The sequence below is a fragment of the Ixodes scapularis genome, unplaced genomic scaffold (assembly GCF_016920785.2).
Source record: "Ixodes scapularis isolate PalLabHiFi unplaced genomic scaffold, ASM1692078v2 ptg000312l_1___fragment_3__unscaffolded, whole genome shotgun sequence".
NCBI classification, from domain to species: Eukaryota; Metazoa; Arthropoda; class Arachnida; order Ixodida; family Ixodidae; genus Ixodes; species Ixodes scapularis.
Window position 1 is genome coordinate 1,256,424 of NW_024609958.1, and position 144,179 is coordinate 1,400,602.

The 144,179-nt window shown below is 44.9% G+C and overlaps 1 protein-coding gene across 1 annotated transcript; it reads right to left on the reverse strand.

Moving 5' to 3' along the window:
• Positions 1-13,140: 13,140 nt before the first annotated feature.
• On the reverse strand, positions 13,141-102,283 carry LOC115326148. Its single transcript, XM_040223575.1, has 6 exons — positions 102,242-102,283; positions 68,531-68,609; positions 66,911-67,002; positions 16,987-17,085; positions 13,269-13,334; positions 13,141-13,155 (listed from the first exon to the last, which is right to left on the reverse strand). Exons 1-6 carry the CDS (start codon positions 102,281-102,283, stop codon positions 13,141-13,143), a joined length of 393 nt encoding a protein of 130 aa, XP_040079509.1.
• Positions 102,284-144,179: the final 41,896 nt, after the last annotated feature.

Here is a 144,179-nt window from a genome sequence, read left to right on the forward strand (position 1 = left end):
GCCAGCGAGGTTCAGATCAGGACCGGCGGAAACGGCGAGCCCTGGCCACACCGACCTAGGTCATGACGATCCCGGAGTGGTTCCGCAGCGAGACTCTGGCTCTGATAGCCCGGAACAGCTTGCCTACGCAGCGCTGGCGTGGGGAGGACGATCCGCAGGCCTGGACACGGACAGCGACTGCGAGCTCTGAATGACGGGCGACAACCCGGCTCGGCGGGCCGCAGTGCCGGCTCTCGAAGACGGACAACTGGGAAGTATAGTAAACCGATTCGCAATCTTCTCGTTGTATTGTGTCACTCCCTGGGAGACGAGCGAAGCACATGCCGATCGCGCGGCGATTATTACAGAGAGACCCCACAAGTGGTGAAGACAACTCAAACTGGTGTCCAAATGACAACTCTAGAATATGCTTGCCCGCTAGCAATGCTGGGTAACAAAGACTTTCGAACTGATAGCCGCCCGGAAATTTTTCTTCTGTAAAGCTATACATTCAGGCTCGAATCGTTCACTGAAAATAAAGCTACAAGTGTCTCAGCAGACCTAATAATGCGAAATCCCCACATAGTAATGCAGCAAGCACAAAAGGAAACAAAGAAATATCCTTAATGCTTACCTTTTCTCTCACGACCGTTTTTTCCTTCGCGCTCAGCAGCTCGCTGGCGGGGCAAATTGCCCAGTGTGCACAGACGCCGCCGATTCCTAGCACTTCTAGCAACACTAAAGTTTTCCTTTCGTTTTTATTTTTATTAACCCTTTTAGGTACTTTAAAAAATGTTTGTGTATTTTTAGGACACATTCAATATAAAAATAGTGTTTTTGGAACCCAAAGCAATACTCATGCAAAATGTTTAACGTATCTTAGGAAATACATTTTCTGGTTTCGGTTTCGCGGTCTCGACTTTTCGCCGCGAGGGGTTTCCAGATACTCCGTCGCTCCGTCGGCTGCGATGTGCATGGCGGCGCCCAAGATGCGTATCGTCCACGCCGTGCTACGCACTTCGACCTGCTGTTACAAAGGTAAGCAGTACTTTGCTCTGAAATATGCTAATTTTGAATTTTTACAAGTTCTGGATTCCATAGCGCTGACGTATTTTACCCTGAAACGTATGAAGGTCGGGGGAAAAAAAAGTACATAGTAGATATGCGAAGGCTCTTTCACATGCTCTGATTCTCGCCCGAAATCGATGCGATTTCTAGTATATGTGCGATTAAAATCGCAGTCGCACTGTCGCAGCGGCTCTGCAACTGGTTTCCACCAAGTTGGTATTTTGCCGCAGAGCCGGTGCGATCGCTTTCTCTTCAATCAGCCGTTCATTAGCCAGCTTTCATCCGCGAAAATAAATGTAGGCACATAAAAGCTTCTGATTTAATGCTTCGTTATTATAAATTTCTGGTTGCATATTGCATTCCTAAAACATCTATGCTTATTAAGACGTTTTTGTTGTATTTTAGACAAAGTGAAACGCGTCGCGTCCGTGTCCGAAGCGCCAGCCGCTCCGACAGAAATCGCGCGGTTGTTGGAGCATGTGAAACCAAACATTGCGATCGCACTCGCTGCGTCGGCTGTCGCACCGATTTTTTTTTTTTCGCACAGTCGCTGCATGTGAAACTGTCTTAAGAGAGGAGTCGCATAGTAGCTCTGTGATTTCTGTGGTGTTCCGTTCCGTGCTTAGATTTGGCAGTGTTTCAGTAGTTTCCTTTAGGGGTGGGCGTTCACTCTGAATTTTACATACCTGTGCACGAGGAATCGGCTTTAATTGTCGGGAGAAAGCTTCCTGCTTGGCGTGGTTTAGTACATCCCTGTTTTCTGGTAGAATTTGACGTGGTGCTCTTTTCTTTTAGGCTTCGTATTCTACTGCTGCCCGAAGGAAATTCCATCGGGATCTTTCTACCAGACACGGTGTCACGATCGTCCCTGTGTGGTTTTGATTCCAGAAAGTGGAACAGTGTCTGATGCGGGACCTAGTGATAGTGAAGTGAGTGACAGTGACGAGGAGAACTTGCCAACGAAGGGCCTAACAACAGAACTTCCAAGCGATAACGAAACTGAAGGCAGAACGCCCGCCTGTCCACTTCTGTCAACGTCAAGAAAGAAGCAAAAGTCACCGACGCAAGTTTTTGACTGGGGAAAAGAAGACCGGTGTTTTCTGGAGCCTGCGGAACCCATGTTTACGGCCTCTGATGATGTCAAATGCCGACTGAAATATTTTCAAGTTTTCATTGATGACAAGCTGCTGACGATTGTTGACGAGGCAAACCTGTATTCTTTCCATCAGGCTATTGCATATAGGTAAACGTTTGTTACACTGTGCCAACATGCTTATGCAAAGTACATATTATTTGAAGTGAATCGTTGCATCGCCCCTTCAATTAAGCACCTTATAAAATCAAATGTGGTGTTTGAGCTCTGTACATCTTATATAATTTTACAAGAAAACATGTTTTCATTCAACACCATACATATATCCGTAATGTGTGCTCACCAGAGGCACCCTGGTGTGCATGTCAGGCCAGTTTAGTGTGCCTTGGTGTGGACATTAGACCCGTCTGGTGTGGCGTAGTGTGCACATCAAGCCATTCTGGTGTGCTGTGTTGTGCACATCAGACCAGCCTGGTGTGTTTTGATGTGCACATCAGACCACACTAGGATGATGTGATGGGCACACCAAACCAGCCTAACGTGTTCTGGTGGGGACAACAGAACACGTTAGGCTGGTCTGATGTGCGCACCAGAACACACCAGGCCGGTCTGATGTTTACGTCAGAAAACACTAGGACACACCAAACCGGTCTGGTGGATTTTTCAATAGGGTAGTCTGATGTTTATTTATCCACAATATATAGAGAAAAATCTTTGTCTAACATTTATTCTATCGCAACTTGTACAGCTTCACTAGATCAAAGGCCACAGTTATTAAGAAGGCCTTCCACAAGATTGGCTTTTTCCTCATCTGTGCAGATCCGATATGGTCTCTATAAATAATTTTATGCGGTTGGCTTCACATATTTATTTCTTGTAGATATAAAATAACTGGTGTAATGAAAGTTTCATGGTACCTTTTTTTTAATGGGTTGCTCGTCTCGGCTTGACCTATTTTCACTTTAAATTCGACAGCATTTGTGGGCGAACCTTTTTGTCACTTTTCACCAGTCGGTTGGTCTTTTTTATGGTTTGTGTGACCGATTTGACCCTAGCACAGGCAACGGCAGAGGCACATGATGACAGCTTGGTTTGTATGAGCGCTCACGCAGAGAGAAAGCTTTTTAAAATCGTGCATCTGACCCTATGCTTTTGTCAGCTCCAAATCCAACTTGTAAATTGGAGTGTATGGCATGCAGGTACACCAAAATGCATCGTTTGCACACATCGGAACAGTCTCTTAGAGAAAATTATGAAGAAGGGTCCGCCTTTCAACGGGCAACAAAAGAAATGCGCAGTCAGAATATGCTGACGAGGTGGCCAAGCAAGCTCCTTGAGTGGTAGGCACTTGGGGTAAAAGGAATGGCTAGATCACATTTTGGGGGTAATCAGGTGCACAAAGTGTGGAGCTTGCAAACAGACTTGCATGCCATATATAAATACTCTGTAAATTTTTACCACTCGCTCAACTCAAAAGCGTGTGCACAGGTGTGCTCAAACGTGGGTAGGATGGAGCTCCCAAATTGTAAGATTGGGGACTGGGGACTAAGCTACTGCTTAGTCCCCAGTTTTTGATAGCAGCTTTAGTACACATGCACTCTTTCACCCGCTCAGTTCTGTGAAAACCTTCAGGGATATCTAAAGAGAAAATCAAGTTTCTATGTTCACACGCTCTAAGCACTCGAGGCTGACCACCTGATTCGACATCGAGAAAGAGTGCAACTAGCCCTTTGTTCTAATGGGAGATTTTGAGTGGCTGCCCAAACTTATGAAAGTGGGATATGAGCTTAGCCAGTTTTACATACTCTTCTGCAACTTCTCATGAACCTTAGAAATAAAGCATTACTCAAACTGGATTGAGTTTTCCGGTTGGTTCATCAGTTCTCAAGAAATGCTTCACATTATAAACCAAATCACTATTGCAATTCCAGCCTTGCATTTTTTTCTAAGTTTCGAACGAATTTAGGCTTGAAGTGTATCGGTTTTGACTAAGGAACAGGAGAACAAGACCCTCAAGTCAAACATTGGTTTTAGGTATCGGGTCACAGGATGAACAATTGGAGGCCATGTCCATTTGACTTTTGTATAAGATTCATGGCTAATAATTAAATGGGCTGAGGGGGGCTGTGTTTTATGCACAAGCTCAATTTGCACATCTTGTTGATCTGATATAGATATTTAATTAATTTTTCTCTGTTTTCTCTTTAGCACATCATGCTACATGCAGCATCTGAAAACAAAGGCCAAATACCACGGGGGGCTCTACTTTGGCTCTTCAAGGACCCAAATAAAGTGTTCGAAGGTACTTTTCTTATTTTCTCATCAATTATTCATCAATTACGTACCTTCGGTATCCGATCCATAACTATCATCATTTTTCTAGGGAGTCGAATTTGCTGTCAGGGAAACCTCCTATAGTCGCCGTGGTCGTTGCTTAGTCGCATGTTTCGAATTCGAAAGTATCTGTGTGCCATTGATTTTTTTACTCGACGTATTTATACTTTTTACACGAAGAACTAACAACAGGCTGGAATTTATAAAACACATCAAGGCAAGCAAGGACAGTTGAATATTGATATTGCCATGAGATTTACAGCATCCAAAGAAACCCCTTGCAGGTTGACGATAAATAATGAACTGAAAATAAAGGTTTAATCGGGGAACTTGTGCAAGAGACAAAAAGGAACAACAAACGTCCAGAAAGCAGCAGCGAGAGTCGACAGCGGCAGCAGCGAGCGACGTTGCGTCGGCGTGGAAGCTAGCTTGCGCGAGGGCGAATGAGTCGGCGAAACCGCGCTCGGCTCATCGCCTACACTCGGCCTCTCAAATATTTGACCGAAAAAGTTCGGGAGTGAGCTAGGGCGAGACTGACTAAACAATTTCATCCTGTCCTCTATATCTGGGGCCACAAATAAACACGACTAAGTATTAAAAACGAACCGCTCACTTCCCCGAACTAAAATTTTCAAGTCTACGAAATCTGGCAGTGAACTTTATTTCGCTACAGCAAGCATATATCTGCGAACATGTGTGTTCAAGATGAAAACCGTGAAGTCTCACATGGGCTTTGAGAATGACGTTAAAACTTCCAAAGTGTTTTACGACTTTCAGTTTAGTATTAATGTGAATGTTCGCCTCTTGGCAAGCAATATAGAGCACCGCAAATCTTGCTAAAAAAGGGCTTGAGAAATCTAACGTTACGTGTGCCTGTATCAAAGAAAACAGTTGCACATCACTATGAGTGTATGACAGTTTTCATCCTCTATTTTTCGAAGCTGACCCCCCCCCCCCCCCCCCCCTGCTCCCCCCGTCTCTTCCCGTTTCTCCGTCCGTTCCGCCCCATCCCCGTTTTGTGGCAACTTGGCCAGCGGAAGTGAAAAACGTGGACGACGCCTGTTATTGACGATTCGCATTGAGAAAACATTCAACGCGCTTAGCGCACAAACCCGACGAAAGCGTGTGTTGCTGATCAAGTCACAGACCATCTGTTTTATTTTGGCAATTTTGTTTTTGTTTCATGTAGAGTTATGCGAAGAGTTATCAACTCGACCCTTGAGGTCTCGCGTCCAACGTATCGGTTCATTTTGTGTGTTATACTGTAGTAAGACTGTTAAGCACAGGGTCTATCTATTGATTCATTTATATGCTTCTCGTACAAACCATTGGTTTCAGTTCTGCACCTTTTGCGAGTTAAGTTAGAGCCCATGAAACAAAAAGTGGCTGAACTCGACGTGGAGTTTGCAGTAGTTGCCATTTAGATTTTTTCGCATTTAGTTTATTGGAGGTGGTTCAGCAGAAAGTGTAATATTAGTAAAATTAAATGTCCACGTTTTCAACCCAGTGCTACATTCATCGTTTAAACTCTCATTTGAAGCGCCAAAAACATGAGCAATGATTATTGCAAAAACAACTGCGGTGCGAAAACCTCGAGCACTAGCTGGCAAACATGACGTGTCGTAAGCATTGACGTAAATGCACTGCACCGCATGACGTTGTTGCGTGCATTGTCTCTTTCTTGGTTTGTCTTATTTTATCTTGAAATAAATGTTCTGAACATACCAAAATACCTTCTGAGAGGGAAATGAACTTTTCTTCAATAAAAGAGCAGCGCTTGTTTTGCGCATCTTGAAGGAAAACTCTTAGATGTACTTGACCTCGCTGATTGTTCGCTCGCTAGCATAAGATACTCAGGATATTAAACGCAGTTTACTGCCAAACTTTCTCGCTTCCATTGTGTTCTCGTTACCTAGTCTCTTATTGTACTTCGAAAATGAACAATTTTAAAATAACAAAAATCAACTTTTGTCAACTGTTATTTTGTTTGGATAGAACGGACGGGCTCTAAACCTGCGTTTCGCAAATCCCTCGCAGGTGCGTCTGCCCAGCGGCTCCCGCAGTTCAAGCGCTGCATAGCAATGCAAGACGCCGGATATTTTTAAGGTGAGCAACCTCTTCACATTGTTTTTCTACTCTGCCAAGTGACCACACGTGTGCCCGTCGGCCATGTTTATTGCGGGGGCTTTCGTAACCGCGCTGCCGCAACCGGCAGCCCGGGGGCCAACTGAAACACCCACAATAGCGTAATGTGACATCCCCTTTCTATTGGCAATGTGGGATTTTACGTGTCTTAAGGTACATAGGCCTTCAGGTAGTTTGGTACTCGGCGTTAACGAACTCGTCGAATACTTAGGCTGCTTAGACCCTTTGCTATTGCCTTCACAGGACATTTTGCCGACACAGATGTCTCCTGCTGGACCTTCGTCTTAATAATGGCTTTCGGCCTGGTCGTTGTCCACCTCGGTTTCTTCGTAACCACTCCACGTTGGGACTGCACTTCCGCGTGAAGGCTATATTTCGCCGAAGCACATTTTAATTCCTTTGAACATCAAACGATCTGTTCTTTGCCCTCTGCACGACTACTTTTTGTCCCATGTGCATTTTCCTGTAGGTTGGACTCGCACATAGTCTCCTTGGTGTAGTGGAGGTAGAACTTTCTCCTTTTCATTGTAATTGTTTACCATTTTGTTCCTCAATGCTTGTTTTTGACGCTTGTAGTATTTGTAGGCGTAGCCGCATGGTCGTGGTAGGGAGAATGCTTCGGGTGCTTTTTCCCATATCAGTGGCTGCACAGGGCTGACATTGAGTTCTTGTGTACTGCTGGGTACGGGTCACTTCCATCCATCATTGCTTGCTGTAGTACCTTCGCTGTTTTTTTCTTTGTACTTTCAGCCTTGCAGTTGGACTGCGTATGGTCTGGGCTTGATGTCACGTGTTCGAAACCCCATTCTCTTGTAAACTTCACAAGCTCGTTACTCGAAAATGGCGGACCGTTGTCGCTGACATGAGCTGATGGACGGCCATGTCTTGCTAAGTTCGCTTTGATTTTCCTGATGAGCGCGGCTTATGTAGTCAATCGTAGTTGGTTAGCTTGAAAGAATCCACTGTAGTGGTCCACGATCACAAGAAATGTTCTTTCTTTGCATTCCATAAGGTCTGCACACACTTTCTCCCATGGTTGGCTTGTCATTGAGTGTGCCTTCATAGTTTCCTTTTGATGTCTGTGAGAGTGAGTTTGGCATATCTCCCCTACCGTGTGTAGTCTCTCAATTCCGAGTTCATCTACGGTCTGAATACAGATTTTCGTGCTCTTCGAAGTGTGTTTTTCATGTCCATCTGCAATGCTTGAAGTTCCTTCTTGATCTCGTCGCGCACTGCAGCGGGAACGACAAGTCGGTGTCCTTTGTAGATGATGAAGGCAGGACGGGTTCCTCACTTGCGAGTGAGTACTTCAAAGATTTTGGTGAAGCCTTCATTTAATTTTGCTATGACCCTAGCGTCTTTCGTCTCTTCGCGTGACGCAGCCATAACTTTAGTTCACAGGAGGCAGACGGCACTGCATGCGAGGGCTCGTTCCGTCTCGTGCTCCACATTGTCAGAGCTCCAGCAGGGTTGTCGCACCTTCCGATAGCGTAGTCAAACTGGCTGGAAAAATTAGTTCATTCTTTCCGTTCTTTTTTTTTTTTTTTGTGCGAGGGGGGGGGGGGGGGGTACTTTTCGTAATTTAGCACGTAGGCCAAGGTCATACTTTGCCCAACTACAGATTATTATCAACTTCGGATGGCACGAACACCCCTGCTTTCTCGCTGTTTGATGCGAGAAAAGCGGGCATGAGAGAACCCGATCGCCGTCCGCACGCTTCGGAGACCTCTGGTGACGTCACGTTTGAGATGGCGGGAATAACTGGGGAAAAACTCGTAAGAAGGATGTATTGGCGTTGGCAGCAAACAAAATGTCAGCTTTCTTCCTTTTTTTTTTTTTTTAGTTGACTGTAGAGTGAATCTAGAGGAACGGGCCGGGTAGCATTTGGGAATCAGGAAGCGATCCGCATTCAGATGATACCTTTGGATTAAGTAGCTCAAAAGCTCGGCGGAGTGTAGTACAACACTTCCCGCTCTCAATTTAGGCTTAGTACGTCCTCTTCCGTACCTCCCTCCCCATTCACTGCCTTGGACATGCTATACCAAACACGTCTCCCAGTGAGCGCGCGCGTGGCCGAATGGTTACCCTGACGAAATGAATCCCTGGAGAAGGGGAACAAGAGGGACAAAGGACAAACATAAATCTCCAAACACAGCTAGGTGACTGGTGCGCTACCAAAAAAATCCGCCTGGTCCGGGTATCGAACCCAGGACCTCTCCATTACAAGTGGAGCGCTCTACCAACTTTCGCTCTACCAACTTTCGCTCGGAGGCCCTAGGTTTGATTCTTGAAAATGAACGCTTCTTTCATTTATTCTTTCAATTTAGCGATCTCGTAAGTTCCCGAACCTTGTCTTCTGATCGAGGTACGAATTCTGTAGGCAACGAACGCTCTATGCCAAATGTTCCAGAAACCCACCCGTGTACAAAAGATGCACCGCGTGGTGATCCAGGATTAGTCTCGCTCTCGCGCTCGATCGCACGTGCTACTCCGCCGAGCTTCGACGCCTGCGTCGCAACCTCTTTGCATTTTTGTTGTCGGGAAAGTGCGCGAGATTAAACGTTTGGTTTCTATTCGTTCGTCACCTTATCATAGATAATTGGTGACATTTTGGTGGAGGTGCGGGGCACCGCATCCCATGAAGCGTACCCCTCCTACTCTTCGCAGCGCAAGCCCAATCCCCGGTTCAAGGGGATCATCCGCAAGGACTACCAGGACCCGAGGAAGCCGTCTCCCAAGTCCTACCCCGGAATTCAGACTTTTGCCATCCAAGACCAAGCAGCCAACGAGACCAAAGATGGACAACCAGTCGTTGGAGACCCCGGCCGCCGCCGCCGTCCTATACCTGCACGTCGCATCCCGGACTCCGACGTCTTTCCACGGGAAGATACGCGAGGACATCGAGCATTGGCTACAACACTATGAACGAGTTGCTCGCCATAACGGGTGGTCAGCTGAGCAGTGGCGTAAATCTAGGAAAATATCAGGGGGGGTCACGAACTTTGCCATGGCAGCCATCTTGATTATTTAAAATATGAATTTTATTTTACACACAAATCAAAACTGTACAATAAAACAAACAAAAAACATGCACAGATGTTCACGTCTAGCATTAATATAATATTGTTAACGATTCACAGTGCGCAACGGGAATTAATTAGCTCGAAAAACGTTAGGAGCTCAAATTATGTTAAGAAAAAAAAACGTTGACGTCTACACACCAGAAACAAGGCAAACGTCCAAAAACCGTGTTACAAAGCAGAGAAACTTGTCTGTCAAATGTTGCTTGTTTATACCTTTATTTGAGACAGAACTGTCAGAAATGTCTCAGGTGGCATGGCCACAGGCAGAAGTGCATGGCAGGGCCATACAGTCTTTTGGCAGCAAGAAATTAAACGCAAGAGGAGTGGCACGATTTCACTCTAAATTAAAACTGTATGCAAAACAAAACAACACAATCATCACAAAACAGCAGTGCGTGAACAGATATGTTCTTGTTTTAAGACAGTTTTAGTGGACCGTACGCTATAGCTTTGCGTACGCAAGGAATTTGAGGGTCGTAAGTGCGCAAGCCCAGAACGCAATAAAAGGGCTAACGTATTGCGTACGCACGCAACGATGGGGATTTTGCGTTGCTGGCTAGCGGGCCTTGCGGGACGCTCTCCAGCGATCTCGGACCCAACGAGAGCGCCAGTTTCAAGATGGCAGTTGCCTCGACTGGCGCAGCAAGGGCGACGTGGTGTTTTCGAAGTTCTGTGTGGAGTGAAATTGCGCGGTGTTCGGCTCGGCGATTCTTTCTGGGACCTCCAGCGGTCGAATCAGATCGCCGTGCAGCTGAAGGAGTACACACTGAAAATGTTCGCCGCTCGGATTGTGCGTCCACGCTGCGATCTGCTCAACACTAAAGGTAGGTTTATACTCTAACGTAACGTCGACGGGCGCGGCGTAGCGCAGCGCGCACACACACTGATTGGTCGCAGATATCAAGTTCCTGTTGCCGGCCAATGAAAGGCGCGCGTTCTGCGCTAAGCTGCGTTGACTGCGCTCAACGTCGGAGTATAAACTGCACTTAAGCCTATTCCCACAGTTCATCACCGACGTACGAACAACTCTAAAAGAAATCGCCGAAGTTCTCGCTATGCACTGGACATCAGGGTCATGAATTTCATTCCGCGATAGCATTGATAAAAGGTGCCATTTCCACGGGACGAGTGACGGAGGCTCCATGATCGAATTTGGCTACGCACTCGTACTCGTAGCCTCTGTACCCCGCAGAAAAGCGCGCTTGACGAGGCAGCTGTGGCTTGGTTTAATTTGAAATAAAATGATTGGACGCGTATTCATTTCCAATATTTCTTTCCAGGAGCATGGTTGCGCTATAAGCACGCGCAATTCTACGGATCTAGGAAATTTAACCAAGATCATGCGCGGTGTTCACTCAGAAACGTAACGCACAACTAAATTCGGTCCGAGCAGGTCATTTTTAGCGTACGCCACACTATGGCGTATTTCGTACGTAAGGTCCTGCAACGCTGTACTAAAACTGTCTATTATTGCTTGCGATTAACACGTGTAATGGCAACCCTGTATACTCTGAATTACGGATTCGTAATAGGTCCCTCAGTTTCCTAGTTTATAACCTTAGAGGGGGTCCAAGAACGAGAGCGCGGTTCTTGCATGCGCTGACAAAACTGCCCATCAGCTGCGACAACTTCGTGTGGTCTACAACGTTTCGATGAAGATGTGCCAGCGCCATGCAGCTTAGGCCTGTTTCACCCATGGTACTCCGCAGCCATGTTTTTTACCTTCCCATGGCACTGAACGATCGTTCCACCTCACTGGAGGAGACTGGCATTACCAGGATTACCCTGAGAACACTCTCTACATCCTTGAAGTACTGGCGTGTCTACTCATGCATGTTCCGAATTCCTTCCGAGTCGGGATTGAAGCGTCTCTCAATGCCCGACAGTGCTGCATCAACTATGGAAAAATTACACGCCAAAAATAGGTTTTCAATTCAACTGGAAGATCACTGGTGCTCCCTTTCTCGTAGCTGGCGGGGCGCCGTCTGGATCTTGAGGGTTCATCTGCATGTACACTGCCATTCTCAGCAGCTTTGGCAACCTGTTCAAGCAGGCCATCGAACATTTCTTCAGCCCGAAGATGGCGCAACTGGCGCTTGGCAGACTCCAGCACCTGGAGCATTCTCTGAACTGTCGACGAACGTCCTTGCAGGTATGTGTTTGAGTCCTCAAGCACTGAGAACACCCTCAACGCGATTTCCAACAGAGGGCGCGTGTTTCCCAATTACATGGCGCGTAGGATACCACCAATCTTAGCAAACTGCTCGGTCGGTGCTTCTTTCATCATTCCTTCTAGGAAAGCAATTATGGCCTCTTGCTTGTCCAGGGCGGCAGATATCGCTGGTCTTCTGCATAAGAAGCGCATTAAGCTTGATGTTTTTACCCAGCTTTCTTTCGCATAAAATCTTCTTGAACTGTTGCGTAAAACGCACACGGCATGTGCACGTTCCAAGCCGCATATCGCCGCGCACATCGCAGTCTAATTATGAAAGGTGAATTAGGAATCAAATTGCTCAGAGAACAACTGTTTTCGAAAAAATCGAACGCCTCTCCCCTCCAGACATGCAAGAAATACAATACAGCGCGTGTTTCGTAACACCTTATCTCAGAAATTGTTGTGTAAAACGTGCACGGCATGTGCACATTCTAAGCCACATAATCCAGTGCACATCACAGTCTAATTATGAAAGGTGAATACCCTAGGAATGAAATTGCCCAGAGAAAAACTGTTTTAGGGAAAATCGAACGCCGTTCCCCTCCATACATGCCAGAAATGCAATACAGTGCGTGTTTCGTAACACCTTATCTCAGACATTCTTGCTTTAAACGTGCACGGCACGTGCACATTAAAAGCCACATAATGCCGTGCACATCGCAGTCTAATTATGAACGCTGAGTTTGCTGGAAATTGAATTCATCAAAAAAAGATTGGTTTCGGAAAACTCGAACGCCTTCCCCTCCATACATGCCAGAAATTTATTTCAGCGCGTATTTCTTATCACCTTATCTCAGACACTGTTGTGTGGTCAAACATAAATTTATAAATATTGAGGGCAACGAATAATTTTAAAGCTAGGACGTCGAGCCAAATTTTTATATTACTTTTTGATCTTTTTTTTTTTCTTGTTTTTGGTGCGCCGAGGCCATGTGCCAAATTTCTAAAGTAGACACTGTGTAAGTTGAAATAACAATTGTCTTCACTTCTTTTCTTAAACCAGGAACGCTTATTTTTGAAACCATATGTAAGGCAACGTCTAAGCTCAGGAAGATATTAAAATATCATGGAAACTTTTAAATCCATTTTATTCCTGAGTAACAGATGCCGTTCACATATTTGATCTTCATACAGATTTAAATATATGCCCTAGTAAAAATATTTCAAGGATATAACAGGGAACCCTTCTATCGCAATACAGTCCAGCTTGAAGTTACTGAACATCACAGCTTGAAGAACTAAAAAGGAGATATACATTTTTATAAATGATAGATTCAGGTGAAGGGCACATGGCACATTTTATTTAAATCAGGTCCGTATAACAACCACTGCACCAATCTTGCCCAATCACCTTTTTTTTACTCTTCATGTCGTCGCTCCATCTTCTGAGTTTTTCCATCGCATTTTCATCGCACCTCTGTAAAGAAAGAAAATGCAACACTGGTTTTATAACAATAAAAATGCACACACCAGTGCTCAAACACATCGTCGTTTTTAGTTTTTTTTTTTCAATTGCACTGTATTTTTTTTATAATAAAATACGTGATGAAAGATTCACCCCAAAACAGGCACTAAAATGTACTTTTTTGAAATGAAATTTGGGTGCTTGGGAGGATATTTCGTTTAGTTACCCGAACGAAGAGGTAAACTTTTAGTCCCTTGAATATTTTATCACGAGTGCCGTGCCACTATTCCTGGGCTTTCACTAAATATCGCGCTGCATTATTCTATGGCGGTCGCAACCTACGATACATGGGTTACATTATGCCTAGGATTCCGTGTTTTCGGAGTTTAGTTCTCCTGAAACTATAGAGGGTGTTTTTCAAACTTTATTTTTCGGAAAGGATTCGGAGTTTATCGAAGTTTACTCTCGTTATATTCCCAGTTTTTTTTTTAATGATAGGTTTATTTTACTCGTAGAGCTTAAAAATTCAAAAACAAAATAAATAATGACCGGCTACCATGACCCGTTGTCGCCAATGAACCTGGACATGCTAAAAAGCTATCCCCTTTTTGTTAGTAGTTCCAAATTTCGAAGGAAGCTGATGTGAAATTTCCTCAGACCGCAGACCTCGTGGTCTTATAAAGTTTAGCGGTAAAATTCCGTCTTTTTAATTGTTTCTTTTGTCACTGTGACCTTGAAATTCGGAGTTTTTGGAATAAATCCGAATTGTCGGGACATTTACCGGCGAATGTTTTTCGGATTTTTTTTACTCATCCTAAAACGCGGAACCCTAGTTATATCTCGTAATGGCAGCTTCAACACAATCAGAGTAAAGAGTGGCGTTAACATTCTCAAGTTAAAGGCAGAATGGGCAGCCAGATGATCTCGAGCCGGTTATATGCCGCCCAACGTCCATCGCAGTCGTGCACTGGGGTTGGCAACCACATCGCACGTGCTAAGCTGCAGACAGGGTTAGGGTTCGGCTGTTCCCGTGGCTGCAGCGACTTGGCTCTATTCACGACCCGAATACTTCTTCACGCATTGATTGTCACGAGGCCAAGCCGTTTGCTCCCGCAGTACCCGTGTGCAATCTATAGGAGCTGCATTGGAATATATTCATTACAAATAGTCCCGCGACTACGACAACGTTACGATACCCGCTACTCCGTTATTATGTTTGGCGAAGGGGAAGTTGGAAGAAGTTCACACGTATCATGGACTTTACACAGCGGCAAAGACGCTTCTTGGTCAGTGGCGTTGCAAGCAGGTATACTTAGGGTGACCACCTTCCTGCTAGCGAAATGCGGGACAGATGGGGCAGGGGGTGGAGGAAATTTATTAAAACGCCCGCCATGAACCGAAGTCCTGTTCACACATTGAATAACCTGTGCTGTTTATACACCTGCTAATTGTATTGCAGCAATTCAGTACAAACAATTTTCACTCCCAGTGATATATTGCTTTATTCCAAACATGGGGTTATTAAATGTGTCGAAGTTGAAAACCTAAAAATCGGCTGTGGCAGAACTCAATCCATCAAATGGAAATAAGGAACAGTACATATTTTCCGGGTTATTGTTTCCTGGCAACGCTTACTTTTATCAACATGGTCCTACACAAATTGTTTTAACATTATGTTCTTTTTCGACCGTTGTGAGTTGCAGGCCTTTAGCCTTGTGTGGCCGTCTTCATTAAACACAAAATTCACAGCAACCCTTTCGCATTGATACGATTTGAAAATAATTACAACATTTTATATTTATTTTGGCGAGCAATTTTTGTTTTACAATAATTTGCCACCAAGGGGAGAGGCACAACAGAGCATGCGCGTCGGATCTCCTGCAAGAACGACGGTCGCTTCCCGCAATGCTTCGATAGAAAATGGCGTACCATCGCGGTTCACACGATTACCAGCGACCTCCGCGATCGCCCGTGCCCCGTTGCTCGGCAGCACTCTTTATTCATATACCCTTAAAGGTCCTCGCGAGAGAATTACATAAGGGGGGGGGGGGGGGGGGGGCTTGCAAGGTTAAGTTTCATGCAATAATACACAAACAAGGTAAAATAAATATACACACATTAACGCGAGTTGCGGAGTGAATTTTACCACTTGAATGCGGGACATTTAGAAGATTTTGGAATTTCTCGCGGGACGCGGGACACGAGCCCTCAATGCGGGACTGTCCCGCGAGTCGCGGGACGAGTGGTCACCCTAGGTATACTAGGATAGCACAAGGGCCAGTATGTTTGTGTAAAAAGAAAAACGTCCCAACATAATGTCGTTCATTTGGAGGTCAGCGCGTTGGTTTAGCGTAAGGTCTTGAGAAAGAATGAAAACCTTAAGATAACACGAACAGCACATTCCTAAAAAATATTTGTTTGATGTATTCTGTCCTTGTATAGTTTTTTCCTTATTGTTCCAAGTTATTTTAGATATTAATATTAGTGCGTAGTTACAACTGTGGCTAGTGTTGCTACCACTGCTAATGCCCTTCCTTTTATTTCTGCTTCTATTCTTGATAAATATGCAATTCCCTTTACTACTCATATTATTATGTAATGAAATTAAACGAAGACACTTGACACTCCTGGCGTGTAGGAATACGAAAGCATTCTTACACGCAGCGCGCCACGTCTTCCTTTTTCACACGGCGCTCCGGCAGTGACGTCACGCTCCTCACTGCGCAGGCGCGGCACCCCCGCCGTCTCCACGGCTTCCGTGACGACGCATCTGCTTTGCTGTGCTCTTCTTTGTGTTTTTTTTTTTTTTTTTTTTTTTCTGAGGCGCGTCCGTTTTGCAGTTAATGGGACTTTATGTACCATTTCGGTCAGCCGATGGGTGCTTAGGTTTCGTTTCGCTCAACCAATGAGTATTTAGGTGTCGTTTTTCGCAGCTAGAGACGTGAGATATCGCCGGCTTCGTTACATGGGGCAGTTACTGCTTTCGCAATTATATTTTGATATCCTAATAATTCTTGCAGCAAAGCAACTGGGATGACCGGTCGTAATTATTAAGCAGAAATTTGGCTCATCAGCAGTCTGAGAGACGGACGGTATTGCACGTGGCCATTGCCTCCGCACCCATGTCCACCAGTAATCGTTAAGATGGTTGTTTACCTAAACGCAACACTAGGACGCTGCAGGAATTTTGGCTGGATCGTTAGTTTTCTGATCTTTCCAGCCTCTTTAGTAGTCGACGTGATAATGTGGAGTTGGGTAGAATATAAGAGGCGTTTTGGATTTCATAAAACAAATGTCAAAAATGTTGTGCAGTTGTTGCACGTTAAAACTATTTCGTGCTATATGTGGCTTCAGTGCACTGGATTTAGGAAAACACCTCATTATATGAATATATATATAACAAAGGTGACTGACTACGTCTTTCCCAGGGGATTCGATGAAATGGCGCATGGTGTTGCAAATGTAAAAAATGGTTCGCGAACTGGCTCTGCAGATAGTAAACAGAAAGCCAATAAGCTAACAGCAGAATTATGGCCGGCTTTTTGTAAAGCAAAACTCAATGATAAATAAAATCTTAAAAAATCTATAAAAGAGGGCAACTGTCGTTAATATTCGCAAAAAAAAAAGAGTGCGAAGGCAGCGAGAACATTTTCTCGTGACTTACCCCAAAGCCACCTTGGGGGCAAACTGAATCTGGCAACCGCACCATCTGGCCATTGCATCCGATCTGGCAGTTTCTAGGACTCCAAGTAAAATGTCGCCGCTGTACATGGGGCTATAATGTCACAAATCAAAATTGAAATGAAGCTTTGCCCAATGAAAAGGAAACAAACAAAACAAAACAATTTAATAGGTGATTATAAAGACCTGGCCTCGAGCAGGGAAAAGGAACCCGACCTTCACTTTCCTTCTCGGCAACGCTCCCACAAAATAAAGGCATTGAATCACCTCTCGTTTTCTCCTCGACATTTTTTAACTTTTTTCTTCGACCGCCTGCCTTACATTTTTGTGGAAGTCTGGTGTGGGTAGAATGCAAGTTTAAAATTAAACCCAAACAAAATAAAAATTTACTATTCTTTTTTTTTTTTGCCGTGCCTTTTATTTTTAAGACGCAAACGTTATTTCTTCATTCAGTGGGAACCTCACAAATAAAGACAAGGTTAATCACGGTTAAACCCGGTCCGAAGGCGTGCCCGATTTACGAGAAGCCCGTCAGGTTTTCTAGGCGTCCGCGACAGAGGAGCACGGCGTCCTGCGAAGAGAGGGAGCTCCTCAAGGACAGCAGGTTGAGGACAGACAGAGATTCCCCAAATGGAACTATGTCCCGCAGCTTCACGTTCAGTAATCTGCCTGCGCACCTAAACTAGGGCTGTAAAAAAAAAAAAAAAAAAAAAAAAAAAAAAAAAACTGAAGCGGTTTTGTATATCACTAAAAACATTTTTATTTGGCCGCCAGGATCAAGAATATTGAGTTCTTTTTTTTCCAACTTCATGCACGGTGGCTGCACAAAATAGTTTCAAAGTACCGCTGGTACTCTGAAATGACGTAACGCATGACGTAACGCTCCTTCCCGGAGCGTTACGTCATACAAGGAGTTTTCGGAATCTTCGCTCTCGCACATCTTCAGCGCCTATCAAAGCTATGCACGCACACTCTCGTTATTTTCAGAAAAGTCGAAAAAAGACGTCCCGACTGGTATCACTGGGGGGGGGGGGGGGAATATAAATGGCAAGCTTGCAATTCCACTCGTTGCCTACACGAGCGATTAACCCCTGGAAGCCGAAAGATCATTTATGACGTAACGACAAGTCAGAGATTTTTCGTATTTTCTTTTGTTTAGTATCATCTTCGGGGAAAACGAGCTATTCGAATTCACGGGATAAAAGTACTCTAGAATTCTCCTCTAACTCGTTTTTTTCGGGAACATTTTCAGCTTCCCTTTAATGAGTTCGCATTACTGCCCAGGTACATGGGCTGACCTTGGACTGGTTTGGACTAGCCAAAGTTGGCAACGTCGCCACGGGATGGCGCCACAGCCGTACTGACAGTGGAGATTGGCTAGGAAACACCTTCTGCAAGCGCCGACAGATGGCGGGTGGGGTGCGGGTGCGCGAAGCGCGCCTTGGACGCCCTCGGAGCAGGGTGTAAGATAGACAGGTGGGGAAACGGCCCATAGAAGCCTACCGCAGCGCCGTGGTCGGATTGTGTACTCGTCTTCTTGCGGGTACCCCCGACTTGCGACAGATGGCGCTGAGGCGAGAGGAAAAAAATTCTAATCGGATTTGCGTGGAACTCCATGGGAGAGTGCGCAAAATAAACCGAGAGCACGACAGTCTTTCATTAAAAATCCACGAGAAACCATCTCCGTCAGTTTAGCCGGTCGCCATCGGTCGCCCACCCGGAGTGAGAGTTCGCGGTGCTCCACATAGATGGCGCCACAGAAAAAGAGAAAACCGAGGGGGACACAATGCGGTCACTCATTTGGCTCTCGTTTCCCTGTTATAACTTCGCCTCGGTGGTCGTCGACCGAGATCCAGACAACAGACACCCGGCTTCGATCGCACCCGCGTTCCAACTGTCTCGGGCGTTTATTTGTGAGACAAAAAAGAAAAAGACCAAAACACGCGACGCCCTCCTAGCGGAGGTAAATCATTCAGTTACTACATTTCCCTACACTAATCCAAAACACACGTTACGCAGTACAACAGCAACACTTCAACTTGGTCTGCCAACCAGATAATAAGTAAGCCTGTCGGGTTGCCTACTTATTCGCGTGCTGTGCCTTACAGAAGGAGCGGGCACACCAGGTTCGTCATCGTCATGACTATTGAAGTGGTTCTCAGGCTCCGAGTCCGAGTCATCTGAATCCGTGGATGCTGTCGGCTCACCGTGGTCCACCGGCGAGCTCCGTTCAGTATCAAATCCATTTCGGGATCTTGGCCTCAGGTGATCACAGTGTACAAAACGAATCCTACTAAAGACTCGCACCAAGTATGTAAGAGCACTAATTTTCTTCGTCACCTTTCCTCTTGCCCATCCCGTTTCCTCCCCTCTCACGTTTCGCACCCACACATTGTCTCCGACATTGAACTCCCTCGGCACTGCCTGTTGGGTGTCAACGGTCTTCTTGGCTTCATTTTGTTTTTCTCGCCGAAAAGAAGCAGAACCGAGTTTCAACAAGGCAAGACGTGTCCGTGGCAAGCGCCCAAGAAAGAGCTCTGCCGGCGTCTTCCCAGTTACCACGTGGGGAGTTGTTCTGTACTGGAACAAAAAATTTGACAGCTTCAGCTGCATGCTCCTCTTTCCACCCCGCTCCCTGTCCTCCAGCACCTGTTTCAGAAGGGACTTCTTCACCGTCTGAACTGCGCGTTCGGCAAGTCCATTGGATGCCGGGTGGTAAGGAGGAGTTGTCGTGTGCAAGATTCCATTTTCACGCATGAAGGATCTGAACTCTTCAGACACCAGCTGTGGTCCATTATCTGTGACCACTTCCTCTGGCAACCCGAATTGCGAGAATATCATCTGCAGCTTTTCAATGGTGTGCCAAGAGGTCGTAGACGACATTAGAATGGCTTCCAGCCATTTTGAGTGGTCATCAACTAGGATCAGTATGTTCGATTGATCTTTCTGCGCGAAATCTAAGTGCACGCGTTCGAAGATCCTAGTTGCCAACGGCCAATGTTGGACCGGAGCACGGGGGGAGTTGTTCTGCGTTGCTTGACAGACGTCGCATTTTCGCACCAGATTCTCAATGGCAGCGTCTAATCCATTCCACCAGACATGCTGTCTCGCCAGCATCTTCATTTTAGATGCTCCTGGGTGACCTTCGTGTAGGAGACGGATGATGACGTCATGCAATGCTTTTGGGATGACCACTCTCGTGCTCCATACCAAGCAATCCTGGTCGGTAGACAACGCTTCTCTTCTTTGGAAAAAGGGAATTAAGTCCGGATCGTCTACTTTCTTAGGCCATCCTCGTTTCGTGAGTTCGATGATCCGAGGTAGTAGGGGATCCTTTTTAGTCTCCTCCTGAACTGTCCAGCTTGTGATCGGAACATGATCGAGCGGCGAAAAGTAGTTAACCTGGTCACAGTCTTCTGTTTTCGCGGGAAGGGGGAGCCTTGAAAGGGCGTCGGCGTGACTAATGCTAGTACCTTTCGCGAAAACGATCACAAAGTCGTACTCAGCTAACAGAAGTCGCCATCTCTGAATACGTGCAGCTGCCATGCCGGTTGACTTCTGGCCTTGCTTCAAAAGTGTGGTGAGAGGGTAGTGGTCAGTGATTAATGTGAATCTTCTACCGAAAAGGTACTTATGAAACTTCTTGACAGCGAATACGATGGCAAGCGCTTCCTTTTCTACTTGCGAGTAGTTTTGTTCGGCCGTCGTCAATGTCCTTGAAGCGTACTCAACCGGTCTGTAAACTCCCTTGCTCACTTCATGAGCCAAAACTGCCCCTACACCATAATTAGAAGCATCGCAGGTCAACCTAACAGGCTTACTTGGACAGTACAAGGTCAAGACATCAGCACTACATAGAAGCTCTTTAGCTTTCCTCACACACTCATCACATTCTTTTGACCACAACCATTCAGCCCCTTTTTCTAGCAAGTCGTACAGAGGCCGCAGCAATGCTGCCAAGTCTGGCAGAAACTTGGCGTAGAAGTTTAACATTCCTAGAAAACTGCGGAGCTCATGTACATTTGTAGGAGGCGGAGCGCTTTTGACCGCTTCCACCTTGTCGGGGCAAGGCCGGAGCCCGTGTTTTCAAGCATATACCCAAGGTACTTCACTTCGCCCACAAAAAACTTGCTCTTTTCCAGGTTCAAGCTAACACAATGCTTCGCAAGTCGTTCCAACACGCGTTTCACATTGTCGAAACATTCATCATGGTTCCTGCCTCCAATCAACAGGTCGTCAATGTAACATGCAACCTTCGGCAACCCAAGCAAAATCTTATCCATGGTAGCCTGAAAAATAGCGGGAGCGCTCGAGACGCCGTACGGCAACCGCGAAAACTCGAAAAGACCGAGGTGAGTGTTTACTGTCAGCGCTTTCCTTGCGTTGCTATCAAGTTTCAGTTGCAAATACGCAGCGCGCAGGTCAAGAACCGTGAACACGCGGCACTCCGTGAACGTTGCGAACAACTCGTCCACCATTGGCAAGGGGTAGTGTTCCATGCGCAAGATCGGATTTACTGAGACACTGTAATCGCCACAGATACGAATCTTTCCGCCGGGCTTCGGAACAATGACTAGCGGAGTTGCCCAGTCACTCGTCTTCACAGGAGACAAGATACCATCGTCAATCATTCTCCTCAACTCGCAATCAACAGCGTCCCTAAACGCAAAGGGAACGGTACGATGCTTGCAGAACACTGGCTGAGCATTATCCTTGAAAACAAGGCTTGCCGTGAATCCTGTTATTGCTCCGGATTCTTTCTTAAACACCGACGGAAACAACACTTTCAATGTTTCAAGAGATTTCTATTTTGCTGTAACTGCGAAAACTGACCTCCAGTCCAGCTTTACTTGCTGCAGCCAGTTTCTACCAAGCAGCGTTGGTAGCCGCACACTGCCGTTTCTTACCACCACTAAAGGCAGCACATGTTTCCCATGACCGCTAGCTACCTCGGCGTCGGATACACCGACAACGTTAACTTTTTCCTCGGTGTACGTACGCAAGCTGAGCTCACACCGTTTTAGCACTCCTCGAGGTAGAATCTTTCGATACGCCTCTTCTGGCATAAGGGTAACTGCAGAGCCCGTATCAACCTCCAACTCTACCTCGTGACCTGCTATTTCCAACGTAGTCGTAACCGGTGGCACTCCCGCGACTACGTTACAACGCACAACGCACACGTCTCCGGGACCCACATTAGGCCAGCTCTTTGGCTTACCACTGGTTTGTCCTCCTCTGCACATTCTTTTGATGTGTCCTTCTTCTTCGCACTTGAAGCACTTCGCCTTAAGGAATGGACACTTACAAGGTTCATGCGCAGAAGAACCACATCGAGAGCAGACAGTTCCTGGCTGTCGCTGCTGTTCCTGGTCTTGTCTGTCCCACAACCGATGCACGTCGGTGGTATCCGGACCGCTCTGTCTCTGCAGCTCTTTACTCTGCTCTGTAGCCAGTTCCCTTGCCAGTGCCACCTTGTAGACGTCCCCGAATTTGGAACTGCCATCCATCTCGAGAAGCGGTCGCTGAATCTCGGCATCGAGGCAACCAGCGACGAACCGGTCTCGAAGATCAGTGTCGAGTAATTCACCAAAGCCACAAGTCATGGCCAGCTTCTTGAGGGCAATCACAAAGTCTGCCAGGCTTTCGCCGTCCTTCTGGTACCTCCGGTGGAATTTTGTCCGCTCCGCTATGGTAGACTTGGCCGGCGAGAAGTGGTTCTTGAGTACACATGTCAATTCTGACAAGCTCTTGGAAATCGGAAGCGAGGGCACCAGCAATTCTTTAACAGTGCGATATGCATTTGTCCCGAGGAAGTTCAAAAACGTTGCCGCCGCATCCTCTGGTTTCACAGCATTCACTTGCACAAAAATCTGGAAGCGTTCCAGGTAGTCGTCGAACGTTTCCTCGTCCGGGCGGAACTCGTGGAACTTCGGCATGCTGTCTGTTCATCGCATCGTCGTCGCCAGTTGTTATAACTTCGCCTCGGTGGTCGTCGACCGAGATCCAGACAACAGACACCCGGCTTCGATCGCACCCGCGTTCCAACTGTCTCGGGGCGTTCATTTGTGAGACAAAGAAGAAAAAGACCAAAACACGCGACGCCCTCCTAGCGGAGGTAAATCATTCAGTTACTACATTCCCCCCCTGTCTATCTTACACCCTGCCTCGGAGGCTCCTGCCGCCGGCTTTGGAGACGTGTGGACTCACACGGGCTGCGTCGTGGTGCCTCGACCGCGCACGGACACTAACAAAGTCACGTCGCGCAACGGCACCACTGTAGATTTCATCTTTACTCGCCATGTACATAACATTCAAACGGCGCCATATGTGGCGGACTTCACGCTGCACAGGCCGCTCATGTGCACATCTATCCACCGCAGGATTAAACACGCGTTCCTTGTGAATTAATCCGCACAACAAATTGCCTCTGTCCTCTCATGCCCACGGCGCGCACATCCTTCATGCGCACGGTATGAGAACTGATCTATCTTGCGCCAGGGAGAAGTGGTGTTTTCGGGAATATTCATACCGCTGAAAACGCCTGAGGGGTTGCATTCGCCATGTTTTGTTATATTTAACCGGTGCGCCAAATGCTCACGCATCTGTTCGAAAATCCGCAAACGGCTGCAGAAACTTCGGCCCATTTTTCTCCTCAATCCTCTGGCGTCGACGGCCTCCACTCGGGAGAGTTCAAGGCGGCAATTGGAAACGCATTTTTTTTAATCCGTTGTTGAGGTTGATTTACGGACTTTGTCAATCCTCTCAAAGGGGCAGCCTTTCACAATGTTCCAGCCGCGCGTCGTGCCACGATGTCAACTTGCCAACGGAAAGACCTGGGAGTGTCGTTCTATGGTTCTGCAGCCGACGTGAAAAATGCCGAACTGCAGTAACGATCGCATGGCTTCCTCGTTTCTGATGTAATGTTCGTCGTAAAAAAATTATGTGTATGTTGGTGCAACCCCTCTCAAGCCCCTACTTAGTGCAGCAAGTATGATTGTGAAGAAGCAGGAAACTGGCTGATATCGGAGAATACAAAACAATGTCTCCCTCTGCTATGCCTTTCCCAGTGCAAAACTAATCTTTGGGTATATTTCGAATGTACTAAGCTGCACACTATCATTCACAACTGAAAATGCATATTGCAACGTTTATTCTAGTAAAAAAAAAATATATAAAAGAAGAAAATGAGTGTTTGTCATTTTGTCGTGAAACGCCTGGAAATTAACGCAAACGATTGATCGATTAATTTGTATATTAATGGGTGGCGATTAATGGGATTAAAATATTTAATCGATGCAAAGCGTCATTGACAATTGTCGAAAGGTCGCCGCCTTGTCACATGGTGCCGTCTAAACCAAAGAGACTTCAAAGTGGCGGATAACACTTTCCACTAAAGAAAGATCACAGAACTTGAGATAATCTAAGGTGTGGCTTGTGTACATTGTTTAAATGCCACTTGCAGTGAACAAAAGTGCTCTTGCATTCTTCAAACAAAACAAAAACACGACCGAAGACCTTTTGGAGGAAACAACCCCCCCCCCTTTCCCTTTAGGATCGCCTTCAAAATACGGTGACGTCAAACCGACGCAGAGCTCTGATTGACTTTGATTGAAAGGATAGTGGGTAGACCTCGATGCTAGAGATGCCTTGAAGTCTACCCACACATTTTTCATTTAGCAGATGAGAGCTCGACATTCTGACATCATCGCAACTCCAGTGCTAGAAGCACGCGAACTTATGATTTGCATTGTTCGAATGCTCCCACTTGCTAAATTTGATGTACGAGTCCTGTCGTGGAGGTCGTTAATCACGTCATTTGCGGGCGAGGAATGTGCATACCATTCGGCTATCTTTTTATGCAAATATATTTTCGACCGCTACGCGCATTGTCCATTGACACGGCTGAGCCGGCGGCGAGGTTTAAACTCATCGTAAAATAAGACAAACATTCCAGTAGCATTCTCTTTGACTCGCGCGCACACCCCGAAAATAGTTTACAGTTTTGACGTAGAACCACGTCTTTTTCTACGCTTGAAAGCGGGAGCAAGGTTGGGAGATCGATGTCACGAAATCTTTGTCACGGAGGTGACGTCACACAGATAACACCGGCCTTCTAACGGCCTCCTAACGCGTAAGACCCGATTGCTTGCGTGCCTCGGTTACGCTTCGGTGGCTGCAACGGCTACGGCATCCTGACGACGTCAGCCTCGCCGCAGCTTTGCTCATCTCGAGACAGACTACGTCCCCCTTGCGCCGGATGTGACTTGCTCTCCCAGCGCTTGGATTCTGCCTCCAGCTCTCGAGGAGGCCAGACGTGCTCTCGTGAATTCTTACCTGAGGCCTAATCATTGCTCCGATTCGAAGTGGTCTTGGCACCCCTTCGCAGCCACTCTCGATATCGACGACCAACAAGGACGCCACTGCTAACCAGCCGACACGCCAATGGACCCTTGGAGGTCCCCGAAAAGGGAATTTCAAGGGTCCGAAGATAAGCACCGGAACCGTAGCGGCTAGGCCTAAACCTACCGCCGCTCTCGTCCAGGCAATTCAGACAAGCATGGACAGCCAGGCGACCTCGGCCGCATCTTCGGGAAACCTCGAAGAGGCGTTTCAAGTATCTGGCCCCTGCATTCAAGGACTTGAAGATATGGACACGACAACAAAGGGACCTGCCGCAGGACCCAAGCCCGCCGCCGCCACGGCGGACAAGGACTGTCAGATTCCTCAGGCACTTCCAACCGTAGACCACCCTATCAGTGAGCAACTTCCACTCTTACCGACCTGCCCGGCCTCAGACGTAGAGCAAGTGTTACGGACCTTGCTTCGGAGCATTCCACGGAAAAGCCTAGTCAACATTTTCAAGAGCATTCTATAGAAGACTCAACAGGCAATTCCTCTGCAACGTTCAAGGCATCGACGCGGAGAAAGAAGAAGAATCCGGCGGCCGGTAAAGCCCCGATAGCTCCTGTAGCAACAACAGAGGAAATGGACTTTTCGTCAAATCCAACCACCATTGTATCAGATATTCCAATGCTACGCCAGCCCTGCGGCGCAGAAGGGATGCTGACGCCCACTGACGGTACGAATATGGTGAGCGACGTAGCTGGCGGCGCGCCTGCGAACGATAATGACGGCTCCGAATGGACCCCCGTTACAAACAAGAAAAGGAAGAGGAAACGCTTTCGGGCCGATCCTCCTACCGCCACACAAGGCGGGGTCCCAGCGAAGCCCCGTCAGAAACGCTTCATCGAGTATAAGATCCGCCTTACTCGGACCAGGACATCGATCAAGCCGCTACTACCACAACTGAAAACCATGATCAAGACACGACATGATACGGCAGCATTTACAATGCACTTGATGGAAAAGGCCAACACCATCTCAGTCAGGACTGACTCAGAGGAGGTTGCCAAGTCCATCCAGGAGATCCGGGAGGTTGTTATAGAGCAACAAAATATACCCGTGCAAGTATTCCGGGCATATGGAGTCGCTTATTGCAAGGGAGTCATTTATGACATCCACACATTAAAAGAAGATCCGCAGGACGAGGTCCTAAACCTCGAACTGGACTCTGAGAAGATTCCTGTGGTAGCAGCCCGGCGCCTGGGCAAGACCACCACGGCGATGCTCACCTTCGACAGGGACAGGATACCACGATCCGTGTTATACGGAAGACGGTATATGCGAGTATATCCATACAAGCCGAAGGCAGTTACATGCACCAACTGCCATCGCCTGGGCCACAAGCCGGACTTCTGCCCCAATGCTTCGGTGTGTGCCACCTGCGGCAACATACATGAAAACATCCTCCAAGACGTCAGCTGCCCGAGCCCCAGCGCCCTGTTTTGTCAAGGGTGTCGAAAGGCAGGTCACATAGGCACTAACCGAACCTGCCCGACGTGGCTGGAGGCAAACAAGCAAATCCGGGAAGAGGTAAAAAAACACAAAGAGCTGAATAAGGCACAGCAACAACGACAAGAGGCGAGGCGGGAAGTCAAAGTTCCACTTCCGCCCAATGCCGGCACGTGGGCCGATATGGTCAAACGCGGCCGAGAACCACCAATACCGCCAGCGGTGCCTGCGACAACACAGTCGGCAGAAGTGCAAGAGCTCAGGAACACATGCGCTTTCCTCAAGGCTGAGCTGGATCGACTCAAGAACATGGTTCAAGCCCAGCAAGAGGAGAACAACCAGTATAAGGCGAAGTTTTCACAGATGAAAACTTTATTTACCAGCCCATTCATCACCACAACAACGTGATTCGGGTCTTACAGTGGAACTGCAACGGGCTCAGCAAACGGGCGGCTGAACTTCGTGCAAAGTTCCACGACAAACCCGAAGAGAAGCCTGACGTAATCCTGCTGCAGGAAACCAACACGCGCACCATAAGTTTTTTTGGATTCAATGTATATTCATGTCCGTCCATCACTTCCCTTCGCACTGGCCAGAGAGACGACCCTCCGGGGAAGTCCCTCGTGTACGTGCGGTCGGATTGGGCTGAACAGCACCAGATCGACTTGGGCAATTACTGCACCGAGAGGCAAGAAGTCGCCGCAGTCCGCGTCAGGGTGCACCAGGGCGTGAACGTTGTCTTTACCTCTTCCTACTACAGACCCAACCGAAGTAACAAGGAAAAATTGGATCACGGGTGGATCGGGCACTTGCAGGCTCTCTACCCGAGGGACCAGAAGCTTTATGGGGGCGACTTCAATATGCAACACCATCTGTGGGGCTATGATCATAACACCCACTGCGCAGAGAGCTTCATTGGGGAAATGCAAGCTCATCGCATACAGCTGGTAAACAAACCAGGAATCAAGACGAGGATCGGGGAAGCCCGGAGCAAAGACACAACTCCGGACCTGACTTGGACCTCCAATCCGCACAGCCAATATCACAAGTGGAAATGTCTCCGGGACTCCTGGGGAAGCGACCACTGCCCGATTTATTTTGAGTTCTCCCCAACAAGCAATGTCAAGACAGGCAAGAAACGCATAGCACGCACTATCAACTGGGACAAGTTTCGTCAAGAGCTAGAACAAGGCGACTCCTCCGCGGCGGCATCCTTCGAGGGATTTCTGCACTCAGCGCTGAAAGAGGCAACCACCGAAACTCGCGTCGAGCAGGACGCGCCGACACCGGATCTCCGACTACTGGGCCTATGGGCAAAGCGGCTGCAAGCGATACAATGGTACCGCAACGACCTCAGGACCCCGTATTCTCGGCGTGCGATTACGCGCGCCACGGTGGAAGCCAGGATCTATGCCAAGCAACTAGACTCCAGCCGCTGGCTCGAGTTTAGCGCCTCTCTCTCAGAGAAGACATCGGTAAAAAGGCTCTGGGCGGTCAGCCGAACACTTCTGGGGAAGAGGAAGGAGAAGGGAGCCACTTCGGCGATGGCCCTCAAGATGAACAAGACCGACGAGCAGCTCGCCAACATGGCAGGGGACCTCTTTTTTCCCCAGCCAGACAGCGCGAGCGACATTCCATCACCGTACGACATGGAGATTCTGGCCCCGGACGACGGCCTGGACCGGCCATTTACGCTGGGGGAGCTTGAGTGGGCCCTCCACAAGGGTAAGTCCAGCACTGCACCGGGATCGGATCGGGTGACAATGACCATGCTGAAAAATCTTCCGGAGTCCACCAAACTTCAATTACTTGAGCTGGTGAACCATGTGTGGATTACAGGCATGCTACCCGAGCATTGGAAATACTCTCTAGTCATCCCTATACCGGAGCCCGGCAAGGACAAGGGCACGCTGAGCAACTTTAGGCCCATCTCTCTAACGTCTTGTACGTGCAAAGTTATGGAGCGGATGGTTCTGTCCCGAATCGACTGGCACCTCGAAACGACGGGAGCCTTCCACCCGGTGCAAACAGGGTTTTGATCGTGCCTTGGCACTCAAGAGAGCTTGACACTCATCTCCGACGACGTAATCCATAATGTGCACCGATCCAAGTTCCGAACCATCGTGGCAATCGACGTGAAAAAGGCGTTCGATTCTGTGCCCCACTCCACAATCATTGGAGAAGCCCATCGGCTAGGCCTTGCGGGTCGGACTCTCAATTTTATCAAGAACTTCTTGGCTGGGCGAACCTTTTCAGTCCGCTGTGGCCAGCATGACAGCGAGCCCAAGCCGAACCGAGTGGGGGTCCCGCAGGGATCCGTACTTTCACCCACCTTGTTCAATCTAGCCATGGCAAATCTCCATCATGAACTTAGCGAAATCCCGGGTCTTGGATTCACCGTCTACGCAGACGATGTGTCCATTTGGACCTACAAGGAAGACCTAAAGGTGCAGCAAATGGTGCTACAAGCTGGACTCGACACAATCGAAGCCCACTTAGCCCGAGTGGGGATGCGGGCTGCACCAGAAAAGACAGACTATACAGTCGTCACCTCGCCTCGCCTATACAACCGAGGTGAAGACTACACATCAAAACTGAACCTCGTACTTACCGGGACACGCATTCAACCATCGACGTCGGTCAAGATCCTCGGTATTACGATCGAGCCGAACGGTAAGGGTGACATTTGGTTGAGCAACACACTCAAGCAAGGCAGGTCTGCGCTCAATGTGATCCGCAGGATTTGTAGCGCACGCGGAGGAGCAACTCAAGCCGTCGCCAAGCGAATGGTCAAGACCCTCGTAGTGTCCCGGGTGTGCTATGGGGCCATTCATTACAAGATTACGGCGCGGCAGTGGAAACAGCTTGAAGCCCTGAACAACCAGGCGATGAGGGTTATTACGGGCCTGCCCCGCTTCACCCCTCTCCCGAAGCTGAAGCAGTACGCGCAACTCAATCAAATTCAAGAGGTCGTGCGTGCTAGGAAGGATGCACATGAAGCTCGTCTCTGGACAACTCCGCAAGGCAGGGCCATCCAGAGCCTTCGCGGGATCACACGTCCACATCTTCGCGAACTATCGGGGCCGATTCCACCCTGGGAGGACCTCCCGGTGATCACTAGCAGCAAACCACAGCTCCGCAAGAAGGACTGCAAACAGCAAGAAAGACGCGTAAAAGCGCATATCAAGATGGTGGAGAGCTGGCAACACTGTGGATCGACAGTGGCCGCATACACGGACACGCCCTTGCTAGAAGGTCCCATCACCCGAAAATCTGCCGCCGTGGTTTTCCCTGACTTGGAGTTGGAAGCAGCCGAAGCCCTTCCACCTGGGGTGTCAACCAAGGGTGGGGAGCTAGCAGCCATTCGGCTCGCACTTGAGATCATCAGTGAGCATTTTGGCCCCCTTCCTGAGAATCTTCGAATATTTACAGATTCTCAGGAGGCAATCAAGGAGTGCCGCACCCACAACAGTCCCAGCATCCAAGTGCGGAAAATTAAGAAACTCGTCTCGGAACTTTGTTCGCGGAGAGGAGTCACGACAAGAACTGAATGGGTTCCAGGCCATGCTGGGATTCCCGGAAACGAAACAGCTCACAATCTCGCCCGCGCGTTTCTTCTAGCTCCTCCCGGGCAACGAGACGATGAGCCGCCACATCCACGCATCGATCACCGGTACGACCGGACAACTCGCTCTGAGGAGCGGGCTCTGTCACCCGTCGACTGGGAAAATCAGGAGTATGACCCGGCTGAGGAGAGGGCGAGGATCAAAGAAGACATCAAAGCGAGACTAGAGGAGCGCCTATCCGAACCGGATCTTCCCGGACTCCCTTCTAAGGGGTTCGGTCGCAGAGGGCAAGTGCTGCTCACACGAGTAAGAACAGACGCCACCCTATCCCCGGCCCGCCTCGCCTTGTGGAGCAAGGGTAGAAGATCAGCTTTATGCCCCCACTGCGACATGCGAGTCAAAGCAGACATCCGACACTTGATCTGGGAATGTCCCAAATATGAAAACATAAGAGCAAAATATAGACCCCAAGACGTTGATTCATTTGAAGGCTGGACTCACCCTCCTGGGGTGCTATTCTGGTCGCAAACGGGTACCTTTTGAGTTGTGACGTATCGAGAAAGAAGGGGCGGAGCCTCAAACTAGAATGATTCTTGTTTGAGGTTCCGCCCCAACGTTCGGGTTCAGGCACGCGGTCAGCTAGAATCTGACGATCCCCCTACGTCGCGATGACGTGTCCACGCAGTTGGGCCAAAGAAATCCCCGCATTTCCCCTGTTCTTTTTGTTCTCTTCTTTCTTTCCTCCGGGAGTTAAAACGAGCGAATAACGGAGAAAAGGCTACCTTCCGGAAAATGGAAGGAAGCAGAAAAAAAAATATTATCCTTTGATAAAATAGGAAAGATTATTTCAATAATTATGACGTAAAGTAAATTTAGCTAAGATATCTCAGCTTGTTTTCTCGAAGTCTTTCGCTACGGTATTTGAAAACAAACATGGCGAAAACCGCGGTAACGACCTTGTGGTGTATGTGTCTCGTTTGCGTCGTTGCTTTCCCTGCTTCTGCACAATACGGATGGCATTACGAGAAAAAAAATATTACGTGAAGGTGCGCTGCGACACCGATCATCCTTTGTGAAGCCGCCGTGAACATAAGCTGCTAATGAAATTTCCTCTTTGCCTGTGAAGGAGACTTCCAATGGATACAGAGCTGACGACGACTCTGTGGGAGTATATAACAAGTCATGAGATCGACGCAGAGTGCAACGGTTGTGAGCATCCTGTGGATGATGCAGGAAAGTTTCTTCGGGCAGTTTTAATAATGCTTTGCTCCTTTGCTCACTGCAGTGATTATGCCGGTATAGTTTCCATAAGCCATGCTCTTCTCCTTCGGCGCTGAAGAAATGCACGTGACGGCATAATCTCGGGCAGTCTTTTTTACTTATTTTTATTTGCAGAATAGCTCGCGCAAAAAAAAAAAAAAAAAACGGCTTTTACATTTTTACACGTCCCTACATAGGTACCTCGCTTTCCCATTGGCTTCATTGCGCGTGACGATTCAACGCCATTTGCCATGGAAACGTTCGTGAAACTAGAAAGCCTCTGTTTGCCGCTAACAGTCGTTTTTCGAGTTCGGGTTGTGACGACAAAATGACGTAAGAACAAGAATGCACGGGACTATTTGCATTGTTATAGCTCGACAACCGTACCCTTGGCGAGTTAAACTCGAAAGAACATGGCCGCGATGCTCGTCGGGTCGACCGCGGCTGGGGTTTGACATGCGATCGGTCACTTGATCAACGCGCACACGAATACTTTCGTGCTGTTGGATGAGCCCATTCGGCGGCAGGACAGGGTCGAAGAGCACAGTAAGCTGGCGTTTAAAGTCTCCGATGTAACGCTTGGCAAGATGCAAGACCTTGCTTCTATTTGTGCCGGTGTTATGAAGCTTGAAAGTGGTGGTGTTGTTGTGGCTCGTACGGTAGCGTTGCTGAGATTATGAAGATGGTAATAGACCTTTATTCAGCGTTGCCGTGCATTAAGATTCAAAACCTCACCTTGACACAAAGGGAACCATGTTTCCGCGAGCACGGAGGCAGCAGCCAACGATCTGAGAAAGAATTGTGCCGCCGCCACGACCGCCAGCGATCGCCCCAACGGCAAGAAAACAAACGACAAGCTCATTGAGGTTTGTGTAGTGCTGACTACTGATTCATCGGACGACAAAGGTGAATGATGTAAAACGCAACGTAAGTTTGCCAGCGTTTTGCAAAACGAATTCGTTTCGTTGAAAATTTAATTTGTGGAATTCGTTAACGCCTTGAAAGTTTGACGGGGACCGCATTGTGAACGCAGGCTTCACACAAGTGTTTTCTACAGTGTGTGCTTTGGCTGCATGCATATAAAGACAAAAACACTGCCTATATGGTGCATAAAATAAAAGAAATTTCGTTTATCTTGATAATGTTGACTATCTATTGAGGGCTGTTGATAGTAGTGGCGTAGCCAGCAACTTCTAAGGGGGTGAGGATGGAGTGGGGTTGAGGTGGCTGGGATGTTCATGACTTGGGGTGCGGGGGGGATGGTGTCGGAATTTGTGTGTATATTCTAGGGCCCGCCGGATTTGGGGAGGGAAGGAGCGAAGCCCCATAAACCACCCGCCCCCTCGCCCCCCCCCCCCCCCCCATGACTTTGCCACATAAGGGGAGCATCCTACATTCACAGGCTGCTATAAGCATGTGCATAGCCACTGAGCTCGTACCACAATGGCAAGATAGTTGCTGACATTCTTCACGTTACGTAGCAGTTCTTCCTTTAGTACATATGCTCGCTTTTCCTTCACACATCTAATCTGCCTCCGCTTGTCGTTTATGCTTGATGGTGATAAGCCAACAGTGCGTATTTGCTCTGCATCACAGGCAAATTTCAAAAATCCAGCTCACACTACTCTTTAATTTCAATAAGTTATTGTAACTTTTGAAACGACAATCTATTTAATTGCTATAATGCCCTTTACATTAAACACACGTGTGTTGAATGTAGGACAATTCTATTTTTATTGTTTTTCTTGGTCACGAAGATGACAACCATCCACAAGACACTGGCTAAATTTCTCGTCTACAGTGGGTAACAATGTTACCATACCCTGTCAGACTAAACTGCTGATGTCTAGAGAAGTAACAATCATTTTAGGACAGACCTGTTCGTAGTTTATTGCAGGGCATCGAAAAGTGTTCTTATGACTTTCCGATGACTGACTTGCAATTCCAGCAGCTTGGCGTGAAAAGGTAAAATATCTAATTGATACAACAAAATGCCATCGGCAACCCATCCAGATTTTATTTCGTTATTGACAGTAGCTACAGACCGCAACAAATTGTCAACTGAAGACATAGGTACTAAGCATGCACTAACTTCGAAGCGGTAGAAACCCTGAAGTTTAAACGTCAACTTACCACCATGTTGTTAATGGCAAAATGGTGTTTACGGCAAAGTGTTGGAGTCCTTCAGAATGGTGACGATCTCCTTCAGACCGATGATGACGGTGACGAAGGTTTAGTTCGAGTCTAAGTTTAGTCAACGCACCCGACGACGTCGGTGTGCTTGTCATGGTGACGACGAAAGCCTTCTTTAGCACATGCTTCAGCTGCCTCGGTCCGGGGTTTTGTCGACCCAACCGTCTCTTCCCAGCCGGCTGACAGCGACACTCACGACGGCCGTCACGGCTCTGATCACCATCCACTGGGCATTAGCTATGTGATCATCGGGGGCAAGCGCGCCCTTGTAGTTCCCCGTTGCGAAAAATCTCAGTGCGATTCAATTAGTAGCTGCTGCTCGACGGTCATCATCTCTCATCGTCGCCGTCTCTCGATGTCACACTGCGATCACACGGTGCTTTTCGACAAGCGGTATTGTCGTCAGAAACAGTCGTCGTGCATCGCGAAGGCAATCGGGTGCTCGCGGAAAACCCGTCATTTTACGCGTTGGTCGAGCCATCGTTGAGCAACAAGCATCGCCGCCATTTTCTACGCTCTAGAATCCTGCCCAAAGCTTGTTCCCCTTCGTGCAATAGAAAGAGAGGTTAAAAGCACGAGCGCATCACCCCGAACGATCTTGCACGAACGTTGGCTTGCACTGCGCAAGCGCGCCTGCTCGACAGGGACGTTGAAAGCCCGGAGCACGTTCTTGTAGCTCTTACACCCGCACTAGCTCGCACTCATAGTGAAACAGAGAGTAGGGTGTGTCGAGTAATACCGCAGTTAATCTAGTGACGGGATTTCTGCTATGTGCTACGTAGGTCGGACGTGGTCATACGTCACTTTGTCGTCACGCTCCGAACTCGAAGAGCGACAGTTACGGCAAACTAGTACGGCAAACAGTTGCTTTCGTGTTTCGCGAACGTTCCCATGGGAACCGCGTGGAATTATCACGCGGGCTGTGGCCAATAGGAGTGCGCGGTTCGTAAGGGGGAGGAGTTTTCAAAAAACACGAATGTGACCGTTTGTGACCAGGATAGCACCCCTGGAAATGAAGACCGACAACGAAAGATTCTACGAAGCCTGCTGGACTTCGTCCATGAGGCCAAAGTAGACTCTTTCATCTAACCTGATTTTTATTAATATGCCAGCACCCAGAGCTCGAATTCAGTCACCGGTGCCCTCCCCAATCCCACTCCCTGATTATTTTTTGGCTAATAAATCGCGTTCTAATCTAATCCCAGCGCTTGCCAGAGCGGGCCGTTCATAACGAAAAATACAGCCATCATGCTCAAAATACAAACGTGCAATTGTCATTTACAGATATTGTGGATCATATTCAGCCTATTTCTGAACACGACAGGTATATTCCGAATTTCGTTGAAGTATCTCTTTAAATAACCTTGGTATGTGTGACATCATACAAGTGACAGAACGAGCGTGATATCAGCGCAAAGAAACAAATGAGCATCATAAACTTCAGGCATGCATTCCTGCTAAGAATTTAAAAATATTCTTACTAAGGCTGGGCAATTGATCGATTAACCTTCCGATTAATCGGTTAAGGCTTTAATCGCGATCAAATGTTTTAACCGGTTAATAGGTTTTTTAATCGGTACTCAAAAGAAGTCCGTTCCCAGCCAGGTGCTATCAGCAAGGTTCAAGTCTCGCGCTCAAAAAGCGTCACGTGCTCGAGGATATACATTACACTTCTGCCGAGGCCAGACGAACAAGCCAGGCCCGAAACTAATTCCCGCGCGACCGCGAAACTTCACGTGTTGAGGATATATTACACATCCTGCCCAGGCAAGACAAACAGGCAGACAAACAAGCAGGGAAGCTAACAACGCCATGGTCACTTGTCCCAGTGTTCGGCATGTAAAAATGGACGAGTTCACGAGTATGAAAGTCAATCTCGCTGGAAAGTTTAGGCTTAAAGTAAACTCCAGCGGTGAAGTTTTTACCTCGAAGGAAGTCCACTGCATCATCTGCAAAAAGCCGTTTTCATACAGTGGAAGCGTAAGTTCGGTTCATTATCGCCTACGAGCGAAGCACCCATGTAGCTGCGGCAAGGACCATCCGCCAAAACGCAGACAACAATCAACGCCCTCTCCTCGAGGTTCCTTTCTCCGAAAAAAGAAGAAAGCATCGCACGAGCTCTGACCTCTTATCTTACAGTGGGAGAACGTGGACAAACTCCTTTGTCTTCGGAGCTGGAGCAAAAATATGCAAGTCTTTGAATCGTTGAACTATATGTATCCTCAATTCTAAATGTCTTTTGCGCCGTGTAACAGAGAGTAAAATACGTCTTCAAAGGCAAGACGAGTTGCTCCATTCTTTTAATATATTAATGGCAGTTTGATACTTTAGACCCATGTTACGGATAAAAAAACAGAACGCATGATGGCCTAAAAAACGCGTTTTTCGTTTAAGGCTCGTCAAATTATGAGGCGCTGGAGAAATGCAGCCTTCTGCGTTAAGTCCTTATTTCGAAATCTTTTTGTTCGCCTTCCGCCCTTTGAAAAGCATGCGGGAAGAGCCTTAGAACGCACCTGGTATCGCTGCGCCGCAGCGTTCTTCCGCAACATAAAGTTCGTCTGCTTTCCTCGCCGTCACCATGGCAACGAACGCCGAATGAATAGAAGCACGCACGGTACCGCCGCGTGAAGCCAGCAACAGCTGACGCCATTTTACTAACGCCGTCTGCTAGCCAAAGCCGAACGCGGTGTGTCAGATCAACCGCCTTCACCGGTGCGCCGCTAGCAAAAACAACGAAGCTGAGGCACGCCGACGGTGAATGGGCGAGCAACAGCAACGCGGGACGACTGCAACGGCGTCATTTATTGGAATAAAAGGCGCAAAATAAGCAAGAACAATTTTCATTTGAATCATAACACGCGATATCCAAGTTGGGGACCACATACCTTTGCTGGGTCTTTCCTGTGAACTTTTTACAGAGACACGGGGTGCCACATTCAAAACACGGCTCCGTTTGCAAAATATGGGGCCCTGAGAAGGGCAGTTTAGTCCGCTACCAGAACCTATAACTGACGTAACGAGCACTTGACGAGCGGTTGGCGCATAAGTCGTCTTCATGCACGCAGGCGGGCGACGTCCTCAGCGCAGCGGATCACTCGAAGTCACCGGGGCCGTCAGAATCCTCGCCCTGTCTGCGTCGGGGCTCTAGAATTTGGCGGCCGCGGCGACGAACGACTGGAATCTATCAGTGTTTCCGCGCGCCTTCTCTCTCCTCCAAAACATGAACTTTGCAAGGTGACCAGTGAAATGGTGGCTCTCGCGCCGTCCAGATGGAAGAGAATTTTTGACGTGGGCCCAGGTGCAATCCACCGTATTGGTGTGCGCACTAGTGTTCGCGTCGACAAAGTGCAGCTTGCGGTTGACGGCGAGGTGCGTGAAGCGAGCGTCATCTGCAAGCTTGCGATAGCCAGCGCAACAATCTGTGATTATTCTTGTTCCAGGGCGGACCCACTTGGCTACTAGCCCTAGCAGGGTTTTAGCGTCACGGGTCTCCACGGGAACAAGAAAGCAGCACCCGCTGCCACGCTTCACACCGCCGAAAACCCACTGGCCAGGCCTTAAATACCCGCGATGGTACTTTCGCCGCCCGAAGATACTCTCGTCTAGTTCTACAGTCACGCCTTCGCCGCCAATCATCTCTGAATGCGTAAAGACGGCATTTACCACAACCTCCCGACAAAGGCTCGTCCAATCAGTTATTGTCTTACTTGCGACATCAGCCTCCCGCTGAATGATGGCGCACGGTATGTTCTGGCACCAGAGGTAGATGATCTTCATGAGTTGGGGAAGCGTCAGGTGCGATCCCTCCAAAAAGGAACCGCTCCGTACCGAGACCTCGCCCCGGCACTGAACCTTGACCGGCCTCCTCTTGGGCACCTCACGAGTCATCCACACACCGTACCCCCACGAATAACCATCCGCAGATCTAGCGCGGACTTGTAGCGTCATCGCAGCTTCGCACTCTGGGCACGGCAGAGTGGGCAGGTCGGCAGCAGCACGACGTGCAACATGCTTACCAGAGTGTCTTTCGTCTTTGTGCAGCTTCTGCTGCTGCCACATGGAACCACTATCAACGCTTCGGGGGACGTCTTCGAGCACGCACCCACACACGGGGGCAGCGGTCTGGCGATGACACAGCCGATCTTGACGCCTTTCTGCAACCTCACCACGGTCGCTTCCTCAAACCAGCACCAGATGTCATGGCTAATCGGAAGACCACGTGGGACATCGACGGCATCTACTGAGACTACAAAAACCAGAATCATCGACAGCTTCTTCAGTGGGCAGGTCGGCAGCAGCACGACGTGCAACATGCTTACCAGAGTGTCTTTCGTCTTTGTGCAGCTTCTGCTGCTGCCACATGGAACCACTATCAACGCTTCGGGGGACGTCTTCGAGCACGCACCCACACACGGGGGCAGCGGTCTGGCGATGACACAGCCGATCTTGACGCCTTTCTGCAACCTCACCACGGTCGCTTCCTCAAACCAGCACCAGATGTCATGGCTAATCGGAAGACCACGTGGGACATCGACGTCATCAACTGAGACTACAAAAACGAGAATCATCGACAGCTTCTTCAGTGGGCACACTCTAAAAAAAAAAAGGAGTCGACAAGTGTCGACTCGACTCTTTTTGGAGAGTATCTGGGTTGTCGCAAACCGCACTCTCTATGAAGAGTAACGGTTACTCTTCAACGACGAGAGTCAGTTTAACTCTCTCATGCAAATGTTCACTTTACTCTTCTACAAAGAGTCACGCCAATACTTTTGGAAGAGTCAGGACTACTCTTTTGATGTGTAAGTGTGAGAGTTAATTTCACTCCTTTGTATAGAGTAACTATAACTCCATAAAAAGTGTTGTCTAAACTCTTTGACGAGAATTAATATCACTCCCTTGTGTAGAGTGACTATAACTCTATCAAAAGTATTGCCTAAACTCCTTGTTAACGAGTTAAGGATGCTCTCCAGGCAGAGTTACCTGCAGTCCTTCATGTAGAGTAACTTCAACTCTATTAGAGTGTTGCCTTAACTCTGTATTCAAGAGTTACGCAAACTCACCAGGAAGAGTTACCTTCACTCCATCGTGTAGAGTAACTACAACTCCATTAGAAGTGTGGCCTAAACTCTGTATTCGAGATAAACATACTCTCCCTGAAGAGTTGATTTCACTTTTTTGTGTAGAGTTACGAGAACTCCATTAAAAGTGTTGTCTAAACTCTGTAGTAAAGAGTTAAAAAAACTCTCCAGGAGTTGCTTTCACTTGTTTGTGCAGAGTAACTACAACTCCTTTAGAAGTGTTGCTTAAACTCCGTATTAAAGAATTAAGCATGCTCTCTAGGAACAGTTGTGATGACCATTTTGAGGAGAGTAAATACAACTCCATTAGAAGTGTTGCCTACACTTTGTACTGAAGAGTTAAATATGCTCTCTAGCAAAAGTTAATGTCAAATAACAGCACACTTGAGCAGTTTGTGCGACCCCTTTTCAAAGAGTGCTTAACTCTTTAATAGAGTTAATTACTCTCCACAAAGAATTGTGTAAAGTACACCCCCGTTAGAAGTGGTGCCTAAACTCTGTATAAAATAATTAAACACCCTCTCCAGGAAGGGGTCACACAAACTCTGCTCAATTATACTGTTATATGTTGTTTTTGATGGGTGAAATTTAACCCAGTAAAAAGTAACACAAACGCCTGAAAAGAGAATTAAAAGAACATAAGTGTAAAATTGGCTCTTTGTTAATAAAAAGTTTGCTGGGAAAAAAAAAAAAAAACTCTACTGGCAATTGGCATTCCTAGCCAGTTGAAGTGCGACCACTGTACTTTTCTTTTTGCAATTATTTTATGAATGTCAATCCTCCCTTGATTTCACTGTAATGTGGAATACTTTTGGCCTTATTGCAGGAGTTGTTGCATACAACTAGGTACAACTCTTTTGCAAAGAACAGTAGCCCTAAAATCTAAAAGCGGCTATGTACATGTTCACAAGATGGTTGCATAGGAAATCTGGAACGGCACATAGAGCATGAGCCTGTACAGAGGCTACAGGTCTTCATGAAAAGTCAGCATAGAAAGAATAAAAACAGTAGAAAAGAGCTTAATAAACCAAGTCTTTAATTTCAACACATGGCAAAAAAAGCAAAACTGGCACCTAAATACCCTCTGGCTAAAAGTTTCTAACTCTGATATCAGAACCAAAGCCAAGATGGACTTTATCTTGTACTTCAAACCAATGAAGTGCCCAATCACTGCTAGTGACCGGCTTGCTTTTTGACGGTAAGATATGTCGTGGACCCAGTGCAGCGCAAGAACGAGCGCAGCACCAGCCACAATATCCGTCACCTCAAAGAAGTGGTCCTCCGCCAGCAGAGTTATGGCACTTGAGTCCTCTTCATCAATGCGCATCACCGGACAGGTCGATCCGTCGTGCCTCTCCTCCTCTGAAGAATGAATGCATAAATGTAAAGTCAGCAATATTAAAAAAAGTAAACAGCTTGCTAAGTGCCCTTAGTTAATACCAGCGCACTCATTTGCAAAACAATAGACCATTTTCGAAAATCCCAGGAGCCATTTATAGGATATACTTGAATAGTTGGCTGGGACTTGCTTTTTTGCCGATTAAACAAGAGCCCAAACCGAACACTTAGGCAGCACTCATGGCTAGCTCGCTCAGCCTTAACCATCCAAAACCATTAGTACCCCTTCTGACATGAACACGTAAGAGAAAGATAATCCACCATCTCTCTCCCTCTCTCTCTATTTTCTCCTTTGTATGCAATGGCAGCCGTAAGTGGTTGCATTCATTTATGGCATCCCCAAGTTAGCACCCCCCAGGCACGTAGCCAGGGGGGAGGCCTGTGGGGCCCGGGCCCCCCTCGAAATCTTCCATTTTGCTGGGACCTCCTCTCCCCCCTCCCCCTCCCCCTCATACAGCATTTTGCCATGGGCGGGCCCCCCCGAAACCAAATCCTGGCTACATGCCTTGCACCTGCTGCCAGTGGCAGGGGGTACAGGGTACAAGGGGAGGGGGCAGTTGCCCCCCCCCCTTTTGTTTGTGACATTTGAAACAATTATAGCAGACAATATGGGAGAAGGGGACAGTGTTTAGCTTCCCTGCACATCACCCCTCCACCTTCCAAACGGAAGCAATTCAGCTGGCCTCTGCCCACAGTGGCAAAAGACATAACTCTATATTTATACAGACTTTCCCGAAGGGTAGGATGAATGCAATTTCTTAACATCTGGATTTGTCCAAGTGGAATTGTCAAAATTTTATAGATTAATTAGATTTAACAATTTATTGTGTTTCGGTGCTGACTGCAAATATAATAGAGTTTATTTTACAACTTTACACAAAAAAGCTAGCAAATGCATGTAACATCTCAGTTTGGGGAGACCATTAATTAAATGTAATTTCAGCTATACAAGGAGCTAATTTGCTATAAAGTACCATTTAACCTTAATTAAAAAAAAACAATTATACACACTAAAATGCACAAATTCTAGAAAAAAAATATATATATAAAAGTAGCCAAACCCAAGAACACACGGGTTTTGGTTCGCAAGAGTTAAAATAATTGATAAATGAGCCACATGACAAAACAAAGAATGCATTGTGGCATGCTTAAGCTCCCACCACAACCAACACTACTAGATAGTCAGCAAGCTGTTCATGTGTGCCACTTCATCATGCAGCTAGCTGCACAATAGATGTGGCCTCTAAATTTCTCGTTGCATGTGAATGAACTGGTTGCACCACTCTGAATGCAGGTGCAGGCACATGCATTGCAAGGTCGAATTTAGAGCTCTTTTCTTTTTTTTTAATAGTAGGAAGGTGAATCTATAAATTGCTTAGGCCTACTCTCGCAACATCATAGTGACCATGAACTTTTCATCTAACCTTAAAGAACCTCTGAAAAAAAAAAAAATTCTTTTAAGCAGTTTGGTTGGTACGCACGTGTCAAAAAATAAATTTTATGCGAAAAAAAGAAAAGTTTAGAGCAATATTGACGGCAAAAGATTGATCTGAAATTATGCGGGCCAAGTCCATGACATCGCAGCATGGTCATTTGCTCTTTCCACCTCAACGTGAAGGCGAAGCCGATCCACCTCTCCTCCTCTTGCCCGAATGCCAAGAGAAAAGCAGTTGAAAGGAGGTGACTACTGACTTAATTGCAAGGCACCTCGCGCCATCAATATTTCTCTAAAATTTTTTCGCTTCAATTTTCTTTTACAATCAGACTTAAAAAAAAGCTTTTTTTTTTCTTTTCAGGGGTTTTTAAGAACTGATAATTACAACCTTGTCATTTAAGTTCATGCCTATATTTGTATGTTGATTTGAAAAAAAAAAATGTTTTAAGGCTTACGGTATTTGCGGCACAGAAATATGTAGTCATAAATGTACCCATATTGCCTCCATATTATTTACAAGTTAAAAATCAAACCGCTGGCCTCCCTCTTCAGCTCACCAGTGTCAAATGTACTACTAAATTAAGTTGAATAAATACCCTGTTATACAAAAGAACATGATAGTTGAACAGAACATGACATTTGAATGAATCAAGAAATTAAAATAAATCAGTCACATAAAAAGAACTCGTTGAGTAAAGACAATTACTGGCAAAGATATTCAAATATTGCAGTGACGTAACTGACACTCCACTCGCACCCAACATGCCGAATCTTGGCAAATAAGGACTAACTCAACGCTCTGTGGCATTCGGCTTTGGACCTACTGGGAGGACTTTACTACAGCACACATCTACCACCAAGAAGACAGCCATATTTTAACCGCAAAAATGAAATAAACATGACTTCGAATACAAAAATAACCAATCATAACGTCTCTCACGGACTATTAGAATAAAAAGCACTTACAAATAGCGCTTTACAGGGCCTTGTGCCGTGGATTACACGCTGGACTCGTTGGAAATTCCTGGTCCAGAGTTAGACACAATCCAAGCTCATGGAATCCTGACAAAAAAGTACATTCACTGTAAAAAAAAAATCCGACAAATTAATAGAAATTGCCACCTAATTTTTGATGCCGGTACAATTACCGTTGTCTTCCATAACGGTCACAGCTTTAACTATGTATTACGTGCATGAAAGTAATGAGGCCCTGCGGTTTTCCCCGTAACTTGACCCGTAGAAGCATGGCAGAAAACTATAACTCTCAGTCACTGTACTGCACATGTTATGAATACGTGAATTGTTCCGGCATCAAAAATTAGCTGACATGTTGTTCGTAACTTGCGACGGCGAAAAACCACAACTCTCAATCACAGAGTTGCACGTGACGCACGACGAGGAGAATCGTTTAAATTAGCTGGCGTGTAGCTCGCACCTTGCAGCAACGGCCAGAGCCTATTGAACTGCTAGCTGCAGTGACTTAACAAAATGGACGTCTCAGTGAACAATAAATAGAGCATTTTACTTATATAATTATTGTTCCTCGAGACGTCCGTTTTATTAGATCATTGCAGCTAGCAGCTCAACAGGCTCTAGCCGTTGCTGCAAGGTGTGGACAACACGGCAGCTAATTTTTAATGTCTGAATGATTCACGGCAGCTAATTTTTAGTGTCTGAATGATTCACGGCAGCTAATTTGTAATGTCTGAATGATTCCCGTTGTCACGCATGACGTGCAGCTCAGTGATTAAAAGTTGCAGCTTTCTGCCGCCGCAAGTTACGGACAACACGCCAACTAAGTTTTGATGCGGGAACAATTCAAATTAAATATCTAGTGCCCATGAAATGTGATTAGGTTGTGAGGCCAAGTTACTTTCAGGAGTTAACGCCAGCTGCGCATCCCAGCAGTTAGCAGGTGCCTAAACACTGTTAGAAATTTGAAGCAAGTGCACACAAGATACAGTACTAGGTAAAACATGTTCATACCTTTTTTTCTTAAGAAATAATTAGTGGGCCATTTCCAGCTTTCATGTAGAAGGCAATCTCTGATTTTCAGAGCAATGAAGTCCATATGAAGAACTACAGATCCTGGAAAAAAAAGTGGAATGTGATTAGGTTCTGAACAGAATGCAATGACAAACTAAACCTCCCGATTTCTGCAAACTATGAGTTATACATAATCGCAGTGCAGGTAACTCAGATTCATTCTGCCAGGCACTAAACAGTGAAACCAACTTGTGACTTATGCTATGAAACCATTTTAACAAGGCAAGTTCGAAAAATACTTTTCAAAATATTTGCACATTCAATGAGTTTCTTCAAGCCTTCTGTCACAAGTTAATTTCAGAGGTTACTGCCAAGTGCACCTCCCAGAGATAGGTGTTTGAACACCGTGTTAGTAAGAAATTTCAAGCAAGTGCACACAAGATGCAGCACTGAGTAAAACATGTTTGTATCTTTATTCTTGAAAAATAATTAGTGGGTTACGTCCAGCTTACAAGTGGAAGGCAATGTTTGTAACTTGCACAGCAATCAAGTCTATATGAACAACTATAGAACCTTGAAAACAAAGAAAAACAAAAAATGTGGAATGTGGTTAGGTTCTGAACAGAATGCAATGACAAACTAAACCACCCGATACCTGCAAACTATAAGTTACACGCAAGTGCACTGCAGGTGCCAGTGTGATTTGAGAAAGCTGTAAACTCAAATGAAATTGCTTGAAAGGGCCAGGACACAGAAATTGGGCAAGTTAGAATATTCATTACATGACAGCACCATAGGTTACTGGACATACAGAAAACCTTTCAGAATATTTAAAGCTCCAATAATTACAAAAATATATCTTTTAATGTTTCTGATTTTTATCTGGCGACCAGGATACCTAGGTGACCGGGCGATGCCTGAACATCAGACTCTGAGAACACCAAAGCTCATTGCAAGGGACCGCATACTAGCATTTAGCGGTGCACTGTCGAGATTGCGGGTGCAAACCGCAGTTCTCCAACACCATTGTATTATTTAAACACCAAAACCGAGTGTGTAGAGAAATGAAGGAAACCTATTACATAATAAAACAGACCATCTTGAGTGAGCCAACCTTCACTGACTCCAACGAACGGTGAGATTCATTTTTTGGATCTTGGTTAGCATGTGGAGTGTGCAATGAAGAAGAAAGAAGTGCAAAATCCATGGTGCGCCCTATGCCTGAGCGAATATAGTGCCAGCTACACATTCCAGTGAAAAATCAGTTGTTAGTCAGCACTTATCCTGGGTAGTCCTTCCTTTGAATCCATGATAAAGTGAGAGAATCAAGATTCAGTGAGGAAAGTTTTGATATTAAATGACAGAGAGATACATGATCAAAAGCCTTAGAGTAATAAAAAAATATGGCATCATATTTGGGAGTTAGTGTTCATATTAACATGAATATCATGGGTGAACTCCAGCAACTGCCTCTAGCATGATTATCTTTTACGAAACCTGTACTGATTTCGGTAGAAAAAGTTGTTAGTAGATTCAAGATGCGATACTACATGAGAAATTATTTAGAGTTCTAACAACTTGCATACAACGCTGGTTAATGATATAAGACGGTAGTTTCCCACAGAGTGACGGTCGCCACTTTTGTAGATTGGAACGACCTTCCCAACCTTCCACTCAAATGGGACGCAACCAGTGGACGAATGCTGGAAAAGTAGACTGCATATTACTGCGTGCTTAGGGGTAGCCCAGTGGGCACCGCGCCCGACTGTCATGCAGAGGTCCCGGGTTTGAATCCTGGGACGGCAGATGTTTTTATTTACTCCTAAGACGATGCTTCTAGAAACTTTGAGAAGGCCGTGGTTAGTTCTAGAACAGAATGTTCTAGAAAGGAGAGTGCTATAAAAGAAGCCCCGCGTGGCCTTATGCAATCAGCTATAGCTTGTGCTCGACCCTGTTGTATTGAAGACACTCGACGCCTCCGACGTGCTGTTATTTCCCTTTAATTTGGGCAAAGTTTGCCCCATTAAACGTTCACTTTTACTTCGCCTAGTCACCTATTTTTTGTGCCAATATTTCATTGGTTACATACACCCTTGGTATTTTCTTAGAATTTTTGTATTAATTGAGTCGACGCCAGCCGAGCTGAAAATTTTGAGGTTATCATTAATATCGCAATTTCAGACGGTGTAATAGAAATAGGGTCCATATACCTAGAATCGACATCTGGTACAAAAGGTAAGAAGGAACTATCTCCATCAGTAAAAGTAGACTAAAAGCAATTGTTAAAAACCGTAGGACATTCAGCGTCCGAAATAACACTGCCATCATTGTTCATCAAGAGTATTGAACGGAATGACTGATATGGGAAAATAAGTTTCCAAAACGTTTTTTCGTTATTCTTTAATATTAAAGGCAGGTCAGTTCTAAAATTTGTCTTCGAAGAAATGCATACGTTCGATACAGAGTTTGGCCCAAGAGTTATATTTGGTCCAGGCTGCCTCGAAATTCGAGTTTTTGGCTACCTGAAATAGTCTTTTCTTTCTGTTGCCCTAGTTTTCAAAATCTTCCTTGTACCGGGGTTTAGTACTGTCTAAACAAATACGAACACATAGAACAAAGGCAAGAATAAATTCTAGCAGCTTTTGTTTGGAAAGTAACTAGTTGTCATTAACTGTACAATCAAAAAAAAAATTTACAACATAATAGTCAGAAAACTTAGAGAGAGCTGTGTTAAATTTGGCAATCACTGGGCCACAATACCACTAGCAGACATTAGTTGCTAAAATGACAGCAAGCTGAAGTTTTCAAATAACCAACCTGCAGCAAAAAGATGTTCGAGTGCTCCATCACGGCTGTGGTAGTGTGCCCCGAATGACTGGCATGGGATAGCGGCTTTTGTAGAGGCATTGCAGCTGACGACCAATGTTGGCAGGCTCCTAACTTGAAATCCACCAGGACGGGTTCTGGGAGCCGCTGTTTTCCCGTGGTTGGCTCGAGAATGATCGGTTCAGTGGCATCCCATGGTCTGTCCAGCACATGGGCCCGTCATTGCTGGCGATGCTCAGAAGTATAGACTGCAACAAAAATATGTGTGAGTGCTCCATCATGGCTGTGGTAGCATGTCCCCCACCCCTCCGATTTCAGCTTTTGGAGCAAGTGATTCTCGTTCATCACCTTGTAAAAAGCGATGCAAGTACTATAGAAAACCCCGCAGTTCCTCAAAGTGCCATAAAAACTATTTTAACTGTGATTATAATACAGACAAATATTAGCAGCAAAACGATTGTTGTTGGAAGTGTTGTAATAGAAGGGGATAGAAAGTAAAAACGCAAAATGCCTTTAAATCTCGATCCATTTACTAAATCAGTTCAGTCTTCGACAACTGCAGGGCAATAAAACTATTTTAACAGAGCGAATAAACTACACGTCACAACATGCACTTTTCCTTAAAGGGATGGTGAACCGAAATTTGGATTTCAGAAAACGATGCAGGAGCTGTAGATGGGACGCTACAATCCCTACAACACTACTCGTAAGGAGATATTTCGAATGGACGCCCGTGGAGTCAACGTATCTGGTTTTCTCCTCACTTTGCTTCGCCCCAACAAGGCGACGAGGCGAGGAAGACGCAAGACCATTCCCTCTCCTTCTCGACTCTTCTCAAAGAAACAAGACGTCAACATATCTGTCACATGCGCCTCCTTTTTTTAAAAAATATGGTCGAGATATCGCTACATGGGCGATGTTTTGGTGTTTGTAGCATCCCGTTGCACGCTTTTGCCGCCGTGTTTTGTGGAATCCAGATTTCGGTTCAGCATCTCTTTAAAATGCAAATATAGCGAGGAAGAATCATACGAGTGTTCCTCAAGTAATTGGGGCCACTGAAACAATGATTGACACCTCACTTCCTCCCATGCAAGGCATCAATAATTGTTCCAGCCAAAGGGAAGCAACTATAAAGGGAAAGTAAAAGTTGAGCACTTTTCTCGGAAAGTGGCTACTTTTCGCTCGAGCACATATTTTAATAGTTGCTTTTACGTAGGGAAATATAAGCGAGTAACGTGGGGTTCCTTAATTTCATAAAAGAACAAAATTGTTTCCGTCTATGGCAGAGTGCTCGCTCAGCTCACCGTGGGACAGAAGTGGTTTGTGTACCTCAGTCCTATTTATTATTGAGCGGTAACACATCATATTCGCTGAAAGTATTTAATAAATCATAGCGGCCAAAGCAGGTGGCACGTCATCGTCTGCTTCCAGCCAGCATCTAATGATGTCGGTGGCGCCATCCTGCGGTACGTTATGCGAGCACGGTCGTCGTTCGCCCGCTAGGCCTACCGCGAAACGAACGAACCACCGGTCCTATGACAATTTCCGGATCACGCATCCCCGCTTGCTCGCTGCAGCGCGAGTGCGGCCACCGAACAACCATCTTGCACATTGAAAAATTGTTTTTGGAACGTGGCGGAGGCTGGCGGCAGCGAGCTGAAGACATGTTTTCTACTTGTTTGTCGTCATTTGCCAAACAAGTTTTTTAAAACCCTGTGTAAGCCGTGAAACTTGCCATTGAGAAAACGTGGAAATTTTTACGGCAGCAGAGTGCCACAGGAAAAAGGCACAACTTGTCGAAAGCAGGTTTCACCGGTCTAGTCGCGTGATCAAAGCTTCCCTGGCCCACAAAAGCACTGCGTCTCTGTGCCTTCGCATGCTCGGATGACAATAAAGAATCAACGTGTAAATGTGTTTTGCGAGTACAATGTGTGTGAAGCCATATATGTGCTTCTGGGGCAGCGTTTTACTTGACCCCGACGACTGTACAGGGTGTCACAAAAGAAAATTTACACGGTCTTTTTTACTGCAAAAATGAACTAGGCATCGTCGAACGCTCATTCTCCGCCTAAAGGTAGAGCTAGAGGTCACAACCAGATGCCAAAGTTTCAGCCCGATCCGATAAATTATTTAAAAGTTATAAGTGATTTTCTGAAAATTTCATTGGGAAAATGGTTGCCGACAGAGTTTTCAAACACATGGGGCTCTATGGCACCAGAAACCGAAAACGGGCAAAAATGGGCTCCATTTTTGCCCGTTTGTGACCTCAAGCTCTGCCTTTGGGCGGAGAATGAGCGTTCGGCGATGCCTAGTTTAGTTTTGCAGTAAAAAAGACAGTGTAAATTTTCTTTTGTGACACCCTGTATTTGTAACTTCCAGCACTCGCGGTCCAGAAAGAGCTTGATCCAGTGGCCAGTGGCAACGAACGAGGAGGGGAAAGTACACATCATGATACTGTTAGCGCGAACACGACATCGGCACATTTTACTTCCAATTAGTATTAGCGAGCACGAAATGTTTTTGCTTACATTATATGAGCTCTTTCCGTAGCAATAACAACTTGGATGACATCCCTTGGTTTCAAAGAGAAAAACTGGAAAAACCAGCGATCACTTGTTCGCACAAACTGAGTCGCACTCAGTACGTCTTTTTTTTCGTCGTTAGACGGTTTACAGAATATTGTGCACGATAGCTCCTCATCACTGATTACTGCTGAACCATTATAAACCTACTTTATTGCACTTGACGTTTGAGCGCGACTCACCTAATTGTGATTGGCCAAGGGACTGCACACGACCGCGTGGGTCGCGCTTCACAAATTTTAATTCTCGCTGTCTTGTAGTTTTGCCTTCGAAAACCAAACTTGCTCCACACCGTTGCTCTATTTGTGCTGCCATGTGATCCATTAGAGCAGATATGGAACATGGTTAATAGCCATGGTTAATAGTGCATAAGAGCAACCGTCCATACTGTTTTCCCCTTTATTCAAATCAACTTGCCGGAACAGCTGGACGACCCAGAACTCCGTGCCCGATTTATGATACAAAAACATCCACGCGCGACACATCTTCAAAACTTTGCCGCGGCACCGATTCTTGATCGGTATCCAAGCGCGCGAAGGCAGAGAGACGCAGCGCTTCGGCGTGCCAAGGAAGCTTTGATCACGCCGCGGTAAAATTGATTTCGACGAGTTGCGCCTTTTTCCTACGGCACTGCGCTTCCGAAAAACTTTTGACGTGTTCTCAACGGGAAGTCGCACGGCTTACACAGGGTTTTAAATAACTTTTTCGGCGAATACCGACGAACCAGTAAAACACGTAACTTCAGCACGCTGCCGCCAGCCTCCGGAACGCTCCAGAAAGGCAATTTTTCGACATATAACATGACCGTCTGGTGGCCGCATTCGCGGAGCGGGGATGCGCGATGTGAAACGAACACACCACTGCCTAAGACAAGAACTTATATATATATATATATATATATATATATATATATATATATATATATATATATATATATATATATATTTAGACAAAAGAAAAGATGACATGCTCTCTTAAATTTCAGCACGCGGGAGCGCCCATTATAATTATTCAACGAGCGCGGTTCAGTGTTTTTGACTTCTTCCGTTCTTCTTACGGCGCCGGAAAGCGAAAAGGTACGAACAGGAAGTGTTCGAAAGAATCCAGAGCAAACCAAACTCCCATGGCAATGAGCCCTTGTCCTGCACACGTCAATCGAGTCGAGTCTGATGCGAGGAAGCGTTGACCTCGTGCGACTGAGTGGGGAAAGCGGAAGCAACAAGGTGGAGCGCGTTTTCTGACACAACACGCGCTGTCGCGTTAAGTTACGCATCTTTCATTCCTTCTGCACTTCGATTATCTCTCAAGGCGCATGCGAAAATGAGCTACTTACCTTTTAAGTGCGGTTGAATGGTGACAAGTGGTCGCGGCAACGAAGTCATGGAAGAGCTGCCGTCGGCGTGCTTAGGCAGGGGTGCCGACGGTGCGGCTATGTGCGGCTAGTAAACATCACGTGACAGACGTCTTCGTGCGCGAGCTGAGTGCGCCGGCTTTCGGGTGGGCCTCCCTCCGCCGCTCCGATGGCGAAATGCCCTAAAGCAAAGAGATCTCGCCTCGACGGCGTTTTGGCGCGCGCGCCTCTGAACGCTTTCTTCTCTTCTTTTTTTCTTTTCCTTTTTCTTTTTCTCTTTTTTTTTTTTTTTTTTTAGTGTGTGTGATTTGCTTGATGGGCTCCGTCACTCCTAAGCTGAAAGTGTAGAGGAAGGTAAGGGGGGCCCGGTGAACTAATCGCACGTCTGTCTTTAACCACGTGATCACGCTCCCTCTTGTAACCAGGCGCAGAGAGCGAGGCAGGTGATAACTGGTCCGGTGGGCGCTTAGCTCGCTCGACACTGTCAGCTTAAAAATGAAGGGAGTCCTCCTTCAAGGACGAGTCCTCTTCGCTTACAAAGAAGAGATTAGAAGAGATTGGTGATGGGTGTGGGGGGGCAGTGTGGGGAAAACGGGAGGGGCACTGTTCTCTCATCACATTCTCTCGCCCTTTCCCAGGGAAAGAACGAGTTCTTGCACCAGGCCGAGCGACCTTGTAAGCATTCCGTTTCGAGGCCGTCGGTGCGTGCGCCTTCCCCCCCCCCCCCCCCCCCCCCCCCCCCCCCGCACGCGCGCGGGGGAAGGGCGCTCGAATTCTGTCGTTTGTCTCTGTTGGTATTTGCTTGCCGGGTATCCAAAAAACCAATGTGATAGAGATTGCTTAAACATGACAGCTCTAGAGCAAGAAGACAAAAAGAGTCTGGCAGACACGACGCTCCGAACTCAACTTGAACCCTAATGTCAACATTAAAACGAGAATAATAAATCAAATGTCTCCCAACGAAAAAAAAAAGAGGCAATATGATTTTTAAGAAAATCGTCAGCCACTTCCCGTTGCCTCGGAGCACCAGCGAGGCTAACTAGGTTATGCCTCAACATAAACAAAACAACAAAACATGCGCATAAAAAAAAAAAAAAAAAATGCACGCAAACATGTGGATTGCTCCAGATCTGTAGACTAAAATACCAACCACATGTGGGCGATCGTACAGGTGTAGCGACATTGTTCCTTAACCTAAAATGTTGAAGGTCTACAAATGACGGCATGATTACGTTACACACGCTCGCGTGCACACTTGCTCTCTCTTAATTAAAAGCAGAATGCTTCGCCATCACGGTGAGAACCCGGCCATATGATCTGGGGATTCGCGTCATGGGCTTCTGATCAAGCTAGCTTTTTAAAGGCGGGGCTAAAGGGTGAGGTGTCAGTCGTGGGGCATTTGGCACGGGCTTTTGACATCGGGTGCTTTCGTGCTCCACCAGATCGTACACAGGGCATGAACTTTCTGTAAAGCGGTCTCCCTTGTGGAACTTGGCAGTCCACTGTAATAAACGTTCGTATGATTTTTTTTTTTTTTTTTTTTTGCTTGATAAAATATCTATTTTGGGCAAGTAGGTACCGAAAACAGAGGGGAGAATTTTCGAGGCATTCAAAACCAGTGCAAAAATGTTCCAAAAGCCTGGTGAATTCATGATTGAAAAAGTTTACTCCGACTTAACATAACAAATTAATAACAAAAGGTACAGACGTTTCGCCACCTATGCAGGTGGCATCTTCAGTATACACTGACACGTGTCAGTGTATACTGAAGATGCCACCTGCATAGGTGGCGAAACGTCTGTACCTTTTGTTATTAATTTGTTATGTTAAGTCGGAGTAAACCTTTTCATTCAAAATCAGTGTAAAGAAGGATGACGGTTGCATCAGTGCGTCGTCGCTCGTTTCAGCAAATAAGAAATTCAGATTCATTTGGGGTGAGGTATAATAATGTGTGTACATATGTTCGTGTTTTCCAAATAAAATTCAGTAGCCAGTAGCGCTCCGAGTGTGCACTCGTGCTTCTTTGTGCTCGCTTTTTTTTTTTTTTTTTTTTTTTTTTTTTTTTGCGTTTTGCAGCTGACGTTATTTTCGGCTAAACTCTAAATAAAAAACAACGTTATCGTCTGCTATCAGTGCCTTGGTGGTGCCATGTTGGAGGCATTCGGCGTGTTATTGTGGCAGCAGTTGTGCCGTAAAGTCATAGAGCCGTCCTTGTATAATCACGTTTCAGAATATGTTCTTGTCCCGTCAATCGCAACGGGGTTCTTCACTGGACACGAAATGAAGTCCATAAACCCGTAGTTAGGGTACGAAGCTTTTCTCTCGGGGTCATAGAGTCAGCTTAATAATCTGGAGCGAAAGGTCCCATGCATGGCGAGGCATTGACGCGGACATCGGCAGCCCCATTTGGCGGCCCCGATGAGCCCATATCGAGACATTTCTGAACGTAGCTTTCGGTCCCCAGAAACAAACATACGGTCCTCATATCAAGATCGGCAACGAAATTAAACAAATTCTTCATTAATCCTTTGCTCACGTGTTGTCATAAAATGATGTACTTTTATCCGAGTCTCTGGAAAAAAGTGCTGAGGTTTCGCGCGGGTCATCGAAAAGCTTTTGTCCGGCAGAGCTCTTGTTCGGGATTCATGGATTCATCAGTGACGATGTTTACATCGCCCGCATGGATTATAGTCACGTGACCTTGTGACTATTGTATTGAGCGCTATTTCCACTGTGGTTACGTGGTGGCTCCAATCTGTTGTATGGTTACAGACGACCGACCGGCGGACCGTTACGGACGCGTAAAGTGCGCAGGGCTCGCCCATAAATGCTATCGCAAAGCAAGCTACGTTGTGAAACGACACAGCGCTCGTTTTGATGAAACCGTCGATGGGACAGCGCAGTGCCGACGAGACGATTTTGTCGATGAAGCATCATCCAACAAACCGATTGCCATAGCGAATGAGACACGTCGATAAAACCCATTTTCCGGATTGCTAGTTGGAGGGGTTAATAATCATTTGATATTCGTAATACCGAGGCAAGAGAGAGCGGGTGCACTACTGAAGGAATGCCCCCACTAAACAAGAGCTCACGCGTTGAAAGCATCCGCCACCGTAAATATATTCAAACCAACATGTCCGAAAAAAAAAAAAAAAAGTACATTGGAGAGTGTTTACCATTTTACAGCGATAGCTCTTCGAACCTCTAAAACCCGCGAACGGTTCCACTTGCCTTCACTACAAAAACAGATCTCAGCTTAATATTTGAATGATTAACTGCCGTAAAATACCAACCTTTGAAAGACTAATCGAAAATTATTCATTCAGTTATTAGCGCACCCTTCCCACGGATATTTATTTGTTCTATTTATTTATAAAATTGCCTACAGTGTGCAGAGGGCATTATTTAGGGATTAATTTCGTACATAAACTATCAAATTGTCACCGATAGAGAAACACAGCGTCCGACTACATAAAAGTCCAATTGTCAAATTGCAAAAAAAAAAAAAAAAAAAGAACAGGAATAATAAAAAGGAACACGATGCATCAGGAGCACAGCACTCAAATGTCACGCCAATATGGCACTATACAGGTATCACTGGTGACCGGTATTCTCGGAGATCACTCCAATCACGAATCAATTTTTTGGGAAAAAAGAATAAATAGAAGATTATTCAAACAATTACAATCTGTTTCTAAAAGTGGTAGCTTACGTTAAAAGTGCTTACGCTACTTTCGCGAGCACTCTGCTCGTGAAATAGATGCGGGTGGCTTCCAGCTTTTCTCCTGCACTTCAAAATACTACTACAACACCAAAATATATTTCCGCGCGAATGCTGCACGTGCCCGAGGCTTGTCCTTAAACAGCAAAGGCTACCGGCACGAAAGTGCAGCCTTCAGAGGCGTTTTCGCGGAATGACCGCTTGCGCTAGAAATTTCTGTTTCAAAGGGAGGATTTCGCGCTAGCCCGCGCGTGTCGCTGACTGGTTGGAGCTAGGAGCACGAGGAGCGCAAGCTCATTCTACAGAACGCGCTATGAACACCAGGAATACTTCGTCTCAACTCAGCATGGACCATTGTTGGTCACACGTGCTAAAAGCGCGAGCTAATTGTTTTGGATGACGCCTCGGCGGGCACACGAGCGCTCGCGGGTGCACAAGCACTGAAACAGCATCTGCGGTTCATTCGGAGGTGAAACTAAGTATAGCGCGTGATGCACGTTAACGACCTCAGGTTAGCGGTCGTGCTGCACTAGCTACTCGTGTCTCATGTACAGCGTGAACCAGTGTCGCAAATCTTGAAAGGCAGACCGAGTTCACGCCGAATAATCTCTCACGAACAGTTTGACCTTTGAATCGAGTGTACACCAACTCATTGCGTGTAAACAAGCACGCGTTTGCACACAAGAGCTCCGCGTACGACGCGCTGCATGTACCCATTTTCCGAAGTGTGAAGCGTTCGGCCATGCTCCGTTCAACAGGCTGTACCACCGCCTAAGCGCGACGTCATAGATTTGGTGTAGGTGGGACTCTTGTTTAATTAACGATTCACTATGGCACATCGACTGTAATTTCGCCCTCATTTGCTTTGAAATAATGTTTTCATCCGAAATACTATCTATAGATTACGAATGACGAGTCACTGATCATTTATACGCCAGGCGAGCACGGGATGGCGGCCCCTCTCATTGGAAATGCACCGGTGATTTTGGCACGGGTGTTTATTTCAAATTTATAATATAAAAGCACTCCTGACCTGTCCTATCAAAAAGATGTTTGCTTTTTTTTTTTTTGGCAGCAATGACAGCAGGGTTGCACAGAAGCACATATGCATTCAAGCACGTCCCTTATTATAGGGAAAATTTAATCGAGAAAAGTAATTAAGGTAAATTAACGTAACGTTCTTTTGTATAAAAATAAAAAAAAAAATTCTGCCATATAAGTGCACACGTCAGTACTTAAATGATTGTGTTGTTACCCATGAAGCGCGCGAGAAAGACCTTCTTGAGAAAAAATGTGAAACAGATAATTTTATAAATATATTAATTCATTCATTTATGTATTTTCCGTGTTCACAAACATAACAAATAAATTATCGTTGTCCTATATATTTATGCATAATTGCGCATGGAATACCTACTATCAATGACACATTCATAGTGTCACTAAATCTTAGCTCTGTGGAGATGCCAAAACGGTATTCGGTCCTATATTCCTAAACCGCTCGTAAAATCAAAAACAGAATAAAAAAAAAAAAAAGATTATGGCAGCGCTACTCTTCCTAGGCCCCATCGTTCGCAAGGCATCCGTTCTAAAGTTCCGTGAAGCTTGCTCGTGGGCAAAACGATCTTGTTGCTTTCAAGGTTGGAGGTTTCGCGCGCAGAAAGTGATGTCAGGCGATAACAGGCCGGAAATTGATTGTAGAGGTGAGCTCTTATTTCGTTCATCTCTAAGTTGACAATGCGGTGAAGCTAAGCGTTAGCCAACCATTCAGTGGCCTGACTCCTATCGCTTGATTTCGCTCGCCTCGCGTGTGTATGCGGAGAAGGGGTGATCACGTGGTGCGAGACTGACAGTCAAACGGTCTAACAAGCACGCAGTTTCCACCGCGCTGTCAGCTTACGGGGGATAAAGTCCCCGATCCATGACTAAAGGCTTTGTGTGGCAACTGAGGACAGCGTGTGCTTCCGAAGGCGGTAATCCAGGGAATCCGGACTCAACGGGCGCCTCGCTCGTTCCTTGCGCACCTTGCACCCAGCTTGCACTAATGCTCCATACAAACAAAAAAACAAAACAAAACAAAAAAAAATAAGAAAAAAATATTAACGAACTTTAGTGTCCGCAGCATGCCCCACACTATCTTTTTTGTGTTTATTTGTTTTGTTTTTTCAAAGTTTTTTTTAAAGTTTTTTCGTGAAAATATTTGCGTCGTAAAAGAGCTGGTTGGTCGGTGCTGGTTTGTTGTCGATTCGGTAACTAACAAACACAGGAGACCAAATTAAAGTTCACAATCTTTCCACATCATGACTTTCAGCTGGCAGGATTGGTACCAAGACCAAGCTTATAAGTAAATTTGGCTGTCTCTAAAATACAGATTTATTTATCATCTAAATTCCTCTAAATTTATTTACTCTCTAATTTCCTCTGGGTCCTCTAAATTCCTCTAAATTTATTTACTCTCTAATTTCCTCTGGGTCCTCTAAATTTCCGCTTGCGACACTTCCCTTACTTCCGAAGCACTTCGATGGTGAAAAATTTTTTGTGAATCGGATTTCTTTAGCTCACGGATGCGGCAGGCTCTGCTTCTCGGGACGCGCTGACCCACGTCTTCTGTACAGCCCATTTAGGGCATTCGGACGGCACTCCAATGCGTGCTTAGAGTGCCATCGGACGTGGGCACTTGAACGCTTGGCAAGAGTACCACGGCACTCTAGACACAGGCTTTTTCAAAGGCCATGCTAGATGGAGGAAGCTACCACTACTTACAGAACAGACATTTTCGCTCATTCATTTTAACTGAGCTTCTGTCGTCCGTGTTTCGTACCTCGGGGGCATCGAACCTAAGAAGCTTAGCATACTTTTTAACATATCGTAGGGCGACAAAGAGCAGTCTACGTTCTTCCCAAAATAATTGAGCTATCGCTTGCTGTGTAGAACGAACTGAACGTAAGGTGAACCCGTCAATGGCAGTTTAAATGTGGCTCTGTTGGGCAGCGAAATAAGACTTCTGTAATACACACTAATGTATATATATTTAAAGCCAGTGAGATCCGTACCACAAATATCGATATCCGGAATGCTACACGGTGCTTCCGCTGTACATTAGGAACTGTTTGATGAACAGCGGAAAAGAGCAGCGATCTTGAATGTTCCCTTATATCGAAAACCATCCTGTCAAGGGAGCTTCGGAGAGCGAGGTTAAAACAGTTAAAGGATGTAGCCAACTGTGCAGAGTTAAAGGTTTAACCCCCCAGAGCTTTTCTTGAACAGAGCAGAAGACTGATCGACTCCCGCGCTTCGGAAAGTAAAATGTAAATATTGAAAAAAAAGGTAGTAGTCAAGCCAAGTTTATTTAATGACTCAAAACAAAGACCGCATAACAAGTTTGGAAATCATCGCTAACAACTTTTCCAAACGCTCCGGCTCCGTCGTTTATTTTCTCCACGGCGGTGAAAATAAGGGAGCCCCTAGTGTCACGTACCATAAACCTGGCTTGCCGCCATGTATAGGTTTTTTGAACCTATACATGGCTTCGAAACGAACGCCGTGTTTAGGGCGACGCTTTATGAAATGGTCGTCACGTGGCGTATGCAATAGACCGCGCGAAGCCGACCTCTTCTGTCGCGGAGGGAGGTTTTCCTCTTTGCTTGCTTTTAATGCGAATGTGGAAAAAATACTTTTTTTATACATATACCTGTTCCTACGATCAGTGAGGTCGGGCTCAGCAGTAACTTGAAACGACCCCCCAAAAATATAACAATGCCCCAAAAACATCCCTGGGCTACATAACAACCCTAGGCACTTATGTAACGAAACATAATCGCACACGCGGGTCAGCATCCGCTCATACACCCGTTTACACACTGATCTATATGTTTATTGTTTAATATATCTGTGTAGCAAAAGCATTAATTGCCTATTGCTTGGATAAAGGAGTGTCCACCGCTCCAATGATCTTCCTGCCGCAGGTAATAATTAAGTTAATAAATACTGAAATATAAACCCGTCAAGGCAGGCTGTACCAACTCATTTATTAAAACATCCTTGCCCATCTCCCCCCCCCCCCCCCCCGAAAAAAAAAAAAAAAGAAAAAAGAAGAAGAAAAAAAAGAAAAGCGGATAGGAAAAAAAAGGTTTCCGCGAGAAAACGAAAAAATACCTGCGCCGAACAGCGTCGAACTTGCGCCGAACCCATAGCGGCGCCATCTATCGACAGCCCGTGATATCGCGAGGAGAAACTAACTCTCGTTACAGTTACTCTCGAGGTCGAGGGAGGGTTAAGTTAGAGTATCATCGAAAGAAGCGGTCGGGAAAGAGTAACTTCCATGCAGATAGAGTTAAAGGAGAGTAAGTTAGGGCACTTACTCTCCCTTGACACCTTTTTTTTTTAGAGTAGGTCGGCAGCAGCACGACGAGCAACATGCTTACCAGAGTGTCTTTCGTCTTTGTGCAGGTACGTCCCTTATTTGACAACAGTCACTGTTACCGGTCCGACGACCGCTTTCTGCTGCTGCTGCCCTGCCCAAAACGTCTGTCTTCGCTATTAGATTGTATTGAAACGTGTGTTGTCACCTTTGGATCACTGCTTTGCTGCGGGGATGTTGAATTGAACCCGGGTCCCATGACCGTGGAGCAAGCTCACCAGTTCGCACAGATGTTTCAATTACTAACTGAACTCAATTCTCGGTCACAGGGGTTTGAGGCTGGTCAAACAGCGCTAATTAACTCCGTTGATGAAATTAAACAAAGTCAAAGGGCTATCGAAGAGAAGGTTACAAACATCGGTGCAAGACTCGCATCCGTCGAGATAAAGACAGGCGTCTTTGAACAGGAGATACAAGGCTTGCGACAGGAAATCGGAGAGCAGAAGAAAACAAATAGTGCCCTGCTTGATCGGTTAGATGACTTAGAAGATAGATCAAGGCGAAACAACACTCTTTTTTATGGAATTGCTGATAGCGGCACGGAAACATGGGCACAAGCCGAACAAAAGATAAGCAAGGCTCTATCTGACTGCTTTGATGGTGAAACTAACTTGTCACTGGACATTGTGCGCGCTCACAGGCTCGGTCAGTATGCTGTCAATAAATGCAGGCCAATAATCGTCAAATTTGCTTCTTTTAAATTAAAAGAGCAAGCCCTGGTTTTAAAGGCAAAACTGAAATTGATGAATATCGGTATAAGCGAGGATTTTTCCTTTTCGACTCGTTTGGCACGAAGGAAGCTAATTGAGTTCGGGAAATCGCATGGAACTACGTTTAAGCTTAACTACAACAAATTATATTTGAATGAAAAGTGTTACGTCTATGACCGTGAATCAGGAACCGTCACCGAGCTGTTTCGTCCACATGCCTCCAACAGTGGTCCACGCCGTGGCACAACTGTTACTGCAACAGAAGGCGCCTCCGTTTCTACTTAACAATTGCAGAGGGGTAGTGACCACTTGCATTCTTTGTCAAACTTATATATTCTTTCTACAAATATACGAAGCTTATTAAATAAACGTGATGATTTATGCTCTGCAATTGACTCTTGCGATGCTAACATTATTGTGCTAACCGAGACGTGGCTCTCGGCAAGAATCAGAGATACCGAATTATTCTTAGGACAAAAACAATTCGCTACCTTTCGGCAGGACAGAGAGTTGCGAACAGGTGGAGGCGTACTAATTGGGGTCATTAAGAGTATACCATCATTTCTTGTTAATATAAACAGTTCCTTAGAAATAATTTGGGTGTGTATTAACGTTCAACATAAGAAATATATATTGGGATGCTGTTATCGTCCACCCTCATATCTCTGATGTTGCTGATAAACTACACGATGCATTGAATGTAATTACAATCCGTTTTCCTAACACGCCCTTGCTTTTGATAGGTGATTTTAATTACCCTAACATTGTTTGGGGTCCGGGGGATCCCAACTCTGACCCATTTTCAGCAGACTGTGCGAAGTTTTTAAGTGTGCTTTCTAATTTTCATCATACTCAGCTAGTTCATAGCCCAACTAGAATAACTGCCACTACTTCAAACATTTTGGATCTTGTTTTGACTACGATGCCCAACCTGGTTGGTCCAATCGCATACCTACCTGGCCTCAGTGACCATCTGTTATTGCATTTTACTTTGAGTGTTCCTAATATTTGTGTTAAAAACAAAAGAAAAGTCATTCGGGACTACAGCAAAGCTAATTATGATGCCATTAATCTTGAATTATGCAGTTTTTTAGATACTTTTTTGGGTAACTTCTCAGAATGCTCTGTTGAATCCAACTGGACGCGCTTTAAGGAAAAGGTGATTTCGCTCACTGAGAAATACATACCTTTGAAAACCATAATTGTAAACTCTAATTATCCGTGGTTCAACAGGGTGCTCCTGAGATTGTCAAACAAAAAGAAGCGTCTATTTAGAGCTGCGAGACTGACATCCTGCCCAGTTCGCTGGCAAAATTATTTCAGTGCTGCTCAGTGCTACAAGAATGCTGTACAGTCTGCTAAGTTCAACTTCTTCTTCACCTTACTACCTTCCATGTTAAAAAATAACCCGCGTCAGTTCTGGAATGTGTTGTCCCATCGAGATAAGCCTTCATCTATTTTATTGAAAGCACCTGACGAAACTTTGATCGATGAATCCTTATGTGCCACAATGTTCCAGGAAGTGTTCATTAAATCCTTTTCTAGCACCCTAAGCAATGTGAACCCAAGCTATAATGTTGATCCTTTTCCACTGATGGACCCTATCATAATCAGCCCCGATGGTGTTCTGAGCCTTCTAAACGGCCTAAAGCTGTCATCGGCAACTGGTGTTGACGAAATTAACTCGAAATTTCTTAAAGCTACAAATCAGTACTCCTCTGTTATTCTCGCCCATCTTTTTCAGCAATCACTTGACACATCATTGGTACCTTGCGACTGGAAAATTGGTAAAGTTATTCCTCTACATAAATCTGGTGATAAGCACTTTCCTATCAACTATAGGCCCATCTCGCTAACCAGTGTTCCCTGTAAAGTTCTAGAACATATAATTTATACACAACTTGTTAACTTCCTAGAGTCCAATTCATTTTTTTCCCCAAATCAACATGGCTTTAGGAAATCATTGTCCTGTGAGACACAGCTACTGTCTATCACTAACGATTTTCATTCAGCATTTGATCAGGGATCTCAGGTGGACTGCATATTCTTAGATTTTGCCAAGGCGTTCGACAAGGTATCGCATATACTTTTATTACATAAATTAAGTAAACTCAACATTGATTCTAACGTGTTTAACTGGTTGGTATCATTTTTAACAAATCGCTCGCAATTTGTAACATGTAACGGCATGAACTCCTCCTCCGCACCCGTCGCTTCCGGCGTGCCCCAAGGATCAGTTTTGGGGCCTCTACTTTTCTTGATCTATATTAATGACTTGCATGAGATGGTTTCCTCTTCAATTAAACTCTTTGCTGATGATTGTGCTATTTATCGTGTAATAACTAATGACTCGGACTCGCAAAAACTACAACATGACCTCGACTCCATATTTAGATGGTGCAAACTCTGGTCAATGGAGCTTAACATTAACAAATGTAAAATCATGCGCATAGCCCGCAAAGTTAAATTTACTACCGCTTATAACATTCACAACATACCCCTGGAACTTGTGACCTCCTACAAGTACCTAGGTGTGATCTTAAGTGACGACCTTTCCTGGAAACTTCATATTAACTATGTGATTAACAACGCTAACCGAATGCTTGGCTTTCTCAAACGTAACTTTCCTTTAGGTCCATCGTCATTAAAACTGACTCTTTATAAAACACTAGTTAGGCCTAAGCTCGAATATGCAGCTTCCATCTGGAATCTCTCAACCATCTACCTCATTAACTCACTTGAAGGAGTTCAAAACAGAGCTACACGTTTTATACTGGCCAACTATAACCGCACAGCAAGCGTAACGTCAATGAAAAGCACATTATAACTTCCGACCCTCGCACATCGTCGCATGGTTTTTCGAATCTCCCTTTTTCATAAAATCTATCACCATGTTCCTTACCTAAAAGCCCAAATGATAATCCCCCCATACTTTATTTCAGCACGCCTTGATCATCGTCAAAAAGTTGGTGTACCATTTTGTCACTCTAACGTTTATTACGCTTCTTTTATCCCAAGAACTTCTAACGATTGGAACCGCTTACCTGCATCTCTCACATCAATGACTGACCACGCTCTTTTTTGTAATTCTATTACCAACCTCATGTTCCCTATTGTTTGAGTTGTTTGAGATATTGTTCATTGTTCCTTGTGTATTCTTATTGCTTTTATTCCCCACTCCCCTTTGTAATGCCTTTGTGCCCTGAGGGTAAAATAAATAAATAAATAAATAAATAAATAAAAAACCAGGAGCAGGCCCATGCCCTGAAGCAAATTAATTGCTTCAAGAGGGTCTTTTATGAAGACGGCACAAGTTAAACGCCATGGCACTGCGACGCTCGCCTCTTGAAGAATAAAGCGCCGAGGGGGCTAAACAAGCAGAACTGCGCTCTTCTTTGCATTTATTATTTTTATTTGATCCGCCATTTTATACCTTGTGACACCATTCTAACAAACTGATTGGTTAATCGGTCGGGCCATGTCATCGCGTGACAAAACAAACGCCAATCGTATGACCAGAACGGTTGCCACGGTCGGCATCGTTACAAAGAAGAGAACAGTCGGACCCAACAACAAAATAAAGTAACAAAGTGAATAAAAAAAAGAAAGAGGGAGCCGTTGTCGGGCGGCGTGTTCTTTGATGAAAGGTGTTGCTCGCAATGGTTACTTGTTTGGTTTCTTTTTTGTTTCTTTACCCTAGAGGATGCCACGTCCCTCATTTGAAACTGATTTGTTAATTCAATAACAAACAACGCGTTGAAACGAAGGACGGAGGGAGTCTTGGGCGCCAGAATTCTTGAAAAGAAAAGTAAGAATGCACACTATATACCGTACAGCAAGACCGTTATACTCCGCACTCGGCGAGGCCTCATGACGCCGCCGACGACCGTTAGGCTATTTATTTTGTTTCTTTAGACTTTTATCGCGACCACTACTCCACCGTGCCTCAGATTTTCCAGCGAAGGTCCGGCAGTTTTTAGTAATTATTAGTATTGTCGTTTGAAGGGCGCTCTTTCTATGCTGCTTCGTTCCTGACGCCATAAAAATATTCTTTCTTTTTAGATTATAGGCGCGAAAAATCCACACTGACTAGGAAATGAGTAACAGCACCCAGATGTCGGGCTAGACTCTGCAGTACTCAGGCCCTAGTCCGTGTGGATTTTTCGCGCCTACAATCTAAAAATAAAGAATGGCATACACACACATCACACGCTCACGCACTCAAAGTTGGTCTAGAAGTTCAGTGTCCCCGACTTGTTTTTGTAGCGCTTTTAAAACAATGCACTAATACCTCCATGTGTTTTCGGCCCTGGATTTTGGTGACATTAAATGGTCTACGGTCCAGCACTCGCAGCGTTCTTCTCATGTCTTATCGTTGGGTGCTGTATTTCACGCATGCACACAAAAGATGCTAATAAGAAATATAAATAATTGGGCTAATTAATTATTGGACTAATTGTATCCATAAACCAATCCGACCTTGAGCTAAACTTTTTTTTTATACGTTGGGCAAACTTTTAACGCCCATATTTTTATGGCGTCAGGAACGAAGACGAAGCAGCATAAAAAGAGTGCCCTTCAAACGACAATACTAATAATTATTAAAAACTGCCGGACCTTCGCTGCAAAATCTGAGGCACGGTGGAGTAGTGGTCGCGATAAAAGTCTAAAGAAACAAAATAAATAGCCTAACGGCCGTCGGCGGCGTCACGAGGCCTCGCCGAGTGCGGAGTATAGCGGTCTTGCAGTACGGTATATATTGTGCATTCTTACTTTTCTTTTCAAGAATTCGGACGCCAAGACTCCCTCCCTCCTTTGTTTCAACGAGTTGTTTGTTATTTAATTAACAAATCAGCTTCAAATGAGGGACGTGGCATCCTCTAGGGTAAAGAAACAAAAAAGAAACCAAACAAGTAACCATTGCGAGCAACACCTTTCATCAAAAAACACGCCGCCCGAAAACGGCTCCCTCTTTTTTTTTTTTTTTTTATTCACTTTGTTATTTTATTTTGTTGTTGGGTCCGACTGTTCTCTTCTTTGTAACGATGCCGACCGTGGCAACCGTTCTGGTCACACGATTGGCGTTTGTTTTGTCACGCGATGACAAGGCCCGACCGATTAACCAATCAGTTTGTTCGAATGGTGTCACGAGGTATAAAATGGCGGATCAAATAAAAATAATAAATGCAAAGAAGCGCGCAGTTCAGCTTGTTTAGCACCCTCGGCGCTTTATTCTTCAAGAGGCGAGCGTCACAGTGCCATGGCGTTTAACTTGTGCCGTCCTCATGAAAGACCCTCTTGAAGCAATTAATTTGCTTCAGGGCATGGGCCTGCTCCTGGTTTCGTGTGCGTGCCCAGAGTGCGAAGCTGCGATGACGCTACAAGTCCGCGCTAAATCTGCGAATGGTTATTCGTGGGGGTACGGTGTGTGGATGACTCGTGAGGTGCCCAAGAGGAAGCCGGTCAAGGTTCAGTGCCGGGGCGAGGTCTCGGTACGGAGCGGTTCCTTTTTCGAGGGATCGCACCTGACGCTTCCCCAACTCATGAAGATCATCTACCTCTGGTGCCAGAACCTACCGTGCGCCACCATTCAGCGGGAGACTGATGTCGCAAGTAAGACAATAACTGATTGGACGAGCCTTTGTTGGGAGGTTGTGGTAAATGCCGTTTTTACGCATTCAGAGATGATTGGCGGCGAAGGCGTGACAGTAGAGCTAGACGAGAGTATGTTCGGGCGGCGAAAGTACCATCGCGGGTATTTAAGGCCTGGTCAGTGGGTTTTCGGCGGTGTGGAGCGTGACAGCGGGTGCTACTTTCTTGTTCCCGTGGAGACCCGTGACGCTAAAACCCTGCTAGGGCTAGTAGCCAAGTGGGTCCGCCCTGGAACAAGAATAATCACCGATTGTTGGGCTGGCTATCGCAAGCTTGCAGATGACGCTCGCTTCACGCACCTCACCGTCAACCACAAGCTGCACTTTGTCGACGCGAACACTGGTGCGCACACCAATACGGTGGATTGCACCTGGGCCCACGTCAAAAACTCCTCCATCTGGACGGCGCGAGAGCCACTATTTCACTGGTCACCTTGCAAAGTTCATGTTTTGGAGGAGAGAGAAGGCGCGCGGAAACACTGATAGATTCCAGTCGTTCGTCGCCGCGGCCGCCAAAATCTAGAGCCCCGACGCAGACAGGGCGAGGATTCTGACGGCCCCGGTGTCTTCGAGTGATCCGCTGCGCTGAGCCCGTCGCCCGTCTGCGTGCATAAAGACGACTTGTGCGCCAACCGCTCGTCAAGTGCTCGTTACGTCAGTTATAGGTTCTGGTAGCGGTCTAAACGGCCCTTCTCAGGGCCCCCATATTTTGCAAACGGAGCCGTGTTTTGAATGCGGCACCCCGTGTCTCTGTAAAAAGTTCACAGGAAGGACCCAGCAAAGGTATGTGGTCCCCAACTTGGATATCGCGTGTTATGATTCAAATAAAAATTGTTCTTGCTTATTTCGCGCCTTTGATCCCAATAAATGCCGCCGTTGCAGTCGTCCCGCAGTGCTGTTGCTCGCCCATTCACCGTCGGCGTGCCTCAGCTTCGTTGTCTTTGCTAGCGGCGCACCGGTGAAGGCGGCCTTTGATCCGAATAAATGCCGCCGTTGCAGTCGTCCCGCGGTGTTGTTGCTTGCTAGATCGCCGTCGGCGTGTCTCAGCTTCGTCGTCTTCGCTAGCGGGGCACCGGCGGAGGCGGTTGATCTGACACACCGCGTTCGGCTTTGGCTAGCAGACGGCGTTAGTAAAATGGCGTCAGCTGTTGCTGGCTTCACGCGGCGGTACCGTGCATGCTTCTATTCATTCGGCGTTCGTTGCCATGGTGACGGCAAGGAAAGCAGACGAACTTTATGTTGCGGAAGAACGCTGCGGCGCAGCGATACCAGGTGCGTTCTAAGGCCCTTCCCGCATGCTTTTCAATGGGCGGAAGGCGAACAAAAAGAGTTCGAAATAAGGACTTAACGCAGAAGGCTGCATTTCTCCAGCGCCTCATAATTTGACGAGCCTTGCACGAAAAGCATGTTTTTAGACCCGAGTTTGGAGATAGTTTTTTTACAACAACATGGGTCTAAAGTATCAATGTGGCAAAAATTTTATTCAACGCCCAGCCCTAATTTTTACGAAAGAAAATGGGTAAAAAAAAAGAAAAAAACCTTGATAAATTTTAGGTACAGGAGCTTTCCTCTCTTGAATACCGGCTGCTTTCGAGCTTGTCAAATTACTCGCTCCACCTCGCAGCTGTAGAAACGTCGACATAGAAAGGGCGCCCGGTATTTTCGCCTTATGTGGCCCCGTGTTTCCGGGGTGTGTCACAAACTTCGTAACATTGTGAGCGTTTTCTAAAATGTTACGGGTGTTCATGCCAAACAGAGGTTTTTAGTGTAACAAACTTAAATTTTTAAGTCTCTTTGCATTATAAAAAAAAATCTAGGCCTGCTTTGGATTATGTAAAAATATCTGATTTGTATTTGATTCTTCGCAATACTTACATAATACCCTTCGATTATGCAGAATATAACTCCGCCTTCCTTAACAACTTTGAAGCAATCAGCACCTGTATAGGCCTCAGACAAAAACCCCTCTGAAAAAAAAAAAATGTTATGAAGGTGCTGCCAAGAAAGGAGATTATTGTGAGTTTTAGAATCGCGTACCCGAGCAAGCGCAAGCACTAATAATAATCCTAGGACCTCCAGAAATTACTATCGTTATTCTTGCCTTGTTCGCTTGCACCTCTGCATTAATTGCATCATAGCATGAACTATGCCTTTGCTTTAGCATTGCGTAAAATGCTGGTAGCTTTCTAAGATTGTAGGGAGAAGTTCGCAAAAGTAAACTTTGATATTAAGTTCTTTTGTCAATCATTTTTATTCGTAAAATTAATAATTTTAAGTTATCCACCAAAACATTTTAATACGGGATTTTAAATTGGGCCATCCGCACAAAACATCCGACGTTATCGATAAACATCATCATCAGTTATTTTTAGCCCTACACATTAGCTGAATTTTGAGTAACAGATTGCTTAACCCTCTGAACAACTTCCGAAACCATATTAACCGGGGAAGTCGCGACCACTTCATTTGCGATGTCAAGATTCTCCAATTTCTTGAACACATGTCTAGACGAAAGATTATCAGTTCAACACTATAGCCTGTGTGCATCTGATGAAGGTTACGTGAAGCAGTTTCTGAATTCGCCTAAATATTGCGATACCTCACTCTGCTGGTTGTGAACATCCTAGAAATCCCCCAATCATTAAGATACGCGTCCGATTTCCCCATTAAAAGTGAAATAAAATATCGCGACACAAAGAGTTTGTCTCCGGCGATGGGAAGAGCATGTTCCGAAACCAGGACCGCTGTCAGCCAATAGCTGACAGTGGACCTGGCACCTCCGACCGGCTGAATCGCGGAGTGATATCTTCAATGCACGCGCCACGTTGCCCATTCAGTCCGCACTACGATTCAAACCTGCGAGCACTCGCTCGCGAGCTGACGACGAGACACATCACTCCCGCGAAAAAAGAAAAAAAAGGTATGGTGCCCCTTTTTTGGCGAATATTGCTATAATATGTTTTCTCTTGGCGAAAAGCTAACATTTTGCGACTACACTTATTTTGTTTTATCATCTACAAATGATACAGACATTTTCTACTATCAGTGTTTGCAATCTCAACGAAATGTCACCTTTTCATTGGTCACATATCGTCCTTGCTGCCGGAACAATGCTCCACCCCGCCAGAGATAACTTCGGTGTGCTCAATTTTTTATTACTTTGCCAATAGAAAACTTGGCCACGCATCCTTATGATTTATGAATTTATAGGATGCTTAGAGTGCGCACAGGGAGTTATCGCCATATTTAGGCGATCTGAAAAATCTCCTTAGAGCACCTTTAAATGGCATGCAATGCACTGACTTCCATTTGGTCAACCTCGTCAGAAACCAGACGTTCATTGGCATTGTTTGCAATACCAAACGACGTTCAGAGAGCACCGGTCGTATCCAATCACAGGTGTTTCTTGAAGAAGGAAACCTGGCAAAGTATATTTAGAAAGAAAGCAGAAAAAATGTTATAATTGCTAAACACTTATATCTTTATACGACTTACCTTGAAATGCAGGTAGAATAAGCACCAAGGCAAAAAGTACGAGGAGCATGTTGATTATATTGCAATATAATATCACAGTCTAACGGGATCCTCCTCCTAAAAGAGAAAATATAACATAAATATAGCGGCAAAACTCGCCAGCGCAATCTTTTTTTTTTTTTCTCGGAATGTAGAGGCAGCTTTTTTAAATGAGAGTTCCTGCGAAACATTAATGGTCATATGTTTTTATGAAACATTCGGCGTGCACTGAATATTTACCCCTGGATAAGGCTGCGAAATATATCATCAAAAATTATTTTCTTTTGACAAAAGAAATTTTGAAGTTCACGCGTCCCAATCCCTAACTGCGCCTCTTCTGGCAACACTGAGCAGCATCGGCATTGATTGTGACGTCAAATGTTGTATCCAGGAGTAGACCCTTCCTCCTCGTTGTGCGTTGCAGTAGCTCATCGCAATAGCAATTTGTATTGAACGGGACCAGACAGGCATGGACTTTCTGTGTAGCAGCCAGCCTTAGTTTCTAAGCTTGGTTCACCTTAGCACAGCGCTACGTTTGGGGCCGAATTCGGCGATAACTTTCTTACAGGAGACCTCGAACTTGAGAACACAGGTGCCCTCCATGCACCGGCAAAAACCGTCGCGATCATCTGAATTCCAGAACGTCTACTCAATTCGCCGGCAAGCGAAGAACAATTCGATAATAAGAGGAGTGAAAAACACGTCTCACGTAAATTTCATCCAATACTGGCTCTGATGAACGTAGTATCGTAGTGATTTCCAGACCGCCGAGAACACGAACGCTTTACACAGGCATTTTCCAGAGCAAATACAAGAAAAACATGGAGTCGTGTTGTCACCGTTGCCACTTACAACTGCGAGACACACCATTGAAAGTAAGCTCCATTACTCTAACTTCGCTACTTTTTTTCTGAACGTAACTGTAACTTTAACGAATTACATTTTGAAAGTAACTTACCCAAGACTGATTTAGAGACAAAATTGGTTTTATATATATATTGTTGGAAGCGAATATTACCCAAAATGGAAGGAACAGCATTAAAACGTAGCTGAAAATATCTACCTACAACAGACTGGTATTTAAACGAACGGTCTTCTGAATTCTATTTCACGAGCACAGATTGAACTCCTGGGGCCTCTAACTGCGCTGCAATGAGACAAAAACTAATGCAAAAGTGTAGCAATTTCGAAGAGAACTTACGTAAGGTTTTCTTTCTTCAAGGAACTTGATGGGGCGATTGCTCGTCTGAGTTGTGGAAATTTTGCTTCCTTATTTATATCCCAGTTTTGTGGGCGTGTTCCTCGCAACGGGCGGTTCCATGAGAATTTTCTCGCCAATAGTAGCTTTGGAACCAAGCGGGAGGAAACAAAGACTCCACCTCTAAACCCTGCCCTTACACTCGGATCGGGGGGCATTGTCCCGCCCTTAGAATAAATACAGTAAACAATCTGCGTACAAAAATATTTTTTATTTCTTCCTTCTTTTACCGATGGTTTGCACTTGCTTAATTCTCTTTCTTAAGCCTTGCTTAGTTCTTCGAGTATTTTTTTTAAAGAGCCCTATGAGCCTCAAAAACTTGATATTCTACGCTGTGTGCACTTTCTACAGGAGCAGACTCTGCAGAGATTGGAGAAGTCTTTTGTAATCGCCAAAGATACACAAGGTTCTACTTGAGGGAAAGCCGTATCAGGCAGCGCAGTGTAGTCCGTTTCACTTCGAGTCCCACCACAGACTACGCTACGACCCTATAGGAAGCCAATCAAGCAGCTCCGAAAGTGCATCGTCACGGCGATAATCGTTCTTAAGCGTTTATTTTTAACCAACAAAACCAATTATGCACAGAGAATGCGCCGCAACTGATCTCCTACGCCGAAGATTTGAAGGTATCGTGGCGCCCTCCGGTGGCGGTTATAGAGTGTCTAACCAGTTGCCAGTTTAGCGGTTTTCCCGCTAAAACTAGCAATCTTCTTATTCGTCTACGTAAAAAAAATGACCGTTTTTGCAGGCTGTTTTGATTTTAAGCGGTTTCAAACCATGTCTTAGTCTTCTTTCAGAGGATCTCAAATTTCCTCGAGCTTACATTTCTGCATAATAAATACTTTCCTTTCTGTGGGAAGTTAGAGTCGCGGGGTCGCCATAATTGCTTACTTTCCCCCGTTACGTTTTACCCGTACTTTCACTCGTGAAGGCGCCGTAGGCGCATCTTCACGACTACATATTTGAGCCGCCTTGTCCATGTCCCCAAGAACGACTTAGTATATGTGCAAGTTCTTAAAGGGGAGCTCCGGCGAAAGATTGATGGTCATTGGTTTTTATACAATTTTCACTGCTTATCAAATATACACCCGTGAATCTGTCTACGAAATATTGGATAAAAATAAAAATATATACTTACATATATTATTTAGAGAAAACGATTTCTAAGTGCCAGTAGAGCGACAGAAAGTGAACCTTCGGATCACTTTCTGTCGCTCTACTGGCAACAACAAGCAGGGGTGCTCCTCACGTAAAATGTTGCATCCAATAGCAGACAACGCTCCCTAGCTACTCCACGGCGTTGTGCGTTGCAGTGATAGTGAACGTGTGTGGTCCTGCCAATATGGTTCTGGATTAGGCTGTTCGCGGCATGCGATGAAGGGTGGGGGGAATCCGTGACGGGCTGTGGGGTGTGCGAACACCACGAAGGAATACAAGAGAGTGACACCCTCTCGGTTTCCGACCAAGAGGTCTTTGCGACGGAAGTGGGGCCTAGCAGTCTGACGCGAACACTGAGTCCTAGAGCTCGCGTCGTGCTGGAAAACGGTTCCCACCTGGTTAGCAAATAAAGCCTTCCATGCCATTCTTCTTCGACGTGGCATCTGGGTCGATACATGTCGGCGGATTGCGAGTCCGCCGACATGAAGACTTCAAGGGGGCCCCCGGGGAAGGTTCCCCGGAAATCGATGCAGGCGCATCGAATGGGAAATGCAAATCGTCTGAAATCTCGTGCTGAAAATTTTAAAACAATTTCTGGTCATTGTTTGACTAAGATCAGCTTGATGAATCGTAGTTCATTATTTCCCACGGACAATCGCGACGGCATTGTGATTGCTTCTGACGCCGGACGAAACAGGCTCAAGCTGCCCGTGGGCTGATGGTTACAGAACATCTGACGCTCCAACAAGATGACGAACCAGTAAAGTTGCAGGTTGGTTTCGGTTTCGGTTACGTCTTATTTTTAGAGCCCTGCATCTCCGTGGATATTCGCGGATATCCGACAATACCCTCATCTGATTGCAGGCGTATCCTTGGCCTATTCCACTCGTTGGGTAAGCGCCAAGCTGAGGGCAAGCGCAAAGAGATACCCGCTTTCCGACAGAGTATATTACGAAAAACCAAAACGAAGGAAAATTTCTTTCTTTACGCTGTACACTGTGGGCACCCTGGCGACTCCCCAGCTCACTTGCCCGACTGCGGGCACAGGTGGCGAACTTTCCCGCGTCGCGGCGGAATCAAGCCGGCCTTGATAAAGCACATCGGGTGCGCCGCCTTGATAAGGCGGATCAGACGCGACGCACAGGCAGAGGCTGGCTGGACACAAGCCCCGCCAGTACTCTTTGGTTTTCTATTAGTATATTCTTCATTGTATCGTCCATGTCCAATTAAAGGTAGTTTCTTGTTGTTGAAACCGTTGGCTCGGTGTTATTCCTGCGGGTCGGGTATGCAGCAAGGCAAACCGACCACAACACACACCTCGGTATAGTGTGACGTAGTGGGGGGTTTTGACTTTCCGCGTTTCGTTTCGACTGAATTCGTCGTAATCGGTCGTAGTTCCCGAATAATATACGCAATCAGCCCTATGCTCCGTCTCACTCTAAGTCCGACCGCATGCCAAAGCTACGATGGAATAGAGACACTCAAGCGACGCTAATAATGTCACGGCAGTCGACGTCTGTGTGCGTGTGCTTTGACCGGCTAAAGCAATAACGCCGCAACACCAGGACAATGGTTCGCCTTAGAATTGCCAACCTTTTTGCAAAGTGGGGTGTTCTCAAGCGCGCGTCCTTGGGTAACCGATCCATAACTATCATCATTTTTCTAGGGAGTCGAATTTGCTGTCAGGAAAACCTCCTATAGTCGCCGTGTTTCGTTGCTTAGTCGCATGTTTAGAATTCGAAAGTATCTGTTTGCCATTGAATTCTTTACTCGACATATTTATACTTTTTAGGCGAAGAACTAACAACAGGATGGAATTTATAAAACACATCAAGGCAAGCAAGAACAGTTGCATTTTGATATTGCTCTGATATTTACCGCATCCAAAGAAACCGCTTGCAGGTTGACGATAAATATTGAACTGAAAAAAAGTTTTAATCGGAGAACTTGTGCAAGAGACAAAAAGGAACAACAAACGTCCAGAAAGCAGCAGCGAGAGTCGACAGCGGCAGCAGCGAGCGACGTTGCGTCGGCGTGGAAGCTGGCTTACGCGAGGGCGAATGAGTCGGCGAAACCACGCTCGGCTCCTCATATACTACACTCGGCCTCTCATAGATTTGACCGAAAAAGTTCGGGAGTGAGCTAGGCCCAGACTGACTAAACAATTTCATTCTGTCCTCTGCATATTTTACACTCGGGCTACAAATAAACACGACTAAATATTTAAAACGAACCGCTCACTTCTCTGAACTAAAATTTTCAAGTCTACGAAATCTCGCAGTGAACTTCATTTCGCTACACCACGTATATATCTGCGAATATGTATCTTCAAAATGAAAACCGTGAAGTCCCACGTGGGCTTTGAGAATGACGTCAAAACTTCGATAATGTTTTACGACTCTCAGTTCAGTATTAATGTGAATGTTCGCATCTTGGCAAGCAATATTGAGCACCGCAAATCTTACTAAAAATGGGCTCGAGAAATCTAACGTTACGTGTGCCTGTATCAAAGAAAATAGTTACACATCACTATGAGTGTATGACAGTTTTCATCCTTTATTTTTCTTAGCTGACCCCCCCTCCCCGTCTCTTGCCGTTTCTCCGTCCATTCCGCTCTATCCCCGTTTTGTGGCGAGTTGGCCAGCTGCAGCGAAAAACGTGGACGACGCCTGCTATTGACGATTCGCTTTGAGAAAATATTGAACGCGCTTAGCGCACGAACCCGACGAAAGCGTGTGGTGCTGATCAAGTCACAGATCATCTGTTTTATTTTGGCAAATCTGTTTTTGTTTTATTTAGAGTTATCCAAAGAGATAACAACTTGACCCTTGAGGTCTCTCGTCCAACGTCTCGGTTCATTTTGTGAGTTATACTGTTGTAACACTGTTAAGCACAGGGTCTATATAAGGATTCATTCCTATGTTTCTCGTTCAAGCCATTGGTTTGAGTTCTGCACCCTGTGCGAGTTAAGGTAGAGCCCCTGAAACAAAAAGTGGCCGCACTCGACGTCGAGTTCGTAGTACTTGCCATCTAGATTTCTTTTGTATGTACTTTATTGGAGGCGGTTCAGCAGAAAGTTTAATATTTGTAAAATTAAATGTTCACGTTTTCAACCCAGTGCTACAGTCATCGTTTAAACTCTCTGGTGATGCGCCAAAAACATGAGCAATGATTATTTCAAAAACAACTGCGGTGCAAAAACCTCGAGTATTAGCTGGCAAACATGACGTGTCTTAAGCATTGACGTAAATGCAGTGCCCCGTATGACGTTGTTGCGTGCGTTGTCTCTTTCTTGGTTTGTCTTATTTTATCTTGAAATAAATGTTCTGAACATATCAAAACATCTTCTCAGAGAGAAATGAACTGTTCTTCAATAGAAGAGCAGCACTTGTTTTCGCATCTTGAAGGGAAACTCTATAGATGTACTTGACCTCGCTGATTGTTCGCTCGCTAGCATAAGATACTCAGGATATTGTACGCTGTTTACTGCGAAACTTTCTCTCTTCCATTGTGTTCTCGTTACCTGGTCTCTTATTGTACTTCGAAAATGAACAATTTTAATATAACAAAAATCAACTTTTGTCAACTGTTATTTTGTTTGGGTAGAAAGGACGGGCACTAAAGCTGCGTTCCGCAAATTTCTCGCAGGTGTGTCTGCCCAGCGACTCCCACAGTTCAAGCGCTGCATATCAATGCAGGACGCAGGATATTTTTAAGGTGAGCAACCTCTTCCTTGTTTTCTTCTTCTCTGCCAAGTGACCACACGTGTGCTCTTCAGCCATGTTTATTGCGGGGGCTTTCTTGACCGCGCTGCTGCAACCGGCAGCCCGGGGGCCAACTGAAACACCTACAATAGCATAATGTAACATCCCCTTTTTTTAGCATTGTGGGATAATCAGTTTTTTTCAGGTACATAGTCCTTCAGATACCGTATTTACTCGAGTAATAGCCGCACTGTTTATGAAGAAAATCTGAGGGTTCGCTTTTCAGAGGACTACGCGGATTGCCAATCGTCACGATCGACAGCGTGATTCCAGCTGTTTACAGGACAGAGATAACGTCTTCGCGCGAAGATACCATCTTTGAAGATTGGATTTGTATGAAAAATCATGTTCTCGATCTCGTTATTTGCTATGTCATTTATGTGCAACGTGATGATTGGCTGTATATGTGCTTGCGGGAAAGTAGACACAAGGGCCTTGTTCATAAATAGTGCGGCTATTAAGCGCGAGACACATGCGCGAAAAATCCATCCGATCCGACGTCGGATCCGGCAATACGACTGCCTGATCCGAAAAATTTGGTCGCTTCAGACGTCGGATCGGCGATCCGACGTGCGTCCAACGCGCCAGATAGTTTCGCACGGTGGACGGATTGTCGGATGCGTCCAGCCAATGACAGCACAGCTAGCGCCAACGTCATGATGACGTACTGGGTCTGGCGGGACGAAGCGAACGCGATAACGGGACGGGCGAGGGGAAGCCGGACGCGTGAATCCCGCTGACCCATTCGAGGAAGATGGCCCCAGCAAAGAATGCACGCGCTAGCGACAACGAGCTCCTAACTTCGCTCGTGCGAACTAAACCGTCAATCTGGGACCAGAGATCTATGAACGCTAACCTCCGCTGGAGTGCTTGGACCTCCTGGGCGGAGCCGAACGGATCGTCGTGTCGCAGGCAAGGTCGGAAGCGTGTTTCTCAAACTGCCGCGTACGGCGATTCGGAGCGGCGTTTGGACTGTCGGATCGGACGTCGGATCGGACGATTCTGTCGTCCATGTGTCTCGCGCTTTACCCGAATAAATAGTGTATTTTGGTACTCGGCTTTCACGAACTGGTCGGATATTTGGGCTGCTTGGACCCTTTGATTTTTCCTTCAGAGGACATTTTGCCGACACAGCTGTCTCCTGCTGGGCCTTCATCCTGGTGGTGGCTTTCGGCCTGGCCGGTGTCCAACTCGGTTTCTTCTTAACCACCCCACGTTGGGAATAGCACCTTGCATGACGGCTCTAATTCGCCGAAGTACATTTCTATTCGTTTCAACATCATACGATCTGTTCTTTGGCCTCTGCACGACTACTTTTTGCCCCATGTGCGTTTTCCTGTGGGTTGGACTCTCACAGAGTCTCCTTAGTGTAGTGGAGGTAGATCTTTCCCCTTTTCGTTGTAATTCTTTACCATTTCGCTTCTCAGTGCTTGTTTTTGACGCTTGTAATTGATTTGTGAACGTAGCCCCGTGGTCATGGGAAGGATAGTGCTTTGGGTTATTTTTCCAGTCAGTAGCTGGGGAGGGATGGCATTGAGTTATTGTCTCGTTGTGCTCCAATACTTCGGTAGTGCTGGGTACGGGCCACTTCCATCCATCATTGCTCGCTGTATCTTCGCTGTTTTTACAGCTGCTTCAGCCATGCAGTTGGGCTGTGCATGGTCTGGTCTTGATCTCACGTGTTCGAAACCCCATTCTTTTGTAACCTTCACCAGCTCTTTACTCGAAATTTGAGGACCGTTGTCGCTGACAAGAGCTGATGGACGGCCATATCTTGCAAAGTTCACTTTCATTTTCCTGATAACCGCGGCTGATGTAGTCGATGGCAGTTGGTCTATACTTCAAAGAATCCACTGTAGTAGTCCACGATCTCAAGAAATGTTTTTCCTTTGCATTCCATGAGGTGTGAACCCACTCTCTGCCATGGTTGGCTTGTCATTGGGTGGGTTTCACGGTTTCTTTTTGTTGTCTGTGAGCGTGAGTCTGGCATATCTCACATGCCGTGTGTAGTCTTTAAATTCCGAGTTCATCTGTGGTCAGAATACACTCTCTCGTTCTCTTTGAAGTGTGCTTTTCATGTCCATCTGCAATGCATGAAGTTTCTTCTTGATCTCGTCACGCGGTTCACCGGGGACGACAAGACGCTGTCCTTTGTAGATGATGTTATTTGCAACCGTCAGCTTGTCCCGAAGAGTGAAGTATGACTTCTCCTTTGGTCGGACGTCGCACTTCGTTTCGGGCCATCTTCTTGGGATTGTTGTTTCCACTCTCTGTAGAACTGACACCTCAGCGTCTGTTGAGGCGTCAGTGGCGATTTTGAAGCCAAACTTGGACATCTCTTTCTTCTGTACAAAACAAATCCGCGAAATCATATAGAAAAGCGGACCGGATAGAAGTGGGCCGAAATCTTTTTCAAAAAACACACAATCTTCTCTACAATTCTGTCTAACAATTTGATATGAAGGTGTACTTGGACGCCGGTATTATTCGTTTAGAAATCAGGCGAAACTTTGTATCGGATCATTATGCGTCTACGTCCCCTCCCATTCGATGATTATCATGTTTTTTATTATGTACACGACAATCTCCGCCGCCGGGGAAAAACGTATGGGCTAACGAGACGCCTCTGGGTTTTGCGTCATGCCTGGATTTCAAGGGTCAGACTTACTGGTTCCCGACACCAGCACAATAGGTGGCTCCGCCCGGGTCTTTGATTGCATATTGATACAGAGAAGAAGGGGAAGAGCGCGACGGCCCGTGGCCGTAGTGCGTTCTGGCCGACTAAAAACCCACCGCTGTTAACCGAAAAGTCGAAAACATGATAACCATCGAAAAGGGGGGGGGGGGGGGGGGGGGGGACGTAGACGCATAATGATCCGATACAAAGTTTCGCTTGATTCCTAAACGAATAATGCCGGCGTCCAAGTATACCTTCATATCAAATTGTTAGACAGAATTGTAGAGAAGATTGTGTTTCTTGAAAAAGATTTCGGCCCCCCCTTCTATCTGGTCCGCTTTTCTATAGGCCTCAAATAACGCGGGCGAATTTTATTTATTTATTTATGTATTTATTTATTTATTTAGGAATACTGCAGGCCAATTGCGGCCCAAGCAGGATTGGGGGTTACAAAAGTGGAGTCAAAAAAGCGCAACACCAGGTAATCCGTAAAATGGGAGAGGGGAACAGGGCAAAATTGTGCAAAAATTGTAATAAAGCACAAAAACAAATGCGTAAAAATAGGTAATAGCTCACAACAAAGATGGGAGGGGTGGCAGTAGTGGCAGGTTGGTCCAATGGCTTAGAGCTCACGTTTTGAAAGGAACCGAAAATAAAAACGGACCATGCAGTACAAGCTGAACTATGCAAGAAGAGATCCGGTCGTACTGAAAACGAACTGCTCTAATGTGGTAAGTCGGGTCAGTCGGTTCATAATTTTTCATCCCCTTTTGAAAGCCTCTGAAACAACAAGAAGCCAGGACAAGCTGAGTGACGCAAGGCGCCTCGTATTGTTCAAGTTGTCCCGGTTTTTTATGTCCTTTCGGCGCTCCTTAAAACGCACAGTGTGCGGTTTCTAAACGCTGGCTTTATTTTCGCGCAGAAATAAGCCAAAAATACGTAATAATTTTTTACACCAGTGCAATGCAATAGAGACTTATAGTTCCAGCAAGCTGCTTTCCGCCATGCTTCAATGTCATCCTCCAGGCCGCGATTGTTTGTACAGAGTGATTTAATTATTTACATCTAAATTGACATGCACTATAAATTTCGTACTTTCTCTTAGACGATGCATGTTAGTGCACTTAAATTCCTCCAGCGTCTTGGCTTCTAATCGCGTGGAAGAAAAATTTAAATATCCCGGGCATGATTTGTGCAGCAGGCTAGATTCAATGGTCGCCTATTGTTTCCACAAACTCCCTGACAGATTCACTACCATATACCCTGGAGTCCTTTCTCCAAAAAGCGAGGTTTTGGTAGCGGCGCGGAAAAAAAGAAAAGAGAGAGGAAAAGGGGGGGGGGGGCAGCAACGGTTTTAAAAGGCTGATATATTTTTTTTTTTTTTGCGATTGTGACAGTTTGTTGTGTCTCAGTGTGCTCTTGTTTAGGGGGCTACAATATGGAGTAAGCAATTTTACGCACTTCCAACAAATATTTTATCGTTAACGACAGTTGTAAGGTATTACGCACTGCCTCGGGTGCTTTGACCTTACTCACTGGAGCGTCACAGAAGCGAGTAGTTCTGCAAAATAAATACGAAGACCTCTTTCTCTCAATCGATCACTTCTGTGGCATCACGACGAACACACTTTTACCATGAAATCATAACAAATAATGATTGATGATGAAGTTCATTGGGTCCGAACAGTAGAGCCACATTATTTAGGTTGCAAATAAACTGGGCGAAGTTCATGCGAGGTGTTTACTTCCTCGTTCGAATGTGTTGAGAATGAGTAGCCAAAAAGCCCAGTCTGCAGGGTCAGACGGTACAGCGTTAAGTTCGGTGCGCGCTCCATTCACGAAATGCTCCGACCACACTTGAGAGGATGGCGGCGCTGTGGAAAAATCTTTTCGGTTCACGGACGCAACCCACAGCCGCCGGAGATCGGGTCATGTGGAAAGCGATGGAGCTTAAAGACATTGCAGCCCCACTCGCCGGGTTCCGTGCAAGCTACATAGGTCCTCAGACAGTATTAGACGCTTTCTGTCGTTATTCGTGCACCCGATATCCGAGCAATGTCCCGATGACTAGGGGACTGTCGCCATCCAACCCCGTGACTCTAATTAAGTTTGGGAGTTTAAAACACACAAAAAAGTGCGAACGAAGTTCGGCAATGCACGCACCCAACACCGGCGAAGCCTGTCATCCGGGACTTTCACTCTTTCTAACGCAGCAGCAAGGGAGAAAATGTAATACAGGCAATACGAGGAATGATGTATTGTATGCGGACGACATAGTACTCATGGCAAATAACCAGGATATGTTACAGAAACTAGCTGGAATATGTGGAGAGGAAGGGGACACCTTGGACGTGAGTTTTAGTAGTGACAAGACTGGAGTAACGGTGTTTAACGACGAAAAGAGGGAACTTCTGAGTATACAAGACATTGTAATAGGCCATGTAGAAAAATACAAATATCTTGGAGTCTGGCTCAATGAGGGAAGGAAATATCCAGAGGAACATGCGGAGAATATAATTAGAAAGGCAATATGAAGCTCATGAAGCTGAAGGCAATATGGAACTATAATATATATGAAGTGGTCAGAGGTATATGGAAATGAGTAATCGTACCAGGACTGTCTTTTGGCAATGGTGTAGTGTGCATGAAATCAGAGGTTCAGTCAGGATTAGAGATTCGACCAAGAAGCGAAGGCAGATTAGCGCTGGGAGCACATGGAAAGACACCAAATGAGGGAGTACAGGGGGAAATGGGATGGTCGTCTTTTGAGAGCAGGGACGCAATTAGTAAGTTGAAATTTGAACAAAGATCGACCGAAATGAATAATACCCGGTGGACACGGAAAGTATTCAAGTATTTATACATGAAAAGTTTAAACACAGAACGGACAAACCGAACCCGAAAACTTACATTTGAGGCATTTTAAGAATTTTCTGAGATAAGCAATCAGAATGGTGTATGTATCGTCTCCGTATTGATAAGTTACGGCTTTTTTTTTTTTTTTTGAAGAATGTTGTTTTATGATGTATTGGCCGATTTGTTCCGGAGCGTTCAAGAAATAAGAAGCAGAGTCCTTGGATTACACGCGATATTTTACCCCTGAAACGTAAAATACACCGTATTGAAAGGTACCAACTAATTTTAAAATGTACGCTTCCTTCCATTCGCCAACAGCTACGAGTACTCGTGCGCACATGTAATTTTTACAACGTCAAAATGGAGAACTTCCTCGGGGAAAACCCCAGAAAAGTTTACGCACATTTGACTAAAATTAATTTAGCTATCAAGGAACTTGGTCACAACGGGAACACGCTCACCGATGAACCGATGTATAGCAAGCGAGATGAATCGTTTTTTTTTCGTTTTTTTTTTCTACTGTTTATTTCATGAATAATTCTATAATGCCACCATTTACCCATGACCATCGTAAAATTGGCGACTTAGTAGTGTCAGTAAGTGGTATTTTTGATAGCCTTCTCCGACTGGGCGTTAAAAAGTCATGCGGCCCGGACCGGATTCCTAACGCATTCCTTCACAGGTATGCGGAATGGAGTGCAAAGTATCCTTATGAAATATACTTTTGCAGCTTAAAAACTGGCGAAGCGCCAAAAGACTGGAAAGTAACTAAAGTTGTGCCAATTCATAAAAGTGTAGATAAAAAGTGCGTTCCGAATTACAGACCTGTCTCGCCGCTGAGCACATGCAACAAAGTTCTTGAACATTTTCTCTTTAAACACATTGTAACTTTTTTTGAATCCGCAGAATTTTTGGTAAAAGATAATCATGGGTTCCGACGTGGTTACTCAACAGTTACTCAGCTTCTCCACACATTCCATGAATTTGCTGCTACAGTGGATAACGATGGCCAAGGGGATTCTATCTTATTCGCGAAAGCTGTCGACAGGGTGTCGCGTCGGAAACTACTGTTCAAACTTAAGCAGATACTCGATAACGATTATCTTTTACGTTTGGTTGATCTTACGAACCGTCGACAGCACGTGACTGTTTGGAAAGCGGAGTCCCTGGATTTCCTAGTCATGTCAGGAGTACCCAGGGCTCGGTACTCAGTCCTTTTTTTTTGTGTTTATAACTGATATGCGTGTAGATAGGCCCGGGATTCAGTGCCGTCTTTTCGCCGACGACTGTGTTTTGTTTGCCAAAGTGTCATGCACTCTCGATCATTTATATTTTGACAATAGCCTACAATCTGTGTTTTCCTGGTGTCAAGCATGCCAGATGGATTTTAACATAAAAAAAATGTGTGCAAATGACAGTAACACTAAGGAAGTCTCCAATTTCGTTTTGCTATTCTATCAACTCAGTACCTTTAGAAAATGTCACTTCTTATAAATATTTGGGTATTACCATTACATCTACTTTAAGCTGGTCTGTTCACCTAGAGAACATTCTAGCAAAAGCGTCTCGTAAACTGTGGAGTCTTCGAAGGACTATGCGACATTGTACCCCGAAAACCAAGCTTGTTGCGCACACTAATTTGATTCGTCCATTATTGGAATACGCGGACATTTTGTGGGATCCGTATTCACAGTCATTGATTGACGAACTTGAGGGAGTGAAAAAAAGGCATTGCGATTTATATATACTGCATACGGCATGCATACGTTTGTGTCATCCCTTTATGCGTTATCCGGATTAACCCAGTTATCGACCCGCAGAAAAGTGAAGCGTCTGAAGTTTTTTTATTGGAATGAAGTTCGAAGACTGTCTGGTGTACAATCTCAGTCGAGTCACACGGCAGAAGCATAAAAATTTACTTCGAAAGTTTCAATGTAGAAAAGACATTTTTAACTACTCTTTTTTTCCTAGAACTGCCCGGGACTGGAATGTCCCGCCTCACAACATTACAGGCAGTGCCACCTTCGACTCGTTTATCAGCGCCTTAGATGGAGTTTTGAATCCATTTGACTAATCATTTGTCAAGTGTTACTTCTGTTTATTGGGAAGCGTTTGTACTATATGCCTTACACTTTTTCTCAACTATGTCTTTTGAAGCCATGTATAACTAGAGCTATGTTGTTGTATATGTCACATATGTACTCAAATGCCTTGGCCCACAAAAGTAGGCCGGCATTATTATTGAAATAAAAAACAAAAAAAATACTTACACACTAGTGGTGGGGCTGAGCAGACTTCTTCAGTAAAGGAAGGAGTGAAAGAGGCAGAAAGGAAAATCGGGGAGGGAAAAATGCAGGAAAAATCAGCTCTAACAATATACAGGTCACAAAAACAGGACATAGGAGAATGTGTTTGACAATTCATTGCGGAGTTGTTTGCTGTTCGAGGCGAGGACAGGAGTTTTGAGGACGAGGACGTATATGGCTAATTTAGGGGAGACAGAGACATTATGTGCCGCTTGCCATAAAGAAAACTAAACACTAGGGCACTTGGATTTAAAGTGCAAGGGGCTTCGCCCTGCCCTCCCTGAAGGGATAACGGTTTTGGCCGTGGTTTGGGGTTTTGCTGGCGACGATGGAAGGACGGAAGAGAAAAGGGTTACAGTTACCAAGAGGTGATTAGAAGATTGGTGGAAATTATCAAGGCAAAATTTATTGATGCACATCTAACTAGCACAGGTGGGACAGTGGAAAGTTTGGACTCCCTCTCGCGTGGCTCCGGCCCACAGTCTCAACACTGTCTCCCAGTGGGTCTGGTGCAAGGATAACGCCGACAAGGTTCGACCAGAGGAAAATTGGCGACATCCTCGCCGGGGTGAAGAGGCCGGGGGGGGGGGGGGGGGGGTGATGATTTCAGTTTTTTTACCGATTCCCCGAAGGTCATCTTGGTGATATCCCACACAGCCTGGTGATAATTAGGGCGAGGAAATTGGCCTTAGAAGGGCGGGAGGAATCATATATGTTGGTATTTTTAGACTTCGGCTAGGTGGCGCAAGCTACCGACCGTTACAAGGGGTATTGCCATGGACACAGAGCCGTATATGTAGAGAGTTTGGCCATTCGTTGGGAAGTATAGGAGGCAAATGAGGAGGCGCCACTGGCCGAAAGCGGGCTGGGCGTGTTCCAGGGCGTCTTCAGAAATTCGAATGTGACCAACCAGAAGCCGGAAATAATACCCTGGCGGTGGTCGCGAGAAACAAACCTGATAACTGCATTGGAGTAACTCTCGATGGCTGAAAATATGGTACACGTGATGTTTCAATCACGCTCATCCGAAATGATGGTGGAAGAGGGCGACTAGCGGAACGATCGACATAATCCGTACGCCAAGCGCCGAGGGCCGAGAATCTGCCGTCCGAGCGGTCACACTCTGTCCTCGCAAAACAGAGTTGAGCAGCGCATTTGTTTGTTACATCTTTCTGCATGATCGTGATCAAAGCAACACGTGCACCCTATTTTCAACCACAAAGAGTTACTCCCACTTCACTCTTACGCACTTATTAAACCATATACGAACATAGACCTTCGATCAGAACTGTTTCTCGCTACCACCGCTAGGGGATTCTTTTCGGCTTCTGGCTAGTCAAGAGAGCATGCCAAGCCCTCTTTCCGAGTCTCATGCACGCCCTGGCTCTGCCCGCGCCTCCCATTGACCAAACTCTCTACATATACGGCTCTGCATTAACATCCATCCATCCATCCAGCCCTTTCCCCTCTTCTTTCTCGCTCTCAGAATGGTGCTACCCACTTGGCTAGCCACGATAAAACAGCCTATAGATACTAAAGAACGAAAAAGAAAAGCCATTCGCACCGCGACATGGTCTTATGAATTTTGGTAACGTCACCAACGTCCGACAACTTTGCAGGTACGGAAACGCGGTAGGGCTGTGTTTCCCCGTCCGTAGAAACAGACACAGAAGCCAAAACAAATTTGCGGCATCGCATACAATACTGTCAAATACAACCGGACGCGAAAAAAACAAAGAGCACCAAGACAAAACGGTTATTCGTCGGTCTTCGTACGCGAGAGGCTTCACTTGCCGTGCGCTTCAAAAACGCGTTTGTTTGTGCAGGAGGTTTGTGGTTTGTGTCTGCCTGGAGTCAAAGTGCGGCGGCCGTGATAGAAGCGAAGATGTTGCGGTTTGTGTTGGTTCTTGCTGTGGTGTGTGGGTGTCATGCGTCGGACAGTTTCCTGCCTCGTTGCTCGGACGAAGTGTGTCGCAAGGATCCGCACTGCGTGTATCACAGGAGCCAGTCGCTTTGCTGGGACATCAAGAGTGAAGCTGACGAAGGCGACATATGCAGGTGTTGCCAGAACCATAGAGTTAGTACAACAAACGCTAGAGGCTCAGCTGGCACTAGTGTCTACGGGACTTTCGGTTGCGAATTCAAGCAGACAGCATGCAGTCTACATTTCCAGCCGCGCACGGAGTATGGGAGTTGCATAACATAATGTCATGTTCCTGGTCTCATCCTTTGTTGTTTTTGTTTTGTTTTCTCCCCGATAATCTCGGCAGGTACCAACGTATTCATCGACGAAGAATGCCACTCAAATATTCAAAGTTGCCAGACTCGCGACTGCACGAAGGTCAAATGTCGCTACAACTCCTATATTCCGCTTTGTAGTTGTTGTCAGAACTGCATCCCCAGAGGTATAGTCAATTTGCTTCATTCTTAACTGGACGATTGTTCAATAATAATAATAAAAAAAAGAGTGATGAAACCATTTCAAGTAAAAATAAAGAATGAATAAGCGCCAGGGTTGCCAGTTCACCGAAAGGTATATATACCAACGTAGAAGTTTGGGCTAGTTGGCGTTTCATGATAGAAAATTAAAACAGCGCAAGGACACGGACAAGAACAAGAAGGTAGACGAACAAGGCGCTGACTCACAACTGAAGTTTATTTGTGCTAACGTCAAGTATAAATACTGTAACGTCATAACAAACAAACAAAGGTAAAATGCATGACATGGACGCCACGTGCTCCTTAGCCACCTTAGCTTATATATAAGCTCCTTAGCTTATACATACCAAACGCCGTTTAAGAATTGAAACTTGGGCCTTTTTTATTTAATATTTATTTGGTTCTTCGTGTCTCAAAACGACCCAAGTCGTTGTATGAGACACTTAAGTACAAAATATAGGGCGCTCACAAATAGCTATACATTCGTAACAACATGCAGACGTCCACGCGTACAATCTCGTAGAAAAGGTTTAAAAACGATATGGTACCTATGGGTACAAGAGTGGCTGAATTTTGACGCTTTAAATGTTCGTAATTAACAAAAACGTTCACAGAGTTAGTGGAGATGTCATAAAAAGTAAGTCGCATGCGAGTAATAAGACATAGCTTACTCCCGATGGAAAGCATAAAAAGAACAGGCATGTCTACTAACGCGGATAGGTGCGCGGAAGTTCACAGGAACATAACAAAGCACAATCAAGTTGGCCAGCAATCATTATATTAAAAAAAAAGATAACACGTCTGGCACGGTTCTTCTACTTGATAAAGTTTGTAAGATGAAATTTCTAAGAATGTAGGCATATTCATAAAATCATATGTATTTGCTTGTAGCAGAGCATTGCTTATCCTTGGCAGTGGGGGATGCAAAGAGAGTATTATATGCGAGTAAAACAAAGTGTTCCTCTCGTCTACTTTTTTGTTTCTAATTTCTTTGTGTAGATTTTATGTTACATGTTACATGTGATTGTAAGACGCTGCCCGCCAAGCCCAATGTGGCTTCGGCGGGACTGGCTTCACACTCGCTTTGTTCACTATATTATTATTATTATTAAAATTTGCAGAAAGCGATGTAAGAAAATTTTAAACCGTGATCGCCAGGCGCATTCTGACTCGGTAGAATCAGATCTGGTTAAAAATCCCAAGAAATTTTGGAGGTACGCTAAATCGCGCTTGGGGAAGAATATTGAGTCCGAAATCATCTTGAATCAGCATAGCGGCAGTGCGAAGGGCATGTCTGAGTTGTTTGCGGATCACTTTGCGTCAGTTTACATTAACAATAATAACTGCTCCTCAACTCTTTTGCCTCACTCGGACGTACTTGGTGACTCATTAGGTTCTGTGGTTGTCGATGAGGAATGTGTTAGGCTATGTATTAAGAAAATAAAATCCACATTGTCTGCAGGTCATGACGGGATACCCGCTGCTATTGTTAAGGGCTATCATGAATTAGTTACGCCTATATTGTGCACAATTTGCAATAACTCCTTGACGTCAGGGATATTCCCTGACGACTGGAAACTGGCAGTGGTTGTTCCGGTCCTGAAATCTGGAAATAGTGGTGATGTTCTTAATTACAGACCGATTTCTCTTCTGTCGTCTTTTTCCAAACTCTTTGAAATGGTAATCTATCAATTCCTCACCTTCAAGTTTCGTAGTATAGTCATTCCTAATCAGCATGGTTTCATGTCCGGCAGATCGACATCCACCAATCTCGTATCTTTGACGTCTACTGCCTCTGAAGTAGTTTGTAATAGAGGTCAGCTTGACGTTTTTATTTCGACCTGAGTAAGGCATTCGACGAAGTCAACCACAACATCCTCCTATACAAGCTTTCCTCTTACGGAGTATGTGGTTCGGTATACAATTTGTTAAAAAGCTATTTGTCTGATAGGCAAGCCTACGTCCGCGTCAACAATACTACCTCGTCCTTGTACAAGGCAAGCTCTGGAGTGCCTCAGGGATCTGTCTTGGGCCCCCTCCTTTTTAATATTTTTGTAAATGATGTCTCTCGAGTTATATTAAATTCTTCATTTCTGCAGTACGCTGATGATATAAAACATTACAAAAAAATATCGACCTTAGAGGATTGCATCGCGCTTCAGAATGACGCATATTCCTTCGGTCGTTGGTGTTTAGACAATGACCTCGGTTTGAATCATTCTAAAACAAAAGTAATGACATATTCTCGCAAGACCCATGTTATATTCTTTCCATATAGTTATCATGGCGAACTGCTGTCACGTGTAAGTGAACTGAGGGACCTTGGAGTTGTCTTTGATTCAACCTTGAGATTTGACACTCACGTTATCAGAGTGGTTCAATCGTCCTTGCGCACGTTAGGTGCTGTGTCTCGCATAACGAAGGAATTCAAAAGCCCGTCAGCTTTTTTTACGCTGCATTTGTTCCTTAGTTAGATCCCAGCTAGAGCACGCCTCGGTTGTTTGGAACGGCTTTTCCAAAACTAACAGTTTATCGGCCGAGCGAGTCCAAAACAAATTTGTTTCTATCTTTAAATATCGCTACCTTGAGAAAGGTGATCCTTGTCTGAACGGTGTGTGTAACTCGCAACTTGTCAACTTGTTGAGCCTGCAGCAGCGTCGGGTGAAGGCAGATTTGTTGTTTTTGTTTAAGACCCTGCACGGCTCGATTAACTCTTCCAGCCTTCTGTCCGAAGTGAGCCTCAGAGTTCCACGTGTGCCTACACGGCTACAATCATCTTTTTATATTAAAATTAAACCCGATCCAAAGATCGGCTGAGTGTTATAATCTTTTAACTCATGCGGGAGCAAGTTCGGAAATGATGTTCGAATCTTCCTCTTGCAGGGCTGATCAGTTGAAGCGTTGATGTAGTATTTGATTTGTGCTCTCACACCTGGTGCTGTCTCTGTTTTGTGCTTTTGATTTCCCTTGTTGATTTGAGTGTCTTTCATAATTGTTAATATTTTTATTCTCAGACTGGAGAACTACGTTCTCCTTCTGCACTCGTGTGTATGCGTGTCTGTATGTGTGTGTTTTTGCTCATTTTTTTAGTGTGCCAGCACTAAGACCGATTGGTTGTTCCTGGACACTTTAATAAACATTGATTGGTTGATTGATTGATTGGTTGATTGATTGATTGATTGATTGTTCAATGACTTTTTCGCCGTTTTCGGGCAAAGCCAGACGAAGCACAACACCGCCCAGTCTTTTACCCCACTCCAAATTAGCTTCTGCATTTCTTCCACTCATGACAATGATCGATCTGGAGTCTATAATATCAAGTCTCAAACCTAGAAAATCACCAGGGTATGATGGAATTCACCTCTGCGACATCCGAAGAAATTTTAGGCACATACAAGACACACTTCTACTCATGTTTAACGGAATAATAGAGTTGGATGTCATTCCTTCAGGATTAAAAACCTCAATTGTTAAACCTCTTTTTAAGGGAGGCAAACGTGACCAGGTTGAAAACTACCGACCAATATCTATTCTTCCGTGTCTTGCTCAAATCTTGGAAAAGTATATTTATATAATTATGCCTTCTTACATAAAAAAATATGACATAATATCGCAATCCCAATATGGTTTTGTGCCGGGACGTGGGCCACAACCTCTTCTTGAAGCATTATCAGACAAGTTAAATTTTGGTTTTGATCATAACCTATTTATCTGCGCATGTTTTCTAGATGTGAGTAAGGCATTTGACACGGTGTGCCCCATTCTATTTTGCTTCAAAAACTTTCCTTTATCGGTTTCTGGGGACCATTCTTATCTCTGTTAAACAATTTTCTCCAAGGTCGATCGCAGCTTCATTTATTTACTCTCAAGGCCGAAGCGTTACAGAGAGGAGTGGTGAAGCAAAAAAGAAGAAACAAAAAAAAATACAACATGAACATAAACACAGCAGAGGGATTACAAAAAATGGTTGCAAACGGCACTTTTGAAACGGTCGGTGTCAGTGACTGAAGCGATGGAGGCGGGGAGGTGGTTCCAGTCTGTGCAGGTTTTGGGAATGAACGAGTGGAAGTGTAAATTCGTGCGGCTGCCTGGGACGCCAACCTTGAACTGATGGTCGCTGCGGGAAGAAATGTACGATGGTGGCCGAAAGAGAGAGTCACTGAGTAGAGAATTGAAATGATAAACCTTATGAAAGAGACAAAGACGAGATAGTTTACGACGCAATGAAAGATCGGGTAAGTTTAGATTAGATTTCATAGAAGTGACACTGGCAGTCCGAAAGTAATTTGAGAAGATGAAACGCGCGGAACGGTTTTGAATGGCTTCTATTTGAAGAATAATAGAGTTAATATGAGAGTCCCAGATTGATGATGCATATTCAAGCTTTGACCTCACTAAAGTTTTATAAAGTATGAGTTTCAAGTTAGCTGGGGCTAAAGAAAAATTACGCCGTAGATAACCGAGTGCGCGATTAGCATTACTAGTGATGTAGTCGACGTGATCTTGCCATGAAAGGTTAGCAGAAATGATAATGCCAAGATATTTGTAGGACGAAACTTGGGTTAGGCGAACACCGTTAAGTAAGTAGTCACACGGTAGGATGTGATTTGAATGACGTGCAATTCTCATTGACTTACATTTGGCAGGGTTAAGTTTCATTAGCCAGGTGTCACACCAAAATGAAATGTTATCGAAGTCAGACTGAAGAGCATGATGATCAGCAGGTTCCAGAATTTTGCGATAAACAACACAGTCGTCAGCAAAAAGTTTTATAGATGAAGAAATGCAGCTTGGTAAGTCGTTAATATAAATAAGAAAAAGCAAGGGCCCTAGCACTGACCCCTGCGGGACACCGGACGTTACAGGACAGTGAGGGGAGTTATGGTCATTGGCGGTTACATATTGCGTGCGATTAGACAAGAAGCATTCTATCCATTTAAAAATATTAGGGTCCATGTGAAGTTTACTTAATTTATAGAGGAGCAGACTATGACAGACACTATCGAATGCTTTAGAAAAGTCGATGAAAATGCAGTCAACAGTGATTAAGTGATCTGCAGCAGAGAATAAGTCGTTAGTAAAGGCGATTAGTTGAGTTTCATATGAGTAATTTTTTTCTGAAGCCGTGATGATGCATACTAAAAAAAGAATTAGTTTCGAGGAAGGACACCATATGACAGTATATGACATGTTCCATGAGTTTGCACGGTATACTGGTTAATGAAATGGGTCTATAATTATTGGGACAATGAGTGTTACCTGATTTGTGCAGAGGAACCACCTTTCCCACCTTCCAGTCGTCCGGGAGCGTACAGGATTCTAATGATTGTGCAAAAATCTTCGACAATATTATAGATGAATACACTTCGGTGTTCTTAAAAAATTTGGGGTTAATGCCATCATCACCAGCTTGTTTCCATCAATGGCATGCAGAGCATAAAAGTTTCCTTAAAAGCGGGGGTTCCACAAGGTTCTGTTTTTTCACCATTGCTTTTCAATATTTATGTTAATGACATGAGTTTATCTGTTTCAAACTGTACCATTTATCAATACGCAGACGATACTCTTTTGCTGACGAGCCATATCTCATATGCCAGAGCAATGGGTTTGCTCCAAGACTGTACCTCAGAGCTAATGAACTGGTTTGCGAATAATCTAATTAACATAAATACCTATTTCAAAAACTAAACTCGTTTGTTTTCACAATCCCCTTAAAGTTGTTGACCTCAATATTCCTCTCTTGCTGCACACGTCTCGCTGTGTCCCATGCCAATGTGTACCAATTTTTTGTTCATACACTGTGAAGTACGTAGGAATCACATTCGATTCAGATCTCTCCTGGAACTCACACCTATCAAAACTCTGTTCCAAATTAAGAAGCGTTTCCTGCCTATTATACCATATCAAGACATTTCTACCTTTCAATCTCAGGAAGCTTATAGCCCACTCGTTAGCTTATGGTACACTCCGATACGGCGTAACAGTCTTTGGCAAATGTTCTGGAATGTGGCAGGCCAAGATAAATTCAATTCTAAAAGGAATCTTACGGAATGTTCAGTATAAACCTGCATCCTCAGATCACGATCTCTTTAAGGCTTTGTCCATGCCAAATCTGCAATCTTTGTTTTTTGAATCAGTCGTGCTTGAACACTACTGGAAGGATGATTTTAAAACTCTTCATCCGAATGTGAGACAATTACGAAAAATATCAAAGTTTCTTGTTCCCGCTTACTATACACGTTATGGTAAGGACATGCGGTCGGTCTATGTGCCTCAAATTTTTAATTCCCTACCTCCCCGCATATGTGACTTTACCTCAAGAAAAAAGCTCAGAAGAGCGCTTCGACATATTGATAAGACCGACGAACCTTTGTGAATATTTCAAAATTAGTTCTTCCGACATTTTTTTAACAAGTGTTTTTTTTACTGTTTTATGAGTTATTTTTTATTACTATCATTATATACAAACAAACAAAGTCATCAAGATCTTCAGTGTCACAAAAACTGGACAACAATTTCTACTACTTTCAAAGGCGAACAAGGGCGAAAAGTGACGCCAGTGCATTGTGTGTGTGTGTGTTTTTAATACTTTTCTGACTTGATTTTTTTCTTTAGAAAGGGAAGGGGGGAGGGGGGAGCTTTAGTATGCAGTTGGATCTGCTGTAAAACTTAGTGATAATTCTGCTATTTCTTTTTTTATCTAGAACTGATTCTTTTATTTTTATTCAATATACATAGCTGGTTTTGCCGCACAAGCCCATGATGGCTTTGGCGAACCTGCACTTTGCCTCGATTATGTTCTTCCGTCACAAATAAATTTATTATTATTATTATTATTATTATTATTATTATTATTATTATTATTATTATTATTATTATTATTATTATTATTATTATTGAAAAAGACAGGGGGTGGGGTGCTGATAGCAATTGATACCTCGTTACAATGCGTTAGGCGTCCAGATCTCGAGACATCATTTGAGTCAGTGTGGGTAGAGCTACAGTGTGCTAATGGCGAGCGTATCCTTCTGGGTTCTTATTACTTGCCCCCTGACACCTCTCCTGATGATTTTAGCCAATGTCTACTAGGCATTGAGCGCACAACCAACGCCCTTGAAAAATTTAAATTTATGGTTCTTGGCGATTTTAATGTCCCCAACGTATGTTGGGAAACAGCCTCTGCGTCCTCAAAAAATTACTATATTATTCAAAAATCTCATCTCTTGCTTAATTTCGCATCATTTACGAACTTAAGACAATATAACTGTATCCCGAACACCCAGGGCAACATGCTTGATCTTTGCTTCTCGGATCTTGACTGCATAGATGTAACTGAGGGTGCGTCAGGCTTGGTTCCCCCCGACGGATATCACCCCCCTTTGGAGATTAGTATACCTGTCCGACAGGGCATGAGACGTTGTTCACGGAGACATCCTGAACGGAATAGACATAATTTTTGCGCTGGAGATTATGTTAGTTTGTACGATCATTTCTCCAATTACGACTGGTCCTCAATTATCCTGTGCTCTGACGTTGATCAACAGGTTCGCGATTTCACTCGAATCGTCCGAGAGGGAATGGATCAATTCATCCCGTTGCGTAAAACATCAGGCTCAAAGTTTCCCTTCTGGTTCTCGCACGAATTACGTACTTTAATGAATAAGAAATTGCGCGCTCATCGAAAGTTTAAAAAGAACGATACCCCCGAATTAAAATCAGAATTTGGGCACTTTAGGTCTCTCTGCAAGGAAGTTTTTAAACGTGATCGTCAGGCGTACACTGATTCCGTCGAGTTGCAGCTAACTAAAAATCCCAAAGAATTCTGGAAGTATGTTCGCTCTCGGTCCCAGAAAAAAGGTAGAGGAGAGATCACCCTGCTGGACTCACAGGGAAACTCGACGACAGATGTTTGTGAAATTTTTGCACGCCACTTCCAGTCTGTTTTTAAGCATCATCCAATCCCTTCAACTACTGCCGCGCCAGCTGTCTCTGGGAATGCATCCTGTATTGCACTCTTTGACGAGGAGCTACTGCATGAGTGTGTAAAAAAAATGAAACCATCATTGTCTTCTGGCCATGATGGTATTCCGTCAGTCCTCTTGAAGGCATACAGTGCCATATTTATTCCTGTTCTAGTACAGATTTTTAACAACTGCCTAAAGAATGAGGTCTTTCCCGCCATGTGGAAAACGGCACTTGTTGTACCTGTGCATAAGTCCGGTCCAAAAACAAATGTGTCGAACTACAGACCTATATCTCTTCTTTGCACATTTTCGAAGCTCCTCGAAGTGGCACTACACAAAATATTGTCATTCAATCTCAAGCGTTATCTTATCCCTAACCAACATGGATTTATGGCGGGTCGCTCGACCACAACTAATCTCGCCTGTTTTATGTCAACCGCTGCTCACGCCGTCGCTAACAGAGGCCAGCTTGATGTGATTTACTTTGACTTGAGTAAAGCGTTTGACATTGTTAATCATGAAATGTTACTGGCTAAACTGTCAAAGCTAGATATTCACAACTCATTGCTTTCATTGCTCGAAAGTTATTTGCGTGACCGGAGGTGCTTTGTTAGCTCGAATAGTAATTTTTCTGCTACTTATGAGGCGACAACGGGTGTGCCTCAGGGCTCCGTTCTCGGACCTCTTCTGTTTTCAGTTTTTGTTAATGATGTTTCGACTGTGATTCGTCACTCTTCATTTCTTCAGTACGCAGATGATATTAAGATGTTTATGGAGGTACGAGAAGACCGAGACTGTGTTTTGCTACAGAGAGATGTTGATGCTTTTGAAGAATGGTGCCGGAGGAATGACCTAAAGATAAATAGCTCTAAAACGAAAGTCGTGTCGTACACTCGTAAGACACATAACATTGTATTCCCATATGTTATTCAGACAGACCTTTTGGAACGTATGAACAGAATCAAAGATCTTGGCGTAGTGTTTGACAGCACCTTAATCTTCTCCAGTCATGTGGATCACATCGTGAACGCAGCTCTACGCACGCTCGGGAGTGCGTGCCGCATCACTAAAGAGTTTATTAACCCCTGCACATTTCTTATACTCTACAGTGCATTGTGTCGACCACAGCTTGAATACGCTTCTGTTGTATGGAATGGAATTTGTGCCACAAATTCCTCGAAAATAGAACGGGTTCAGAACAAGTTTCTTTCCATCTATAGACATCGTTGCTCAGCGCGCATTGTGCCCACCACTACTGATGTCCCTGTCCCTGTTCAGCGTAGCGTGGCACTACCTACCCTGCTTCGTAGGAGAGAACTTGCCGATATCTTATTTTTATACAAACTTGTCCACGCCGTCACTGATTGCACGGTATTGACGTCAAGAGTACTCTTAAAAATTCCTCTAAAAACAACAAGGCAAAATGCGTCCTTCTGCAACAGGCGTCTACTCAACCTCCACGATCCTGTGTCCAGACTTGGGCATACTTATAATTCTTCTTTTTCTGAAACACTCGACATATTTAACAATAACACGCTGCAGTTTGTAAAAACGTTAAAGGCCATCACTTAAATTTGAACTGTATGCACTAACTTGCGGCGTTCACGCCGAAATTCCCCACTTTGAATGCATTTTTTTTTCTTTCTTTCTAGCAATTGGTGTTGGCGGTAGTACCATTAAGCTTATCGTGTGTTGTGACTTTGTGTTTACTTTTTATAATTTTTAAGTGTATTTTTCTAGGGCTTGTCCGTTGTTTGTGTTGTCCGTACTATTGCTTTATACCCTGTTCTGCCTTACATGTTAACACAGTGCACCTGTACCAAGACCGCAAGGTTGTTCCCGGGCACGAATAAAAACATTGATTGATTGATTGATTATTATTATTATTAATTTTTATACAAACTTGTCCACGCCATCACTGATTGCACGGTATTGACGTCAAGAGTACTCTTAAAAATTCCTCTAAAAACAACAAGGCAAAATGCGTCCTTCTGCAACAGGCGTCTACTCAACCTCCACGATCCTGTGTCCAGACTTGGGCATACTTATAATTCTTCTTTTTCTGAAACACTCGACATATTTAACAATAACACGCTGCAGTTTGTAAAAACGTTAAAGGCCATCACTTAAATTTGAACTGTATGCACTAACTTGCGGCGTTCACGCCGAAATTCCCCACTTTGAATGCATTTTTTTTTCTTTCTTTCTAGCAATTGGTGGTGGCGGTAGTACCATTAAGCTTATCGTGTGTTGTGACTTTGTGTTTTCTTTTTATAATTTTTAAGTGTATTTTTCTAGGGCTTGTCCGTTGTGTGTGTTGTCCGTACTATTGCTTTATGCCCTATTCTGCCTTACATGTTAACACAGTGCACCTGTACCAAGACCGCAAGGTTGTTCCTGGGCACGAATAAAAACATTGATTGATTGATTGATTGATTGATTGATTGATGTATATTATATACATAAAACTAAGCTTGTTTGCTTTCATAACCCACTTAAACTTATAACTACCGATTATCCAATTTATATGCATACATCTTGGTGTACACCTTGCGACTGTCGTCCTGAGTCTTATGTTGATCAAGTTAACTATCTAGGAATACAATTTGAGAGTGACTTGCCGTGGAAGGCCCATTTATCCCAACTTTGTATAAAACTGCGAAAAGTATCCTGTTTTCTGTATAATGCCAAATCTCTAATACCCATTTCAACCAAAAAGACAATAACTCACGCTTTAGCATACAGTGTATTACGCTACGGAATAACTATTTTTGGTCACAGCCCAGGACTATGGGGCAAAAAATTGACTCAGTTTTAAAAAGAATATTTACAAGCATAATGTACGGTGCAACGTCACAAACTGAAGAAGAAATGCTAACATGCTTGGGTTTGCCTTTTTTTTTATCCTTTACTTGTACACACGGTTGTTCTAAAATACTTCTGGAGCGATACTTTTAAGGTACCTCGTGTCTTATGTAGACCTCTTCGGCGTGTTGAGCGGTTTGAAGTGCCTTTCGTAGAAACAAAGTACGGAAAAAGAGTGCGAAATTTTTACGTTCCATTTATTTTCAACAATTTACCAGATGATATCTATGCCGTGGACTCTTTAAAAAAATTGAAAGAATCACTTCAGGGTATTAGGGAGAAGTTGTGACTGCATGTTTCTGTTTGCATATGTTGGAATGACCATCATCACCTACATTGTTCTGCATCTGTAGTTGAATTTGAGCTGTGAACTTCTTGTTTGTGGGGACTCTTTCAAGCATGAATTGTAGGGTGCTGTCCCACAAGCCGCTTCTGGCTTTGACAGGCCCGTGTATCTGCCTTGTTAAATGCGTGTTCCAATAAAAATTTATTATTATTGTTATTATTATTATTATTATTATTATTATTATTATTATCTCATCATCATAATCATCGTCCCCGAAAGCGGCTGTCCCTTTTCGACAGCTCTGCTGATTTGAACCTGTACTCGCTTCCTTTTGAAACGTAAGGCGCCAGCAAGCTCTCTGTGACTCAGGAAGTCCCCGGCATCACCGCAAGCACAAGCCTTGGTCAGAATCAGGTGACCTAACTCTTCACTGGCCAGCTCGCACTAAGTAGGCCTAAGCGGCTTCACGGCTTCACCAGACGTCCCTTCTGGAACGCTCGTCCTGCGCGAGCTCGCCTGGAACGACGATCTGCACGGTGAGCGAGCAGCTCGCGCCGCCCTAATCAACGCCTCAGTCCAACTCAAGTGACACGGACGCGCTGTACTGCATACCGACTCCTACGCTTCTACAATGTCCCCTCCACTCCAGTGCGCGCAATGCAAGGAGAAGATTATGAACGACGGTCGGCACATGTCCTGCGCCGACTGTGGAGCATTATACCATCTGGGGAAACTTTGCTCCGGTATTGCGGACAGTACATTCAAGACCATGGGCGCTGGAAAACGAAAGGCCTGGCGTTGCCGCGTATGCAGACAACAGCAAAGCGGAGGTGGGTCTCGTAGTGAGGCAGATTTGTCGCAATGCGCATCTCCTGTCACTACGGAACATTTTCAATCTCTTGAAGCTAGGCTGGAGTGCCTTACTTTACTCAAGGCCAACGTTGACACCCTCCTCGAGTTGCCAACCCAAATGAACCAAATGCTAACGCTGAAGCCGGTAGTCGAGAGCCTGAAATCTGTAGTAACGGAGGTTCAGGAGTCCATCGCCTTTCTCTCGGCTAAGTACGTCTCTGTGCTGTCGACAGCCACGAACAACGCTGCAGCTATAAACGAACTGTGCAGCGAAACCACATCACTGAAAACAGTGGTAACGGAGCAATCTCAGATAATCGAGCACCTGCAAGAAGAGCTCAATGACAGTGAACAGTACAGTCGTCTCTCAAACATCGAGATACATAGACTTCCTCAATCCCCAACTGAAAATTTAGTCTCCGTTGTCAGTGAGTTGGCGTGTAAGCTAGGCCTTGGTGACTTTCGGCCAAATGACATAGTGGCAGTGCATCGTCTGCCTTCTCGACGCGATGGCCCTCCAGTTGTCCTGGTTAGATTGGCATCCGTGTCACTAAGAGAGCAGTGGCTTGCCACACGAGGTAAGCTGCGTACCTTGGCGGCAGACAGTTCGTTGCCAAAACTCTACCTGAACGAGAATCTGACGCGAAGGAACAGGGAACTCTTTTGGATGGTGCGTGAGAGGGCAAGGGTCAAGCAATATAAGTTCACTTGGGTGAAAACTGGGAAGCTATTTGCGAAGAAGTCAGAAAGCTCGCCTGTAGTGCGCATCTATCGGATGGTCGACTTGGAAAATATTGTCTAATTTTTTTCGTTTCTTAATGGCTTGAAAATAAGGCGAGATAACTACCACTTCGAAAAATGGAAGTACAGTTTCATCGATGTTCAGATTTTTCTTCTTTTCAACGTCTCTTGAGCCCAGTCAACGATACTGCTCTTGGCTTATTACATGTAAATATTAGGAGTATTCGTAAATATTGGGACCAGTTTGTAATAACTATCAACAGTGTGATGTCAATAATTGATGTTTTTGTGCTAACAGAGATCAATGTTAAAGAATAGTTTTGTAGTGCCTTTCAGATACCGGGATATAAATCATTTTTTCTCACACGACCAATTGGTCGAGGAGGAGGAATCGCGATATTCGTTAAAGATTCATGGTGTACTGAAAACTTTGATGTAGATTTTTTTCATTGCGAGTCTTTGTCCTTAAGGTTATGGAATTGTGAGTGGTCGTTGTTGTTATTGGCACTGTACAGACCTCCGTCATCTAATGCTTTAAACTTTTTGGAAGAACTCAGAGATACACTTGGTAAATTCCAGTCCGTCGACATCTGTATGATAGGAGATTTTAATATTGACACCCTTCAACCCATTAACTTCCTTGTTTGTGACTATCTGAATTTATTAGCGGAGTTTGGTCTAGAGGAACTGATTCTAGCTCCGACTCGAGAGGAACTTCTGGGTGATCATCTCGTTCTTCATGTCTTGACCATATTAGCGTACGCGCCGCAAATGTCGTTGCGCAGTCAGCTGTAATAGAACAAAAACTAGCGGACCATTACTTTGTTGCGTGTGAACTTACATCAAAACTTAGCGCTAAAACAAAAACAGAAACAACAAAAAGAGTTGAAATAATTTATAAAGTAAGGTTTGATAAGTTAGTTAAGGCCTATAATTGGGATAGTTTGTTGTCCATTCAAGACTTCGTTGAAATTTACAGTACGTTTAGAAATCAATTCGGCTCTTTCAGGGAGCAATCCAAAAAGATTATTACTGTCAGGCGGCGTCAAAATGCACAAGTGTGGTTAACAGGGGATATCTTGTCATGCATTAAGTATAAAGATGCTTTATGGGCTAAATGCCGACGTTCTCCTAAAAATGTTCAGTTAAAAATAGAATTCCGCGCTACGCGAAATCGTGTAAATGCGCTTATCCGGTGCGCTAAGAGAAAATACTTCCGAGAGAGATTTTTGAAGGTAAGGTCAAATATTCGTGAAACTTGGTGTTTACTAAATCAGTTGCGTTGCTCTGGTGTTAGGAGATCCATTGATGATTCACTTGAGAAAGTATTTGATCTTAATGCGACAGTGGCTGAGGATTTCAACAAGTTTTTTGCTAAATTTTCTGGAGTAGAGCCTAACGATGCTACGTTCTCTACAGAATATCTAGAGTCCAATGTTTCCTCGGCTTTCCTTCCTCAAATGACCGAGCTTGATCTACGAACTTGGCTTTTCAGTTTCAAAACAAACAAGGCGCCTGGGATAGATGGCATCAGTGCAGAAGACCTGCAACGCAATTATAACTCTATAAAACACGTGCTTCTTTATATGTTAAATGGTTTTATTTTTTCCGGGATTATCCCAGATGATTTGAAAACTGCACTTGTAAAGCCTTTATTTAAAGGAGGAGAGCGCAAAAAGCTTGACAATTACCGCCCAATTTCTATTTTACTCTGTATAGTCCAGATCTTAGAAAAACGTATCCTTCAATCTATGACGGGGTTTCTTGATCGCTTTAACATTCTATCGCCAACTCAATATGGGTTTGTCAGTGGACGTGGGACCCAGCCACTTCTAGAAGATTTTGCTGATGAATTGAATTATACCTTTGAGAAGCATCAGGTTGCTTGCGCACTTTTTATTGATGTGGCAAAGGCATTCGATACCGTGAGTCATAATATTTGACTAACTAAATTGCAAAACATTGGATTCCGATGCCCATTCCTTTCACTACTTCAGAACTTTTTGTCGGGAAGGACACAACTAGTTTCCATAGCGAATATCCGAGGCTCCAAAGTTAGCTTAAAAGCTGGGGTTCCTCAGGGATCCGTTTTGTCACCTCTCCTTTTTAACATCTTTGTAAACGATATGTCCAGGGCAGTTTCCTCATGTAAATTATTTCAATACGCTGATGACACGGTATTGCTGTCGCAACACCTTGATTATGTTGCAGGAATCACTTTACTCCAAGACGACACTTGTCACCTACATGACTGGTTTAGAGCTAATTGTCTCACGATCAATATACATAAAACTAAGCTTGTTTGCTTTCATAACCCACTTAAACTTATAACTACCGATTATCCACTTTATATGCATACATCTCGGTGTACACCTTGCGACTGTCATCCTGTGTCTTATGTTGATCAAGTTAACTATCTAGGAATACAATTTGAGAGTGACTTGTCGTGGAAAGCCCATTTATCCCAACTTTGTAGAAAACTGCGAAAAGTATCCTGTTTTCTGTATAATGCCAAATCTCTAATACCCATTTCAACCAAAAAGACAATAACTCACGCTTTAGCATACAGTGTATTACGCTACGGAATAACTATTTTTGGTCACAGCCCAGGACTATGGGGCAAAAAAATTGACTCGGTTTTAAAAGGAATATTTAAAAGCATAATGTACGGTGCTACGTCACAAACTGAAGAAGAAATGCTAGCATGCTTGGGTTTGCCTTTTTTTTATCCTTTACTTGTACAAACGGTTGTTCTAAAATACTTCTGGAGCGATACTTTTAAGGTACCTCGTGTCTTATGTAGACCTCTTCGGCGTGTTGAGCGGTTTGAAGTGCCTTTCGTAGAAACAAAGTACGGAAAAAGAGTGCGAAATTTTTACGTTCCATTTATTTTCAACAATTTACCAGATGGTATCTATGCTGTGGACTCTTTAAAAAAAATTGAAAGAATCACTTCAAGTTATTAGGGAGAAGTTGTGACTGCATGTTTCTGTTTGCATATGTTGGAATGACCATCATCACCTACATTGTTCTGCATCTGTAATTGAATTTGAGCTGTGAACTTCTTGTTTGTGGGGACTCTTTCAAGCATGAGCTGTAGGGTGCTGTCCCACAAGCCGCTTCTGGCTTTGACAGGCCCGTGTATCTGCCTTGTTAAATGCGTGTTCCAATAAAAATTTATTAGTATTATTATTATTATTATTATTATTATTATTATTATTATTATTATTATTATTATTATTATTATTATTATTATTATTAATAATAATGAAGAATGAAGAAGAAGAAGTCGCCGGGTTCGGATGTTGGTTTTTACCGTGGCGTGGCATTTTCGAAATGTTTAATGATTTCGCCGATTGAACACCTTTTTCGACGTCCTTCTATCAACCCAAGACGAAGACAGCGCCATTGGAAGTCGCTCAACACCCTTCCGTTATGCGCAAGGCAGAGAAATGGTCTATGGTGATCCCTCGCTCACCTGCATGCTCGCCTTGATTATTCAACGGCTGTCTTTGTTTTTTAAGACCGCTTCCGTGTGCCCGGGCGCAACATAATCGCTCAAGACTCACCACCAAACCACATCAGACCCAGCTCTTGTCAACGAAAGCTGTAGCGCCGTGGTTGAGCCTCATCGGGACCATCTGAGTTCGACGGCTTTGACAAGAAACCCGCGGACATTCAGAACGTTTCCAGCACTGTCAGCGGAGAGTGCTCAGCTGCGACAGACGCCGGTGCCTCACGTGCAAAGCCGCCAAGGTGCATTTAATTTCGCGGGTGAGCCTGGAATTTTTTTACTACATTGGATTGTCCTTCTTAATCGTATTTGCGTTGCACCGTCTCGTGCCACTGCTTTGTCGTCGCTGTTTTGTGGTCATGGCCAATCCTGCAGTGTGTGGTGCTTGCTCCGATCCTATGACAACTGACGGCAGAAAGATGAAGTGCTGTGACTGTTCTAGCCACTATCATTTAGGTAAAAAATGTTCTGGCATTGCCGACGGCACGTTTAAAGGTATGAGCGCAGCCAAACTTGACAAGTGGCGATGCCTCGCATGCCGTGAAGGACAAGCAAAATCCAACTTAAGCATCAACTCCCCGTCCTCGCAAGTAGAGCCACCTGGATTCTTGGATCAGCTTTCGACGGTGCACCAGAAACTTGATCGCCTACTTTCTCTCAAAGACGCCGTGGATAACCTTCAAGAAATGCACCCAAAAATTGATGCCTTGTTGTCATTGAAACTAACGATCGATACTATGCGCAACACCATTAATGAGATGCAAGCATCCCTGAATTTTGTTTCTTCTCAGTATGATTCGCTGGTGAATTCGACGGAAGCCCACGAAAAAGCTGTCAAAGAGCTTCAGACAGAAACCAAGGCTTTGAGGTCATTAGTATCGGACCAGTCGCTTGAAATACAGCAACTGAGAGCGGTACAGAACGACGCCGATCAATCCAATCGTACGTCCAACCTTGAAATACATGGCATTCCCTTTCAACCAAATGAGAATCTTGGAGGCATTCTCACTAACCTTGCAGGGCAGTTGAGCATTGAAGGCTTTCAGCCAGCGCATGTCGAGAAAGCGCATCGCCTGCCTGCTAGACGTGATGCCGTGCCCCCCATACTGGTTCGTTTTTCATCGTCTCCACTAAAAGAACGCTGGATGATGAGTCGTGGCCGCTTGAGTTCTATTCCTTCCGGAGACTCGCAGCCTCGAATCTATTTCAATGACAATCTTACCGACTACAACAAAAAACTCTTCTGGATGGCGAGAACCAGAGGAAAGGAAAAGGGCTATAAGTTTGTGTGGGTTCGACATGGACACATTTTTGCCAAAAAATGCGAAGGATCAACTTTGCTTCGCATTATGAATGTTTTTGATTTGGAGCAAATAGTGTAGACCCTAATGGCGCATTTTTTTCAGTTTAAGTGTAGTGTAGACCTTAATTGCTCAATTTTCTCAGTTTAAGGACCTCAAGTCTTGCACTGAACACTTTAATGTGAACACAGGGACATCTTTTACGTTATTCCATGTCAACATAAGGAGCTTGCGCAAGCACTGGGATGAGTTTAGATTAACCGTAGATAGCGTGCTTCCGATAGCTGATGTGCTCATTCTCACAGAGATTAATATCCATAGTGACGACATTGGACAGTTTTTGTTACCCGGATTCAACAATTTCTTTTATACTCGCGACAAAAAGCGCGGTGGTGGTATTGCTGTTTTTCTCAAATCCACATTGTTATATTCGGAAATTTCTGTATCATTCCTATCATGTGAGTCACTGGCGTTACGTGTCTTTACTTCTACATATGAACTCTACCTACTGGCAATTTATAGACCCCCTTCGGATAGCATTCCTGACTTTCTCTCCGAACTTCGCTGCTGTATACAGTCGTTGCCACTCACTGCAACTCTTTGTCTTACAGGAGACATTAACATTGACCTCTTAAAGCCTTCCAAAGCTATAGTTTGTGAATACCTCACTCTATTGGCCGACTGCGGAATAGAACCATCTATTCAAGCCCCGACAAGAGAAGAATATCTAAATACAAGACTTGTCAGCACATCCATTGATCACATTAACCTAAGGGCACCTTTCTCAACAATCAAATCAGCCGTTATAACCCAGAAACTATCAGACCACTACTTTATAGCATGTCAGTTGGAATTTCCTGGTGTAGTGGGTGCTGTGCCCAATACTCAAATCCGCCAGATTGAAATAGTTGACCGTCAGAGATTTGACAAGCATGTTTCCGACTATGACTGGGTAACATTCCAACGGTCTGTATATCCTTCAGAAGTATATTCTTCCTTTGTTGAACTCTTCCAGAAGTTTGCTAACGCATCAAAAAAAGTATTTTTTTTAAAGCAGAGGAACTCCAATTTACGCTGGCTTAACAATGACATATTAGCTGCAATTAAACTTAAACAAGTTGCTTGGAAACGCTGCCGGCGCTCACCACACAACCAAAGCCTGCTTGCAGAATTCAGATCTATCCGCAACAGAGTTAGCGCACTCATTCGCTCTGGTAAACGGGCTTATTTTCAAAAGCAGTTTTCTGAATCTCGGAGCAACGCTGTTAAAACCTGGTCATTGATCAACGAATTGCGCGGTGTCTCCCCGCGCGTGCAAGGAAGCATTTTAAAAGACACCTTTGGTATTAACTCACTCGCTGCTGCAAACCGCTTTAACGATTTCTTTGCTTCTTTTTCCGGAACAGCCAAAAAAAGCTCAATCTGTTCATCTATTCCTAACTTGAACCCTGCTTCCGCTTTTCTCCCTTACATGACAGCAAACGACTTAGAATCTATAATACTGAGCCTCAAATTGAACAAATCCCCTGGAATAGATAAAATACGTATTAGTGATCTTCGAAGAAATTTCACTTACATTAAGGATACACTCCTTTTACTTTTCAGCAATATGATCGAGACTGGTATCATACCCCGTGAATTAAAAACTGCTGTTGTCAAACCCCTATTTAAGGGAGGTCAGAGAAGTAAGGTAGAAAACTATCGCCCAATATCTATTTTGCCATGTCTGGCACAAATATTAGAAAAATATATTTATATGACGATGGCATCCTTTATTGATAAATATAAGATTATGTCTCCGAGTCAGTATGGCTTTATAGCTGGCCGAGGAACACGTACCTCTCTTGGACACGTTTTCTGATGACTTAAATTATGGCTTTGAGAATAACTTGTTCACTTGCGCATGCTTCCTTGACGTGTCAAAAGCGTTTGATACTGTTAATCACTCTATACTACTTAGCAAAATTTCAGCCATAGGATTTCGTGGACCTTTCTTGTCACTTTTAGAAAATTTTCTGCTTGGGCGCACACAGTTGGTTTCGGTGAACAATGTGCAAAGTTCCACAGTTAGTTTAAAATCTGGCGTTCCGCAAGGGTCCGTTCTTTCTCCACTATTGTTTAACATCTATGTCAATGACTTATATAGCGTGGTTTCAAACTGCATTATTTACCAATATGCAGACGACACCCTTTTATTAACACGTCATACTTCCTACCCATAAGCGCTTCAGATGCTCCAGCAATCCTCCAACAAAGTCATGGACTGGTTTTCTCGGAGCTTGATTTCTATAAATGTGTCGAAAACAAAACTCGTCTGCTTTCGCAATCCCTTGAAAGTAGTGTCCTTAAATATTCCTTTTTTGCTACACACATCAAACTGTAGCTCGTGCCACTGTGCTGAAGTGCCGTATTCCGACTCTGTAAAATACCTTGGTATACACTTCGACTCCGACCTTTCGTGGAATTCTCATCTAACGAAAATATGTTCGAAGTTGAGAAGCGTTTCTTGTCTGCTTTATAACATCAAAACTTTCATGCCCCTCGGCTTACGCAAACGCGTTGCCTATTCGTTAGCCTATAGTCACCTGCGCTATGGAATAACTCTTTTCGGTTCATGCTCTAATTTATGGCAAACGAAAATAGACAATATCTTTAAGGGGATTTTGAAAAACGTGTGCTATAACCTCAATGATTCTCATTTAGACCATTTTGAGACATTGTCAATGCCGAACTTTAGATCTCTTTTTTTAGAAACAGTTCTGATCAATCACTACTGGTCTGACGACTTTAAAGCTCCTCGTCTCGTCTCACGGCAGCTACGGAACGTTTCCAAATATCTCGTCCCGAAATGCTACACACGGTATGGCAAAACTATGCGTTCATTCTACGTTCCAGACATTTTTAATCAATTACCATCAGATCTCTGGAACATTACGTCAAAGAAAAAACTAAAAAAGCGCCTCCGTCATATGGATATACTAAAAGAAAAAGGATAACTGTCTTTTTTTTTCACATTTCTGTGGAGTATGTTTTTGTGACTAGGAGAGACTCATCGCGTGGTATTTCTGTCCCTCATATTTTGTGTCGTTCTTTGAATGTGCTGTGAACAGACGTGCCGTGTGAGTGCGCCCTTTTTTGTTCATTCTGCTAGACTCCTCATCCCGAAGATCTGTGCCTCAAAGTTTTGCGTCGGCTTTTTTTTAATGTCCTGTGACCAGACGGACAAACCAATTTTAACTCTTTTTTTCTCCTGTTTTCTTCAAATAATTTATATTGATTAGTACCGCTGAAGTGGACATTTACTGTGGACTTCTAGTGTCTTAACGTTTTTGTTTTTTTTTGACCGATTATGTTATCAATTCTACCCAAAAGGGTTCAGTCACACAAGCCCATGTCGGCTTTGACGAACCTGACAGCTTCATGAGTATAGTCCTCGAAAATAAATGTATTATTATTATTATTATTATTATTATTAGTAGTATTATTATTATTATTATTATTATTATTACTTTGTTGGATGTCGTTTAGACGCTCAGTTACCCGAAGAGCAAGGAACCAGGCGCGATTGTTCGTGGATTTCAATAACGGATACGGTACAATTCGATGCTTTGGTCGCTGCCTTTGACTGGAACGAACTCCTGGTGTCCATAGAACCTTCCAATGTTTATAAAGCTTTCGTCGAGGTATTTCAATCCTTTTATTGTGCCGCCAAGAAAAAGGTTAATTTCAAACGACGGTCTTATAAGCCATGGTTTAATTCTGATATTATGACTGCAATCAAAGAAAAAGATACGTTGTGGTCACGTTCCCGTCGTTCACCAAACAATTTGCAGCTAAAAGCAGAGTATCGAAGCGCTCGGAACAAAGCTAATGCAATTATACGGTCTGCCAAACGATGCTACTTTCAGCGAAGACTCTTTGAGGCAAGATCGAATCCACGTGAAACATGGAAGTTGATTAATTCTTTTACTGGGCGGGGAGAAAAGGCTTCGCTTCTTGACTCCCTTCAAAAACACTTCGGCACAGATCTGCAATCAGTAGTAAACGACTTCAACAAACTTTTTGCATCGTCATCGGGCTTTGCGCGAGACAGCGATTTCAAACCGCTTGCCTCGAGCGCAAGTATTAGTTAATCAAACTCGGCGTTTCTTCCTCTTCTCACAATAGAAGAATTACACTCCATTTTGTTTTCTTTAAAACGCAATAAATCTCCTGGTATTGATACAATTCGTATTAATGATCTCTGCCGAAACTTTGGACATGTTCAGCACGTTCTTCTCACCATGATAAATCAGTTCTTGGTCTCTGGCGTCATTCCAATTGAACTCAAAACCGCACTTGTGAAGCCTGTTTTCAAGGGAGGATCGCCTAACAAGCCTGAGTGCTATCGCCCTATTTCTATATTACCTTGCATTGGAGAAATTTTGGAAAAGCATTTGTATCTTGTAATGTCCAGCTTCATTGAAACTCACAACATCCTGTCGCCTAACCAGTATGGTTTTGTTGCTGGAAAGGGCACTCAACCACTGCTGGAAGATTTTTCTGACCTACTACACAGTGCTTTTGATCGAAACTTATGTTCATGTGCAATTTTTCTTGATGTCGCCAAGGCCTTTGACACGGTCAGTCATAAGATGCTTCTTTTTAAACTGCAGAATTACGGTTTCCGTGGACCATTTATTGCATTGCTTAAAAATTTCTTTCTTGACCGCTCCCAAATCGTATCTATAGGAAATTTCAAAAGTGCTCGGCTGATGCTAAAAGCCGGTGTGCCCCAGGGATCGGTTTTGTCTCCATTGTTATTTAATCTTTTTGTTAATGATATCTCAACAAGGCTCATTAGTTGCAAAATTTTTCAGTATGCGGATGATACTTTATTTGTCTCTAGTCACATTAATTACCGCCAAGCTGTGCAGTTATTGCAACATGATTCTGCACGTCTAATGGACTGGTTTTATGACAATTATATTACTATTAACGCATCCAAAACTAGACTTGTTTGCTTCAGGAATCCGCTGAAGAGTGTAGAATTGGACTCATCATTTATGTTACACAAATCCAGCTGACTTGATTGTACATGTAGCTCCCTGAAATATGTTGACACTGTTAAGTACTTAGGCATATTCTTTGATTCAGATTTGTCGTGGTCAACGCATTTAACCCATGTTTCTGGCAAGCTTCGCAGTGTGCGCTGCTTACTTTACAATAATAGGGTGTTTATGCCATTTGCCGTTAGAAAATCAATTGCTACTGCTCTTGCTTGTAGTATGCTAAGGTATGGCATCACATTATTTGGTAACTGTGCAGAAATATGGCAAACTAAAATTGACCGCATCCTTAGGAATTTGTTAAGAAGTGTTGGTTATCATTATGATCTTGCACCAGAAGCTGACATTTTTGAGGCTCTACAACTACCTAACTTCCATTCACTTTTTTGCAATGTGTTGTTCTTTCTCATTTCTGGTGTAGCGAATTTAAACATCCCTTTGTGCCCCGCAGAGATTTGCGTACCTGTGATCGCTTCATAATCCCCCGGTGTTTCACAAGATATGGTAAGCGAGAGCGCTCTTATTATGTGCCATACATTTTTAACCGACTCCCCGACCACTTCTTTGAAGCTACAAATAGGAGAAAATTGAAAAATCTATTGAACTGCTTTATGCTTTAATTCATTGTACAATTTCAATAATGTATTGTCGTGTTATATGTTGTATCTAATATGTTTGCTGGGATATTGTGTGATTATTTTCTGTTTCTCACATAGTGCGATACCTGTTTTAAATGTGTGCTCTACGGACTTCTTCTATGCTATCTGTGACATTCCATTTGCTGGGTTCTGTCCTTCAAGCCTCTACTGGCTTCGACCGACCAGTCACCTTATAGTGTTATGAAGGTATCTAAATAAATGAAATGAAAAAAAAATGAAATTATTATTATTATTATTATTATTATTATTATTATTATTATTATTATATAATAATACATGCGTCCGAGCTGGGCGCCATCTTTGCCAAGATGGCGCCCAGCTCGGACGCATGTATTATCTGCTCCCGCTGCTTCTACGGAAGACAGAGGTTTCTACGCTGTTCTGGGTGCCAGTTACGTGCCCACACCAAGTGCATCTGCTGGCCGGAGAATGAGACCACCTTTCTTCAATCTGGGGTGAGCTCCTTTATCTGCAAGAGTTGCGAAAAAATCAGCGGGGATACTAGGCCTAATGGCGATAGCCAGGCCGGCCTCGACGAAGCATCGCTCAGCCACCACTCCTCACCGCCCTCCCCGACCGCTTCCAACCGCCCGGAGGGGCCAGCTTCCTCCTCCCCCGGCGGTCCCAACGCAGACATGGAATCCTAACGGGCCCTCCTCCTCGACTCCCTCAAGGGGATCTCCTTCCTCACGGACGAGGTTGCTGCTCTTCGGGACGAGAACGCTCAGCTTCGCCGCGAGTACAGGCAGTCTTCCCAGCTGCAGGCGAGTGCCATACAGTCTTTGCGGACGGAACTCAGAGCTGTGCGCGAGACTCGGAGCCAAATGGGGCCGGCCGGCGGAAGACAGCTGCCATTTTCCTACGCCGCGGTGACGAGCCCCCATCATCCGCTATCTCCGGCGCGAGGGGGAGGAGGCACCCCTCTTCTCGCAGGGGGGGCCTCTTCGAGCGCGCCGGTCGACGGTCTCTCTGCGACCTTGAACGGGTCGCGCACCGACCTCGCTGAACCTGTCCAGCCTTCGGGGCACCCACGCCGTCGGGACCCATCCAACTTTAACGGGGCTGGGTTCCGCGGGGCGGGACACAAGTTCCCCACGGCAAGGCGTCCGTTGTTGAGGGGAGGTGCGGCAGCCAGCTGTATACCTGTGGCACTGCCACCCCCTCGTCCACGTCACCAACGCGCTGTGTTCGTGACGCGTCTCGGCTCATCTTGTGATCCTGCAGGCCTTCAGGCTCACATCCAAGGGCGGGGCCCTGTTCGCGAGCTCGTATGCACCCGGCTCAAGACACGGTATGAGGGCTACTCGTCCTTCCACGTGACGGCTGCGGAAGACGAAATGGAGAAACTTTTTGATCCCCTCCTCTGGCCAGAGGGAAGCCTCTTCAAGGAGTTCACAGGCCAGCTGACTGACAGCCGTACCTATCAAGCGGTATCTCCAACACCTTTCTCCAATAATGCCGAAACAGATACCTAAACTAGACATTTATTATCAAAATGTCCGAGGTCTCCGCACAAAAGCTAATGAATTTTTTTCTAACGTAACCCTAACTCATGCATCTATTATTGTGCTAACCGAGACCTGGCTCTGCTCGAATATTTCTTCATCTGATCTCTTCCCACCAAATTTCACAGTATTTCGACGCGATCGCACATTCTCTACATTGAAAAAGACAGGGGGTGGGGTGCTGATAGCAATTGATACGTCGTTACAATGCGTTAGGCGTCCAGATCTCGAGACATCATTTGAGTCAGTGTGGGTAGAGCTACAATGCGCTAATGGCGAGCGTATCCTTCTCGGCTCTTATTACTTGCCCCCTGATACCTCTCCTGATGATTTTAGCCAATGTCTACTAGGCATTGAGCGCACAACCAACGCCCTTGAAAAATTTAAATTTATGGTTCTTGGCGATTTTAATGTCCCCAACATATGTTGGGAAACAGCCTCTGCGTCCTCAAAACATTACTATATTATTCAAAAATCTCATCTTTTGCTTAATTTCGCATCATTTACGAACTTAAGACAATATAACTGTATCCCGAACACCCAGGGCAACATGCTTGATCTTTGCTTCTCGGATCTTGACTGCATAGATGTAACTGAGGGTGCGTCAGGCTTGGTTCCCCCCGACGGATATCACCCCCCTTTGGAGATTAGTGTACCTGTCCGACAGGGCATGAGACGTTGTTCACGGAAACATCCTGAAGGGAATAGACACAATTTTTGCGCTGGAGATTATGTTAGTTTGTACGATCATTTCTCCAATTACGACTGGTCCTCAATTATCCTGTGTTCTGACGTTGATCAACAGGTTCGCGATTTCACTCGAATCGTCCGAGAAGGAATGGATCAATTCATCCCGCTTCGTAAAACATCAGGCTCAAAGTTTCCCTTCTGGTTCTCGCACGAATTACGTACTTTAATGAATAAGAAATTGCGCGCTCATCGAAAGTTTAAAAAGAACGATACCCCCGAATTAAAATCAGAATTTGGGCACTTTAGGTCTCTCTGCAAGGAAGTTTTTAAACGTGATCGTCAGGCGTACACTGATTCCGTCGAGTTGCAGCTAACTAAAAATCCCAAAGAATTCTGGAAGTATGTTCGCTCTCGGTCCCAGAAAAAAGGTAGAGGAGAGATCACCCTGCTGGACTCACAGGGAAACTCGACGACAGATGTTTGTGAAATTTTTGCACGCCACTTCCAGTCTGTTTTTAAGCATCATCCAATCCCTTCAACTACTGCCGCGCCAGCTGTCTCTGGGAATGCATCCTGTATTGCACTCTTTGACGAGGAGCTACTGCATGAGTGTGTAAAAAAAATGAAACCATCATTGTCTTCTGGCCATGATGGTATTCCGTCAGTCCTCTTGAAGGCATACAGTGCCATATTTATTCCTGTTCTAGTACAGATTTTTAACAACTGCCTAAAGAATGAGGTCTTTCCCGCCATGTGGAAAACGGCACTTGTTGTACCTGTGCATAAGTCCGGTCCAAAAACAAATGTGTCGAACTACAGACCTATATCTCTTCTTTGCACATTTTCGAAGCTCCTCGAAGTGGCACTACACAAAATATTGTCATTCAATCTCAAGCGTTATCTTATCCCTAACCAACATGGATTTATGGCGGGTCGCTCGACCACAACTAATCTCGCCTGTTTTATGTCAACCGCTGCTCACGCCGTCGCTGACAGAGGCCAGCTTGATGTGATTTACTTTGACTTGAGTAAAGCGTTTGACATTGTTAATCATGAAATGTTACTGGCTAAACTGTCAAAGCTAGATATTCACAACTCATTGCTTTCATTGCTCGAAAGTTATTTGCGTGACCGGAAGTGCTTTGTTAGCTCGAATAATAATTTTTCTGCTACTTATGAGGCGACAACGGGTGTGCCTCAGGGCTCCGTTCTCGGACCTCTTCTGTTTTCAGTTTTTGTTAATGATGTTTCGACTGTGATTCGTCACTCTTCATTTCTTCAGTACGCAGATGATATTAAGATGTTTATGGAGGTACGAGAAGACCGAGACTGTGTTTTGCTACAGAGAGATGTTGATGCTTTTGAAGAATGGTGCCGGGGGAATGACCTAAAGATAAATAGCTCTAAAACGAAAGTCGTGTCGTACACTCGTAAGACACATAACATTGTATTCCCATATGTTATTCAGACAGACCTTTTGGAACGTATGAACAGAATCAAAGATCTTGGCGTAGTGTTTGACAGCACCTTAATCTTCTCCAGTCACGTGGATCACATCGTGAACGCAGCTCTACGCACGCTCGGGAGTGCGTGCCGCATCACTAAAGAGTTTATTAACCCCTGCACATTTCTTATACTCTACAGTGCATTGTGTCGACCACAGCTTGAATACGCTTCTGTTGTATGGAATGGAATTTGTGCCACAAATTCCTCGAAAATAGAACGGGTTCAGAACAAGTTTCTTTCCATCTATAGACATCGTTGCTCAGCGCGCATTGTGCCCACCACTACTGATGTCCCTGTCCCTGTTCAGCGTAGCGTGGCACTACCTACCCTGCTTCGTAGGAGAGAACTTGCCGATATCTTATTTTTATACAAACTTGTCCACGCCGTCACTGATTGCACGGTATTGACGTCAAGAGTACTCTTAAAAATTCCTCTAAAAACAACAAGGCAAAATGCGTCCTTCTGCAACAGGCGTCTACTCAACCTCCACGATCCTGTGTCCAGACTTGGGCATACTTATAATTCTTCTTTTTCTGAAACACTCGACATATTTAACAATAACACGCTGCAGTTTGTAAAAACGTTAAGGGCCATCACTTAAATTTGAACTGTATGCACTAACTTGCGGCGTTCACGCCGAAATTCCCCACTTTGAATGCATTTTTTTTTCTTTCTTTCAAGCAATTGGTGTTGGCGGTAGTACCATTAAGCTTATCGTGTGTTGTGACTTTGTGTTTACTTTTTATAATTTTTAAGTGTATTTTTCTAGGGCTTGTCCGTTGTTTGTGTTGTCCGTACTATTGCTTTATACTCTGTTCTGCCTTACATGTTAACACAGTGCACCTGTACCAAGACCGCAAGGTTGTTCCCGGGCACGAATAAAAACATTGATTGATTGATTGATTGATTGATTATTATCGACGACGACGACGCGCGACTTCGGTTGCTGGCATTTTTGCGGCTCCAAATTTGTGCCTCATTTAATCTTCTAATCAGTTTCTTTGATGACCTCGACGTAAGGGATCGCCTCTCGGTAGTTCTGCCACCATGCAAGTACCATCCGCTCAACGTCTTACGGAGGATTTGACTGCAACAGTGGGTCACCATCATTCCACCTGGCAAGTCCCAACAACCATCTCGGAATCCTAATACTCCTACCCTTACGACTAACCAAGTTCACGGTGTCGGCGACGAGAATCATCTCCTCATTCAGCGCATTTGTTTTCACGGGTGAGCCTGGAACCCTTCACTTACTGTGCATTTATTTTATATCTATCTCAACTGTCTACCTTCTTGTGAATCTTCTTTGTCGTCTTCATCTTAATATCATGGCCGATCCTGAAATATGCGGCGTTTGCTCTGAACCTGTGCCATTGGACGGCAGGAACATGAAGTGCGCTGACTGTTCTCGCCCGTATCATTTGGGGAAAAGGTGCTCTGGCATCGCTGACGGCACCTTTAAAGGAATGAGCACTGCCAAGCTCGAGAAGTGGCGATGCCTCGCCTGCCGTGGAGGTTCAGCGAAGTCGGATCTAAGCACCAACCCTCCCTCTTCTCAAGCTGAAGCCACTACATTTTTGGCGCAGCTAGAAACGGTGCACCAAAAACTCGATCGTCTGCTATCTTGGAAGGACACCGTCGACTCACTCCACGAACTGCACCTCAAAATGGATGCCTTGTTGTCCATGAAGCAGGCAGTCGATACGATGCGCGACACAATGGCCGGGATGCAAGAGTCCCTGAACTTTGTGTCGTCTCAGTACGATTCCCTTCTAGCTTCAGCACAAACTCAAGACAAGATCATCAAGGCACTTCAAACAGAAACAACTGCCTTGCGGTCACTGATATCCGACCAAGCAGTCGAAATCCAACATCTGAAAGCCGTCCAGAACGAATCTGAACAAGCTAATCGCCAATGTAATATGGAAATTCACGGAATACCCTTTGCTTCTCGTGAAAACCTTGGCGGCATCCTCGAAGGCTTAGCTAGGCAAGTCGAAGTGGAGGACTTCCAGACATCACAAGTTGAGGCAGTGCATCGCCTTCCCGCAAGGCGTGATGTCGTACCACCTATTCTGGTCCGTTTCTCGTCAGTTCCTCTGAAAGAGCGTTGGATGGCCTGTCGTGGCCGCTTGGGCTCTCTCACAAGAGAAGAGTCGCAGCCCAAACTCTACTTCAACGACAATCTGACAGACGGCAAGAGAAAGCTGTTCTGCAGTGGATGGCTAGAACCAGAGGGAAAGAGAAAGGATTCAAGTTCGTATGGGTTCGTCATGGTCATATTTTTGCGAAACAAAGCGTAGGCTCTTCTATACTCCGAATCACTAATGTTGCTTCTTTGGAGCAAATTGTGTAGGCTTTATGGCCACTTTTTTCGACTTTACGGACCTACACTCGTGCTCAAAAAACTTCCAGTCAAGTTCTGGTAGTTCCTTTACTTTATTTAATGTTAATATAAGAAGTTTACGTAAGCACTGGGATGAGTTTAGACTAGCCGTAGATTGCTTACTTCCGATCGCCGATGCATTTGTTCTCACAGAAATTAATATTCACAATGACGAGGTTGACAGGTTTTCGCTACCTGGATTCAACAGATTTTTTTATACTCGGGACAAAAAACGCGGAGGTGGTATTGCAGTTTTCTTAAAAGCTACTGCGGGTTATTCAGAAATAACCACTTCATTTCTTTCTTGCGAGTCGCTGGCACTCCGTGTTACTACTTACGTTTATGACCTCTACTTGCTCGCCTTTTATAGACCACCTTCTGAAAGTGTTCCAGGTTTTCTCTCTGAGCTACGCCACTGCATTCAATCTTTGCCGGGTAATGCAACCCTCTGCATCACAGGAGACATCAACATTGATCTTTCAAAACCCTCTAAATTACTAGTTTGCGAGTATCTTACGTTGTTGGCTGATTACGGAGTGGAACCTTACATTCTCGGAGCAACCAGAGAAGAATTTCTGTGTGGCAGATTTGTCAGCTCATCAATAGATCATATTAACCTGAGGACATCATCGTCAGCAATTAAATCGGCAATTATAAAACAAAAATTATCAGATCACTATTTCGTAGCGTGTCAGATCGAATTTCCAAAACAGGTTTCTACTGGCAAAAATACAGATATCCGTCGAATTGAAATTGTTGATAATAAGACTTTTGATAAATATGTCTCTGGGTACGACTGGGTAACATTTCAGCGACATGTAAACCATTCAGAACTCTATACTTCGTTTGTCCAGCTGTTTCGGCAGTTTTATAATGCATCAAAAAAAGTAATATTTCTGAAACAAAGAAAGTCAAACATACGTTGGATATCCACTGACATACTGTTCGCTATTAAACTTAAAGACGTAGCTTGGAAGCGTTGCCGTCGTTCACCTCATAATCAAAGACTGCAGCACGAATTTCGAATTATCCGCAACAAAGTTACTGCGCTTATTCGCTCGGCTAAACGAACTTACTTCCAGAAACAGTTCTCTGAGTCTCGGAATAATTCCGCTAAAACTTGGTCATTAATTAACGAACTGCGAGGTGTCTCCCCGGGCATACAAAAAAAAACGTATTCAAGATGTATTTGGGCATAATTCCCTCATAACAGCTAATCTTTTTAATGATCTTTTGCCGCATTTTCCGGTACACTCCGGAAAAGCATCTTATCCCTTTCTTTTTCTTACGCAAACTCTGCTTCCGCTTTTCTCCCACTGATGACAGCTGATGATTTACAATCTATAATTTTTAGCTTGAAGTCGAGTAAATCTCCAGGATTCGATGCTGTACGGCTGAGTGATCTACGCAGGAATTGGAATTATGTTCGGGACACACTTCTTCTGTTGTTGAACACTATAATTGAAACCGGTTGTATACCTGATGATCTAAAAATCGCGGTTGTTACACCTATCTTGAAGGGAGGATGTCGTAGTAAGGTTGAAAACTATCGGCCTATTTCCATTTTGCCATGTCTAGCTAAAATATTAGAGAAATTTATTTTTATCACCATGTCTTCCTTTATAGACAAACACAACTTAATGTCTCCAAATGAGTATGGTTTTATTGCCGGCCGAGGCACGCAACCTCTCCTGGATGCTCTTTCGGACGACATAAATTATGGCTTTGAACACAACTTATGTACATGCGCGTGCTTTCTTGACGTATCAAAGGCATTTGATACAGTTAGTCACTCCATTTTACTCAAAAAGCTTTCAGCTATAGGTTTCCGTGGTCCTTTCTTGTTGCTATTAGAGAGCTTCTTATCTGACCGCTCACGAATGGTTTCGGAGAACGGCGTGCATAGCTCTAAAATATTTTTGAAATCTGGGGTCCCACAGGGGTCTATCCTTTCACCACTATTGTTCAATATCTATGTCAATGATATGTGCACTGCTGTTTCCGACTGCATTCTATACCAGTACGCTGATGACACTTTGTTACTTACGCGTCACCTCTCTTATCCAAAATCAATAGAGATGCTCCAACGTTCTTCAAATCAACTAATGGAATGGTTTAATCGCAATCTACTTGATATAAACATCTCTAAGACGAAACTCGTCTGCTTTCACAATCTTGTAAAAGTTATTTCTTTAAATGTTCCTTTTTTCTTACACACATCAGAATGTATCCTCTGCCATTGTGATCAAATTCCTTATTCAGACACCGTAAAATACCTTGGAATACTCTTAGATTCAGACCTATCATGGAACTCTCATCTTAAAAAAATATGTTCACAACTAAGGAGTGTTTCCTGTTTGCTTTATCACATCAAAACATTTATGCCTCTTGGTGTTCGCAAGCATATTGCCTATTCTTTAGCTTACAGCAAATTACGCTATGGTATAACTATTTTTGGCCAATGCTCGAACTTGTGGCAAACAAAGGTGAACAGCATCTTGAAGGGAATTCTAAGAAATGTATGCTATAATCTTACGTCCTCCAATTTAAATTTTTTTCAAATGCTTTTAATGCCCGATTTTTGATCTTTGTTCTTGGAAACAGTGGTACTCAATCACAACTGGAATGATGAATTTAAAACGCACCACCCGGTCTCACGGCAGTTGCGCAAGGTTTCACGATACCTTGTTCCCAGTTGCTACACTCGGTATGGTAAAAACATTCGTTCATTTTATGTTCCGCATATATTTAACTCTCTCCCGCCTCATTTTTCAGACATCACGTCCAAAAAGAAACTTAAAAAAGCTCTACGCCATGTATATTGGAATGAAGGAGATACATAAATAATTTTTGTCTATCGCGAGAGAGAGGAGGGAAAGGGGGGGGGGGGGAAGCGGCGTAGTTTCATTCTGGGTTAATAAGCGTTTTTTTTTCCCCTCAGCCATTTTATTCTTACTTTCGACGCTAATTGAATTGTCGATGCTGTTCTGCATCTTAAAATATTTTTTTCTATTTTTTTTTTTAATAACACACGCGTCCATGACAAAAGCTTTCGGCTTGTGGGTGTAACCTTCCTGTGACTTTCATGTGACATTCGTGTGACTTTCACGTGACTCCAGTGTGACTTTCAGTTTTTGTGATTGTTTTTTTTTATCGTGACAACTGACGTCATTTTGCTCAAATCCTCCACTGTTTTCTTTTCGTTTTTTTTTTCTTCTTTCCTTTTTTTTTTTTGAGAATATTTCGTCACCAGTGCTACCATGGTTCAGTCACACAAGCCCTTGAAGGCTTTGACGAACCGGCCTTGCTTCATCACTGCACCCATAATGTACAAATAAAATTATTATTATTATTATTATTATTATTATTATTATTATTATTATTATTATTATTATTATTATTGTGTTACTGGTTTCCTGTTGAATAAAGTTATTATTATTAAAATTATTATTATTATTATTATTATTATTTATTATTATTATTATTATTATTATTATTATTACAGAGTGCACCTGTACTAAGACCGCAAGGTTGTTCCTGGGCACTTCAATAAAAACATTGATTGATTGATTGATTGATTATAATAATAGCGGCATTTTTGCTTATCGCTGATGATACTTTCATTTCCATTGGTCTAATAGTTCTGATGACATGTATGTATAGCTTTCTCTCCTGACAATGTTTTCCTTTGCTTCGTCGTGTTTTTTTTGTTTTTTTTTTCCTACTTTTGAATTTTTGCCGATCCTATTGTTCTTTTTTATTCTTTTAGGGCGTCATCACACAAGCCTTTAGCTGGCTTTGATGTGCCCATTCATCTAACATTGCATTTCTGATGGGCAAATAAAAAATTATTATTATTATTATTATTATTATTATTATTATAACAGTGCAAAGGCTGGAGCGTCTTGAGACGCGGTTTGCTCGGCTCGGTCTGAGGCGGTACCGCTGGGCTCGTGCACTGGCTTTGGCAGTGTTTTTTTTTCCTTAGACTCAGCTGAGACGCCCTTTCTAGCGAGTACGCCCTGGTTTGGAACGCACGTTCGTTTATTCTACCGTTGATAAAGGACGTGACGACAACCTCACGTGTGCCAAGTTTTCAGTCACTAGGAGTTATACCTTCTTACTCGAGCGACGCTGAAACGACTTAAATTAGTCGAGTCGCATTTTTAAAGCTCATGATCACCGCTAGGGACCCTTTCGCGACTTGTGGTTGGCCCCTGATGCTTGCCTATGCAAACCAATGTATGGCCAAACTCTCTCAATATACGGCTTTACATGGTGCCGATTATATGCCACCCAAAATTCATCACAGGCGTGCACTGGAGTTGGCAAGCACATCGCACGTGCTAAGCTACGGTCGTTGTTAGGGGTCGGCTGTTCCCGTCGCTGCAGCGATTTGACTCCAATCACCACCCGAATGCTTCTCTAAGCATTGACTGTCATGAGACCAAGCCGTGTGCTCCCGCAGTGCTCGTGTGCAATCTAGGAGCTGCATTTGAATATAGTTATTAAAGGTAATCCCGCGACTACGACAACAATACGATACGCGTAACTACGTAATTATGTTTGGCGAGGGGGAAGTAAAAAGTCCAAACGTATCGTCGAAATTACACAGCGACAAAGACACTTCATGATCAGTGACATTGCGTTTAATTACACCAAGATAGCACAAGTGTCGATACGTTTGTGTAAAAAGAAAAGCGTCACAACCATTCCTTCGGGAATGAGCGCGTTGGTTTAGTATATAGACTTGAGAAATAAGGAAAAACCTTACAGAACACGAACAGCACATACGTAAAAACTGTACTTCATGAATTCTGTCCCTATATAATTTCTTCCCTATAGTTCCAAGGCATTTTAAATATTAATATTACTATCTGCTACTTTCGCTAATGTTGCTACGACTGCTAGTTCCCTTGCTTTTATTCCTGCTCCTATTTTTGATAAATATAGAATCACCTTCACTACTTATATTATTATGTAATAAAATTAAACGAAGACACTTTAGACTGCTTACGTGTAAGAATGCAAAAGCACTCCTACACGAAGTACATTCCTGCAAGCAGCGCGACACGTCTTCATTTGTCACAGGGCGCTCCGGCAGTGACACCACGCTCCCCCACTGCGCAGGCGCTGCGCCCCCGCCGGCTCCACGGCTTCCGTGACGCTGCGTCTGCGTTGCTGTGCTCTGCTTTGTATTTATTTTTTTTTTTCAGAGGCGCGTCCGCTTTGTAGCCAATGGGAGTTTATGTGCGTTTCGCTCATTTAAAAGCAATTTATTGGCCGTTTCGTTCAGCCAATGGCAATTTAGGTGCCGTTTCTGGCTGCTACAGACATCAGATAACTCCGGCTTCGTTCCATGGGGAAGTTAATGCTTTCGAAATTATATTTGGACATCCTAATATTTATTGCAGCAAAGCAACTGGGAGGACCGGTCGTAAATATTAAGCAGAAATTGGCCTCATCACCAGGCTAAACGACGGACGGTATTGAACGTGGCCATTGCCTCCGCATCTATGTCTACGACTCATGGTCGAGATGGTAGTTTGCCTAAACACAACACTAGGAGGCTTTAGGAATTGTAGCTGGATTGTTAGTTTTCTGTTCCTACCAGCCTCTTTAGTAGTCGACATGATCATGTGAAGTTGGGTATAACATAAGAAGTGTTATCGATTTCATAAAGCAATTGTCAACAACGTAATGCACTTGTTGCACGTTAAAAGTATTTTGTGCTATGTACCGTCAGTAGACTGGATATAGGAAAATATCTGATCAACTGAATATACATAAAAAAAGATGACTGACTACGTCTTTCCAAGGGGATTCGATGGAAGGACGCATGGTCTTGCAAATGTAAAAGAAAATGGTTCGTGTACTAGCTCTGCACAGAATAAATAGAGAGCCAATAAGTACCTTTTGTCCTATTACAAAACAAAAGAATTGTATAATGGCCTTAGTAAAGCAAAATTCAAAGATAAATAACTTTTTTAAAAATATATGAAACAGGGCATCTGTCATATAACTAATACTCGCAAAATAACAACAACAAAAAAGCGCGAAGGCAGCGGGAACATTTTCTTGTGACTTACTTGCATAGTACCGTTGGGGCAAGCTCTCTTTGGCAACGGCACCGTCTTGTCTCCGCATCCGAGCTCGCACGAGCCAAAAATTCAACTATTATAATTCTGCAATGCATCGACATATAATGTCAAAGAAAAGGCTCGAGGTACACCTGAGCACTTCTTATGAGTTGTGAATGCAAAAGCATGCACACCATTCTTCCACTCTCTTATTTCCTCTGCAGCGTATTTGCGTCGACAACGTCGACTAGAGTTCCTGGATAGGCTCCCTACAGGAGCCAGAGTTGCGCGTCTGTTTTCCACGCAGCGCCGCCCCGCTATTCGCCGAGATCCGATCACGTGAGGAACCGGATGAAGTGCCGTGCAAGAGAGTAGACGTCGCGCGTGCCCCGGCGTACGTTCCCCTGCTTTTGAACGCGCCGCGCACCTCGAACGCGCGGCGCCGCTAGTCGCCGAATTCAGTCACGTAATGAGCGGGATCAACATGCCGTGCGGGAAAGACGGCGCTACGGGGATGAACGCGCAGCTCTGGCTCCCGTCGACTAGGGTGCCTGCATGTGTGTCTGTCTCAGGGTGAAGACATCCATTGTTGCCCTGAATGTGCCAGCACGTGACGCTCTCGCGCACTCGGTGCGTGACTTCGGCGGTAAAATGGCGTCTATGCATTAGCCCAAGCTACGCGCCCGAGCTGAGTGACACCGGATTACGCTCACTTAAAACTTCATAAAAAAACGATTAGACGAAAAAATGGCTGAGAGGTTACGACTCACGCAAAAGCGCGTGTGTGTAGCAACCTCGTTGGTGTGTATGAAGGTATGAGGACTCTCTACTGTCGACGGACACGCTGCACCATGGGGTGGCCGGTCGTTGAAAAAAAAACACGATATTAAGAGGGGGGGGGGGGGGGGGGGAGGTCCCAAACATTGGTTCTAGGACTCTAGCCGGGGAAAGGGGGGGGGGGGCAATAATTTAGGTAGCGGGGGCGACCATAGAATCCGCGGCGGACGGAGCCCAGGATATTATGTCGCCACCATGTCACATGGTGCCGTCTACACCAAAAAGACCTCAAAGTGACGGCTAACACTCTCCTCTAAAGAGAGATGACGGAACTTGAAATACTCTGTGAGGTGTGGCTGGTGCACATCGTTGAAGTCAATTTGCCACTTCCGGTGAACAAGAGTGCTCCCACATTCTTCAAACAATACAAAAACACGACCGAAGACGTTTTAGAGGGGACGATTTCTCCCCCTCACCTCCCCCCCCCCCCCCTCTTAGTATCGTGTTTAAGTTGCGGTGACTTCAAAACGACGCTAATTGGCTTTGATTTAAAGGATTGCACTCTAAGAAAAGGGTGTATCATTACACCCCTTGTCCCATATAATACACTCCAACACTTCAGTTCAACGTACAGCGCACTGACGTCGATCTGACGGCACTAACTGGGGTTTTCTTGGCCCTACTGCCAAACTTCCGTGTTTTCTTTTTGTGGTCTTTGATACGTACTTTAGCTATTTAATAAGTTACATCGCACCGTTGTCAAGCACCTCGTAAAATTTGGGGCCGTCTGTTCTACTATAGCTCGCTTTACGTCGAACTAAAGTTTTGGGGTGCATTATATGGTTAAAAAGGGTATAAGGTGATACCTTTCTTTTTAGAGTACTAGGTGCCTTCCAGTTCACTGACATCAGCCAATAAACGCTCGACGTTCTGACATCATCGCTACCCCAGTGCTAGAAGCAGGCGAACTTGCGATTTGCATTGTTCGAATGGTCACACTTGCTAAATTCCATATACGAGTCCTGTCGTGGATCTCGTGAATCACGTCATTTCCGGGCGACAAATATGCATGCCTTTCGGCTATCTTTCCTTGCAAAGATATTTTCGAGAGCTGAGAGCTTTGTCGATTAACCTGGCTGAGCGGGCTGCGGCATTTAACCTCATCGTAAAATAAAACAAGCATTCCAGTAGCATTCGCTTTGTCGCTCACGTAATAGTTTACAGTTTTCACGTAGACCGAAGTCTTTCTCCAAGCTTGAAATGGAGTGCAAAGCTTGGATATCGATGTCACGGAAACTTGGTCACGGGAGTGACGTCACACAGACAACACCGGCCTCCTAATGCGTTGCGCGGTGGGTATGCGCAGTAGACCATTTAAGCTGACATTTTCACTCCGTCACATCCGCACCCTCTTCGAAGGAACTCACGACCTCGACATTGTGAACATATGTTAACCGTAGCCACTTGTTATTCTTCCATCCCCTCTGCCACCCCCGCTCTGTTCTTTCCTTCCCAATGTTCTCTAGAGCCAAAAAGCTCTCGCCATTCAAACCGACCGTCCGTTCTTCTCGCCCGCAGCTCTACCCATCGCCCAAATGTAAACACCATGCCTACTAGGATTACTAATCACTGTAGCACTCGACTTATGCTTAAGCCAAGACCACTCACTCTTCAGTAACATCACGTACTTGCCCGGCATTAGTGACCATCTCGTCATCGATTAAACTCTTTCTTTCTCTGCTCCTCGTAGATCACATTACTGCAAATTCATTCGCAATTACGCAAGAGCTGATTACGCATCAATCAACTCAAACCTCGAAGATTTTTATCATACTTTCTCAGATAAGTTTTGGGAAAAAACGGTTAATGAAAACTGGACTCTATTCAAAGATAAAATGATCTACCTAATCGAACGCTTTATTCCACTGACCCGTATTATATCTGATAACACTAACCCTTGGTACAATAAAACAATTCATAGTCAATCCAAAAGGAGAAAAAAACTCTATAAGCGAACTAAGGCTGCCAACACTACGGCTTCTTGGAACGCCTTCTACGAATGCGCTAGGGCTTATAAATCCGCAATAAATCGCGCCAAAACCAAATTCTATAGTATCGACCTCCCCAAGATACTAACCACCAAACCAAAGAAGTTTTGGAAAATAACCAATCCGTCACTTTCACTTCCTTTGCAATTTGTAGATGACGACGGACCTCCACTTTCTGAAAAACGTGGCGCTCTTGCTATTAATAATTTCTTCTGCTCCATCTTTACTAAAGAGCCCTTGCTAAATATTCCCGACTCGTGCCAACCCATTCACCCTCTTGTGGATCCTATCGTAATTGACCGTACTGGAGTACTTAAGGCTATAGATCAACTACAGGTGTCCTCCAGCTCCAGAGATGACCAAATTAAGTCTAAGGTATTAATAAACGCTAAACACATTTCTTCCACTTTCCTCTGCAACATAATCTCTTAATCTCTTAAACTCTCGGAAGCTCCATCCGATTGGAAAGTTGCTAACGTTATACCCGTTCATAAAACAGGCGATCGCCAACTAATCAGCAACTATCGTCCCATCTCGCTCACCAGCGTTTCATGCAAACTCTTAGAGCACATTCTCTATTCTAACAAAAATAAACTTTCTAGTCCCTCATAACCTCCTTTTCAAGCACCAGCGCGGATTTCCCAAGTCCTACTCATGCGAAACTCACCTAACAGAATTTCTAACCGACGTTTACTCAAATTTCGATTCCAATGTTCAAACTGACGCCATCTTTATTGACTTTTGCAAAACGTTTGACAAGGTCCCTCATCAACGTATTTTAATGAAACTAAAAGATATTAATCTTCACCCCTCTGTAGTCAATTGTATTTCTGAATTCCTCATTAATCGCAAACAGCACACTTCTATTACCATTATCAAATCTACCACAAGCACAGTAACGTCTGGCGTCCCTCAGGGAAGCGTTCTTAGCCCCCTTTTTTTAAATCTACATTAATGATCCCCACCATGGCATTACTTCTTAAGTACGTTTGTCCGCCGATGACTGTGTCATCTATAGACCGATTCATTCACGCTACGATCAACTAATCTTGCAAAACGATCTCCAAGTCATTATTCAGTGGTGTCATAAATGGCAAATGGCTTTAAACTAGAATAAATGTAAATCGCTATCTTTTTGCCGCAGCTCACATGTTCTATCCTCCTTTTACCACCTTTCTGGCATCCCAGTAACTGCTTGTTCATCGTATAAATATCTCGGAATTCCTCTGACATCTGACCTGTCATGGACCACCCATATAACATCTGTCACCGCCGATGCTAACCGCACTCTCGGATTTCTTCGCCGTAACCTCAGACAAGCAAAACAACTAGCTTATACTACCTTAATCAGAACTAAACTAGAATTCGCTTCTTCCATATGGTCACCGTGGCAGGGATACCTAACTACAACCTGGAATCCGTTCAAAGCAGAGCCCTCCATTTTATTTATTCGGACTATTCCCCTTACGCAACCATATCAGGATTTCGCCAATCAGCTAACCTTGGCACTCTTTCTCACCGCCGCAGGATGTCTCGTCTTTCTCTTCTTCATCGGATCTTTTATTACAACAGTCATCTCAGAAAAAGTTTGTTATCACCTTCTTACCGCATTTTCCCTAGTCTCGACCATTCTTGTAAACTCCGTCCGATTTCATCATCCACCGTCACTCACCAAATGTCTACTTTACCATTGGCCATTGACGACTGGAACTCACTGCCTGACGTAATTGTTTCCTTATCTGATACTAAGAAATTTTCTGCAGCCATTAGCTTATTTTTTCTAACCCATAACTAGATTACAGCGTGTTTTTGTAGATAAATTTTTTTGTTATTTGTTTTTTTTTAAGTGTTCACTCCCTTATATAATGCCCCTTGGGCCTTCAAGGAATAATAAATGAGGATGATGATGATGCATACACCATGAAACACAAAAAGTGTGGCGAAAGGCGAGAATCTAGCCGGCAGCAATATCTGATATTTGGCCCACGCAGGCTGCTTCTATACAAGTCAAGTCTACTCGGTTAGGGTCAACAGGAACGCCATTGAGACATTATAGCTCAAATGGGCTCGAAAAAGGTTTTTTTTTGTTTTTGTTTTGTGGCCGGGTGTTTCTTGGAGAGGTGTATACACCGGCACGGCGGCCCTAACGCAGTCCCCACAACACACGCGGACTTGTTTGTCAGCAATATGCTGGTGAGATCTCTTTACAACCAACTTAGCATTTGCCCACACCAGGGGTGGGCACTGCGCAAAAAACCAGATCCGTGTCAGTGTCTACGGATGTGCTGATACGACAGCAGCGCCACCGCAGCTGCGTGACGTCATGGCCACCTGCTGGTGAGTAGACCAACACGCGGCCCTGACGTCACGCAGCTGCGGTGGCGCTGTTACCGGCACTGCGCATGCGCAGACGCTTCACTTCACGCGAATTCGGTTTCTGCGCACGCCTTGTGTGGGCAAACGCGGGCTTGTTTGTAAACAGCGTATCGGTCTATAGGAAAGAGCTATTAGTGCGTGGGTTGATCAATGACGGCGGTGGTCGTCAAGCGCACCATAGAGCTCTGTGAGATTGCGCCAAGTCTTAAATAACCTTGGAATGTGCGATATTAAGCTAGTGAGAAACAAGCGTCACCTTAGCGGAAAGAAACGAATGAGCATCAGAAACCTCAGGTATTTCTTTGTGCTAAGAATTCTAAAATATTTTTACGCAAGAAAAAGTTTCCACAATTAAACCCTTCAAAACTTTTAAGTAGAGGAATTTTCCCTTCTTGAATACCTACAGCTTTCGAGCTTGTCAAATTACTTGCTCCCCCTGAGACCAGTAGAAATGACGATACAGAAAGATCGCCGTGTATTGGCCCCTTATGTGTCCCTGTGTTTACGCGATGTGCCACTAACTTGGTAACATTGTGAGTGCTTTCTAAAATATTACGGGGTTTCATGCTAAAGCCAGGATTTTAGTACAAACGGTTATTGAATTATGAGTCTTCGCGTTATAAAAAAAAATAGAAAGACCCTTTGCACTATCGAAACATATATTTGTTTTTGATTGTTCGCAAGACTTACACCATATCCAAAGCGTTCGCAATATTTATTTCCACTCCGAAGAAGAGCACGAAAGCAGTTATCAACACCAAACCCCTCTGAAAAAAAATGTTATGAAGGTACAGCGAAGCAAGGAGAATATTGTGAGTTCTAGTACTGCGTATATAAGCAAACGCTAGCACTAATAATAATCCCTGGAGAGGGGGAACAAAGGTGGACAAAGGAAAAACATAAATTTCAAAATATAGTTTGGAGATTTGTGTTTCTAATTTGTCCCCTTGTTCCACTTCTCCAGTTATTGTCATCGTTATTCTTGTCCAGCTCGCTTGCACCTTTGCAATAATTGCATTATCATAGCATACACTGTGCGTTGCGTTAGCATTGCGTAAAATGCTGGTACCTTTCTACTATTGTAGTCACAAGTTTGCTTAATTACACTTTGATATTAAGTTCTACATTTGTCAATATTTTTTATTCGTAACAAAATTCATTTCAAGTTAATAAATAAAACATTCTAATGTCAGATTTGCAAATCGGGTGACCTGCACAAAACATCCGATGATATCAATAAACATCATCATCTGTTATTTTTAGCACTAGACATTAGGGACATTTTTAATAACTGATTGCTTAACCATCTTTACAGTCTCCAAAACCGCAAAACCCCGGGGGGGCGCGACAGCTTCATCTGCTACATCCAACAAAATTCACTTCCTCGAACGCTTTTGTATAGACAAAATATTAGCAGTTTAGCGGTGCAGCCTGTGTGAGACCACTAAAGGTACCCTGAGGGCTGGTGTTTTATTCTTTCAATTTTATGTACCTTGACGACAACGTTACTAAACCTCTCAGTTGGGAAACTGCCATAGAGACTGCTTGAAAAAGTGGCTCCGATCTGTCCTGGAGAACCGAGCTAATGGCGAACACAACGCCGCCATTTCTCACGCAGCGGCCACTCGAGGAACTGCACGTGATGTCTATTTTGGCTTTAATCGGCCATTTTGGCGCCGAAACCGATAGAGCGGAAGAGGTTACAGGGGTGCCACCCCCGTCTGCCCAGCGGACGCGCCACGTCTTGCTACCGAAGTTAAAATGCACCTAGGTCGGGACGCGCTACCTGAAAGCACCGCTGAGGCATTGCGGACTTTAGACTAGACTTCAATAAATTTCATACAAAAAGAGTCTTTTCTGTTTGTTTTTACGCAAAAACATGCTTTCTAAAAGCTCAAGGTGACCACAGTACAGACAGATGATAAAGAGTGGCGCTGTTGTCGTATTTAGCACGGTCTCGGTGGACGCCAGCGGCCCAGGGTTTCGACGGCGAGTTTCCCATCTGAGTGTTTTAGTAACATTGCCTGAGGAGGTTTCTGAGATTTCCTATATGGCAATAACTCACTCCTGGCTCTAAGTATTTAAGAAATCTCTAAATCATTACGATATGCGGCCTATTTCTCTACTAAAATACAATCAAATATTTCAACACACAGAGGTCGTCTTTGACGATAGGAAATGCGTGTTCCGAAACCAGGACCACTTTCAGCCAATGGCAAGCGAAGGATCCTGGCGCCTACCGACCGGTGGAACCGCGGAGTGATATCTCGAATGCGCGCGGTTTGCTGCCCTTGCAGCCCGGACCACGATTCAACCCAACGCGCGCGCTCGAGAGCTGACGATCGGACACATCACTCCCGCGAAAGACCAAAAAAATAAAGATAAACACGGTGATGTCTGTATGATAGGATTATTGCAATAATGCGTTCCCTCTCGGCGAAAAGCTAACATCTTTCGACTACTCTCTTATTAGCTTTCATCATCTACAAAAGCTACAGATTTCGTAATAACAGCGTTTGCAATCTCAACGCTATGTCCCGCTTTCATTGGTCGCGTGTCGTCCTGGCTTCCGGAATAATACTCCTTCCATTGCCAGAGATAACTTCGGTGGGTTCAAACTTTGCTTTTTAAACAGGGAAATCGGCCGAGCAGCGCTACCATTTACGAATTTCCAGGATGCTTAGAGCCCAGACAGTGAGTTATCGCCATATTTAGACGATCTCATGAACCTCTTCAAGGCACCTTTAAAGGCTATGCGATGCGCTGTCTTCCTTTTGGTCAGGTGTGAATTAACACTACTTGTTCCAACCTCGTCAAACACCTGATGTTTTAAAGCATTCGTTGCAATATCAAATCACGTTCAGAGAGCAGCGGTGGTATTCATTGACAGGTGTTTCTTCAAGGACTAAACCTGGCAAAAAAAGTATTTCGAAAAAGTAAAGCAGAAACAAAAATGTCATATTTGTTAAATATATAACTATATACCTTTATATCTCCCCCCACCCCCCCCCCTGCAAACCGTCATCCCCAAGCCGTCGCGCCATCCTTATCGTCATAAAGTGTAACCACAACCTCTTTATTCGACTTACCTCCTTCAAAAACCGGTAGAATAAGCACTACGGCGAAAAGTACGAGCCGCATGTTGCTTATATTGCGACACATCATCAAAGTTTAGCGGAAACGTCCTCCTAAAAGAGAAAGATTAAGAAATATAGCCTCGAAACTCGACAGCGCATTTTTTTTTCTCGTAATGATAGGGTCAACGTCCTCAAAGGAGAGCTCCTGCGAAATATCAATGGCCATCGATCCTTATAAAACATTCAGCGTGCACTAAATATTTACCCTTGAATATGTTTATGAAATATCTCATTAAACTATTTACTTTCTTTTGAGAAAACAAATTTTGAAGCTTACGCGTCCTGATCACTAATTGCCGCTCTACTGGCAACACTGAGCAGCGGCGGCATTGATTTTGACGTCAAATGTTGTATCCAAAAGCTGACGCTTCCTCCTCGTTGTGTACATGTGTTGTAGCAACCAGAAGTAAGCGACAAGACAGTGGCGCCATGGTGCAGCTCCTCGCAAAAGCATTTCGTGTTGAATGCGACCAGACCGGCATAGACATTTCTGTGTAGCAGTTAACCTTAGTTTCTAGGGCTGACTTAGCTCAGCTCAGAGCTACGTTCAGGGCCGCACTCTACGCTAACTCATTTTACTCGAGACCGCGAATTCGAGAACACAGATCCTCTCCATGAGCCTTCAAAAACTGTCGCGATCATCTCAATTCCAGCAGGTCTACGCAATCCGCCGGCAAGCGAGGAACAATTTAATATTAAGAAAATACTTCTCACGTAAACTTTATCAATTACTGGCTCTGATGAATGTCGTCTCGTAGTGATTTCCAGACCGCCGCGAACACGAACGCTTTGCAGAGGCATCTTCCAGAGTAGATAGAAGAAAAAAAATGTGGTGGCTTAGCTCGGCTATGCCAGGATATACGTAGCGTGAGCTTATGCGCACAAAATGAGAGGCGCTATCAAGCGGCTCCGGTGCAGCGTCAGACTTGGCTACTGCGCAACGGAGGCGCATAGCTGGGCACGCGGCGGCATCAGTGAGTCTGCCGCGGCTATGACGTCACTCCTCTGGAATGCGGCGACCGGCGAGGCGGGCGCGGCGGCGGCGGCTCCGGCGCGCCAGCTGTGCGCCGTGTGACATCACTGCTCCTCGCTCATGCGCAGCACGGAGCACGGCTCCATTTTGCAATCCACGCGAAATTGCTCAACCTGGGCCCAATGTAGCTCACGCTACAAAATATTCAGCCTTTCCACTCTGGTGAACAAGAAAGAGCAGCGGAGCTGCAGCTTCTGTTCACGGCGGTGGCTTTCCAGGCGAGCGATTTGCTCTTCCCTCACAAGGGAACCTGAAAAGCCCGACGTAGTCCAACTTTAGGCGATTAGCGCCGAGATGTTTCGGTGGCGCCCTCTTATGGTTTCCCTCTGTGACCGCACGACTGGGATTTGCCTCGCCGTGACGTCACCAGTTGTTATTCTGGTTACTTACCATCGGGTGCGACGACGAGTTCGATGGTGTGTTTAAAAAGCACAGTAGAAGCTAGGAGCCATCGCAATCCGAAACTAACACCGTCAAAGTTGACAATCTGACAATATTCATATGCCCATGGTTTGGCCAATCGTGGAAAGCTCACCACAGCGACCCTTTTGGCCACGCACATCGCTAATAGCGGCCTCGCAACGGTTGTGAAACCATTCGCGCTGCAGCGCACATCGCCACTCGTTCCGTTCCCGCTCTTCTCCTCCAAAGAAATGGCGCGCTCTATGAGCGATGGCGGCAAACGGACAACCGGCAAACACAACACTCTGGACAACTAGCGCCATCTATGAGCGACGGTGGCAACCAGAGATTTGTGTTGACGTTTCTTTGCTGGGGACACGATCTTAGGAAAACTAGCCCTTAACAGCTCCGCTGTAAAAACCTGGCGTCGTGTTGCCGCCCTCGACGCTAACAACTGCGGGACACACGATGGAACCCGAGTTGCGAGCAAGTCCTGCGGGTCGAATGAAGTGAAAACACACACAGAGAATGCCGGACGCGTGTGGGTTTCCGAATTTCAGGGTGTCACACATTTACTCCTGTCTCCTGAGCGAGATCGAGAAACACGACCGCGGGAAGGCGCAGACGCGGCGAAGATGCTGCGGGCAGAGGTCCGAGCGGGAACAGCCTGACTAAACGCGGACGCTGACGTTGCTGTCGCTGCCAATCACTGGCTTCTCGAGTGGCTTCCCGTGTGGCTTCCCGCGCCCCGCCTAGTTGTCGCACGCTCTCAATAGTTAGCACCTGTTTGCTTTGCGTGCTGTGTTTGGTATGCGATGGACAGAAAGGGGAAAGGGAATGGGGGTATTGACACTTTGCTAGGGGGTGCAACACCACAAAGAAATGCAGCAGAGTAATACATCAGCGGTTGACGTCCGACAAATGTCTGCGATGGAAGAAGGCATGGCCAGTGCGACGCGAACGCCGGCTCTCAGCGTTCGCGTAAGCAGTTCGGACCGGGTTAGCGAACAAAACTCGAGGAGGCACCTGGGTCCACATGTCGTCGAATCGCGGATGCAAACTTAGAAAAAAAAAACTTAGCATATAATTAAAAAAAGATTAAACAGCCTGAATGGGTAAAGTACGTCTTAAAAAAAGAAATCACAACGAAAATTTTTTTTAAAGACCTATTTGCTGCGTGAAACGAATTTGTAGTTCGCGTCCGCGGAAGCCGCCACTAATCACGTGGTAGACCTGCGCGCAGCCGCAAGTTACGCCGGCGCCGTTCAGCCTGCCGCTGAAGTTCCCAGAACCAGAACTCCCACGCCGCCGCCGCAAGCTTCGCACACTGAGCGGGGCGCGCCGCCGGCTGAACGCGTTTTCCGCGCCGCCGCCGGAATCAACACTTCGACGCGCCGGCGCTGTCAAATTCCGACAGGTGCTCGGGCCCATCACGTGGTGCTTGCGCTATTTCCGGAGCTTCCAATGGGCTTTAACAATTTTTTTTTTTTTTTGCGTTTAAAACGAAAATTATTAAGTAACTTTTGAAGCCCACAGGAACCTCCCGAAAGAGCGCAAGCACCACGTGACTATAGTGGCCAGTGACGTGACTCTAGTAGCCACTTTTCAGCGGGCTCCCGTGGGCGCACAGTACAAATCCGTTTCGCGCCGTAAATATTGCCCTAAATTATTTTTTTTTCGTTGTAAATTTGCTTTATGACATCCTTTTTTCATCTAGCTGTTTAATTTGTTTTCCTTGGCATCTGTCTTTTAAAGGGTGGGGTGCAACGTATGGAGGCGATGACGGCCGATGAAAGGCGAACAGCGAATCGTTTAAGATGTCGGCTTGAACTTGAAATATTTGCTGGTCGTTGCTTGAAACAGAAATGCTTAACAAAGCTTATTTCATTGTTTTCCATGGAGGATCGCGACGGCTTCTCACGCTGGGCGAGGCAGGTTCAAGCTTCCCTTATGTGCTGATGTTTATGCAACATCTGACGTCAAGGCAAGATGGCGGACTGGTAAGGTTAATACCATTGTGGTACGTATAGCCCTTTTAATAACACGAAACAAGGCTCAAACATGCCGAAATATATCTTTAATGTTCTACGAAGGATATTTTTGAGAATATAAACCGGAATATTGAATTTATATTTTATTTAAGCCAGATAGAAACCGAATAAATATTAAGATGGGACTAGCAAAATAAACAGCGAAGAAAATCCCACTTGCAACAAGGATTTTCCAATATACCACTCTCGTAAATGTTTTTTTTTTTTTAACGGTACACTGTAACATAGGTTCAAAAGGACAAAACCAGACATGTATACGTTACTCCCAAAACTAAATAAATACCGTGACTGTCAAAAACCAACTAAATACTTTACTTGTTATGGAATCTTAAAAGTAACACCTTACTTTACATCATGGTAGCGAGTTACTTTTCTCGTTACTTTGACGACGAAATGCACAACTTCTTTTGTTTCATACTTTATTGTTTTATATGCAGTAGTCGTTGCACTTAAATATGTGCCTCTTAAAGTTTTCATCAACTAAGTTTCCCCGCTTCGTTGACAATAGATCTCAGGCGACGCTGAAGAGTGTAGCAGCCAGCCTTAGTTTCTAGTGTAGCACAGCGCTACGTTCAGGGCCGAACTCGCGTTCATCTGAATTCCAGCCCGTCTACTCAATCCGCCGGCAAGCGAAGAACAATTTGATAATAAGAGGAGTGAAAAACACGTCTGACGTAAATTTCATAAATTACTGGCTCTGATGAACGTCATATCGTAGTGATTTACAGACCGCCGAGAACACGAACGCTTTAATTGCACAGGCATATTCCAGAGCAAATACAAGAAAAACATGGGGTCGTGTTGTCACCGTTGCCACTTACAACTCCGGGACACACCATTGAAAACAAGCTCCGTCACGGTAACTTCGCTACTTTTTCTCTGAACGTAACTGTAACTGTAACGAATTACTTTTTGAAAGTAACTCACCCAAGACTGATTCGGAGACAAAATTCGTTTTATTTATATATTGTTGGAAGCGAATATTACCCAAAACGGCAGGAACACATGAAAACGTAGCTGAAAATATCCGCCTATAACAGACCGGTATTTAAACGGACGGTATTATAAATTCTATTTCACGAGCACACCTCGAACTCCGCCCTCTAACAGCGCTGCATTGTGGCAAAAGCTAATACAAAAGTGTAGCAATTTCAAAGAGAACTTACGTAAGGCTTTCTTGCTTCAAGGAACTTGATGGGGCGATTGCTCGTCTGAGTTGTGGAAAGTTTGCTGCCTTATTTACATCCCAGGTTGTAGGCGTGTTCCTCGCAACGGCCAGTTTTGTGAGAATTTTCTTGCCAATGGTAGCTTTGGAACCAGGCGAAAGGAGAAGAAGACTGCACCTCTAAACACTGCCTTTACACTCGAATCGGGTACGGCATTGTCTCGACCTCAGAATAAATACAGTAAACAATCTGCGTATAAAAATATGTTTTGTTTTTATTTCTTCTTTCTTTTACCGATGTTTCGCACTTGCGTAATTCAATTTCTTATACCTTGTTTAGTTCTTCGAGCATTTCTTCGGAGCAAGAGCACGATACGCCTCTAAAACTTGATAATCTACGCTGTGTGCACTTTTTACAGGAGAAGACTATGCAGGGATTTGGTCCTAAAGAAGTGTTTTGTTATCGCCAGAGGGACACAAGGTTCGATTTGAGGGAAAGCCATATCAGGTATAGCGCAGTGTAGTCCGTTTCAATTCGAGTCCCGCCACAGACTACGCTACGACCCTATAGGAAGCCAATTAAGCAGCTCCGAAAGTGCATCGTCACGGCGATAATCGTTCCTAAGCGTTTCTTTGTAACCAAAAAAAAAAAAACAATTACGCACAGAGAATGCGCCGCAATTGGTCTCCTGCGCTGAAGCTTTGAAGGTATCATGGCGACCTCCGGTGGCGGTTATGGAGTGTCTAAGCAGTGTAGCCAGTTTAGCGGCTTTCCTGCTAAAACTAACAATCTTCTTAGTCGCCTGTCTACTTTAAAAAAAAATGGCCATTTTGCAGGCTGTTTTCATTTTAAGCGGTTTCAAGTCATATGTTAGCTTTCTTTCAGGGATCTCAAATTTCGCGCGCTTACATTTGTGCATAATAAATTACTCAATTTCTGTGGGAAGTTAGAGTCGCGGGGTCGCCATAATTGCTTACTTTCACACGTTCGTCAAAGAAATAAAAATCTGCCGAAGGCGTCGTGGGCACATCTTCACGACTACATATTTGAGCCGCCTTGTTCATGTACCCAAGAACGACGTAGTATATGCAAGTTCTTAAAGGGGAGCTCAGGCGCAATACTGGTGGTCATTTGTTTTTATAAAATTTTCACCACTTACCAAATATACACCCGTGAATATATGTCTACGATATATTGGATAAAAATAAAAATATATACATATACATATATATATATATATATATTATTTGGACAAAGTTATTTTCAAAGTGCGTGTACGCCTTCGAATCACTTTCTGCCGCTCTACTGGCAACAACGAGCAGGAGCGCTCTTGACGTCAGATGCTGCATCCAATAGCAGACGACGCTCCCTAGCTACTCCACGGCGTTGTGCGTTGCAGTGATAGTGAACGTGTGTGGTTCTGCCAATATGGTTCTGGATTAGGCTGTTCGCGGCATGCGATGGAGGGTGCAGGGGGGAATCCGTGACGGGCTGTGGGGTGTGCAAACACCACGAAGGAATACAAGAGAGTGACATCCTTCGACCAAGAGGTCTCTGCGACGGAAGTTAGACCAAGCAGTCCGACGCGAACGAGTTCGCGTCGTGCTAGAAAACAGTTCCCACCTTGCTAGCAAATAAAACCTTCCATGCCATTCTTGTTCGACGTGGCATCTGGGTGGATACATGTAGGCGGATTGCAAGTCCGCCGACATGTAGACTTCAAGGGGGCCCCAGGGACGGTTCCCGGAAGGCGATGCAGGCGGATGGAATGCGAAACGCAAATCGTCTGAAATCTCGTGCTGAAAATTTTAAAATATTTCCTGGTCATTCCTTGAAGAAGATCAGCTTGATGAATCGTAGCTCATTATTTCCCGTGGTTAATCGCGACGGCCTTCTGACTGCTTATGACGCAATACGAAACAGGCCCAAGCTGCCCGTGGACTGACGCTTACAGAATATCTGACGTCACAACAAGTTGGCGAGCCAGTAAAGTTGAAGGTAAGTTTTGGTTTCCGTTACGTCTTACTTTTAAAGCCCTGCATATCCGAGGATATTCGCGGGTATTCGACAATACCGTCATTTGATTTCCGGCATATCCTTGGCCTATTCAACTCGTTGGGTAAGCGCCAAGCTGTGGGCAAGCGCGAAGAGATACCCGCTTCCCGACAGAGTATATTACGAAAAACCAAAACGAAGGAAAATTTCTTTCTGTACGCTGTACTCTGTGAGCACCCTGGCGGCTCCCCAGCTCAGTTGCCCGACTGCGGGGCAAAGGTGGCGAACTTTCCCGCGTCGCGGCGGAATCAAGCCGGCCACGCGCACGTCGCGTACGCCGCCTTGATAAGGCGGATCAAACGCGGCGCACAGGCAGCCGCTGGCTGGACTCAAGCGCCGCCGGTGCTCGTTGGTTTTCTGTTAGTATTCTTCATCGTCTCGTCCATGTCCAATTAAATGTAGTTTCTTGTTGATGAAACCGTTGGCTCCGTGTTATTCCTGCGGGTCGGGTATGCAGCGAGGCAAACCGACCGCAGCACACACCTCGGCATAGTCTGCCGTAGTTGGGGGTTTTGACTTTCCGCGTTTCGTTTTGACTGAATTCGCCGTAATCGGTCGTAGTTCCCGAATAATGAATGCAATTAGCCTTATGCTTAGTCTCACTCTATGTCCGACCGCAAGCCAAAGCTGCGGTAAAATAGAGACAATCAAGCGCGCTAAAAAAGAAAAAAAAAAGCGCTTCACATGGGGCATTTTTCTCAGCAACTTGACTCCTCAACACCAGCAACATGTTTCGCCCGCGTTCACACGTAGCAACCGAATTTCTGCGATGTGCCGTCATCATTGTTGAATGTTAATTTCGTGTACTATTTCGACGCATAGTTACGCGTTATAAACGTGTTTTTATAGATTTAAATGGCGTTGAGAATACTGACTCATTTTTATGAAACGATTTATTTGAAACATACGATCTATTTCAAACAAGAACGAATACTTTAGCTGACATCATCAGCGCCAATGGCGCTGCGATGCGAAAATATCCCTTCCCTGATTGGCTGCTGCCGCTTCAAACCTCTCCGAGTTGTCCGGGTTGCTCTGTCGTTCAGCGCCGAACTCGATCCCAGCAATTCGTGTCCCAGCGCGAGGATCTAGGGAAAGCTAGGGAATAATTAACTCTCCAGCAACACCGAAATAGCTAAAGAAATTGCCTAAGCCCGCTTCAGACGGCGCCATTTCTCCCGGCAACTTCATTTAGAATCTAGGGAAAGCTAGGGAACAACACGACAGCAACAATTAAATTGGTAGTTGAAAATAAGGTAACCTAAAAGAAAGAAATCGGTGAAGTCGAAGGTTGGTCCACACCTTCGACTTCACAGCCGCGACGACCTTGGCGAAGGAGGATAGGTGGGGCCCACGCAAACTACTTGAGTCATGGTTCATCCGCGGAGATAAGACGGCGTGCAACAAGAACCGTGGCCCCCTCCCGGAAGCTTATATGAACCTTCCCGATAAATAGGACTGCGTTGACCGAAGCTCTCTCATTCCTGTGTATGTACTGATGATGCCTCCCGCATGGGAGGCGAAACGTTTAATGAAGTTGTTTTTCTTGTTATGTGAAGTCGCTGTTCTTATTTTAATCATGACATCTCCCGGCTTTTGGACTAGTTTTGCATTCCTGTTCCAGGTAGGCCACGATATAAACTTTCTTCGAACAAAAAGAAATTGGCACAATATTTGCGGCATGTAACTCATTTTAATTTAGGGGGGATTCTGAAACGCGCGTCTATTTCGGCGCGCATTTCCAAAATAGAAGCGGTGGTGATTAGTTATATGAGCACTAGTACTCAAAGCGATCGAGAGTGGAGCGAAATAAATAATGCGCAAAAACTTTGGTATGACGGGGAAATGTTTTAACCCCAAGTGTGTTTTATGAGTCTTGTTTATATATGAGAAGAGGTATGAACAAGTGCCATGACGCAGCGTCACGATTGAAGGAGCCACACGCCGGGATTCGTTACACAACCCAGTTAACCGGCTAAATTTAGCGGGGAAATTAACGTGACTTGACGTCACGTGACCTAACCGCCAATCCAGTTTCCCCACTAAATTTAGCGAAGGACATTTGTCGTCACGTGACATACAGGAAAGACAGTGTTTGCAGACTGTCTTTCCCATTCGATATTTCGCTACAGCGTCACGTATATCTTTAATGAAGTAAAAAAAAAAAAAAAATCGCAACTGCTGGAAACCGAAAGCGAAACTGGACCGGGGCAGAAGAAATCTAGAGGAAGAGATACTTCCCGGAAGATCACGTGGCTACACCCTACCGCGTTTCTTTTTTTTTTCTTTTTGTGTTCCTTTGTTTGGTTCTGCGAAGCAGAGGAAAAACGTGCGCCTCGCAAGAACAACGCAGAAGTCAGACACTTCGCGCTTGACGGTTGCGTGTGTTTCAAGCTCTTACAAATTCCTGTTTGTCAGACGAACAATGTCCTCAGCCAGGACAATGGGCGACGATTCGGCGAAGTCTTCGTGTGAATCATCTTGGTGGTCGAGCGTATAGTACACCTACAGACGCTTTATGATAGAACGTTCTATAGTCTTAGCTCAATCTAGTAGCTCTAAGCATCCTAAAATAAACCGAAATTCCATGTTTGTGAGGCCGAGTTTCGTATTAAAAAAGTGATCAAAAATCCTGACACTTACCGTTGGCGCAGAACTACATATGGTGAGCCATCGCGCTACTTACAGACAAGCTCGTGTTCGCACAAAGCACGTGGCCAGATCAGCGGAAGCGTCTGCGCATGCGCCGTGCGCCGACAGCGGCCACCCCACTGGCATGACGTCAAAGCCGCTCTCAGCTACAGCCATTGACGAGTGACTTTCCTCCAGCCCAGGGACTGCGGAGGGCCAGATTGCAGTAAAGCGGAGTCCTGTGACACACTGACGGAACATTGGAGGCGGAAATGACCATGATGTGACAAATAATCCTTGTGTTGTGTGTATGTTTACATGGGCGTACCAACCTGGGGGCAATGGGTGCATTTGCGCCCCCCCCTCCCCCCCCCCTCCAGTGCTAAGAGGGGGGGGCAAGGCATGTGTTTTGAACCCCTGAAACTGCCGCCACTGGGCAGTTTCGGTGCCGCCACTGGCCGGCGGCGCCGAAAGGATACCAAGGGCACCGCCCCCCGGCCCTGGGGGGGGGGGGTGGCGGGGTTAGGTTTGCCCCCCACTCGAAAACAAGTTGGTACGCCACTTTATGTTTATACAGCCGGGAGTTAGTCATCCCCAATGGGCGTCTGGTGTCTCAGCTGTAGACGAGAAAGTTAGCTAGTGCTGTATAACCGCCAGCCTGGATATTTAGCGTGTGCCACGCAGTAGTGACGCACGCCGGTACGATGCTCATCAAGATCGAAACGGGCTGGGGTGGGGATTGAACCCAGGATACCTGGGTTCAAAGGGGGGCAGGTGGAGGGGGAGGGGAGGTTCAGCCCTTCCCCTCCTTCTTTCTTTTTCGAAACCCAGCCGACCCTGTATTGTACGCATGCATTCGCTCCGGGCGCTAACACTCACGGCCACCGATCCCTCCATGTCATACATACTGGTCATGTCCAAGTTATAGCGCCTAGCGAGGAAGACAATCGAGCACGACATCTGAATATTAAAGATAGGTCCATGATGACGTCCATTCCGGACTTCGTATGAACGTAAAAAAGAGAAGTTTATTGCTGAAGTGAGTAGAAATTTCTCTAACCCTCTGCCGTCCTTATGCTCCACTTCGCATTTCAAAAAAGACCAATCTCAAGCCTTCCATGTATGCGGAAAGCCGCCATAGTTGTAGTTATAACGGCATCTTTGGTTGAAGTCATAAGTGGAATTTTTGATGAAGTCCTGCACCTTAAATGTCATGTGGGGAGACAGAAAAATAAGTCATATGAATGCAAAATTATTGTACTCTAACAATAACTAACACCTTGGAGCAAAACCGAGCAGACACAAAACGTCCAAGTGAGACCCATACAATTGCCAACCTTTTTGCAAAGTTAGGTGTTTCTCAAGCGCGCGTCTGGTCAGCAATCGTCCGGCCTAGCTGCAAAGTACTGGGCGTATAAACGCATCTTGAGAGTTTTGTAATACCACGACAGTGATCGAGCGCTTTTGAAGGTCGAAAGCATCGCCCGAAAGGGTCGGCTTTAACCGGCGCTTCGAAGCAATTCTCAACCTCCCCATTTACCACATCTTGCAAGTAAACAAAAAAATTAACGTTCCTTTCATTCATATATGTAAAATTCTCAATTCCGGTTGTTTTATTCCGGAACATTGTAAGAACACAACGTCACCGGTGCAAGTACTATTTGATGAAGCTCAGCGAAGTAATATTTTCATGTCTCAGAGTGGTTGCTATCGTCGGTCCTGGGATAATGAGTTTGCTTCCCTTGATAGCACGAGCGCGCACGCGCAACCAAACATGGCAGAAGCTTACGTGTGCGTTCCTCACTTGTCGCCGACAATACAGCATTCTCAGGTACGGCCTTCCTTCTCAGGTACGGCCTTCACCCTTCCGTCTGCTTTCGCTGCAAGGAAGCAGACGGCACAGGATGATCCTCTTTCCGAGCCTTTGGATGCTTCCGTGGTATATCAAGTTTTGGTCCCCGGTACCGTTTTAGTCAAGCCATATCCAAACCGTTGGCCCTACAGTTTGTTTACTTACACGTTTGGGACGAACTTCTGAGCACCAACGTTCATATGAAGACGCCTACCTTCCTGCTTGAACAATTTCGTTCACCCACATCGATCATTTCACACCTGCACGCATCCACGGAAGTGCCGCCAACAATGCATAAACCAGCCGAGAAACGTTTTTGGCTCATTGTGCCTGTGGCTTTCAACTTGACTCTGAAGATGCCGCAAAAGCGACAAAGTTCGCTTAGCTACTTTTTAGTGCCGAGCTCCAAAAAACCTACTTCGGAAGATGCCACAAAAGAAATTGCGAAGGTGAACTTTTTATCTAGTTTATCAGTGATTAAGGTTTGTTTTTCGGGTGACATCGGTGCAACACACGGGGGCTTTTACCCTAATTAGAAAAGGGGAGTGACAGTTAAGCGGATGTCGCCTTGACTAAATGTTTGCTAATATCTGCAGGCCCAATCGCCTTGCACTTATTAAGTTATTAATAGGAGAATAACCGACACAAAATTATAAGAATCTAACTAAAATCTGCAAACTAACTTTTAAATCAATGGTGTTGTGGGTTACGTTGCGATTTCAGGTTCAGCGGGTGTCATTATTAAGGGTTAACTTGTTTTATAGGGGCTATTCACATGACCTCACATCGTAAGGAGCGCTAGCATCCACATGGCGCCGCGGGAGTTATGTTTGCTGTCTCGTCTTCCCCCGCGTAGCGTGTTGCCGTCCGTCTGCCCGCGTTCCTAAGCTTAGTTTGTCAAGGGCTTTCTCATTTATCGTTTTTTTAGCAGCATTCAGTGATATGTTTCTACATTGGCACAGCGAGGTCATCTACTGTTTTGTGTTTGGTCGTAAACGATGTCGTTGTCGATGCCGTATGTCGTTACGGTTGCTCGGCTAGATGTGAGCTCCGTGTCGCGCGGCTTGCCTAACTTCGAAATGCGAATACAGTGCTCATGTGGCTAACTAATTATGCGGTTAAACGTTTTGGGCGCGAGAGTGATCGCTATTTGTATTAACCGAAGCACTGCCATGGCACGACCCAGCACGTCCACAAAGTGCTTGGTAAAAAGTGGGGGATCGTTCTCGAGTGCCGAGCAAGGGTTACGTCGAACGCAACGCTGGACTCTTTGTAAATATTTTATAATTTTTAGTCCGTGACAGCAAGCGGTTTCCGAACAAGTTTACTGACATGAAGGAGTGCATCGTTCGGTCAGCAAGCAACCTGATACGAGATGAACTGAAAGCGTACAAGTACCTCGAAGGCACAACTTCTTGACAACTCCACTCCTCCCGTTTTCGTGAGGCAGTGGTGCAGAAAGGTCCTCGGTCCTCTTCAGATTTTTACCGTGAGCATTACAAGTAATCAAGTTACTTGTAATTGATTACTTTTCGAAGTAAGTTTGTAATCAGTTCATTACTTTTGTTAGGCAGTAATAACAAGAGTCATTTGATTACTACTTCAAGTAATAAAAATCACTTCTACCTATTACTATTCTTCCACAAAGTTGATTAGATTGGAGGATGCACAAGGGAGAGTGGACCAGACGTCCTTGCCAACGAAGCCCTGGCAGTGGTGATTCAGACCTTAAATAAAGGGGAAAAGCAGGTGCTTGGATATTGCTTATCCCACAATGCGATGCCCTGAAATGAAAGGGCCCAAACACTGCGTCACATCTTGAAAGAAATACGCGAGAATGGTTTCTACCAAAAAGTGGTGGTGAGTGACAAGGGACCCAACGAGTTGAGGATGAAGCGAGAGCTGGGTATCACGCAAGAAAAACCATTAATCGAGCTGTCGGACGAAAAAGTGTACTTTTAAACGACACACGACGCTTCCTCAAAAATGCTAGAAACAGCCTATTAAAGCATTACTTTAAGCACGGAACTGAACTTTACAAGTTTCGAAACAGTTAAGGTTTCTAAATCTTAGACAAAAACTGTGCCCCAAGAGCTGCACCACAACTTCACACAGTCCACCTCGCTCTTCCATCGTTCACTGCAATAAGATTTTGTTTTGCGGCACGAACTCTAAGCCATTCCGTCAGCTCTAGAATGCTCACTTGCATCGAGTCAAAGGGCCTAACGGATGACTCTAGGGACACAGCAAAATTTATCGAGAAAATGAACTCTCTCTTCGATTCGTTTAATTCCTTAAGCCTACACTGCACGTAACTGCTCAAGCGAGGGCATTCCGACAAGACACAACATTGGCAGTTTTGGGAAGAAATGAAGGCTTCCCGAAATGAAGGCTTCCCCCAAAGAAACCTTGAAGTACTCTCTCGCAAGCAGAGGAACTTGTGCTGCCTTCGTGGGTGGCTGAAGAGCATCCATACCGCAAGGCTGTCCTGAACCGAACTGAAATAACGATATGGTTTCAAGATTTTCTTGCTTCAGCGTCTTACGAAAGACTGCATGGAAAACTTATTCTCTATTATTCGAAGCAAAGGCGTGAACCATCAAAAACCTGACCCATCATCTTTCAGGTCACGAATGAAGGGAGTTTAGAGAACAGCCTGGCTGCAACCAACATCAGACATCAACTGCGAGGTAGATTTCGCGGATTTGTTTTGTGCAGAAGAAAGAGATGTCCAAGTCTGGCTTCAAAATCGCCGCTGACGCCTCAACAGACGTTGAGGTGTCAGTGCCACAGAGAGTGAAAACAACAATCCCGAGAGGATCGCCCGAAACGAAGCGCGACGTCCGACCAAAGGAGAAGCCATACTTCACTCTTCGGGACAAACTGACGGTTGCAAATAACATCATCTACAAAAGACAGTGACATGTCGTCCCCGGTGCACTGCGCCACTAGATGAAGAAGAAACTTCATGCATTGCACATGGACATGAAAACCACACTTCAAAGAAAACGAGATAGTGCATTCTGGCCACAGATGAACTCGGAATTTACAAACTACACACGACATGCGAGATATGCCAAACTCACTCTCACAGACAAAAAAAGAAACTATGAAGTTTAATGACAAGCCAACCATGGGAGAGAGCGTGGGCAGACCTCATGTAATGCAAAGCAAAAACATTTCTTGAGATCGTGGACTACTACAATGGATTCTTTCAAGCTAACCAACTGCGATGGACTACATTAGCCGCGGTCATCAGGAAAATGAAAGCGAACTTTGCAAGAGATGGCCGTCCATCAGCTCTTGTCAGCGACAACGGTCCTCAAATTTCAAGTAAAGAGCTTGTGAATTTTAGACGAGAATGGGGTTTCAAAAACGTGATATCAAGGCCAGGCCATTCGCAGCCCAACTGCATGGCTGAAACTGCTGTAAAAACAGCGAAGAAGATACAGCGAGCAATGATGGATGGAAGTGGCCCGTACCCAGCACTACTGGAGTATCGGAGCACAACGAGACAAGAACTCAATGCCATCCCTCCCCAGCTACTTATTAGAAAAGGAACCCGAAGCACTCTCTTTCCAACGACCATGCGGCTACTTCCACAAATCAACTACAAGCGCCAAAAACAAGCACTGAGGAACATAATGGTAAACAATTACAATGAAAAAGAGGAAGATCTACCTCAACTACTCCAAGGAGACTCTGTGAGAGTCCAACCCACAGGAAAACGCACACGGGGCAAAAATTAGTCGTGCAGAGGGCAAAGAACAGATCGTATGATGTTGAAACGAATAGAAATGTATGTACTTCGGCGAATGAGAGCCGTCATGCAAGGTGCTAGTCCCAACGTGGAGTGGTTAAGAAGAAAACGAGGTGGACAACGACCAGGCCGAAAGCCATCATCAGGAAGAAGGCCCAGCAGGAGACAGCTGTGTCTGCAAAATGTCTTCTGAAGGCAAATTCAAAGGGTCCAAGCAGCCTCAATATCCGACGAGTTCGTGAAGGCCCAGTATCAAACTACCGTATTTACTCGGGTAATAGCGGCACTATTTATGAACAAGACCCTTGTGTCTACTTTCCCGCAAAGCACATATATAGCCAATCATCACGTTGCACAGAAATGACATGGAGAATAACTAGATCAGGAACACGAGTCTCCATACAAATGCAACCTTCCGTTATTTCTGTCCTGTAAACAGCTGGAATCACGCTGTCGATCGTGACAATTGGCGATCCGCGTGCTCCGCG

Bases quoted from the DNA above. Each gene is read 5' to 3' on its own strand.
- LOC115326148 (XM_040223575.1), bottom strand. From the start codon at position 102,283: ATGCGCTGGCTGAAAGCCTTCAATGCTCAACTGCCCTGCAAG. The intron at 67,003-68,530 runs GTAAGTCGTATA...TTTTTTTTTCAG, and splicing joins TATTCTACCTGCATTTCAAG to AGGGGTTTTTGTCTGAGGCC. The intron at 13,335-16,986 runs GTAAGTCACGAG...CTTTCTTTACAG, and splicing joins GCCCCCAAGGTGGCTTTGGG to AGGTGCGATGAAAATGCGAT.